This window comes from Carcharodon carcharias, chromosome 2, assembly GCF_017639515.1.
Source record: "Carcharodon carcharias isolate sCarCar2 chromosome 2, sCarCar2.pri, whole genome shotgun sequence".
In the NCBI taxonomy this organism is placed as follows: Eukaryota; Metazoa; Chordata; class Chondrichthyes; order Lamniformes; family Lamnidae; genus Carcharodon; species Carcharodon carcharias.
The window spans coordinates 85,386,344-85,530,522 of NC_054468.1; the positions used below are offsets into that span (position 1 = coordinate 85,386,344).

General features: G+C 42.7%; 3 protein-coding genes and 2 non-coding genes across 8 annotated transcripts; all 5 read left to right on the plus strand.

Moving 5' to 3' along the window:
• The first annotated feature begins 1,133 nt into the window (after positions 1-1,133).
• Positions 1,134-28,556, plus strand: LOC121288582. The gene is made up of 6 exons (XM_041207195.1): positions 1,134-1,275; positions 3,684-3,768; positions 12,650-12,755; positions 15,724-15,797; positions 21,510-21,761; positions 26,607-28,556. Exons 1-6 carry the CDS (start codon positions 1,209-1,211, stop codon positions 27,592-27,594), a joined length of 1,572 nt encoding a protein of 523 aa, XP_041063129.1. The 5' UTR covers positions 1,134-1,208; the 3' UTR covers positions 27,595-28,556.
• On the plus strand, positions 27,480-85,646 carry LOC121288561 (autophagy-related protein 16-1-like). 4 transcript variants are annotated; one of them, XM_041207184.1, is made up of 18 exons: positions 27,480-27,590; positions 37,703-37,796; positions 39,736-39,833; positions 41,372-41,445; positions 41,946-42,197; positions 51,438-51,503; positions 51,794-51,880; positions 55,290-55,340; positions 56,375-56,477; positions 62,374-62,479; positions 64,190-64,260; positions 65,155-65,226; positions 68,888-69,008; positions 70,058-70,163; positions 72,181-72,330; positions 74,912-74,959; positions 80,192-80,293; positions 81,607-85,646. In XM_041207184.1, exons 2-18 carry the CDS (start codon positions 37,769-37,771, stop codon positions 81,698-81,700), a joined length of 1,629 nt encoding a protein of 542 aa, XP_041063118.1. In that variant the 5' UTR covers positions 27,480-27,590; positions 37,703-37,768; the 3' UTR covers positions 81,701-85,646. The 4 variants fall into 4 exon arrangements, with proteins under 4 accessions (XP_041063118.1, XP_041063093.1, XP_041063103.1 ...); XM_041207159.1 differs by lacking the exon at positions 27,480-27,590 and adding an exon at positions 33,923-34,077 and having other exon boundaries at positions 39,736-39,838; XM_041207177.1 differs by lacking the exon at positions 27,480-27,590 and adding an exon at positions 33,948-34,077.
• LOC121275535 lies at positions 63,118-63,389 on the plus strand. Its single transcript, XR_005942499.1, has one exon.
• On the plus strand, positions 65,730-65,996 carry LOC121275537. Its single transcript, XR_005942500.1, has one exon.
• A 9,447-nt stretch (positions 85,647-95,093) lies between the features above and the next one.
• Positions 95,094-141,636, plus strand: LOC121293298 (S-arrestin-like). Its single transcript, XM_041216205.1, has 14 exons — positions 95,094-95,138; positions 98,185-98,245; positions 102,648-102,692; positions 104,122-104,318; positions 104,836-104,895; positions 112,710-112,777; positions 113,657-113,792; positions 116,362-116,446; positions 119,377-119,449; positions 124,623-124,760; positions 129,141-129,218; positions 133,641-133,664; positions 134,829-134,875; positions 140,507-141,636. Exons 1-14 carry the CDS (start codon positions 95,121-95,123, stop codon positions 140,572-140,574), a joined length of 1,098 nt encoding a protein of 365 aa, XP_041072139.1. The 5' UTR covers positions 95,094-95,120; the 3' UTR covers positions 140,575-141,636.
• Positions 141,637-144,179: the final 2,543 nt, after the last annotated feature.

A 144,179-nucleotide genomic window follows, 5' to 3' on the forward strand; every position in this document is an offset into this window, starting at 1 on the left:
CACAATGGATGTGAATGCAAATGAGGTGGTACAGTGGGATTCTGTACGGTGGGAACAAGTACTGAGTTAGTTTAATTGGTACAAAAGCAAAGCCAAAACCATTGATATATTGGATTTCCACAGACTGGAAGGGATGGTAAAAGGATTTGGTATATTGAGATTTTGTACAACGAGAATGATTATTTTAAACAGATTTAATATTAAATTTCAGCAGGCCAAAGGGTTAGTACATTGACATTCTTTATTTGATTCAGCTTCCCAAATGTCCCTTTGAAATATCTTTATAAATATATTTCCCTTTACTTGCTATGTGACCCTTTATTTGCATTTCCTTTGTGGCCTTATTATTACCACTACTTGATACTGATTGTACACTTCAACAGGGAGCTGGACAACTTTTGTGAGGGAACTGAAGTTTTAAAGATTATTCACCTATTCTCGGTCGTGGTGTATTGTGTGTATACAGCAATGAGGCCCGAGGGATGCCTTCACCTGAGCACACACATGCCACACAGCAACACCTGCCCTCCATGACTCTGTTTTCCAGCTGAGAATCAGCCTCATGCTGGATGTTGATCCTTTTGGATTTCCTATGCCCTGACACCAGGGCATCATGCATCAGCACAATGGGCCCCAGAACAACAGATTCCACCAGGAAATAAAGAGTGATGAGATTTAAGTTCAATTCCTGAGCCAGCCATTTCATCTCCTTCATTCAAATGTTAGACAGATATTTGGTGAGTTTTAGAGACAAGATAAGTTTGATGGATTTACTTGTTGAGCATTGAACTGGGAGAGCTTTGCTGACAGCTAGCACTATCACTGCAGATATATACTAGAATAAATATAATCCTGTTATTTACTCCACCATTATCTGGGGTGCTGCAGCTGTGGTCAAGGTTACATGAACAGCTCAGGGTCAATGCAAATTAAAATCTGAGAGTACAGGGGCGACTGGCACGTGTCTCCAGGTTACAGTGACTGTATCAAAGATGGCGGCAGGACGTCAATATCGGTATCTAACCAGCTGCCTGTTTGAAGTTTGGATATTTTAATATGTTCCAGCGACCAACGAAAAGGAACTTCCGAGGCTCCCTAATCTCACTCCCAGGCCGGTGCCCCTCATGTCTTAAAAGTTCTTCCCCTGTTTCCCACAGGCGGGCTATTCGTGGCTCTGCGCCGGGAGTGTGGAAAGACCCTGGAGCAAGATGGCGGAGCAGCAGCGGTTAAGGGAGCGGCTTGAGCGGCAGGCATTGGGAGCGTTGCTCGGGGGCTGTAGGTACTGGGCCCGACAGGCCGCCACTCTAAATCGCCTTCCTTCTCCTAAAGCCTGGGGCTCCCGGGACAGAGTTTGTTTCTGTGCCCCGGCCCTTCACAACCTGCTCACCACCTCCCCGTCACCAAGACAACCCATATCCACCTCTTTAACATCGCCGACTTCACCCCCTCTGAGATGGATCATCGACGACTGAAACCTCACCTTGTGTCCGGGGAAGGGGGCTGGGGTTTCGGGATGCTCCTGAGAATCAGATCCACCCCCTTCCTCCCAGCAGATGGGCCCTGACTGAGGCTGTAGGAGGGAGTCCTGAAATTTCCAGGTCTTTTCCCATGGAGGGTGCCCGCCCTTGATGGTGCCACTGCCCATGGCGCTGGGGCACTTGGGGACCCAGCTGCTGCCACCCTCGCGGGAGTCCGAGAAACCGTGGGCTTCACACACTCACCTGCCAGCTTTCCCGCTCACTCACTCCTATTGCTCAGATCTTTGTGGCAGCTTGTTATCAAACATCCTCGACATCTGGTTATGCCCCTCCAGTTGGACAGCCGTTTTTTGACTCCTTGGCAATCCAGCGCTCCTTTGTTTGAAAGCTGACCTTTGTGTGTTTTTGTTGTGGTGTAGAGATTGAATTATAAAATTATGAATGATGACTTGCTTAATTCTCATTTTTGCTACTAATCTGCAAAATATAAATAGGGCCTGCTCTGGGATCCTAGCTTGGAGTTCTGTCCTAGCTTCCTGAAATATAGCAGACTAAAACAAGTTAGTTTTCAGAACACAGCCTGAGTTGATTCAGAGGTGATGGAGAAAGCATCAGACCACCTGAAGTCAGTTATCACACTTCCTGATATGTGATTATGCAGCTGTCAAATAACAGAGTTAAACTCGTTAGAACAGCAGCTTCCACAACCCCTGCCTGTAGGCTGTGCCAAATCAGTAAACATCTCTTCATGTTTCTCTTGAAATTGTCCTGTGACAGGAATCACATAATGAGTGTTCTGCTTGGATCTCAATCTGCGCTGGCTTAAAGGAAGAGCATTGTCTGTGGCAATGTCTTGTTCAGGAGGGTCCAGACAAGGATCTCTCTCTCTCTCTCACTCTTTAGCAGTGGATGGGAGCAAGATGCCACCACAGTTTCCACAGTCTGACTGGTCAATTTTGTGTTTGTGTGGTGTGGCCCATTGTACTTAGTCAATAATGATGGTTAGTTTTGAATCGGGAGCTGAACTGTATTTTATTTATTCTTGGGATGTGCGCTGTATTGGAAAGGTCACACTTATTTGCCATCTTCCTAAGCATAGAATCATTTTCATGATCATATAGAGTGGGTCTGGAGTCAGGTGTTTACCAGGCCAAGTAAGGCAGTGGGCTCCCTTCCCTGAAGTACATTAGTGAACTAGTTGAGTTTATCAGATCATTCAACTGTCATTGTTGTAAAGTTCCAACTACCAGTGACCATTCTGTTGAAAGGACGACACAACATACCATGGTTTTATTTGTACTCTGGTCCTCATGGCTACTAGTTCATTATTAACCCCAACAGGCTACAGTACCTGTTCACAGAATGTGCATAGCCAAGGTAATGAATGTGAGACAAATGAAAGTGGCACCCATCCACCATGGTTGGGCTGCGATCCCAATGACAATCCTGTGAGGACTGACTGGGCTGTGGGACATGAACTGTTTTTTCACCCATCCCATCTTCTTTCTCCTGAAGCTACTGATCTGCCTTTGGTGGGGGTGAGATCCCATCAAAGGGCCCACCAGTCCTCCTGCACCTTGCTTAAGCACACATCGTTTATTGTTGATCCTGCCTGTTATGTGAATGTTGGCAGCTTATTCAGCCCTAGGGAGCAACACAGTTGAACCTGATCCTGTTCTTTCCCAACATTTTTTAGGTAGGGCCCTGCATAATAATAGTGGGAAACAGGCTGAATTCTTTTGCACTCATTCCATTTCCCACAGCTCCTTGGCAGTTTTGCGGCATTAAGGATAGTTACAGCATCCCTTAACACTGATGTATATTTGGTCTGATAATTGAGCACAGACTGCCTATTGACCTTGGCACCTTGTGTCCTGTATGGCTTAGTGTTATAGGCAGTAGCTGTATCCCTTTGAAAGGTGGCTGTAATTTTTCCTGGGCTATTGATAATTATATAACATGTTGGAGCTATGCTGAGTTGGAGTGAACAATTTCAGGGATAGGTAATCCAGAGGAACTGTACATTGAGCTCTCCAGCATAAGTGTCAAAGCTAGACTCTTCTGGGCCATATACTTTATCGTTGCTTAGGATAGTGATTTGAATTAGCCAGTTGGAGACGGGGAGGAGGTAAACTACTTAAACAGTCTTAACAGCAGTGGGAATCATACTGATGCCGCCTTATTTACTTTTTGTATTTACTGCAGACTCTAAGCTACTGGACAAATCTGACCTGCAGGCAGCCCTCACAGAGAGACTTCAGAGTGAAAAATGTGACCTGCAGCCTATCAGGTATGGATAGGAGTGTCCCATAATGTAGTTTTAAGGTCGTGTGTGTTTTTTAAAATTCATTCACAGGATGTGGGCGTCGCTGGTTGGACCAACATTTATTGCCCTTCCCTAATTGCCCTTGAGAAGGTGGAGGTGAGCTGCCTTCTTGAACTGCTGCAGTCCATGTCGTGTAGGTACACCCACAGTGCTGTTAGGAAGGGAGTTCCAGAATTTTGACCCAGCAACAGTGAAGGAATGGTGATATATTTCCAAGTCAGGATGTTGAGCGACTTGGAGGGGAACTTCCAGGTGGTGGTGTTCCCATGTGTCTGCTGCTCTTGTCCTTCTAGATGGTAGTGGTCGTGGGTTTGGAAGGTGCTGTCTAAGGAGCCTTCGGGAATTCCTGCAGTGCATCTTGTTGATGGTGCACACTGCTGCTACTGTGTCGGTGGTGGAGGGAGTGTATGTTTGTGGATGTGGTGCCAGTCAAGCAGAATGCTTTGTCTTAGATGGTGTCAAGCTTCTTGAATGTTGTGGGAGCTGCACTCATCCAGGCAAGTGGGGAGTATTCCATCACATTCCTAACTTGTGCCTTGTAGATGGTGGACAGGCTTCGGGGAGTCAGGAGGTGAGTTACTCGTCGCAGGATTTCCAGCCTCGGACCTGCTCTTGTAGACACAGTATTTATATGGTTAGCCCAGTTCAGTTTCTGGTCAATGGGAATACCCGGAAGTTTGATAGTGTGGGATTCAGTGATGGTAATTCTGTTGAACATCAAGAGGCAATAGTTAGATTCTCTCTTGTTGGAGATGGTCGTTGCTGGCACTTGTGTGGAGCGAATGTTACTTACCACTTGTCAGCCCAAGCCTGGAAATTGTCCAGGTCTTGCTGCATTGGACATGGACTGCTTCAGTATCTGAGGAGTCACGAATGGTACTGAACATTGTGCAATCATCAGTGAACATCCTCACTTCTGACCTTATGATGGAAGGAAGGTAACTGATGAAGCAGTTGAAGATGGTTGGGCCTAGGACACTACCCTGAAGAACTCCTGCAGTGATGCCCTGGAGCTGAGAAGACTGGCCTCCAACAACCACAACCATCTTCCTTTGTGCTGGGTATGACTCCAACCAGTGGAGCGTTTTCCCCATGATTCCCATTGACTCCAGTTTTGCTAGGGCTCCTTGATGCCAAACTCTGTCAAATGCTGCCTTGATGTAAAGGGCAGTCACTTTCATCTCACCTCAGGAGTTCAGCGTTTTTGGCCATATTTGAACCAAGACTTTAATCAGGTCAGGAGCTGAGTGGCCCTGGCGGAACCCAAACTGGGCATCAGTGAACAAGTGCTGCCTGATAGCACTGTTGATGACTCCATCCATTACTTTGCTGATGATTGAGAGTAGACTGATGCAATTGTAATTAGCCAGGTTGTATTTGTCCTGCTTTTTGTGGAGAGGACGTACCTGGGCAATTTTCCATATTGCCGGGTAGATGCCAGTGTTGTAGCTGTACTGGAACAGCTTGGCTCGGGGCGTGGCTACTTCTGGAGCTCAAGTCATCACTGCTATTGCTGGAATATTGTCAGGGCCCATAGCCTTTGCAGTATCCAGTGCCTTCAGCCATTTCTTGATATCACGTGGAGTGAATTGAATTGGCTGAAGATTGGCATCTGTGATGCTGGGGACCTCTGGAGGAGGCCGAGATGGACCATTCACTTGGCACTTCTGGCCTGAAGATTGTAGCAAGTGCTTCAGCCTTATCTTTTGCACTGATGTGTTGGGCTCCAATGTCATTGAGGATTGGGATATTTGAGGAGCCTTCTCCTCCAGTGAGTTGTTTAATTGGCCACCGCCATTCATGACTGAATGTGGCAGGACTGCAGAGTTTAGCTCTGATCCGTTGGCTGTGGGATCACTGAGCTTTGTCTATCACTTGCTGATTATGCTGTTTGACATGCAAGTAGTCCTGTGTTATAACTTCACCAGGTTGATACCCCATTTTTAGGTATTCCTGATGCTGCTCCTGGCATGCCTTCCTGCACTCTTCATTAAACTAGGGTTGATCCCCTGGTTTGGTGGTAATGGTAGAGGGGGGATATGCTAGGCTATGAGGTTACAGATTTTGTTCGAGTAGAATTCTGCCACTGCTGATGGCCCACAGTCCTCATAGATGCCCAGTCTTGAGTTGCTAGATCTGTTTGAAATCTATTCCATTTAGCATGGTGGTCATGCCACACAACTATGGAGGGTATCCTCAATGTGAAGGTGGGACTTTGTCTCCACAACGACTGTGCGGTGGTCACTCCCACGGTGAGGTTGATATCAGGCATGTTTTTCCCTCTTGTTGGTTCCCTCACCACCTGCCGGAGACCTAGTCTAGCAGCTATATCCTTTAGGACTCGACCATCTCGGTCAGTAGTGATGCTACCGAGCCACTCTTGGTGATGGACATTGAAGTCCTCCCACCCAGAGTATATTCTGCACCCTTACCACCCTCAGTGCTTCCTCCAAGTGGTGTTCAACATTGAGGAGCACTGATTCATCAGCTGAGGGAGGGCAGTACGTGATAATCAGAAGGAGGTTTCTTTGCCCATGTTTGACTTGATTCCATGAGGCTTCATGGGGCCCGGTGTCGATGTTGAGGATTCCCAGGGCAACTCCCTCCTGACAATACCACTGTGCCGCCACCTCTGCTAGGTTTCTCCTTGCCAGTGGGACAGAACATATCCAGGGACGGTGATGGTGGTGCCTGGGACATTATCTGTAAGATATGATTCCGTGAGGATGACTATGACAGGCTGTTGTTTGAATAGTCTGTGAGACAGCTCTCCCAATTTTGGCACTAGCCCCCAGATGTTAGTAAGGAGGACTTTGCAGGGTCAATAGAGCTGAGTTTGCCATTGTTGTTTCAAGTGCCTCGGTCAATGCTGGGTGGTCTGTCCAGTTTCATTCCTTTTTTGTGACTGTAGCGTTCTGAGTGGCTTGCTAGGCCATTTCAGAGGACATTTAGGAGTCAGCCACATTGCTGTGGGTCTGGAGTCACATGTAGGCCAGACCAGGTAAGGACGGCAGATTTCCTTCCCTAAAGGACATTAGTGAACCAGATGGGGTTTTACAACAGCAACAATGGTTTCATAGTCATCATTAGACTTTTAATTCCAGATTTTTATTGAATTCAAATTCTACTAACTGCTGTGTTGGGACTGAGCATTCCCCTGGCTCTTTCGATTACTAGTCCAGTGACAATACCACTATACCATCAACTACCCCCATGGATCCTCTGAATACAAATCTAAAGTTTTAAATCAGTGTCTCATGAATTGCCATTTAACAGACACCATGGCTTTGGTAGAGTACACACACCTGAGGGTTTATGTCAATAGCAGCTTTTCCCTTTGTATTTCAGGCTTGGCAGCTTTAATAGTAATCTGTTCCTGATTGGATTTTAAAATTCTTAGCCTTGTATTCAAATTCCCCCAAGGTCTTGACCCTCCCTATCTCTGTGACTACCTCCAAGAGTTGTGCATTCTTCCAATTCTATCCTCTTGCATGTCCCTGATTTCTTCTGAGCCATCACTGGAGGCTGTGCCTTCAACTAGCTAGGCCCTAAAATCTGGAATTCTATCCCTAAACTGTCTCTCTCTCTCTCTCTCTCCTGTAAGACATTCCTTAAAACCTAGCTCTTTGAGCAAGTTTACCACTAACATGAATCATTATCAACATCCTGAGGGTTACCATTGACCAGAAACTGAACTGGACCAGCCATATAAATATTGTGGCTACAAGAGCAGGTCAGAGGCTGGAAATTCCGTGGTGAGTAACTCACCTCCTGACTCCCCAAAGCCTGTTCACCATCTACAAGGCACAGGTCAGGAGTGTGATGGAATACTCTCCATTCGACTGGATGAGTGCAGCTCCAACAACCCTCAAGAAGTTCAACACCATTCAGGACAAAACAGCCCACTTGATTGGCACCCCATCGACCACCTTAAACATTCACTGCCTCCACCACTGACGCACAGTGGCAGCAGTGTGCACCATATACAAGATGCACTCAGCAACTCACCAAGGCTGCTTCAACAGTACCTTCCAAATCTGTGACCTGTATCACCTAGAAAGACAAGGGCAGCAGATGCATAGGAGCACCACCACCTGCAAGTTCCCCTCCAAGCCATACACCTTCCTGGCTTGGAAATATATCGCTCTTCCTTTGCTGTCCCTGGGTCAAAATCCCAGAACTCCTCCTCTAACAGCACTGTGGATGTACCTACACCAAATGGACTGCAGCGGTCCAAGAAAGTGGCTTGCTGCCAACTTCTCAAGGGCAATTAGGGATGGGTAACAAATACTGGCCCAGCCAGTGACACCCACATTCCATGAATGAATACATTTTTAAAAACTTGGTCATATGTCCTAATATCTTTCTTTGCTTGGTGTCAGGTTTTGTTTGATTCTGCTCCTGTGAACATAAATAGGAACAGGAGTATGCCATTTGGCCCATTGAGCCTGCTCTACCATTCAGTAAGATCATGGCTGATATATCTCAACTCCACTTACCTGCACTGTCCCCATATCCCTTAATTTCCTTACTACACGAAAATCTATTAATTTCTTTGTTGAATGTACAGGTACTGGACCCCTTAACCGGCGTCCCAAAATCCAGAAGGACCCGAAAATCGGGTCCTGCCCTGGAAACTACAATCCCCACCTAGCATTGCTCTCTGTCATATTCGGATCACAGCACACTGATCCCCTGCTCTTTGGGTGTAGGATTAACAGCGGAAGCTAGCCTGATTCGCCCCTCATCCCTTCCTTTCCCCAACCCAACTGGGTCCTGATCGGTGGAGAGATCAGCCTGCCTTTAAGGTATGCTATCCCCCCCGGAACCAAAGTCCTGAAAATCCCTGTACCCAGTACGCATCCGGTCCCAAGTTTCCCGGATACGGGGTCCAGTACCTGCACTTGATGACTGAGCATCCACAGCTCTCTGGAGTAGAGCATTCCAAAGATTCACATCCCTCTAAGTGAAGAAATTTCTCCTCATTCTGAGTCAGAAATGTCCGACCCCGTATTTTGAAACTGTGACCCTAGTTCCAGACTCTCCAACCAGGGTAAATATCCTCCCAGCATTTAACCTGTCAAGCCCCTTAAGAATTTTATATATTTCAATGAGATCACCTCTCATTCTTCTAAACTCTAAGGATATTTAAATCTAGTCTACTCAATTTCTCCTCATGGGAGTACGCCCTCATCTCAGGAACCAGCCTAACGAGCCTTCATTGCACTTCCTCGACTTTCCTTAGTTAAGGCTTACCAAAGCCCTATTAAGAGGCTTTCTTTGCTCTTCTCTCATACGTCAATCCCTTTGTTAAAAAAAAGGTAACATACTATTTGTTTTCCTTATTGTTTGCTGCACTTTTGTGTTAACTTTTTGTGATTCAGTTATAAGGACGCCCAGGTCCCCATGAATACCAATATTTCCCAGTCTCTCACTATTTAATAAATGTTCTGCATTTATATTTTTCCTACCAAAGTGCATAATTTAACATTTTATTATATTCCATCTATCACATTCTTGTCCATCACTCAACCTGCCTATATCCCTTTGCAGCTTCTTTGCTTTCCCCTTACAACTTTGTATTGTCAGAAAACTTGGATATATTACACTTGGTCCCCTCATCTAAGTCCTTGAGATAGGTTTTAAATAGCTGAAACCCAAGGGCCTTGGGATATTTTACTATATTAAAAGTTAAAAGTGTTATATAAATGCCAGTTGTTACTAGATTCCTATTTGACCATGTGACTATACTTTCATCTGCTGAATCAGTGGACAGCAGTGGTATTCGTTCATGGGCTATGGGTGTTGCTGGCTAGGCCAGCATTTATTGCCCATTCCTTGATCAGAGGGCATTTAAGAGTCAGCCACATTGCTGTGGGTCTGGAGTCACGTGTAGGCCAGACCAGGCCAGGTAAGGACAGCAGATTTCCTTCTCTAAAGGACATAAGTGAACCAGATGGGTTTTTACGATGATCAGCAATGGTTTTGTGGTCATCATCAGACTTTTAATGCCAGATTTTTATTGAATTCAAATTTCACCATCTGCCATGGTGGCATTTGAACCCGGGTACACAGAGAATTACCCTGGGTCCCTGGAATGCTCATCCAGTGATAATACCACTACGCCATTGCCTCCCCCTAGTGTAGTGATACGGACTCAACAGGCTGCTGTTCTGTGCTGATCCCTGTTACAGTAGCATTAGGGACACTACTGTTAGTCCATGCCTCAAGATCGGGGTTAGGAAAGATTGGCCAGGGCTCCGTGTTCCTGCTTAAATGTAGACATTCACATAAATGTCAGGTGGGAACAGGCTCAGGCTTGGCTTTGATCCCTCCATGACGGTACTGTCTGCTGATGTTTGCTGTCTAGGAGCAGGGTTGAAGATTGGCTGCTTGGGTGATGTATGGAGGGCAACGACAATTTTGGAACTGCGCCCTGAAGAAAGAGGAGAGAAGGAAAAGGACTTGTATTTTCATTGTACCTTTTATGAAATAGGAGTATCGCAAGGTGCTTCGCAAACAACAAAAATAAATACTTTTGAAAAGTAGTTGCTGCTTTGTGAGAAAATCCCTCAGTGTTGTTGCTTTGACCATAGCCATTCCTCAGCTGTCAGCTCAGAACTGAGAGTAGGATGACCACTGGCAGATTTACGTGGTCTGAGAGAAAATGGATGGGAGAAGGTCAGAGTAAATACTGGCAAACTATCAGGCATCCTCCCACTTGTTCTCAAACTCTCCTTCTCTGGTGGTCTCTCTATCTTTGACTCTCTTTCGATCTCACTATTTCGCATGTGTGTTCTCTTTTCTCACAAGCTATTCCTGTTCAACTGTTTCCAGTATATTGTTCTTTGTGCGTATTTCTTTCTCATACTCTTCCATGCTGTGTGCACATCCTATCCTATCATTCTCACACACCTCATCATCAAGTGGCAGGTACTGTTTAAGTAACATTTTTTTTATTCAGTGGATGTGGGCATCGCTGGCTAGGCCAGCAATCATTGCCCATCCCTTTCATCCTTGTTCAGAGCGCATTGTCAACCACATTGCTGTGGGTGTGGCGTCACGTGTAGGCCAGGTAAGAATGACAGCAGATTTCCTTCCCTAAAGGGCATTAGTGAACCAGATGGGTTTTTATAACAATCGACAATGGTCTCAAATTGCACCATCTGCCATGGTGGGGTTCGAACCTGAGTCCCCAGAACATTATTCTGGATCTCTGGATTACTGGTCCAGTGACAATACCATCTCCTCTTCCTGGTGTCTGTGCCTTAAGCTGCTGAGGCTTTGAGCCCTGGAATTTGTAGAAATAAATAGAGTCATAGAACTTATAGCACAGAAAGAGGCCCATCTTGCCTGTGCTGGCTGTTTGAAAGAGCGGTCATGCTTAATTTGACATTCCCACATTTTGTTCATAACCCTGCAAATTCTTCATCCTCACGTACCTGTCCAACTCCATTTTTAAATTATTTATGGAACCATAGGTAGCATGTTCCAGATCCTGACAATTCCTTGAGTGAGAAAAAAGCCTAATCTCCCTATTGCTGAAAAGGGAGGTGTTGTTGAAGCTTTTTGTCTTGCACCCGTATTAAGGAGAAAAGGGTTCTGAATGGTTGGCAAGTTAACTCTGATTGGTTGAGCCATTGCCAAGGAGAAAGCAATGGGGGAACTATAGGTTCCCCAAGCTCCCAGGTAATTCAAAATTGTTCTGATTGTTTGAAATTTAGCACTCTTGTGTTTGTCCTGATGAAAGGCTTCAGCAACATGTCTCTCTTTCAGCAGTGTTCAAGTTTTGTATTGCCAAACGACTATTTCTAAACTCCCTGATAGATATTTTGCCAATTAAATCCATTAGCTGCACTTTTGAGGGTGAACAGGTTCAAGGAGTCAATAGCATGTACACAAAAGTCTACTTTTAGGAATGTATGTTAGCTTAAAAGGCTGTTTTTTTAATGAAGTCTAAGCATGGGCAATATCCATATTTTCCAAATGGATTTGTGCCAGTCATACTCAGTTATACTGAGGAATATGTTTCATTTTGTTTCTGCTCAAAATTTTTCTCAAATTATATGGAGAATTCAGCAGTTAAAAAGAGTCTGCTTGTGTGTATGTAATTGAGGTGGGGCACATAAAGTTCTGATTACTCCTCTCTTGTTGCTTCTGTTTTGTGTTCTGTTACCTGCAGAGGGTGGGAGACAATTGAAATGAAGAAAGAATATGCCTTTCTTTGGACAATTTTTCCTTAAATTTTCAAAAGAAATCAATGATTTTTGGAGCCAACTTTATTGTTGACGGCTAGGGAAGATTATTCTAATGTTAATCTCACCTATGAGACAGACGTCCTGTTTTCTCATAGCTGGGAGATAAAGGAGAGAAAAAGGGATTTAAAAAATACCTACTCTTGGGAGGGAAATGAATGGAGGGTTTAGAGTGAAGTGAGTGACAGTAGAGCAAGTAGGAAATTATGCTGTTTGACCAAGCTTTGGATCACCTGTCCTAATATTGCTTTATTTGGTTCAGGATCAAATTTGGTTGGCTTACACTTCTGTAAAGCATCTTGAGCTGTTTTCTGTGTTAAAGACACTACATAAGAGCTGATTGCTGTTGTCATGTAATAATGCCAGTGAGTTTAATTGCTTTCCTTATAGAGAAAAATACATTGTGGATATTATTTTTGATAACTCTCCCTGAACTAGCGATTCCTTCAAATGGGTTTTACTGCAGCAGTGTTATATTAAGTATTTGTTTGCTTAGTTTGTAGGCGCAGTGCATCTGAAATCCATTCTTGGACTACAAAAGCCTCACTCCTGTTGCTGATAATTGTATTTTCTTCTCTCCCATATGTTAGCCCAGCCTTGGATGGGACGCAGAATGAAGTGCTGCTGCAAAAAGGCACCCAGACCTGGATCCGGCAACAGGATGAGTTGACAGAGCTTCACAGAAATCGTGGAGATGTAGGTATCAGTGCTAAATGGAAAGGCTTCCCTACAGGCACTCCCAGCTGTGCTGTTTTTGGTGCTTGGAGATTGAATAACTGAATCTTTTCTTCAGTAGATTGAGGGTCAGCCGAGACTCCATATTCCCATGGGTTTTATTGTGACTCTGCACCTCCCTTGAAGCCCTCCTGGTATATTCTGTAATTTGACTCTCACTAATCAGTGGGAAATTTTTCTCCCCTCCTCTTCAGGCTGTTGTAGGGATGCAGTTCCATGGCCACAAGCTTGCCTTTGGTGCCTCTACAAGAATTTGGCCATTCTTAATGTGTGATTCGAGACTGGGTATGGAGAGGTTATGGATGTGGAGGCATCAGAAGCCAGTCCTGCCCTCACTTGATGCCAGCATGTACTTTCCAGCAACATCTCAATGGATAATGATTAGATGCTGGAACCTTGATTGATTTTACCTCCCTGCTCATCCCTCCCTTATCCAAGGCCACTGAAGCCAATTGCAGTGTCTCTGTTGATCCGTGGCTGTTCCTGGGTCAAGAATCATCGCTATCTGTGCCCCACAATTCTTAAGTGCTAAAATTGGCATCAAGGTGCAGGTTCCCATATTTGATGAGTTTTTTCTGTCATTGGTGTTTAGTTGATGTGTGATGATGCAAAGACGTAAAATCAGGACACTCTCGAGTCGAGGTCAAGTCTCCCATTGGTATTCATGATGGATCGGGTGGGGGTGTCCTGCATAGAGCTCCTTGTCTGTTTATAGGATGTGGTATTGGGGCACAGTGTGTGGGTGTTGGGTTGCTGTACCCATGGAATGTACAAGAATGTATGTGTTGGTGCCTTCAGGAGAGAAGGGAGAAAATTGGGAGGAAGTTATGTTAAATCTTCAGAGATCACCGGTTTGGCCTCAGCTGGGACATCGTCTAATTGTGGCAACTTACTTTAGAAAGGATGTTAAGCCTTAGAGAGGGTACAGAGACTTACTAAAATGGTACCAGGGATGAGAGATTTCAAGGAAGAGACTGGAGAAGCTGAAATTGTTCTTAGAGCAGAGAAGATTAAGGGGAAATTTAGTAGAGGTGTTAAAATGTATGAAGGGTTTTACTAGAGTAAGCAAAGAGACACTGTTTCCACTGACAGGAGGATTGATAATCAAAGGATTATAATAAGGATTTAATATAAGTGGCAAAAGAACCAGAGGGGAGATGAGAATTTTTATGATGTTGTGAGTTATAATGATCTGAAATGCACTGCCTGAATGAGTGCAGGAAACAGATTCAATGGTAACTTTTAAACTGAAATTGGATAGATAATTGAAAAGAAAAAAAAAATCAGGGCAATGGGGAAAGATTCAGGGAGTGTGACTCATTGGATAGTTTTTTCAAAGAGCCAACATGGATGCGATGAACTGAATGGTGGTCTGCTGTGTTGAAAGATTCTTTGCTTTGATGATTCTAGGTGGAGCAGAGCATTTACAGTCATGTGTTTCAGCTCATTGATTTTTAGTTTCCAATGAAGAACGCCATGTCAAGCCAAAAAGTACAGCAGTGGCAAAATATATCTGGGACTTTGTACAATGTGCAAGAAATCAGCCTACGGGAACGTGGAGCCTATACCTGGAACCTAAATAGTCAGCGTTTTTTTATATATTCGTTAATGGGATGTAACCAAAGCCAACATTTATTGCCCATCCCTATTGCCCTTAAGCAGGGGTTGGTGAGTCAAATACAACTGAGTGGCTTGCTAGGCCATTTCAGAGGGCAGTTAAGAGTCAACCACATTGTTGTGGGTCTGGAGTCACATGTAGACCAGACCAGGTCAGGACAGCAGATTTCTTTCCCTGAAGTGGGCCAAATAGGTGCTTCCACCTGCCAAACCCCACATAGTGCAAAAGGCAGAATGATGATTGTGACATTTATTTATGGTGGCTTGGGCCAGAATCATGAATGCCTCAAATTAGCAAGTGGCGATGGGAGGCCTGTGCTGTACACTTCCATTTCACAGAAAGTTAGGGCACTGAAACAGGGGATATAGTGACGTTATGGTAGTGTCACTGCACTAGTAATCCAGAGGCCCAGGCTCATGCTCTGGGGACATGGGTTCAAATCCGACCATGGCAGCTATTGGAATTTAAATTCAATTAATAAACCTGGAATACAAAAGCTAGTCTCAGTAACGGGGACCATGAAACTCAGTAATGATGACCATCAAACTATAATCAATTGTAAAAACCCATATGGATCCACAAATATCCTTAAGGGAAGGAAATCTGCCATCCTTACCTGGCCTAGGTGTGACTCCAGACACACAGCAATGTTTTTAACTTAACTGCTCTCTGAAATGGCTTAGCAAACCACTTAGTTCAAGGGCACTTAGGGATGGGCAACAAATGCTGGACTTGCCAGCGACGTCTGCAACCCATGAAGGAATTTTTAAAAAAAAGCCATTGTAGAATCATAATATTACAGCACAGAGACAGCTCATTCGGCCCATCAAGTCTGTGCTGGTGTTTTACTCCCTTGAGCCATTGTTGTCGCATTGCCTTGATTGCTGCTTAATATTCCTCATTTTCAAACAGCTGCTTAATTTCATTCTAAAAGGATGGACTGTGCTTCAACAACAGGTTGTGACCCAAACTTGGCACCCTAACTAGATCATAACCATAATGAATTTTTTTGATGACATTAAATTTGTTTTCTCTTCTAACTGTTTTAGTGGCCAGTCAAAATGTCTGTCACTTCTTGCCTTATAATTCTTCACAATCTTGATGGTGTAGATTCAAAAGTTCACTAGTTAAATGGAGACTCCCCTCCCTGTTTAGTTACTTCATTTACATCAGTCAGATGTATCTGAAGGAATTAAATATGAGCAGTTGGGTTTATTTATATGGTTTAAAAATTGTATGCAGTAGAAGCTTTGGTTTTTGTACTTTATGCAGTTTTGTGGCGATATTTTTTCTTCTTCCTCTCTTGCCCAGCTTGCACAAAGCATGATCGAACTCAACTGCAGACTACAGCAAAAGGACCGGGAGATCCTGACCAATGAAGCCAAGTAAGTTAGTGGGGAGTTAAGACTCTGGTTCCTTTTAATGTGGATGGTCAAAAAGGCCTATCTGCCTGGAATTGGATGCATTTTTGCATTGAACTACATGACACAGAATGATTCAGCCCAATAGGTCATGACCATAATGAATTTTTGATGATATTAAATTTGTTCCCTATTGTAACTTTTATTGACCAGTCGAAATTGTCTGTCTCTCCTTGCCTTATAACTCTTCACATTCTTAATGGTGTTAGATTCAAAAGGTGTTTTACCTTCTAAATAGTAGTCTTAATTCCATGAGCCTGTCTTGTTCCAATATCCTTTTGTTCCCAGCTGCTTTTACTTGCCTGTTCGCCACCAATCTAACTTATCTTTAAATGTTGACGTGGTCTCTGCTTCAATCACTGACTCTGACCTGGGTACAGTTCTATCACCACCGTCTAACACTGGAGAACTGTACATTGTAACAGAGCCACTATTTTGGAATTAAACATCTCTGCATGGTGGGCTTCAATAACAGGTGGCTGACGGAGAGGAGAGTCCTGGCTATAGTGGTAGGCAGAATCGGGGGGCGTCGGGAGAGGCGCTGGCAGCCAGATGTACGTCTCGCCCACAGTAAAAGGCATCCAGAGGCTCGGTGCCTACTCCATCAGGTGTGTCAAGAGACTCAAGTACGTGGAGCATTCCCGTCTGATCTTGCTTCAGTCCGGGCAGAATTTTTCATCGGTGTGAGGTCTTAAATCCTCCTTTGGGAGCCTCCACCTCAACTTGAGCTGTCTCTCAGAAATTCCCTCTGAGCCATTTCATTCGATATGGAGGGATTTCCTGCATGGGCTGCTCCTGCACATTAACTCTTCCTAGTCTTCATCTTCCATCTGGGCGTGCCATCTTGCCATCCAGCCAAGGCAGGGTGCTCCAATAGAGGTCTCTCTGTTTGGAAGTCCTCCTCTGCACTTGTGGTGATCTGGGCTGCACACTGTTGCACAGGGCAGATCCAACAAACAGGTCCCTTGTAACCTTGGTCCATGTTTCATGTATAATGCAACTGCAGCCCCTGTTTGATTATTTGAGAGGCCTACTGCTCTCTTTCTTGCTCCACTTCAGGGCTTTTCCTGATTTTTGGCCATCTGATGTAGATCGGGACAATTAAGTCCAAGGATCTGCTTCTGGGCCTGGCCAAGGTGGCCATGAGAGACTCAGGACAGTCATGGCCCAGGGGCTGTGGCTGCCTGCCTCTCTTCCATGCTCTTGTTCACGAACAGGTGGTCTTGGTGATGGATCATCCACTATCCACCAGTATGCAAAAAGCCTTCGTGACTGGTGGACACCATAGGGACTAGTTTTGTTGACAACAGGAATAGTATTATAACTAAGTTCAGAGTATCCCAATGTTTGCTTCAAAGTAATTAAAAAATAAATGAAACAAAAATCTGAGAACTTTGATTGGCCTGCTCATTGCTGCTGTAAAATGTATCCAGCTGATTGGCTGGTTGCCTTTTTGAGTTTGAACTTTTACCTTGTAAAGCTGAATATGAAGTGAAAAAAGAAAATCACTAACATGGCGGATGAGAAGAAAGCACCAATTTCCAAGAAGGGTGCCAAGAAAGCCAAGAAGAGGAAGCGATCCAGGAAAGAGAGTTACTCCATCTACGTCAATAAAGTGATGAAGCAGGTTCACCCGGACACCGGCATCTCCTCCAAAGCCATGAGCATCATGAACTCGTTTGTCAACGACATTTTTGAGTGCATCGCGGGTGAGGCTTCCTGCCTGGCCCATTATAACAAGCACAGCCCCATCATTTCCCGGGAGACCCAGACCACCGTGCCCCCGCTGCTGCCCGGGGAACTGGCCAAGCACGCCGTGTCGGAAGGGACAAAGGCGGTGACCAAGTACACCAGCTCCAAGTAAAACTCCACAATGGACTGAAAAACAAACTCCAGTCGTGCATTCCGTTGTCCTGCAACCCACTGTTCTTTTTAACAACATGTCTTCCTGACTCTGCCCTAAACCCTTTGCATTTAATCTTGTATCCATGTTCCCCTCATCCTAAATCCTTCAATCCCTTGAAACTGTCTGTTTTTGTCTCCTCTGGCCTTTCTCTTCATTGTTTTAAATATCTTTGAACACCATAAACAGTTTTTTCAAATCATCCTTTAATCTTTTTGGCTCTTACAAAAACAGGCATAATCTTGCAAATCTTTGGATTTGCACTTCCTCAAATAAAACAGGTTCGTCTGAAAATGTGCTGTGTCACCTCTGTTCCCTCAATGTTATGCTGGAAAGCATAGTGTAAACTGCAAGCAAAATAAAATGGGGTCTGAGAAAGTGGGCTTAGAATGCCACTGAGCCAACTTTGATGTTCCCTCATAGATTGCAAATAGTAATAAATTTGTTAGCTTTTCTCAGTATTAGATGAATGTTTCATATCTATTGCCTCGGAAAGTTTTTGATTTATCCCTGATAGTGTTTCAGCCAGAATCACTCAGACCAACATTGGCAGACTGGATTTTGTAAATGGAGAGATGCAGAGGCTAGAGCAATCAGGCATTAAGGAGCTTCAGGAAGTTTGCAATGCAGGGGATATGCTAGAAAATTATCTTTAAGTCAAATGTGATAATTCTGTCATTAATGCCTTATGTGATTATATTAGGGCAAGTCGTGTTAATATTAATAAGTGAATCTGATCATTACAGTTACTCTCTACTTTCATCCAACTCTGAAATGAGGCACCTTAATTACTTGTATTAAGCCTTGCCTCACTGAATGGTAAATTGGTTGTCTCTGGAGATTTAGGTGCCCCTCGCTTTTTGGCAAGAAGGGGCACCTATTTTCGAGATGCAAGTTGCAGGACAAGGTGCAGATAAATACTCCATTGGCTGGATTGACAGGTCAGTTAACAAAGTGGATTCATTGTGGAACCAGTACAAACATAGAAACAAGAAGCAGGAGTAGACCATTCAACCCTTTGAGCCTTCTCTGCCATTTAGTAAGATCATGGCTGATCTGATAGTAACCTCAAAATTGCATCCTGCCTACCCACGATTACCTATCACCCCCTTGATGGCCAAGAATCTATCCACCTCTGCCTTAAAAATATTCAAAAACTCTGCTTCCTCTGCATTTTCAGGAAGAGTTCCAGAGACTCATGACTCTCTGAGAGAAAAAATTTCTCCTCAACTCTGTCTTCAATGAGTGACACTTTATTTTTGAACAGTGACCCCTAGTTCTAGATCCTCCTACAAGAGGAAACATCCTCCCCACATCCATCCTGTCAAGACCCCTCAGGATCTTAAATGTTGCAGTCAAGTCGCCTCTTACTCTTGTAAACTCCAGTGGATACAAGCCTAGCCTGTCCAGCCTTTTCTCATAAGACAACCTGCCCATTCCAGGTATTAGTCTGGTACGTCTTCTCTGAACGGCTTCCCACGCATTTACATCCTTCCTTAAATAAGGTGACCAATACTGTGCACAGTACTCCAGATGTGGTCTCACTAGTGTTTTGTATAACTGAAGCCTAGCCTCCCAACTTTTGCATTCAGTTCCCTCTGCAATAACTGAAAACATTCTATCAGCATGCCTAACTACTTGCTGTACGTGCATACTAGCCTTTTGCAATTCATGCACTCAGACAGCCAGATCCCTCTGCATCTCAGAGCTCTGCCATGTCTCACCATTTACATATTATGCTCCTCTTTTATTCTTCCTGCCAAAATGGACAATCTCACACTTTCTCACATTAAACTCCATTTTCCAGATCTTTGCCCACTTACTTAACCTATCTATATCTTTTTGTAGCCTCCTTATTTCTTCTTCACTTTCCTACCCATCTTTGTGTCATCAGCAAATTTGGCACCATCCCATCCATCCCTCCATCCAAGTAATTCATATAAATTGTAAACAGTTGAGGTCCCAGCACTGATCCCTGTGGCACACCACTCGTTACATTTTGCCAACCTGAAAAAGACCCATTATTGCCTACTCTCTGCTTCCTGTTAGCCAGCCAATTTTCTATCCATGCCAATATGTTACTCCCTGTACCATGAGTTTTTATTTTCCGCAATAGCTTTTGATGTGGCACTTTATCAAATACCTTCTGGAAATCTAAATACAGTACATCCACCAGTTCCCCTTTATCCACAGCATGTTACTTCCTCAAAGAACTCCAATAACTTGGTTAAACGTGATTTCCCTTTCACAAAACCATATTGACACTGCCTGATTACCTTGAACTTATCCAAGTGACCTGCTATAGCTTCTTTAATAGTAGCTGTGAACATTTACCCTATGACAGGTGTTAAGCTAACTGGCCTGTAATTTCCCGCTTTCTGTCTCCCTCTCTTTTTGAATAATGGAGTTATGTTTGTTATTTTCCAATCTAACGGGACTTTCCCTGAGTCTAGGGAGTTTCGGAAAACTAAAACTAATGCAACAACTATCTCACTAGCCACTTCTTTTAAGACCCTAGAATGAAGTCCCTCAAGATCTGGGCATTTGTCAGCCCATAGCTCCAACAATTTACTCAGTTCCATTTCTCTGGTGATTGTAATTTTCTTGAGTTCCTCCCTCCCTCCCAATTCCTGATTTATAGCTGCTTCTGGGATGTAACTTGTATCCCTTATAGTGAAGACTGATGCAAAATACCTGTTCAATTCATCTGCCATTTCATTGTTTTCCATGATCAATTCTCCAGACTCACTTTCTAGAGGACCAACGCTCACTTTGTTAACTCATTTCTTTTTTAAATATAGAAACAATCTTTTTATTTTCTGGCTGGCTTTCTCTCATACGTTGTTGGGAGAGACTAAGCTGAAACTCTCAGTGTATTAAGGTTGCTTTGCATCAGTAAGAATGTAAAGGAAGTTAAAAAACTAACTATAACAATCATTATTTTATATGGCTAACCTTTTTCTGCATTGACCCTTTGCTTGATGCAGTTTAATTGCTTTTACGTTTGTTTTAACTTGCTTGTCAATAGTCTAGCTTTGGAAGGTTCAGAGACAATCCTGTGGGACAAATGACCCAATAAATAGTGCCCGGTTCAGAATAATTTTGAGATGAAGTATGATGGGGAGTGTTAGTACAATACTTAATCCATTATCAAGCAAATCTCCCTCAGATAATACACTTTTTAAACAAGAGAAATTTTAGACATTGAAAAATAAAGGTATTCTGGTCTTAAAATGTACAGTCAAATTGCTGTTAAATAAGTAGAGTTCATACAGAGGTCAATTTTGAGTTTGCTGCTATTGAGTAAAACACTGGGCAAATTCATATGGATGCAACATCCTTAAGAGACTACAGTACAGGTAATTGGGCTGTAGTACTTTTTGTTCCTAGAGAGTTTCATCTTTTTATATATACCTCCTTTGGAGCATGGCTCAGAAAATTTATTTTGTTATTTGAACGTGACAGACAATCTGAATGCTGGGTGTACAATTTCTATAATGTAGATACTGCGCTGGCGTATTACATTGCAACTTTCATCATTTCATTTTGTCCAATAAATAAAGAGTAACAACAGTTTGTTAGTTTTGGCCATGCCTCTGCTGTAATCTGACCAAATAAAGCCAAAGTACCAGCTATACGCAACCCGTTGTGGTTGTTCCGTTCATTAATTTGCGCAGAAAATATAATCGTGATCCATACCCATCTATTGCACACATGTAATCTGTGTAAACCCTCCAAGTAAAACCTGCACTTTGTATCCTGATGGGTTTCAGAATAGTGGAGTACCACAAGCGAATTAAGAAGCTGGAGGTTGAATGTCGGGAGCTGCAGACTAACCTGCAAGACTTGGAGCGAGCCAATCATACACTGAAGAACGAATACAACACTCTCCACGTCACCTTCAGCAACCTTGAGGAGCGGCTGCAGAAAATGGCCGATGAGAACCGTGAACTAATCACAAGGTGGATGAGTGAGAAAACACAGGACTCGAGCAGGCTAAATATAGAGAATGAAAAGGGCTCCAGGTAAATGCTGCAATTCAATTATATTTGATTTGCCACTGTCATATAAAAGTGAAATCGTACCCTCTGGGGATAAAGACAAGTGCTGAGATTTTGTATCCTTCTTTTCTCTAGATCTTGTGGCTGAATCACTGCATTTTGATGAGCCAATTGCTTCAGAATTTTATTTCTTGCCATTAGTCAAAGATATGGTCTTTCCATGCCTTGCACATGCCCAACAACTCCCCTTCCCTTTGATGTACCACTCTTAATTTTCAACATGTTTTTCCTCTTCCCTTAGCCTCTCTTCTGGTGCCAAAGCTGCCTGTAGGATGCTTTTATTTCTTCTGTTGTAAAATAAAACACGTTTTCCACGCAACAGCTTTTAACTAACGAAGTCCAAGTCTGTTCAAGGCTTGAGTCCTAATCTCAATTCTTCAAACACTTCTCACACACTCCTGAATACAAGATAAAAGAAACTAGTCGTTTTAGAATGAGATGACGTAAGGTGGTATGAACACCAGCTTCACTTGTTGGGCCGGGTGCATGTTTCTTTTTTTGTATTCGTTCATGAGATGCGGGCATTGCTGGCTAGGCCAACCTTTTTTGCCCGTCCCTAATTTCCCTTGAGAAGGTGGTGGTGAGCTGCCTTCTTGAACCACTGCAGCCCATGTGGTGTAGGTACACCCACAATGTTGGTAGGGAAGGAGCTCCAGGATTTTGGCCCAACGACAGTGAAGGAATGGTGATATATTTCCAAGTCAGAATGGTGAGTGGCTTGGAGGGGAACTTGCAGGTGGTGATGTTCTCATGTGTCTGCTACCCCTGTCCTTCTAGATGGTAGTGGCTGTGAGTTTGGAAGGTGCTGTCTAAGTAGCCTTGGTGAATTCCTAGTGTATCTTGTAGATGGTAAACACTGCTGCCACTGTGCGTTGGTGGTGGAGGGAGTGAATGTTTGTGGATGGGGTGCCAATCAAGCGGGTTGCTTTGTCCTGGATGGTGTCAAGCTTCTTGGGTATTGTTGGGGCTGCACTCATCCAGGCAAGTAGAGAGTATTCCATCACACTCCTGACTTGTGCCTTGTGGAGGTGGACAGGCTTTAGGGAGTCAGGAGGTCAGCCACTCGCCACTGGATTCCTAACCTCTGACATGCCCTTGTAGCCATTGTATTTATATGGCTAGTCCAGTTCAGTTTCTGGTCAATGGTAATCCCCGGGATGTAGACAGTGGGGGATTCAGCGATGGTAATGCCATTGAATGTCAAGAGATAGTTAGATCCCGCATTGTTGGAGATGGTCGTTGCCTGAGGTGCAAATGTTACTTGCCACTTGTCAGCCCAAGTTTGGATATTGTCCAGGTCTTGCTGCATTTGGACATGGACTACTTCAGTATCTGAGGAGTCACAGATAGTGCTGAACATTGCGCAATCATCAGCGAAAATCCCTGTATCTAAACTTATGGTGGAAAGAAAGTCATTGATGAAGCAACTGAAGATGTTTGGGCCTAGGACCCTACTCTGAGGAACTTCTGCAGTGATGTCCTGGAACTGAAATAATTGACCTTCAACAGCCACAACCACCTTTGTGCTAGGCATGACTCCAACCAGTGGGGAATTATCCTTGATGCCAAACTTGGTCAAATGCTGCTTTGATGCCAAGGGCAACCACTCTCATCTTGTCTCTGGAGTTCAGCTCTTTTGTCCATGTTTGATCCAAGGCTGTAATGAGGTCAGAAGCTGAGTACCCCTGGCGGAACCCAACCTGAGCATCAATGAACTGGTTATTGCTAAGCAAGTCCCGCTCGATAGCACTCTTGATGACTCCTTCCAATACTTTACTGATGATCGAAAGTGGACTGCTCGGGCGGTAATTGAATGAGTTGGATTTGTCCTATTTCTTGTGTACAGGACATACCCGGGCAATTTTCCACACAGCCGGGTAGATGCTAGTGTTGTAGCTGTACTGGAACAGCTTGGCTAGGGGCATGGCAAATTCTGGAGCACAAGTCTTTAGTACTATTGCTGGAATATTGTCAGGGCCCATAGCCTTTGCAATATCCAGTGCCTCCAACCATTTCTTGACATCACATGGAATGAATCAAATTGCTGAAGATTGACATCTGTGATGCTTGGGACCTCCAAAGGAGGCCGAGATGGATCATCCATTCGGCACTTCTGGCTGAAGATTGTTGCAAATGCTTCAGCCTTATCTTTTGCACTGATATGCAGGGGGCTCCCCAATCATTGAGGATGGGGATATTTGTGGAGCCTCCCCCTCCAGTGAGTTGTATAATTGTCCACCACCATTCATGACTAGATGTGGCAGGACTGCAGAGCTTAGATCTGATCTGTTGATTGTGGGATCACTTAGCTCTGTCTATCGCTTGCTGCTTATGCTGTTTGGCAGCGTGTAGTCCAGTGTTGTAGCTTCACCAGGTTGATACCTCATTTTTAGATATGCCTGATGCTGCTCCTGGCATGCCCTTCTGCACTTTTCATTGAACCAGAGTTGATCCCCTGGCTTGGTGGTAATGGAAGAATGAGGATATGCCAGGCCATGAGGTTACAGATTGTGGTTGATTACTGAATTCTGCTACTGATAGCCCACAGTGCCTTACGGTTGCCTAGTCTTGAGTTGCTAGATCTGTTCAAAATCTGTCCCACTTGACACAGTGGTAGTGCCACACAACATGATGGAGGCAATCAATGTGAAGACTGGACTTTGTCTCCACAAGGACTGTGCATTTGTCACTCCTACCGATACTGTCATGGACAGGTGCATCAGCGACAGGAAGTATGTTTTTCCCTCTTGTTGGTTTCCGCACCACCTGTTGCAGACCCAGTCTAGCAGCTATGTCCTTTAGGACAAGCCAACTCGGTCTTAGTGTTGTTACCGAGCCACTCTAGGTGATGGACATTGAAGTCCCCCCACCCAGAGTACATTCTGTACCCTTACCACCCTCAGTATTTCCTCCAAGTGGTGTTCAACATGGAGGAGTACTGATTCATCAGCTTGTCGGGGGGAACTGTATGTGTTGATCAGCAGGAGGTTTCTTTGCCCATGTTTGATCTGATGCCATGAGACTTCATGGGGTCTGGAGTCCATGTTGAGGACTCCAGAGAAACTCCCTCCCGACTGTATGGCACTGTACCACCATCTCTGCTGGGTCTGTCCTGCCAGTGGGACAGGACATACCCAGGGACAGTGATGGTGGTGTCTGGGACATGAGCTGTAAGTTATGATTCCATGAGTTTGACTATGAGAGACTGTTGCTTCACTCGTCTGTGAGACAACTCTCCCAATTTTGGCACAAGTTCCTAGATGTTGGTAAGAAGGATTTTGCAGGGATGAGCGTTTGCCATTGTCATTTCCGGTGCCTAGATGCTGGGTGGTCCTTATTGACTTGTTTTTGGCGGTTGGTACAACGGACTGACTTGCCAGGCTGTTTCAAAGGGCATTTAAGAATCAATCACGTTACTGTGGGTCTGGAGTCACATGTAGGCCAGACCAATCAGGACAATAGATTTCCTTCCCTGAAGAACATTAGTGAACCAGATGGGTTTTTACAACAATGGTTTTGTGGTCGTTGTTAGATTTTTTATTCCAGTTTCTTTATTGAATTCAAATTCCACTATCTACCATGGTGAGATTCGAATCCCTGTCCCCAGAGGATTACCTTGGATTTCTGGATTACCGATGCGTTGACATTAGCACTATGCCACACCCCCACCCCCACACTGCACTGTGCTGCACTGCAAATTCTATGTAATCTCACAGGTGACTCTTCTTATCAACTGTTGCTTCCAGTCTCCTGTCTTGTTCCTTCCTTTCTTGTCTTTATTCAATTCTATGATGGTTGGATCTCCTTAGAACTTGGCTTCATTTTTTAATTGTGATTATCTGCTTCACACGCTCTTTCTTCTGTTTTAATCCCTACTACTAAAACTGAGCTTGGTATTCTGACTGTTTTATTCCAGAAGGCTAGTTGGAAATTATTGGAGCCACTCATTACTCAGTCTCGCATTTATTTAGAGAGTGAAACATTACACACATACACCTCCTAACTTAACCATACTGCAGTTTCCATACACGTCTCTTTGTATCTAATCAAGTGAAACCCCAATCAATGCCCTCGACCTGCATAAAATTAGCACAATTGATACACAATTAACACAGCCTCCTATTCTAAATCATTATTTCCCAGGATCTCAGAATGCATTGAACTCCTTAACCTCCTTCAATGTTCAAAACACTTGGGTGCCACCTACTCAAGGCTTCCATTTTACCTTGTCTTTTCTCCTCTTTATGTTTGGTGTTTGCTACCTTGTGAGCCTTCACATGGAACTTGGCTTCTGATATAAATTAAAGTAAATTGACTGTGGAGTATGCAGCCACCTAGTCCATCGAAGTCTGGCTCAGTCAGTGACTGGTGGCAGAGGCAACTCGTTCCATTGAATGAAAAGCAGAATGCTGTGAATGCTGGAAACCTGAAATGAAAACAGAACATGCTAGAAATACTCAGGTCAGGCAGTATCTGTGGGGAGAGAAACAGAGTTAGCATTTCAATTGGTTTCTCCATAGATGCTGCCTCACCGGCTGAGTATTTCCAGCATTTTCTGCTTTTATTTCTGGTCCATTGAACCTTTGCTGAGGTCAATGACTTATGGCATGAGCAGCCTGGTGTACCAGAATCTGACTCAGTAAGTTCCTGGTCAGAAACAAAATCTCCAAGTTGGATAGGTTACCTCATACCCATTCTTTACTGCAATATGTCCAGTTATCCATTCATGTTTCTGTAATTTATTCATTATTTTCTGTCATTATCCAGGTATCTATTCACTGTACAATATCTCACTTTTTTTTGTGGCAGATCATTTATCCTCCTCGGAGGAATTGGAACATTGCCTGTGATGCCCACGAATCACAAACGCACGGATCTGCCGCTTGCTGAGAAGGTGAAGGTTGTCGCGGCCTTACAGGGCCCGAAAGCCTCCTATGCCTCGGTGGCCAAAATGTTCAGCATCTCAAAGAGCCAGGTGGGGCGCATTAGCCAGAACAGGGAGAGGATTCTGGAGGAATGGCGGCAGAATGCCAACCCCAACCGCAAGAGGAAGAGGAAGGGGAAGGACATTGAGGTTGAGGACGCTCTTCTGTTATGGTTCCAGCAGGCTGTGGGTGAAGGAGTCCGTGTCTCAGGCCCCATGCTGAAGATGAAAGCCAAGGGGTTCGCAGAGGACCTGGGCCACGACGACTTTGAGCCGACTGATGGGTGGCTTTCGCGATGGAAAGCCCGGAACAATATTGTTTTTAAGAAGGATTCCAGTGAGCGGCATGATTATGATGGTCCTGTGGCAGATGGCCGGACTCCGGAAAAGGCTGAAGTCGGAGCCAGAGTGACTGATATTGGCCATAATGTGACCTTGCTCGACGCAATCCAAATTCTGTATCGGGCCTATGGGAACATGGAGCAGACTGCCTGTGCTGATCCCTCTCACGGAGCCCAGTTGATAAAAGATGCGACCTGCTCAGGTCCAAGGCTCCCTGGGGATGATACAGGCTCAGCCAATTCCCGTCCCCCCTTGCTCCCAACAAAACAGGAGGAGCCGCCCAGCATGCAGCTCAAGTCTGAGGACAGTAGCGTCATGGCCAAGAGGCCCCGCCTGGAGGTTTCACCACAGGAGCACATGGCTGTTGGAGCATTGCCAAGCACAGCCTCTGCCATCACCAATAACGAGGCACTCGAGTGTGTGAGCAAGCTGGGAAACTGGCTTCAGCTTCAAGGACCGTCGGGAATTTACGAGCCAATGCTGTGCATGCTACGGGACGTTCAGACTGCAGTGGCAACTTCCCTGAGGTAGACATTGGGGTTTGTCGGAGATGAAAAGAAAGTTACAAAAAATTGGAATGTTGGAAACGCACCTGTAAAAAAGAATAATTTGTTGGGATGTTTTGTTGGAACTGGAAAAAGGGAAGACCAGGACAGAAAGCTCTTACAAAGGTTTTTTGGTTTTCAGTTCTGATGGGCGGCTGTGGCTTCAGCTATCAAGGCCCCAAGCTCTGGAATTTTCTCCCTAAACCTTTCTCTCTGTCTGTGTCTCTCTTCTTCATTAAGATGTTTCTTAAGATCTACCTCTTTGATTAAGCTTTTAGCCACTCATCTTAATACCTCTTTATGTGGTTTGGTATCAATATACTCCTGTGAAGCGTGTTGGGAACTTTTACTATTGCTTTATAAGTGCAGGTTGTTGTAGATGGATCCTAACTGTAACATTAGCACCTGAAAAAGAATTGACTAACCTATTGTGCATCTCTGGTGCTTTCTATTTTGATTTCTGACTTGAACTGATTTCTCAATCGTTTTTATACACTTATCTGGGGTACGTTATATACTGAACAGTGTGAGGAAATGAAAGTATGTTGTATGATATAGGTAAAAAAAACTCCCCTAATTTATTTAGAGAAGCCTTTTTTATATTTACAATAATAAAGGGGTAGCTGAGTCCAATGCTGGCTACATTTTAGCATTTAGTACAATTGATTCACTATTTAACTAGGTTTAATGTTTGTAAGGGTATCAAACAGATGTTAATTTCAGTACTGAAGACTGCATCATGTGTGTTAACTGCCAGACTATATGTTGGACTGAAAAGCATTCCACACTACAGCTTAAATGGAACAGGCCACCCTTACTAGAATGAACATTGGCAGTATTATACCGCAGGTGGTCATGGAATGGTCTCAGCTGGTGTGAGGCACTGTGGTGTAACTGAATGTTTGCTGCTGTTCCCACTTCATACAATAAAATAGTACAGTGTCTTAAGCCTGGAATAAACTGCACATTATTTATGATCTCTATGTTAGTGTAGAGCTATTGACACAGAAGTAAGATTGAGATTTAGAAAAGGGAGAGATTTAATATGGATTCTAAACCCACTTAAACAAATGGAGCTATTTAGTGTGGCAAGTAAGGTTGCATGGGGACCTGGTTGACAGACTTGTCACTATTAATGATGCCTGACAGGGTCCTTTTGCATTGGATTTGAGAGACAACTGTGCAGCTGGTCCCCACCAGTGGTTACAATTTGGGCTTCCTCCAATACTTATATTCACACTCAACAATAATTAGCTTCCATCATAGCTGGCCAAAACTCCAACAAACTGAAACTTATACGTTTAGTGTATTGAGTGAATGAGTTGGTGTGCTGAAAGATTAACAGCTGTTTTAGTGAGTTATGTATTGGTAGGATGTATAGACAAATGCTGTGTGCCATTTTGATCTCCTTATTTAAGGAAGGATGCAAGTAGTAGGAGGCCGTTCAGAGATTGATACCTGGAATGAGCGGGTTGTCTTATGTGGAAAGGTTGGACAGACTGGGCTTGTTTTCACTGGAGCTTAAAAGAGTGAGGGGTAACTTGATAGAAGTATGTAAGATTCTGAACGGCCGTGACAAGGTGAACGTAGAAAGGATGTTTCTTCGCGTGGGTGAGCCCAGAACTAGAGAGTACAGTTTTAAAATTAGGCATCGCCCTTTTAGGACATAGATGAGGATAATTTTTTTCTGAGAGTCGTGCGACTTTGGAACCCTGCCTCAGAAGACAGTGGAGGTGGGGGTCATTGAATATTTTTAAGGCGGAGGTAGATAGATTCATGTTAGGCAAGGAAACGAAAGGTTATTGGGGATAGATGTATGGACAATGTGGAATTCAGAACACAAACAGATCAGCCATGATTTTATTGAAAAGCAGAGCAGGCTCAAAGGGCCAAATGGTCTACTTCTGCTCCTATTTTGTATGTTCATAAAAACATCTTATAGTTCAGACTGATCTACAATTTGAGTTTATTACAAGGGGCGAATTTAGATAGGCAAAAGTAAACAGATAAACAACAGCAGAGTGTTAACCTTAACCCAATAGTTTAAATCATTCTTGGAAACCAAAACTAGTTTTTTAATCCTCAGCCAAAACCCAGATAAATATAATCCTGGATAATATAATAACAGTCCTGTTTCATCAGTAACATGAAAACGGTAGAGAGCACCAGACCTGGCGAACGGCTGTCGCGGACCTATTTTAGTCTGGCAGCTCAGTCCAACTATAAACCTTTTACAACCAGAAAATAATTCAGACCTGTAACAACTGACTGGAATGTGAATGTATTTAAACAGACAGCCATTATTCACTGTCTGTATTCACATTACGAATGACCACTTAGATGAAGCACCAGCAGGATATCCATATAGCTGTGTGCCTCTACCCCAATGTAAGCCTCTGCCTGGAAATGAGACCCTTTTTTGAAAAAAGAAACACACACTGACGTTAACTGGAGTGCACATTGACACATGAGGGAGGAAGGAATAGAATGTTTTGCCAATAGGACTAAATGAAGGAGGCTTGTATGAGGGAACATTTGCTCATAAGACCATACAATTACAGAATCTTAACGGCACAGAAGGAGGCTATTCGGCCCATCATGTCTGCACCGGCTCTCCAAATGAGCATTATGACCTAGTGTCATTGCCCTGCCTTTTCCCTGTACTCTTACATATTGTTTCTATTCAAATAATCATCTAATGTACCCTTGAATGCCTCGATTGAACAATGGATTTGTGTGATATGCCATTAATGGTTGATTCACAGGTATTGAAAAGCTGGATAAATGTCTGATCAGCAACAGGATTAGGGGTTAGAATAGTAAGTATGGATAGATATAATCCGATGTATGGAACACAAGCAGTTGACTCAATGTCAGGCTAAGGGCAGGAATTGCACAGGGCCCAATAATGTAAAGTTAAGAGTTACTGAATCGACCTTTTCAATTGGGAAGTATTTATACAAAAATTTCCCTCAAGATAGTATGAGTGGGTAGAGGGTACATGAGCTGGGGGAGGTGTCTGTTGTACCTACACCGCAGGGACTGCGGCGGTTCAAGAACTCACCACCTCAAGGGCAACTAAGGATGAGCAATAAATGCTGGCCCAGCCAGCGAAGCCCACATCCTGTGAATGAATTTTTTAAAAAACTATCTTTGCTCACAGAATCAAGATAGATTATTGTGAATTTATCATTAAATCATGGATGGGGAGGGGATAAAAAGAGAGAACATTCTATACTGAAAATGTATATTTTGCTAGTTTATTTTATTTGTAGGTAATTGTTACGTCTTTATAGTTGATGCATTCCTGGTTACCTGAATACAGTTACTTGATACATCTCCACTGTGGTATGGAACTAAGTCACCTCATGCATTTGATAACAAAAGGAAGCACTGTTGTTATGTGCTGTTGTTCTTTGGCTCAGTGGCTGCAGTCTCACCTTAGTCAGGAAGTTATGGATTCAAGCCCCACTCCAGAGAATTGACACATTCATTATCTCTGCTGACATTTCAGTGCAACACTGAGGAGTGAATGCTGCACTGTTCAAGTGGATGCAAAAGTCCCTGTAACATTATTTGAAGACAAATGGGAGAGTTTTACTAAAACAAAAACACCTGGAAAAACTCAGCAGGTCTGGCAGCATCTGCGGAGAGGGACACAGATAATGTTTTGAGTCCGAATGACCCTTCAACAGAACTAAGTAAAAATAGGAGAGAGGTGAAATATAAGCTGGTTTGTGGGGGGCAGGGACAAGTAGAGCTGAATAGAGGGCCAGTGATGGGTGGAGATAACCAAAAGATGTCACAGACAAAAGGACAAAGAGGCGTTGAAGGTGGTGATATTATCTAAGGAATGTGCTAATTAAGGGTAGAAAGCAGGACAAGCAAGGTACAGATAGCCCTAGTGGGGGTGGGGTGAAGGAATCGAAAAAGCCTAAAAGGTAGAGATAAAACAATGGATGGAAATACATTTAAAAATAATGGAAATAGGTGGGAAAAGAAAAATATATAAATTATTGGAAAAAAGATACTGGGAGAGTTTTACTGATGTCTAAGTCAATATTTATCACTCAACCAAATCTGGGCCAGAATTCCAGAATGAAAGGGCAAAGAAAATAGAGCCACTAACAGATCAAATGAAGAATTGAGAGCAAGTTCTTCACACAAAGTGGTGAGAAACATGGAACTCAGTGGCCCATGCAGTGGCTGAAGCAGCTAACATTAAAAAGAAAGAAAAAACAAAAACAGAATTACCTGGAAAAACTCAGCAGGTCTGGCAGCATCGGCGGAGAAGAAAACCTTTAAACCTTCTGCCCCTTGTTTGTAGGACAGCCTGTGGGAGACGAACTAAAAATTGGAAATACTCAGCAGCTGATGCAGCATATGTGAAGAGAAAGAGTTAACAGCCCTGACAAGGGGCAGAAGGTTTTTTTCTTCTCCGCTGATGCTGCCAGACCTGCTGAGTTTTTCCAGGTAATTCTGTTTTTGTTTTGGATTTCCAGCATCCGCAGTTTTTTTTGTTTTTATATTTATTAAAAAGAAAGACTTGCATTTATAAAGCGTTTTTCATGACCACCGTATCAAAGCACTTTACAACCAATGAGGTACTTTTTGAAGTGTAATCACTGTTGTAATGTAGGAAATGCATCATCCAATATGTGTTCAGCAAACCCCACAAACTGCAATCTGATCTGTTTTTGTCATGTTGATTGAGGGATAAATATTGGCCAGGACACCAGGGAGATCTTCCCTGTTTTTTATGAAATCAGGCCCTGGCATCTTTTACATCCACCTAAGGAGGCTGATGGTATTTTGGTTTAATGTCTCATCTGAAAGACAGAACTGCACTGGAAATGTTAGCCTTTTTTTGTGCTCAAGCCCTGGATTGGGACTTGAACCCAGAACCATGTGACTAAGACCAGCATGGTAGCAACTGAGCCACAGCTCACCTAAGGGTGGCCAACTTCTATGAAATAAGGGCACTTCAATCTTTGGGGGGAGGGTGGGGGTGGTGTGGGAGGTAGGTGGGGTGTGTGCTGGTGACCATAACTTCCCCTAGTGGTCAATGGCGCAGTGTGAAAACAAAGTGACTCAGGCTCCCACAGTAAAACAAAGGCAAAATACTGCGATTGAGAGCCCAGAGCGCTAATGTAATTTGATAACTCCTGCACTCTAGAGGAGACACTGACAGCTCGGGCTCTCTAACCTCTGCAGTCAATTTCACAGTGTTTGTTGACACAAGTTGTCATTTCAAAGGTTTGTGATTTTTGTAACTTCAAAGGGCCTGGATGATTGACACTTTAATTCCAGCAGTCTAGACTTTTATTTTCAAGAATGGGATAAAGTTATCAATGGGATGACTTATTTTCAAAGCTTTTTATATATATTCCACAATACACTATGGAGTTCATTAGTTCTAGAAAGTATGTAGTGGGTCAATGGGCATGGAAGTGCTATAACTTGACATAGGGGTCTTGAGAGGCCATAGTGGGTGGATAGAAGGATATAGACAGCATGAGGGACCTGAGGGGGTGGGTGAAAGGGCAGAGCTTGACATTGGGGCCAAGAATCATAAGGTGGCATAGATGGGGGTTGTGAGGGGTGAGGCTGGAAAGCCATTGTGTTTATTTTTCACTGGGACAAAGTCCTACGGAACCAAGGCAGGCCTTTTAAACAGCTCACCTCGGCACCTGGCAGTCTCCACACTTCCTCCCGAGTCAACTGGTCTGACTCCTGTCTGCAGCCGATCCCCATCGATGAAGATACTGCCTTTAATTGAGGGCAGTTTCTCCTGAGGCGGACAGGCCAAGCTGGGAATTTCCCCGACTCCTCACTTGCTTCGAGGATGAAAGTCCGGGCTGTTAACTCTTTCTCTTCGCATATACTGCTGAGTATTTCCAATTTTTATTTCGTCTCCCACAGGCTGTCCTACAAATAAGGGGCAGAAGGTTTAAAGGACACAGGACAAATAGACGCAGGGACAATCCCTTAAAAAGAGCTGTTACTCACCCTGGCTGACCCCTAATCCTATTGGCATAATTAAGGGGAATCTCGCTTGATACTTAAAGTAGATGTACTTAAGGGATTTGGAAATAGGCTAGAACAGGTCAGTAAAGTAGAAAGAAGTTCATGTGGGGTATAAACAGCGGTGTGTAATACTAAACAAAGGTTACTGGGTTGAAGCTGGCCAGTCTGCTGCCTTTATCAAACATGGCGGCGCAGGTAATTGACACAGTCTGTGCTTAATTCTGCGCATGTGCAGCATCTCGAGGCCGTGGGAGTGAGCAACACCATCGCGGCCCCGGGGCGGGACAGAGAGAGGTCTCCGCCTGAGGAGGAGGTGGCAGTTGGTTTGAGGGTGGGGGGAAGATGGCAGCAGCGGCGGAGGGCTGGAGGAGGAATATCAGTGAGCAACTGCGGCTCCGAGACCGCCTGCAGCGCCAGGCCTTCGAGGAGCTCATCCAGGCTTGTGAGTGTGAAGCGGGGCCGGCCTGAGGGGAGAGGGGGAGACCTGGGCCCAGAGTGTCGGGCTGAGGGCGGTTTGAGTGAGGAGACCTGGGCCCAGAGTGTCAGGATAAGGGTGGCCTGTGGTTTAAACCTACACCACAGGGCTGTAGAGCGCACTCTGTGCGGCCTTAACGGATTTCCTGGGAGTCGACAGCCGCAGCCAACCTGACCCCTGGCCACTGGGTGCCAGGTGAAGGGCCCAGGCACCTCGGTGTCTGGTACTGTGGGTCTGGGCCTTCGACCCGGTGTCTGGTACTATAAGCACTGTCTATTCTACAGGCCACCAACTGGTGGAAAAGATATAGAGGAAAGCTTGCCGGGAAGTTACGGAAAGGTGCAAAACCCATAGAGAAGTGATAATGGAAGACTTTAATTATCCTATTACAGACTGGGATAGTAATAGTGTAAAGTTCGGGGGGGGGGGGGCGGTGCGGAAGAGTTACTGATGTAGTGTATTCAGGAGAATTATCTGGATCAGTATGTTTCCAGCCCAACAAGAAAGCAGACATTACTGGATCTGGCCCTGGGGAATGAGGTGATTCAAGTGGCAGTAGCGGGAACATTTAGCAATCAGTGATTATGGTATTGTAAGATTTAGGCTGGCCTTTGAAAAGGAGGAAGAGCAATATAGATTAAAAATATTTAATTGAAAGAGAGCCAATTTCAGTGGGGTGCAAACAGATCAGGCCAATATGAGTGATGAAAGCTGATTTAAGTATGCTTCAAAAAGGGAATTGGATAAGCAGCTGAAAAGAGAGAAATTGCAGGACTTCAGGACAGGCTAATTTGCTCCTCAGAGCTGGTATCTGCATGATGGGCTGAATGCCCTCCTCCTCTGCTGTAAATATTCTATGATTCTAAACACCGAAAGTGAAAGAGAGGGAAGATGAGGTAAATTACGATGTTTGTTAGTTGATGTGAAGCACTTGTTTTAAAGATCTGTGAACAACAGGAAGAAAGAAGCCTGAGGCCCATAGTTCAGAGACCCAGGGGTAGAGTGAGTTAGTGTAGGGCAGTGGTTCTCAAATGGGAGTCTGTGGAGAATTTGCAGGCTATCGTGAAATAATGTGAAAGTGAGAGCAGAATGCCATCACCACGTACAGCACGGAGTGCTGGCTGTCTCACTTAGGCAGTTAGTACAGGTGGAGGAGTGCTGAGAGTAACATGAAAGTACATGTCTGTTTTCATAAAAGCATTATTAAATCACTATTTACATGCAACAACATATAAATATGAAATAGTATGATTTAGATGGAGCGGTCTATGATTACCAACCCATTTGAAAATGGACCTTCAAACACAAAACTTTGAGAACCACTGGGTTAGGAAGCTGTATGGTGAATCTGTTTCAATACAGTGAAGCATAGTGTTGAGGAAGAGTCTTTGGGGGTAGTATTTACAGCTTAGGAGATGGGAACAGAAAAGGGACATGGAATTAGAATTACTGCTAGTGCAATAGACAGACACCAATATGGGCTGAAAGAATCCTCTTTGGCCCCAATTGATACTGCACACTTTGGCTCCCCAGCCCACCACCATCCTGGATGCTAAAGCTGACTGCTCAATTTTTTCTCTCAGAGGGTCATGAATCTTTGGAACTCTCTTCCCCAAAGGGTAGTGGAGGCAGGGTCGTTGATTAATTTTAAGGCAGGGGTAAATAGATTCTTGACTAACAAAGGCATCAAGATTATTGGTGGGGTGGGGGGTGCACAGAATGTGGAGTTGAGGCTACAACATTGATCAGCCATGATCTTATTGAATGGCAGAGCAGGCTGAATGAGCTACACCATCTAATTTGTATGTTTATATGTATGTTCAGCTTCATTGCTGTTCGATCCTGAGCAGAGCTTCAAACACCACTGCACAGCTCCCCATTCACTTGTCACTGATGTCCTTACTCATGTCCCTCACTGTCTTAACTTCAGAATCCATGCCATATCTGAATAACAACTTCACCTCTTTCATCTTTCATCTGTGTACTCCCTTCTCTTTGCCTTTCTCTACTGCCTGAGTTAGGGCCTTCAGCTATCTTGCCATAATACCCGAGAGTCCTATATCATTCACCATCTTCAAAATCTCTCTAGTTCATTGACAGCCCCGTCACCTACTCCAGTATCTCCCCCACCTCACACAGGCTTGGTTTTACCCTCTAGAGATGATGTACCTTGTGATATTTTGCTACACTAAAGGCTGCTGTGTGTGAACCCTGGGATCTGTGTTTGAATCTAGCTGATACTGATCACAAGATGGATACAGTTGAAGATGGCCATTTGGTCCATCTTAACACACCTATCTAGAAAGATGCTGCAGTGTTTTCATTGCAATATGCAGATATTTAGCTAAATGATTCCAGGTGACAGCTGAAAAAAAAGAGACATGCTGTCAAATATTTTCATTTTGTGCTCATCAGGACAGATGCAACAATTCCAAATTTCAAAGGGAATAACGAATTATATATCATGAGAAAGGGGCTGCTTGGTTGACAGGTCAACTCTGTTTCGTCAGGATATTGCAATGACAAATGCATCAGGAAGTTATTGTCCGCCATGTTTTTGTTTATTCAAAAAATGGTGCAATGCCTGGAAATATTCCTTTTGCCTACAGAGGAGCTTCTAGCAAGCGTTAGTGAGCCACAGTATGAGCTCGACTGATAATCTTAAATTGGTTGTTAGTGTAGTTCTTAGCACACCCATGATAGCGCAGGGTTTTTGAACAACCCTGGAATCACATCTTACATTGGATGTTATGTTCTGTGTTTTGCAAGCCTGGGTTGGTTAAGTATGGTCAGTACTTTGCCCATTGTGAACAGCTGAAGAAACGTGATATTTGATACGACCACCAGACATTGGGACGTATGGCCTACATATCTGGCATTACACCAGCACTGAAATTCAAATGCCACATTATTCATTTGTGTGATAGGCAGAACATCATCTTGGCTTGACAGCAGCATCCTGTTAGTGGAAAACACCATTTGGGTTGCCACTGCACAGTATCTGTGTGAAACGGTGAGCTTCACCTGTTGTACAAATTTTTGAGATGCTTTACCCTCCCAGGTTAAGTAGTTCTGTTGAATTCTGGGTCAGACTAGCCCATTCCCACAGAAACACAAACAAGAGCCTTCCATTAAAGGGCTGCCTTTCTCCCAAACTGATTTTAAATTGAAGTGAGCTAAAATGTAAATCAAATCACAATGATGCCCTCTCGGCCAGCAGTCCCTCACCCAGTGTGATATACCTTCTGTAATTAATGCCTGCTGAGCAATTCATTCAGCCATTCCTCCACTTAAGTTGTTAGAAAGTTTGTTGCCTGCAGGCTGTAAGCTTCCTGAATGAAATGCATGTATAAATCTACTTACCGGTAGGGCCACTGATACTGCTTGAAACTGACAATGGGTATCTGAAATGGGAAGTGTCATCTTATCCAAATGAAGTCATAAAAAGAAATGTGTTAATAAAACTCTTTTTTTGATGACTGTTCTCCATCAACCTGAACCGTTAACTCTTTTTCTCTTTCCACAATCACTGTCTGACCTGCTCTGTGTGTGTGTGTTTTTTTTTTCATTTTTTAATATTCTTTCTTCGCAGACAATAAGCTTCTGGAAAAGTCGGACCTACAGACCGTCCTGGCCGAGAGGTTTCAGGGGGAGAAGTATGACCTTCACAACAGACAAGACGTTAGGTACGTAGCATGTGTAAGTGTTCAATTTTTCTGTTTACAGTCCCTCTGACCGATTCCTTATATTCCCCAACAGATTGTGTCAGAACCCTTTCAGACACTATTCCAGATCATTACAACTTGCTGCCTAAAAAAGGAATTCTCTGGTCTTGGCTAATTACCTTAAGTTTGTTATGCCCCTTCCTGCCAGTGAAAACAATTTCTCTTAATTTGCACTATCAAAGCTTTGCATCATCTTGGACACCGTGATTACGTTTTCTCTTAATTTTCTCTGCTCTAATGAAAATAATCACAAATTCTCTAGTCTCTCCACATTATTTCACCCATGATAATTTCCTATTTACCTTTTCTAAAGCCTTTAGCATCCTTCCCATAAAGTGGTGAACCCATCCTGGGTCATTGCCAATGTCGTACTGGAAGTGGCCATGATGATGTGGTTAGAAATGACACAGGCAGGCTACTGATCAATGCCACTGAAATTCCTCCATGCCTGTGCCATTTCTGTTTTCCGTTCCCCAAACAAAAACCTAGGGATGCCTTAAAAATTACCCATATACAGTAATGCGCCTCACTATTCAATGTATTGTTTGTACCTTAGTGAGGTGTACTTCAGTGCCTGGTGAATGTTGATCATTGTGTGAATGGTAATTGGCTGAGTTGATGCAGTTTTCTGCAGCTGCAGTTACATTGTTGGACAGTATTGAGGACATTCACCTGGTGAGAAGTGGAGTTGGGAGAGTAGTTGCTGCTGAAGTGGGGGGGAGCAAACCCCAGGGGGGGGCACTGTTCCTGAAGTAGGGGAGTGAACCCCAGGCGTGGGGGAGGACACTACTGCTGAAGTGGGGGACGCAAACCCCAGTGGGGACTGTGCTGCTGAAAGTGGGTATGCGAACCCCAGGGGTGGGGGAGGACACTGCTGCTGAAGAGGGGGATGCAAACCCCAGTGGGGTCACTACTGCTGAAGGAGGGAGGGGAAACCCAGGGGGGACACTTGCTGAAGTGGGGGCGAGCAAACACAAGGGGAGACACTGCTGTCGAAGGGAGGGAGCAAACACCAGGGGTGGGGGAGGACACTGCTGTTGAAGGGGGAGGGGAAGCGAGCCCCAGGGGGGACGCTACTGCTGAAGCGGGGGAAGTGAACCCCAGGGGGGCACTGCTGCTGAAGGGGGGGAAGCGAACCCCTGGGGGTTATAGAGGGTGGAGCAAACCCTAATTGGACTCTGCTGCTAAAGGTGGGGGCGGACCCCAGCGTGGTACAGCCCAGTGATCAAACTCTCAATTTTGCTATCTGTAGCTCAGTCATTCATTGAAAAATGCCCACTTCACTAATAGAAGGAGCCCAATTTAAAATTAAATCAGAATTGCACTGAAATCATTTACAATGTTGGCTGATTTTGAGGGGACCTATACCTGAATGAAGAGTAACTACAAGTACACCCAATATTTGGTTATTCTCTGTCAAAGTACTTTGACCTTCTTTAGACAGAATTATCCTCATTCAGCAACCACGTTGCTGTTTGTGGGAGTTTGCTGAGTAATTTCAGCATATAGGGAGCACTGCATGTGGCTATCATTCCCCGGCCCTTGGTTGAGTGAAAAATTCAAGACGTTTCCTGCTCCTTACTGTTACTTGGTTAATTAAACAGAAATGCATCTCTCTGGATGTTGGGTGAGGCCAGATCCAGTCAGATTGAGATGCCTATCCGCACCCTGCAACCCAACTCACCTGAGTCAACGATCCTTTGGCACTAACTGTTTTGGCTTGTAAATGGTGGAGTGTCATCAAGAAACGGAAAACAGCACCCATGGAACCAGTGCCCCAATAGGAATTAGGAATGTTTAAATGGATTAAAAAGAAGTGTGCTACAGCGAGAATTATGCTTCTAATTTTTTTTGCCCCAAATTAAAGTCTGTGTCTCTTGTTGCTTCCTTGGTACTCCAGCCCAGCCTCTGATGGGGCATGGAATGAGACGACACATGAAGTTGCCCAAATGCGGATCCGTCACCAGGAAGAGCTCACAGAACTCCACAAAAAGCGTGGTGAGGTGTGTGTGTATGTGTGGACCAAAAAGCTGCTGGTCTGTCCCACTTTGATGTAGCTCCTATCGTGGACTACATTAGCCTCTGTTCTCCCTGATGTAGCTCCTCTAAAGGATGCATGTTTGGGTGTTCTACAGGCACTTGTTTATGTGTTTTCATGTTGTCTGTGATCAAAGTATTTTGTGTGTGAAGTTAGAATGGCTTCTTACTCTCTGTGGTTTGTCACAGTTTAAATAATTTCCAGTGGCAAGCTTTGTGAATTTAAAACAGGATTAGTTATTAACACACATTTGCCTGGAGGTAAAGGCGACATCTCACATGCACTATCGAACATGCAAAGATTGGATACAGATGAACCCCCTTTGTATCAGGTCTGTCATTTTCTAAGGTGAATTGATGCTTTAGCTAGAGTGGAGGTCTTGTAAAGCAGAGAATTCTTAGTAAGCTGCGAAGCTTCTTCTAGTTCAATTGCCAGGAGGTCAGCTCTTAGGTGAGCTTGAGGTTGGATCAGGTCGGGGGAGAAACCTTCTCTCCCTTTCAAAGTGTAGCTGTTTCACCTTCACTGTGGCGTCTTGCAGTTGTTTTGATGATTTATCAAATGGTATATCTCATGATGTTTCTGATTTGAGCAGCTTCTACTGTTATTTTATAAAAGAACAGGTAACGAACATGGCTCCCTTAATCATGTGACCAATTAGAGTTCAAAATCCTTCCAGTAAAAAGCAGTTGGTGGTTTTTTATTTCACATTCTGTGTTTTAGCTTTTCAGACAGCCATGGTTTCTGAAATTGAATGATCCCATCCGATTTAAAATACCCTTTTGAATGCCTTTTAGAAAAGATGGTGAGTTTCGATGCCTTTCTAGTCAAGGGTGAAGTCGAAAGCCCAGGGTGAAGTTGAAAGACGAGTTGGCTGATGTGGGATAGCCTTGTTCTATTGATTGATAACAAAACAAAAACAGAATTACCTGGAAAACTCAGCAGGTCTGGCAGCATCAGCGGAGAAGAAAAGAGTTGACGTTTCGAGTACTCATGACCCTTCAACTGAAGTCATGAGGACTTGAAACGTCAACTCTTTTCTTCTCCGCTGATGCTGCCAGACCTGCTGAGTTTTTCCAGGTAATTCTGTTTTTGTTTTGGATTTCCAGCATCTGCAGTTTTTTGTTTTTATCTCTTGATTGATAGTTCATCCTTAACATAGAGACTTGTGAATTTCACAAGTGGCTCTAAAGTCTATACTTTAATTAGGTATTTGATTGCGTTCCATGTCTGTCTGGAGTTGATATTGCCAAAAATCACGTTATATGTTGCCAGCCATCTTAAAAGCTGCTGTGTCCATTTTAAAAATATTATTTTAAAATTTGTATTATCCTCATGTCTGTACTGGTCATGACACTAATAACTGATGTAGGGAATGTCTTACTGGTTTGAATGGCCTTTGGTTAAACAGCTTGGTGTTTTGTGTGGTACCAAGAGGTTTGCATTTTACTTAAGGCTGTGCTGAGTTTTTATTTACCTTATGTTTTTGTTCCTCCTTCAGCTTGCCCAGAATGTGATTGAACTCAATAGCCAACTACAGCAAAAGGACAAAGAGATCCATGCAAATGAAGCAAAGTAAGTGGCAACCAACAAGAATCCAGGGATATTCCCCTATCCTTTATCAGATTCTGAGATTTTCCTGTCCTGTATTGGATTATAAGTGCCAGTGTGCCATTTTTGTATCACAAGCAAGACAGTTAATCCTGATCTTGTCATATGACAGCATCCATGCATTATCTTTACAGTGGGTCTTGCTGGGTAGTGCTCTGGAACTCAAGACACTGATAGATTTGATTACCCTCCCCAGCCTTGGACATTGGGACCAGTCCTTAGCTCATGTCGTGCCTGAGATCAGATAATTTGGCAGTGACTGGGAATTGACCACAGTACATAGTGGTCTGTGTTATTTGGCCATTCACTGAATTAACCAGTGAAACACTGGCGGAGATGTGAAAGAGCAGCCAGTCCTGGGACCTGCCGGCTCCAACGTATCCCCGCTTACCTGTCATCTTAAAGCTTTTGCATCATCATGCTGTGAGCTTTACCTCTGCCCAGCCTGTGTTTTTTCATTTAAGGATGATGGAATATGAAAAGCAAATACAGCAGCTGAGTAGTGAGTGCCAGGAGCTGCGGAACAAGCTCCAGGAACTGGAGCAAGCCAATCAGACGCTGAAGGACGAATATGACGCCCTCCAGATCACCTTCACCGCTCTTGAGGAGAAGCTGCGGAAAACCTCTGATGAAAACCGGGAGCTAATCTCACGGTGGATGGCTGAGAAAGCGCAGGAGGCTAATCGGTTGAATGCAGAAAATGAGAAGGATACATGGTATGGTTTAGCCTGTTAAAGTTTATGGCCTTCTAAACAGGATAAATGTCATCCCACTGGTAGTAGCCAGCCCTAAGGGGTGTGTATGACACCGGTTGACCTTTTTAGTTAATTTGTGCTCCTATTATGGGCAATACTGGCAAGACTGCAGTTATTGGTTATCTTAATTCGCCCTGGCAGCCTGCCTGCCTTGAACAAATACTTAATGTGTTCTGAATTGGCCTGTACAAGAGCCAGCTGCATAATCTAGAGTCAGCTGTCAGCCAGACAAGGTCAAATGACAGGTTCCAGGTCAGCAAATCACTTCTGGCAGCTTTCATGACTTTTTTATCTGGGGCCAGTGCGCAAATGACCAGATTTATTGAATTGACTTTTACATTTCATGACCCGATCCTCTACAGTAAGCCACTGCACTACTATGGTATGTGCTGTGTCCTGTTCTAGTGTTACTAAGGGTGAAGTCTGGGAGCCACTCAAATCTTTCATGGTTGAATGATATGCCTGTGAGCACCATAATTTGTTCATGCCTTTTGATTGTAAGAAGCTTGGAACAGTGTTAGATTGCCCCACTGATATAAAACTAACTGGGACCTTTGCTGGCATTGGTCTGAATCCGGACTCCTGGCTGTTTGGGACTGATGTCAAGACTCAGCGGGGATAGTGCGCTGTAATGTCAAGCCCCAATGCCAAGCCCCACTGTTCCCCAAGTCCCAACAAATGTGAAAAGCTTGACCAAACCACCAAATTGCCTCAATTCTACCTGCTTAATTTAGGTTAACAGAATACAAGCACCAGGTTTGTAAACTTAATAAGTAAATAACAGTTTATTGAACAAACTGACATTAACCAGTAGAAAAAGAAAGAAATATGAACTGCTAACTTCTAACACTATAACTTAAACTCTACCCCCTTAAATCCTTACACACACACACCCACACACAAGATACACAAAACATGGGTTTTAAGGATGGGGTAAAACAGCTCAATAGCACCAATCCGGAGTACAAGATACGATGGGTTGATTTTGATCAATGTCTTCCAAATTCCTTTCAGTTCTTGTTGATGACATGTGGTGGTGTTCCAGCACTTTCAGTATTTAGTTCACTGGTTGAGAACTTGCTTTTCAGTGTCTCTAACGGTGGTTTTCCCCTTTTCCTTTTTACAGGGGTTTCTTCAAAGAGAGAGCATGTTATAGAGATATGAGGAAAAGATATTTTAGATGTTTTCTCTTTGCAGGTCAGGAGCTTTCTGCTCCATTGCTTTCACACAAAACCCTGCTCACCTGGTCAGGAGCCAAATAAAATGCTGTTGTCAGGCAGCTCCCTTGGTCCAGGACTCCCTACTGGGCACTGCCCTGTCTTTCATGACACACTCTCTTCCAGGACTGCAACATTGTGTATATCTCTCATCCTGTTCCAGTGGGCATGTTTCTCAAACTGCAGCCATTGCAATCCCAATCTACAGTCCAACAGAAAATAAAAGCTATGTTCTTTACAACAGTCCAACAGAAATAAAAATATATGTTCCTTATATACCTGCACCCTTAAAAGAGATGAAACGCCATTTCAAAAAAGTGTTTCATCACAAGTTATGTGCCGCATGGACAACAAAACATGAAAATTACTTTCATGTGTCCTTTCTCCCTCTTTACAATCTTTAGCAATTCTTACCCCTTTAACTTAGTTTAGCATTTTACACCCAGGACAATGCATCTGTGATCACATTATCTTTACCGACAATGTGAATAATCTTTATATTGAACAGTTGGAACAATAGACTCATTCGAAACAATTTCGCATTTCAAGTTTTAAACTTTTCAGTGAACACCAGCGAATTATGATCAGCGTAGATTAGTGTTTCTTTGTTATTGTGTTGGACATAAACTTCAAAGTGTTGAAAAGACAACAATAATGCTAGAGTTTCTTTTTCTTCTGTGGAGTACTTTCTCTGATATTGATTTAATTTCTTGGAAGACCAGCCCACTGGCTTCTCTATCCCTAATTTATCATCTTGTAATCGGGCTGCACCTACCCCCAAGTCACTGGCATTAATTACCATTTTAAAAGGTTTGGTAAAGTCAGGGGCGGCCAACACTGGTTCATTTATTAAGATTGCCTTCAGTTTTTCAAAGGCAGTTTGGCATTCTGCTGACCATAGCACTTTTGCCTGTTTTCTTAACAAATTGGTGAGGGTACTGCTATTGTGCTGAAGTTAGGCACAAACTTCCTAAGTAACCTTATTAGATTTTCCCTTGGTCCTTTCTCTAAATATGAGAACACAGTGTCTAACTGTCCCAGTATTGTCTTGTCGAATTGTAGGAGGTTCGCTTTGGGCACTGTCTACTTTTCCTTCTGCCTTACCCTTATTGTCTCTGTCATCCTGCACTACACCTACCACCTGGCACACTTGCTCTTTCCCATCATCTTCCCTCAATGGTATTGCTTCAACTTGTTTATGTGACATAACCATTTCCTCTTCCTATGCTCAGGAGTATCTATCAGATAAGTCACTTTACTAACTCTCCTAACTATGTTATAGGGGCCACTGAATTTCACTTTCAGGGGTTCAACCTGCAAAGGTAATAATACCAATACTTCATCTCCTACTTGGAACGTTCTAGTTGTAGCATGTTTATCTGCCCATTCTTTCATTTTGGCTTGGGAAATTTTTAAATGTTCTCGTGCTACTTTACATGCTCCTGGGAGTCTTTCTAGAAACATGGATAAATAATCCAACGTGGATTATTCGTCTTTCTGCTTTCGGAACTTTTCCTAAATCATTTTTAATGGGCCTCTTATCTCATGACCACAGATCAATTCGAATGGATTAAATCCAGTAGATTCATTGGGAGAATCTCTGGTAGCAAATAGTAAGAAATCTAATCCTTTGCCCCAATCCTTTGGGTATTCATGGCAATAGGTCTTACTCGTGGTTTTAAGAGTCTGATTGTATCTATATAGCTCCCTGTGTCTGTGGGTGATTAGCGGTAGACTTTAGTTGTTTGATACCCAAACTGTTGATTATGCCCAGGAAAATTTTAGACATGAAGTTAGAATATGTTTCAATTGGTTGGCCATAACAAGTTAAAAAAACTGAGTTAACTTTTCCACTACAGCCTTAGCTGTAATTGTCCTTAAAAGAATAGCTTCTGGAAATTGGGTTGTCATATCCATGGTTGTAAGGATATACTGATGCCCTGCTTTCATTTTGGGTAATGGTCCTACACAATCTACTAACAACTGACTGAATGGTTCTTCAAAAACTGGTATGGGTGTTAAAGGTAATATCGGTGGAGAAGAAAAGAGTTGACGTTTCGAGTCCTCATGACCCTTCAGCCCCTTGAGGACTTGAAACGTCAACTCTTTTCTTCTCTACCAATGCTGCCAGACCTGCTGAGTTTTTCCAGGTAATTCTGTTTTTGTTTTGGATTTCCAGCATCCACAGTCTTTTGTTTTTATCTATTGGTATTAAAGGTGTTGGTTTAATTACATGGTTGAGGTTTACCTACTGCCTGACATGCATGACAAATTTTACAAAATTGCACTACGTCCTTATGAAGCCTTGGCTTGGTAAAATGCCTGTTTATCGATGCTTGGATTTTCCGTATTCCTACATGTCCTGCCATAGGGATTTCATGTGCTACTCGCAATATCTCCTTACGATATTTGGGCAGTACCATTATCTGATGAACAACCGCCCATTCCTCAATCACAAGTCTGTGAGGGTGTCTCCACTTCTTCATCAGAACTCCATTTTTAATATAATTGCACTCCGGAACTCCTTCCACCTCAGTTTCAGTCTGAGCTGACTGTGCTAACATTTTTAACTCTGGATCTGCTTTCTGAGCCTCAATTTATAGACATGCCAAACACTTCCTTTGAATTATCCTCATCCCTAAAGCTTTGGCTACTCTAACATCTGCTCCTTTGTATTCCTTTGACCTCTGGTGATGGACTTTGTTTAGCCATTGCTCTGGTCACCACACACGATGCAGAAATACCAGGAACTTGTTCTTGCAACTGCTCCACCTCTTTAGCCTCTCTCGGACTTCCTGTAATTATGGGTGAAGCTACAACCTTCACTCCTGCCAAATCATTCCCCAGGAGTAAATCAACTCCATCCATGGGTAATTCCTTAACCACTCCAACCACCATTCCAGGCAACAAATCACACTCCAATTGCACTTTGTACAATGGAACCGGAATATACTCTCCAATTATCCTGTTTACCAATACTTTAGCTTTGATTGAACCCTCTGGAGGGAAAACTAGGCCCTTCTCCAGTAAAAGAGTTTGAGGAGCTCCTGTGTCCCTTAATATAGTTATGGGTTTAGCGGCATCATTTGATGAAAGAGGGATTATCTTTCCTTTGGATAAAACCCCTTTATATCTCTCATCTACCTTATTCACCTGCCTCCAAACCCTTATTTGTAGTTGGAGCTACTGTTTGAGCTGTGGCATTTTCTTTTTGAATTCCCTTTTCGGACTCACTCTTATGAACCCCAATAAGTCCCATGGGTTTCCCTCACAACTTCCAGCATTCCAAACAAATGTATCCCACTTTATTACAATGGAAACACTTAGGCCTTCGAGTTTCACCTGCACCCTCAGTATCTTCTTGAATTGGAGAGGAGATCTCAAGGTATTCCCAGCTATCCATTCTTTACCCTGGCTACTTGCCTTCCTTTCACTCTCCCACTTTCCATCCTTTTCAAGTTTATGGGGGTGTGATAGAAAAAAAGTTTAGTTTTATTGATCAGCTTGTAACAGTCAGCCATAACTGCTGCCTGTCTCGCAGTTGCAACCCTTTGGTCCTCAACATGGGTTCTTATTACAGAAGGTCGGGGAGTTTTTAGATTCTTCCATGGGAATGGTCTCTATGAGAACTTCATAGGTAGTTTCAAACCCTAATGCTTGTATCCTACTTTGCTAAATCCTTTCAAATTCAAGTTAAGTTTGCCCAGACTGTTTCCATAAATTTTGAAACTTTTGTATGTATGCTTCAGGGACCGACCCATATGCACTCAAAATGGCCTTTTTCGCCACATCATAATCCCTAGAAACCTCTTCTGACAGTGAAGCATAAATTTCCTGTGCTCTATCGCTCTATGTGTCAATTTGCTGTGCATGGCAAATGTCCAGTTTTCTTTTGGGCAGTTCATCTGTTTAGCTATCTTCTCAAGTGAAATAAACAATGCTTCAACATCCCTTTCCTCAAACTTCGGAAGAGCTTGTACAAATTTAAACATCTTCCCAACAGGTTTTAGGTTAAAGGTTTTCTCATCGTCAGAGCTTTTCTCAGCATCTGATGTCTCCTTTTTAAAATCCAGCTTTTTAAGCCAGTACTCTGTCTCTTTCCTTCATTCTCTCTTCCATTGCTAACTTTTCTTCTGGAGATCAAGTTTTTGCTTTTCTAATTCTCTTTCTTGTTTACTTTCTCTTTCCTGTCTTCCTGCCTGTTCCCTTTGGAATGCCCTTTCTCTTGCCTTTTCTGCAGCCTCTAGTTCCAATTTTTTATTTGCAACTGAATTTGAGCCCATTCCAATGAACCACCCCTTGAGAACTTTGTCTCTTGGGTATTCCTTCCAATTTCAAATGCTGTGCCATTATCCCTGCCTTCCTGGCTTTGGCAGATAATCCTACTGTTAAGTTACTTGCCAATTCAATTAACCTGGCTTTTAGGATCCCTTATAAAATCGCCAGGGACATCTCTTCCACTCGCAGGAAAGTTTTCGCAGTTTCCAGTGCCATCTTATTTTTGACAGGACAAACCTGGTGTTTTCTTTTAGCTTTTATTACTTTCTAAATCTACACCCAAGTCGTCATTGCCTTTTGTTCCAAAATATCCTGGACATGAGCCCCCAAACTTGTCATAACTCACTGCGGATAGTGTGCTGTAATATCAAGCCCCACTGTTTCCCGAGCCCCGACAAATGTGAAAAATTTGACCAAACCACCAGATTGCCCCAATTCTACCTAACTGTTTAATTTAGGTTAACAGAGTATGAGCATCAGGTTTATAAATGTAATAATTAAATAACTGTTTATTGAGCAAACTGTGGGCGACACATAAGGTACGCAAAACATGGATTTTAAGGGTGCGATAAAACAGTTCAATAGCACCTGTCCAGAGTACAGGATTTGATGGGTTGATTTTGATTGTTGTCTCCCAAATTCCTTTCAGTTCTTGTTGATGACATGAGGAGGTCTTCCAGCACTTTCAGTATTTAGTTCACTGGTTGAGATCTTGCTTTTTAATGTCTTTAACAGTGGTTTTCCCCTTTTCCTTTTTACAGGGGTTTCCTCACAGAGAGCAGATTATAGAGATATGAGGAAAAGAGATTTTAGATGTTTTCCCTTTGCAGGTCAGGAGCTTTCTGCTCCGTTGCTTTCACACAAAACCATGGTCATCTGGTCAGGAGCCAATTAAAATGCTGTTGTCAGGCAGCTCCTTTGGCCCAGGACTCCTTTCTGGTACCACTCTGCCTTTCATGGCACATTCTGTTCCAGGTCTGCAACATTGTACTTATCTCTCATCCTGTTCCAGTGAATATGTCTCTCAAACTGCGGCCATTGCAGTCTCAATCCACAGTCCAACAGGGATAAAAAGATATGTTCTTGCATTGAGCAAACATGGCAACAGCAGATATCTGGCCATTGTATACAGCCTTGGATGCTTCCACATCTCCATGCCATTGAGATCTCAAGTACAAACTATTTGTCTTAAACCAGGTGGCTTTGTATATTGATGCTTTACTGTGTATGTGAATACCACATTAATGAGTTTTCACATGGTGAGGCTTCAGATGTTGGCTGTCAAGCTCTGTGCACCAGTGACACCAAGGCACCGTAATAGTGTCCTTCATTATTCTTGCAGTTGTGTTATTTTCAACAGAAAAGGGACTTTGTGTATTAGGAATAAAAACTGCTTGTCAATATAAAGTGCAAACAAGAATCAAAGCCACGTTCTGGGTATCAGGAGTTTGAATGATGAGATTCTAATAAATTAACAACTTCTGAAGGGCTCAATTTCCATTGTAGGGGGAAGGTTGGCATCTTTGTTGTTACTGAGAATTATTTCCATGCTGGCCTTAGCAGACAATTACTTGAAATGGTTCTGTACTGTATTTAGGCTCTAGAAGGGGAAATCAGTTGAGCCATTCCTCTACCTTGCTCCATGAGGAATACTTGAACTGACTTGGTTATAGAGGGACCCAGTTGTATGATTTATTCCATCTGCATTCTACATTCATGATTTTAATTTTTTAAAAAATCCATGGTAATCAAAGGATCAGGTGATGTGGTATGGGACTCTAGTATAAAGATTACCAATTGAAGCCATGCTTTAGTTTGCTTTAATGCCAACTAAGGACATGGTTTTGCCTCTTTATTGGACAAGGCTGAACCAGTTGCAACCATCTTCAGCAAGAAACGCCAAATGGATGATCCATCTTGGCCTCCTCTGGGTTCTCCAGCATCACGGATGCCAGTCTTCAGCCAATTCGATTCACTCCAAGTATATCAAGAAATAGCTGAAGGCACAGGATAATTCAACTGCTATGGCCCCTGACAGCATTCCTGCAATAGTACTGAAGAATTGTGCTGCAAAGCTAGCTGTGCCCCTAGCCAAGCTGCTCCAGTACAGCTACAAAACTGGCAATGTAGAAACTTGCACAGGTATGTCCTGTCTGCAAAAAGCAGGACAAATGCAGCTCGGCTGACTACCACCCCATTAGTCTATTCTCCATCATCACCAAAGTGATGGAAAAAGTCATCGACAGCGCTACCAAGCGGCACCTACTCAACAATAACCTGCTCCCTGATGCACAGTTTTGGGTTCCTCAGCCCCTGACCTCATTACAGCCTTGACCCAAACAATGACAAAAGAGCTAAACTTAAGAGTTTAGAGTGATGCCCTTGACGTCAAGGCAGCATTTAACTGAGTTAGACATCAAAGAGCCCTAGCAAAACTGAAGTCAATGGGAATTGGTAGAAAATTCCATAAATAGCACAAAGGAAGGTAGTTGTGGTTGTTGGAGGTCAATCACCTCAATTGCATGGCATCACTGCAGGAGTTCCTCAAGGTGATGTCCTAGGCCCAACTGCCTTCAGCTGCTCCATCAATTTCCTTCCCACCATCATAATTGGGGATGTTTGCAGATGATTGCACAATGTTCAGCACCATTCACAACTCCATAGATACTGAAGCAGTCCGTGTCCATATGCAGCAAGACCTGGACAACATTCAGGCTTGGGCTGATATGTGGCAAATTACATTGATGCTACTTCAGTGCCAGGCAATGACCATCTCCACAAGAAAGAATCTAACCATTTCCCTTGACATTCAATGGCGTTACCATCGCTGAATCCCCCACGATCAACATCCTGGGGGTTGTCATTGACCAGAAACTGAATTGGACCAGTAAATAAATACTGTGGCTGCAAGAGCAGATCAGAGGCTGGGGATTCTTGCCCGAGTAACTCACCACCTGAGCCCTCAAAGCCTGTCCACCATCTACAAGGCACAAGTCAAGACTGTAATGGAATACTCTGCACTTGCCTGAATAAGCGCCGCTCCAACATCATTCATGAAGCTTGACGCCATTCAGAACAGAGCAGCCAGCTTGGTGAGCACCCCGCCCACCTCCAATGTCCAGTGACAGCAGTATGTACCATCTACACATGCATTGCAGCAACTCACCTTCGACAGCATTTTCCAAACCTATGGCCTCTACCACCTGGAAGGACAAGAGCAGCAGGTGCATGGGAACACCACCACAAGTTCCCCTCCCAAGTTGCATACCATCCTGACTTGGAAATGTATTGCCATTCCTTCACTGTGGCTGGGTCAAAATCCTGGAACTCCCTCTGTAACGGCACTGTGGGTGTACTTGCACCACATTGACTGCAGCAGTTCAAGGTGGTGGCTCACCACCAACGCCTTGCGGGTAGTTAGGGAAGGGCAATAAAGGCAAGCCTAGCCAGTGACGTCCACATCCCAAGAACAAATTAAAAAAGAGAGACCAGGTCAGTTTGAGAGATGAATCTTTTCCAGTTAATTGCTTCAAACTGAAGCTTGATGTTAAATTTGCCCCACTGCACGAGGTTATTGACCTCCTCTCACATGTAGATTTGTTAGATTGAATTCTACTTTGAAGTTCACAACTGTAAGTATGGGTCAGAGTTTGTCACATGTTTTCTTCATTTTTTTTTAACCTTGGCCTTTTCCACCCCTCCTCAGGAGACGGCAGGCAAAGCTGAAAAAGGACCTTGCTGAGGCTGCTAAAGAACCGTTGAATATTGATCCGTGAGTTTCTTGTCTTGCAGTAAGTCATTTTTTTAGTGCATGGACATTCAGCCTTCTGCACTGTTCCCTCCAAGCTGCACATTGTGCAGCAGTCTGGAACATAATGTACAGTGTAACAATCAGGCCCCGCACAACCAACGTTACCCTTTTAAGATATGCTTGCATACAGCTGTGCAGCAGTCTTGGAGTGGAGTAAGTTTCTGTTGCTATGTGATGGGCAGTTGTACTTGTCCGTTGTGGGGTAGAGTAGATGACTGACATTTGCTTTCCTTCTGTTCTCTGCGTTACAGTGATGATGATATAGAGGTGCTAGGTGAGGAAGGGCCTGATGCATCTGGAGAAACGTCACCGGTGCGAACAATGCACAGGACCCCCAGGTGAGAGTCTGGTGTCTCGAAGAGTTGTAGGGGATGCGGTGCAAGAGCTTAAAAAGTAAATGACGATATTTGAGAGACTGGGTAAATGACAGCTATGCAAAGCTTTCTAACAGATCATTTGAGCTCAATGTGTTTTGTAATTGTGCCTGATTATTTTCTTTAGCTCTACTGATTGCTCTGGGGTTGAATGTGCTGACCATTGTAGCACTGATCCAGGAAGAGGTAGGAACGGTCCCAGGTTCAAACTCTTTTAACTTTGTTGAGTCAGCTAATTTCAGATCGGGTGATGGTTGGCATTCTACAACTCCAAAGTTGGAGACAGGAGGTAATAGTTGGAGGTGTCTTCTATTGATGATATCTGCTGACCCCTGCTAGAAAGTGTTTTTGTGTGAGGATACAGATGAAGGTGCGATTGTGTTGGTGGTAATCTTCCACTCTGTCTAGATTCGTGCATGTGGATTGGCCACTGGAGTAGGGCCAACAATCATGTCTTAAGGAGAGAAAATTGACTGAAACACCACACTCTTAAATCATTTTGCCTTTATGTTGAAAGATGTGCTTCTTGTATGATGTAACTACATATGATCTGTTTTCCCCATCAGTGCCACTAGTATTGGACTATTGTACAGGTCTTCAAAAGAAATTGGAAAGATAAAAGCTACAGCTATGCTGCTGTTTGTTTATCATGATCCCAGCAAACAGAGTGCAACATTTGCTTTCTGAACATTATACTGTAGGATCAATGTGGTTCTTCAACAGTGTATGATTTTGATGATGTTGGGTCACTTACAAACTCTCTCCTAGCAATAATGTGGGAACAAGAAATTTTAGGAATGGACAAAGCCTAATAAGCTTCATCTGTTTCCATATATCAACCCTGCCTACTCAACATCTTCAAATCATTCTCATCCCGCAGATGCATTTAATTAGCCCACTTAGTGTCCATTTCAATGTCCTTTTCTGGTCACCTACAGCAGCTGAATTCCCCTTTGGGGACAGAAACTCCTCCTGACTTCTTGCTCCTTTCTTTACCATTTTACCCTGTGAATCGTAGTTACAGCACAGAAGGAGGTCAAGTTGCCCCTCATGTCCATGCTGACTCTCTGCATTTCGAGTCTTTCATCCCAGGGAAAAAATTGCCTCAATCAATTTTGTTGATTCTCTTCATGATCTTGAGAAATACAATTGGAGTTTCCTCTTTCCCCCAAAAAATCCAACTAATTAGACTTTTAACCTTTTCTCAGAACTGAAGTTCCAGATCTTGGAATTCAGATGGAAATTGCGCATTAAAATTGTTCAGCAGTAGCCAAGGTTTTACTTACTGCACAATTTCTTTACTGAGGGGATCAAATTAGTCTGAAGGTATCTCAAACTTGGTGGTTCCACCGTGCAGAGTGGGATAACATACAGTTTCATAAATTGTACCAAGTCTCATTCAGATCAGAGAGGCATCTGCTTCAGGTCCTGGTCTGTGTTGAGGTAATTGCTCTTAATTGCAGTGGCATTTGGGATGCTGCTATTATCCTCACTTGCCAGCATCAGGAAATGGGGAAGACCTCCAGTGCCTATGTCACTTTGCCTCCCCAATATCTTTATCATTATCAAGGACTACTGCTCGAAATACGGAGCTGTGGTTATCAGCTGAGGATAGAATTAGGTTCCTCTGTGATATCGCCCTGCAAATGAATAGCCCACTGATTCACTCAATCTCACCTTGCACATGGAGGGTGGTTACTAGGGTCAAAAATTTGTAGGCAGTGTGTCCCTGAATTTTCAATAGTACTGTCAGCAGGCTAGGCTCCCCCATCATTGCAGTCTGGTAAAGTGGTCCCTCTCATGCATAGTATAGTTACAGATGTAAAATAATGGAAGTTGGTTCATGGTAAAGTTCACCTTTAAATTTAGTCCAATCACACATTCAGGTGTGAAATAAGGGGCACTGAGACACAGTGAAAGGGCAGTATCACCCTGTTAATATTTTGAGAGTATACAGAGGAAACAGTGAAGGTATATGTTGCTGGAGAGCTCTTGTGGTCTTGCAGTGAATGCTGCAATTGTGTAAACACATGCTAAAGAGCCAAAACAAACTAAGGTGTTCATTGCGTGCTGCATTTTATTGTAATTGACTGTCACTTCATGATTTTCCAAGTCAAAAACCATTTTGAGTGGAGGCTGGCTGGATATCCTATTGATAGTGGTCCACCACCACCTTCATCAGTCACCGGTGGATTTACTTGCTTAATTGCACTTCAGTTGCAGTGAAAAAGTGCCCAGGTACTGTCCACATTCCTCTCTTCTCGACAACGCACTGTTCATATTCCTCTTCCTTCAACAGCCATCATCCGGGCTTCTCCCCAGGACAGCAAGCCTTAAGCCAAGTCTAGCCCAGACTAAGTACACTGTTAGCTACAAATGCACTACATGAAATGTATTTGAGCTGTCTCAGTGCAGATCCTTGGAGGCATTAAGTCAACAACTTCACTTACAGAGGTCATGAATTGGGATGGCAAATGGAAACTAGACTTCCCCACCCAGTCCCAGAGTGTGAGAAGGACAGTATCTGACCCACTGTCCCACCCAATCCCAGAGTGTGAAAGGACAGTGTCTGACCCACTGTACCACCCAGCGCCAGTGTGAAAGGACAGTGTCTGACCCATTGGCCCGCCCAGTCCAAGTGTGAAAGGACAGTGTCTGACCCACTATGCCACTCAGTCGCAATGTGTAAGGATAGTGTCTAACCCCGCCTTCTACCACCCAGTGCACTGTGTGAAAGGACGGTGTCTGACACCCCCCCCCCCCGCACCTCTTCCACCCAGTGCAGTGTGTGAAAGGACAGTGTCTGACCCACAGACCAACCCAGGTCCAGAGTTTGAAAGGACAGTGTCTGACCCACTGTCCCATCCAGTGCAGAATGTGAAAATCATCCATTGTTTCTGCTGCTTATGGTTATCCGTGATTGATTGCAGAACATGGCCTTGTGTGAACATTACTGCATAGTTTAATGGGTGAGGATAGGATCAGGCTTGACTCTGATGCCCCCCAACCTGTTTAGGTTGTCTTCAGAAGCTCGCAATTAGTCGTGCTGATGGGTGAAAAAGTGCCACTTCGCTGAGTTTCTAGAAATGCATTGGAACCTCATCTTAGCCAAGGAGACAGTGGTTGGTGAGGGTTGGAACAATGGAGAGAGAACAGGTTGTGGGACCTCTATGTGAATATAGGTGGTGGGTTAATTGCTGTGTGTTCATAGAATCTTTATCTGTGTCTGTCTGTGTTTGGGGAGTGGGCTCCCAGGGGTGAAAGAGATATGTGACCTCAACCCTGGGTTTCAGTTTATGGACTAAAGGTGAGTGGACATTGATTGAGCTGCACTGTCTCACACTGACGGTCATTTCTTCTCTGTTCTGTGTAGAAGGACTTCGCAGACGTCTGGTCTCTTCGATTCTATCAGTAATATCTTTGGGTAGGTTAGGAACTTCCCCTCATTTCTTTTTCAGTATTGAGTGTATTTAAGATTTTACTTGACCAGATAGTAATTTTTCTTTCTTTCTCACTTACAATTATACATCTCTCTATCCATCCTACTCTCCTTTTCCATGAAATAATTTCTACTAATGATGATAATCCGGTGAGCACTTTGCTCATGGATCTACGTTCTTGCTTTTCACCTGTCTGCAGCAGTGAACCCAAGATTAAGCCACAAGCCCTCCAAACACACAGCACTGAGAATTGGAGAGATTTTACAGAAATTAAGTTTGTGAATATACTAGTAAAACATATTCTGCAGCCAGTATATGTTCATTGGTACTCTCTGTATTTAAAAAAAACCCTTCTTCCCCAGGCACCCCCCTCTGTTTTTTCAATCAATCTTCAATCTTGTGAATCTGCCATAGGCCACACACAAACTTGAGCACTAAGAACCTGCTCCAAACTGGCCATTTGCACCCTGCCCTGTCTCAGTCATTTCTCTCTCTCTTCCTCCTTGTTAGGCACAGTGCTTTAGGCACCATTTGCTCTCCATTACCTCAACGCGTGTGGCCAATCTTCATGTATGACCCTAGGCAATGAGTGGCAACAGATGACCTTGGTATAGGGTAGACACCTTGTCCTCAACTGCTTAGTCTCTTACAGGGGTCATAGAATAATGATCAGGAGAGGAAATTCTGGTTGATTTTTGTCCCCTTACCACTCAAGCCTTTGAGACCAATTGTTGTCCCCAGTGATATCAACTAAACCAGCATAGCAATGGAACTGGGCGTTCTAGCCTGTGTAGCTCAGTTTTGTTTGTCCATTGAACCATCTGTGCTACTTGTATCTCAATATTTCTTCAATTGGTCTACAATGTGTTCTAGATCAATTATTGCATCTGCTTCTCTACCCTTTTACTATTCCAGCCTAAAAACCCTTGTACAATTGTTTCATTTGCATGTTGATACCTGATTATTTTACAGATTCTTCAGGAGTAAATGAGAGATTCTGTGTGTTTGCTACCTTTAGAAAACGTTCGCCAACATTGCACGGGACTGTGACCGATGCCCCCGGTGTCCGTACGGGACCATGCAATGAGATGAGACTTCCCACTATGGCGCTCCATGTATTTGTGAGTATTCAACCAAAGGGGAGGCTAGATAAGTACAAGGGAGAGAAAGAAATGAAAGGATGTGGCACTAGGGTTAAATGAAGTGTTATGATGTGGCAGACGATGTGTTCCGGGCATATCAAATCCACAAGGGAAACTTGGTTGCGCTGAGTTCAGAAGTAATAAGTCTGCTGAGACCTTTAGAGATTGAAAAAAATTGATTAAAAGATTTATTAACAAAAGATAAAAGATGCCAATCACATGCATAAGACTACAATTACTACTATAATAACTCCTAAAATTCCTAATTAATCTGATCCCCAGTTACACTCTCTTTAAGGCAACAGTCCAAAAATAGATTTTAGATTTAAAACAGCTTCAGCAAGTTAACACAATACCCTGGACAGTGGAATTGCAAATGGCTTTTCCTCAGCTTTGCCTTCGTAAGACAGCAGACTTATGCACAAATGCTGGAGGCTTCACTAAGGCTATTTCTCACACTCCTCTTAGATCTTACATGGCCTTCTGACACACAACCTTTCATTCTCCCTTATATATGTTTCTCTCTTTTTAATATGTAAATTCTATTGTTCCAAATGTCTTTGAAACTGTATCTTCCTTGTAACATAAAAACTTTCATGATGCCAATATTGCCAGTAATCTTTGGGAAAAATAAATATCCCTTAGCCTTGCTTATCTGGCTAATTGTAAACAGGCAACGATCCTTTTGAAATCCAAATATCCCTTCATTTATCTAAAAATGCAAATTCCGTTCACACCTTACATGCTTAGCCAGCATCCATGTTTACTCATTAGTATGTCAAGCACCTAGCTTCTTTTGATAATTTAAACTTGCAGTCTATTTGACTCCAAATGTAATTAAATCACACACAGACACAGCCAAATATACTTACCACCATAAACCTAATTCACAATAAACCAAAAAGAATTCTGAAAATGATTACACTTTCATGACATGAAGTAGGATGGGAGGAGGCTCATGTGGAACATAAACACCTGCTAGACTAATTAGGCCAAAAGACCTGTTCTGTGTTGTAAATTCTATGCATTCTGGCCCTTCAATCAAAACAAAGGCCAATTTTTATGAGTCTGACCTTGGAGCCTTGCTGGGTCTCAGAATGTCAATAATTTTGAACTGAGTTCTTGATTAGCGCTGGCACTGCAGAATCATTGAATTAACACCATGGGTTAATTCAGGCTGGTTGAGCTTTGTTTGAATGGGGATGCACAGGAATAAAAAGGCCATTGCAGTCCACCTGACTGGTCCCAATGCCTAAGGAATATATTACACAATACCTCTCAACCGACTTGATCAAACTAATAATGTATCCATTTCTCTAATTGAGCAAAAGTATAACTTGGAAAACCAAGATAAAATCCTGACTTGACAGAAAAGTTGATTGACATGAGACTAAAGAATGGCTTGCGTCTAAATTGTATTTTATCATATCTGTCAGAAATATCACAGTGCCTTTCATTAAGTAGCTTTTGAAGTGCAATGACTGTTCTATAGGCTAGAGAAGGATTGCATAAAGTACATTATTGGCTACTGTTTTAATGTTTATAGGCCAGAAGAAAATATGCTTTTTTTAGCACACCCAGAGAGAGGCCGAGTGCTTTGAGTCTTTTGACAGTACCATACGAGATATTGGAAGGAGCAGCCATCACAAGCTCATTCGACACTTACATTCTTAACCCTCCTTATGATTTTTTGACAGTTGGACATTTTTAAAGAGTAAAACGAGGGGAAATTCTGATCTGATTTGCATTGTGTTGATTGTGACTGAAATTCGCAAGAAAGATACCGATAAGGATGGTTCCATTTGCCCCTCTCATCTAGCCAGGGAGACCTTACAATTCCACCTGTCATTGCATCCAGCTGTTAAATGATACCATTGCTCAATCCAGGAGTCCTTTGATCACCTTATGAAGGAGAACTTCATAAGTTCTAAATATGCTTTTCAGTGGTTTCATCCTGTGCCTTTTCAACTGTCGTGATTCAGTTTGACATAGAGTTCCAAATTAACCTATTCAGTACAATTTGCAATCTTATTAAATCTCCAGGAGGCATCCTGTTCAGGTTGAGGAGTCTAAATTTCTCCAACTCTGGTAAATATGAAGGACCAGTCTTATGGCTCTTGGCATCGTCATCAGAGCCTGCATGTGTTCATTGTGTCTTGGTTACAATTCTGATGCAGTTCCTGACTGCTGCCTCAGTGAGTTGTAAATAAACGTTAAGGTCATTGATAATAGATATGTGATGATTGCACAGGGTTTATTCCCACAGTTTCGTTCCCAGAAATGCCTAAACTTCCCATCCTGCTCTCGGTGGGCTGTGATGGTAGATGTGCTCCTGACAGTAATTAATGCTGCTGCTTCAGTCCCAGATTTCAGAGAGAGATTCAGGACGTGTCCACAGTGGATGTCTGACCGAACTAGTCATGGAGGAACATTAGATGATCTGGGGCTGTCTGTGCTGCATGACTCAAAGCTGCAAGCTGAGACCTCTTCACAGTCAGAAACAAAAACAGAATTACCTGGAAAAACTTAGCAGGTCTGGCAGCATCGGCAGAGAAGAAAAGAGTTGACGTTTCGAGTCCTCGTGACCCTTCAACAGAACTGAGTGAATCTAAAGAGAGGGGTGAAATATAAGCTGGTTTAAGGTGGGGGAAGAGAAGTTGGGGGTGGGGGTGGTGGTGTGGTTGTAGGGATAAGCAAGCAGTGATAGGAGCAGTTAATCAAAAGATGTCACAGACAAAAGAACACAGAGGCGTTGAAGGTGGTGATATCTAAACGAATGTGCTAATTAAGAATGGATGGTAGGGCACTCAAGGTATAGCTCTAGTGGGGGTGGGTTGGAAAGGCTAGCAGGGCATAAAAGATTTAAAAATAATGGAATTAGGTGGGAAAAGAAAAATCTATATCAATTATTGGAAAAAACAAAAGGAAGGGGGAAGAAACAGAAAGGGGATGGGGATGGAGGAGGGAGTTCAAGATCTAAAGTTGTTGAATTCAATATTCAGTCCGGAAGGCTGTAGAGTGCCTAGTCGGAAGATGAGGTGCTGTTCCTCCAGTTTGTGTTGGGCTTCACTGGAACAATGCAGCAAGCCAAGGACAGACATGTGGGCAAGAGAGCATGGTGGAGTGTTAAAATGGCAAGCGACAGGGAGGTTTGGGTCATTCTTACGGACAGACCGCAAGTGTTCTGCAAAGCGGTCGCCCAGTTTACGTTTGGTCTCTCCAATGTAAAGGAAATCGCATTGGGAGCAATGAATGCGGCAGACTAAGTTGAAGGAACCGCAAGTGAAATGCTGCTTCACTTGAAAGGAGTGTTTGGGCCCTTGGACGGTGAGGAGAGAGGAAGTGAAGGGGCAGGTGTTGCATCTTTTGCGTGGGCATGGGGAGGTGCCATAGGTGGGGGTTGAGGAGTAGGGGGTGATAGAGTGGACCAGGGTGTCCCGGAGGGAACGATCCCTATGGAATGCCGCCGGGGGGGTGAATGGAAGATGTGTTTGGTGGTAGCATCATGCTAGAGTTGGCGGAAATGGCAGAGGATGATCGTTTGAATGCGGAGACTGGTGGGGTGATAAGTGAGGACAAGGGGGACCCTATCATGTTTCTGGGAGGGAAGAGAAGGCGTGAGGGTGGATGTGTGGGAGATGGGCCGGACACGGTTGAGGGCCCTGTCAACGACCGTGGGTGGAAAACCTCGGTTAAGAAAGGAGGAGGACATGTCAGAGGAACTGTTTTTGAAGGTATCATCAGAACAGATGCGACGGAGGCGAAGGAACTGAGAGAATGGGATGGAGTCCTTACAGGAAGCAGGGTGTGAGGAGCTGTAGTCGATGTAGCTGTGGGAGTCGGTAGGCTTGTAATGGATATTGGTGGACAGTCTATCACCAGAGATTGAGACAGAGAGGTCAAGGAAGGGAAGGGAAGTGTCAGAGATGGACCACGTGAAAATGATGGAGGGGTGGAGATTGGAAGCAAAATTAATAAATTTTTCCAAGTCCCGACGAGAGCATGAAGCAGCACCGAAGTAATCATCGATGTACCAGAGGAAGAGTTGTGGAAGGGGGCCAGAGTAGGACTGGAACAAGGAATGTTCCACATACCCCATAAAGAGACCGGCATAGCTGGGGCCCATGCGGGTACCCATAGCCACACCTTTTATTTGGAGGAAGTGAGAGAAGTTGAAGGAGAAATTGTTCAGTGTGAGAACAAGTTCAGTCAGACGGAGGAGAGTAGTGGTGGATGGGGATTGTTCGGGCCTCTGTTCGAGGAAGAAGCTAAGGGCCCTCAGACCATCCTGGTAGGGGATGGAGGTGTAGAGGGATTGGATATCCATGGTGAAGAGGAAGCGGTTGGGGCCAGGGAACTGGAAATTGTTGATGTGACGTAAGGTGTCAGAGGAATCACGGATGTAGGTGGGAAGGGACTGGACAAGGGGAGAGAGAAGGGAGTCAAGATAACGAGAAATGAGTTCTGTGGGGCAGGAGCAAGCTGACACGGTTGGTCTACCGGGACAGTTCACCACCTTCAATGCCTCCGTGTTCTTTTGTCTGTGACATCTTTTGCTTATCTGCTCCTATCACTGCTTGCTTGTCCCTACAACCACATCACCCCCCCTCCCCTCGACTTCTCTCCCCCCACCTTAAACCAGCTTATATTTCACCCCTCTCTTTAGATTCACTCAGTTCTGTTGAAGGGTCACGAGGACTCGAAACGTCAACTCTTTTCTTCCCCGCCGATGCTGCCAGACCTGCTGAGTTTTTCCAGGTAATTCTGTTTTTGTTTTGGATTTCCAGCATCCGCAGTTTCTTGTTTTTACCTCTTCACAGTGTTCGAGAGTGAGGCTAGGATATGTGCTTCTAAACCCAACTCAACCACAGTACTGTGATGGGTTACTAGTAGTACTTGTTTAAAAGAATAAAAAGAACTTGCAATTGTCTTATGCCATTCACAACATTATGACATCCCAAAGCGCTTTACAGCCGGTGAAGTACTTAGTACTAGTCACTGTTGTAAACTGGCAAACAGCAGTTAATCTGCACACATCTCTGGTCCCATAAACAGCAATGAGATTGATGACCAGATAATCTGTTTTAGTGTTATTGATTGAGGGATAAAAATGGTTCAGATCACCAGAGAGAACTCATCTGCTCTTCTTCAAATAGTTCCAAGGAATTTTTTTGCATTCAGTTGAGAGATCAGCTTGGGCCTTGTTTTGGATTGATGATTTGTTATGGACAGAAAGCAAAGAATAGGAATGGATGGATCAATTTTGGGTTGGAAGGTAGTAAGTAACTGGTGAAGGGCTACAAAGATCAGTGCTGAGGCCTCAGCTGTTGAAAACCTATATTGATTTTAGGGTAGCAGGGTCTGTTCAGACATCAGGAGACAGTTGTCCCTGCTCTTTTGTGAGCCGGGCCTGGTAAGGACTCCATGTTCAGGGTTACGAGCCATGGCCAATGATGGAATCAGCAAATTTTTGATGGTGGCGGCAAATGAGTTAGAACCTCGAGGGGCAGTGTCTGCTTACAATTGGAGGACCCTTCACAAGGAGGACTTGTGTTTCTTTTAATCTCACATGAAGGCAATGGGAAAACCACCTCACGTATCCTTTTGCCTAGTCATATTGCTCAATGCTCGTTGAAGTTGAAAATGAGACGCTTTATAAGCAACTAAAAAGGAAAGCACAGGCCCACGAGATTTGGAGAAATGAGTAAAAGACCTGGCCTTGGGAAGATCATCGCTACACTTTGTAACCTGCTTCACAGTTGGCTACAGTGAAGATTTAATGCTCAAAACTGTCTGGTAAGGGTGTCCTACCTAAGATGATCCCACAATAATCCATGGTTTTCTCTAACCTTCACCCTGGATTTTCTTTTTTTAGGATGCTCATGACGGAGAAGTAAACGCAGTCCAGTTCAGTCCAGGATCCCGAGTGGTGGTGACAGGTGGGACGGACCGGAAGGTTAAACTCTGGGAGGTCTCGTCAGGTATCTGAAAAAAATTCTGTTTTTAAATCTATGCTGGAGCCAGGTAATAGGATTAGAGCCGAACCTGGCTCTTGTCTCTGAGGCCATTTTATTATTGAAACCAGTGTGGGCAATCACAGCGTCCTTTTAAGGTATTTAGTGGGGAGGGGGCTCTCGGGTATCTTTGTACCATCAGTACACATGTCACAGGCCTTGAGACCTGAGTTGCTTTTGTTTCCTACTCTCTACTCTCCCTCCCTATGGGTGTTGACTCCCAGTGGGGTACATTTTCACAGATGCCAAGCATTCTCCCAGACCTTTGCTAAATGGCGAATCAAGACATCAAGCGTCAGTAGACTATTCCACCTTGAAACATATCACAGCTGAGCCTGATGCTCATCTCATTCAACCTTCACACAAGAATGTTTTCCAGGTAATGATCAGGAACCTTAGCTAATTTTTTGCATCACACCTTCCCCATCACTCTCAAGAGACTCAGATACTTTGTCTCCTCCTGTCCCATTAATGGCTGACTTCACAGCACTAACTGAAAATAAAACTTGGGTTCTGCTCAATGTGTTGATCATTGCCCCAGTATGAGGTATGGACCCCGTTCTTCCTTATGCTAGTGGTGTCTTTGTAATTATGTAGAGTACCGAGGTCAGTGATGATAGGTAAAAGGTCTGATGGCACTTTATTAAATACCCACATACTCGCTCCCAGGCACATCTGCATTTTCCATCCTGCACTAGATGGGTTGTGATGGTAGCAGAGTTCCTGACAGTAACCGCTGCTGCTGTTTTAGTTGACATTCACGTAGAGATTTGGAATGTCTTTACAGCAGGCATCTCACAAAATTGGATACACAGGAGTGTTTGAGTGTTGTGGGATTTATCTCTGGTGCATGACCGCAAGTTTTCAAGCTGAGACCTCCTCCATTCAGAAAATGAAATGTGTATTACGTTGGTCTAGATGCTAATATGAAATGCTAGTGATAATGAATCCAGTCTTGATTGCTACTTGCATACTGATATTGTGCTGCTCAAGACTTCCAATTGAATACTTGATCAGCCATTCAGGGATGCTTCACTCCAGCTCGTTTTTAATAGTTTTGCTCTCAATCCAGGCGAACAAGTGCCTGAAGATGGCAGCCAAAGTCAATGGTTTGGAAGATTGCTTTGGGATTCCCACAATGTCAGCTTAGTGCTTTGGAGCTTCAGGTATAGCACATATGGCCTACTTCTGGAGATGGTTATTAATTTTTTAAGTTTCTTTCTCTTTCTTTCCTTAAAAATACTGACTCTCACTGAGGTGCAGAGTCCTCTGTCCTCAATTTTTCTTGCTCAAGTGATCATTCTTCACATGTGAGATCAATGGCTGAGTGGAGCACATCTCTGCCTAGTCCTACCCTTGCTATGATCACAAGCATCAAGGTGGTTGAATTGCCTGGAAGATTTCTAGCTCCCTAACCCAGGGCACTGAGGACACCCCACTGCCAGTACATTTTACAGACTGTTTATCTCTTTATTGAGCACATCCTGTACCTAGCCTGGGGATGTTTGCGACTGAGACTAGGTGTCTTAAATGGAAAGATTCCATTCCCAGCACTGAGATCCCTCACCATGAATACAAATTCATCCAGGAATATTAAATTAAAGAGAGAGAAATGTCTTGGCAAGACTGAACGGTTGTGATACTAAGTACTGATGCACTGTTGTTTGTTTTGTCCAGGACGGTGTGAACTGAAGGGCTCACTGACTGGCAGTAATGCTGGAATTACCAGCCTTGAATTTGACAGCACGGTAAGTCGGAGTTCACCTATTTTAATGACGTTTTCTCTGTCCTTGTCAAAGCTACATGTTATTTTACTTTTTACAAAAATGCCCCTCTTCTTTCAAAATAGATTTTGTAAGTATTGCCAGTCCTCCAGTACCTCAACTAAATTGGCCGTTCTTCATGTGTGAGCCAAGAGGTACTCAGTCTACAGTCAGTTTACCATGAGGCAGGATGGGGATTGTTACCACTGAGCCTGGTCCTGTCCCTGTCTCTGTCCATCACCTGTATTAGCATTCACCAAGATGGTGACCAGGGCCAGGAATCAGGGAGTACATAATGAGGCAGTGACAAGGGAAATCTAATGTGTGTCAAATGGATGGTTTGTGGTCTTGACTGGTTGATGGGATTTTGTGGAAGGAGTTTACTCTGCAGCAAACCAGTGTTATAGTTGACCTAGGAATATTTAAAACTAATTTTTCCCCCTTGTCTACAACACATGCAAACACATTGCCCAGGGGCACTGAGGATAATTTTAGTTCCAACTGCTACCCTGGATGAATTAACGATATAAACTGCAGATGAAATGAAACAGAAACTGCTGGAAAAACTCAGTAGGTCTGGCAGTATCTGTGGAGAAAGACAGAGTTAACATTTTGAGTCTGTGTGGCTCTTCGTCAGAGCCTTGAAACGTACTCGAAACGTTAACGCTGTTTCTCTCTCCACTGATGCTGCCAGATCTGAGATTTTCCAGCATTTTCTATTTTTATTTCAGATTTCCAGCACCTGCAGTATTTTGCTTTTTGACTGCAGATGAGTCTGCCATGGTTAACATCACACAGTATTAGCCATGGTATGCTCTGTTTTGGTGATGTAGCTCAGTTTGTTCATACAATATTAAGATAATGGTCTTTTTTTCTCAGGGTGCATACCTGCTAGCTGCCTCCAATGACTTTGCTAGCAGAATTTGGACTGTGGATGATTCCCGGCTACGGGTAAGTAGAAGTTGCTTGAACCTGCTCTCTCAATCTACTCTTGTTTTTCTGACCTAGAGATGTTTGGTTTCTTCCATACCCTCCCTGAGTAAAGGTCTTGTGATGCTTTATTCTTGCTGTGAATGGAAATAAATTTGAAAGTGAGGTTACGTTCATATGATAAACATTTACCTAGTTTCTAAAGAGAAAAATGCTTAATGACCAGTGTTCCTGGATGGTCCACCAGTGGGCGATCGTAAATTCGGAATTTTTAACACCTCTTTACCACCTCTATTCTAATGAAAAGGCCCAGGCCCTTTAATTTACTAAGCCTTTCATATCTAGTATCATTTCGGAGTTTTCTTCTGCACCTTCTCCTGCATCCCCTCCGTGGCTTCAACATCCTTCCTAAAGTAAGGCCTAAAACTGGGCGATTATTCTAACAATGCCCTGGCCAATGATTTGTGTAGGTTCACATGATGGTTATGCTTAATTGACAAAACCATGTAAAGCTGCCGTACAGAGGTCAGTGATGATAGGTAAAAGGTCTGACTGCACAGGGCATTACCCCACGTTCTCACTCCCAGGAAACCCTTCAATTTCCATCCTGCTGCAGATATGCTGCGATGTTACAGGGGTTCCTGATAGTAATTGATGCTACTGCTGCTTTAATCAGTTTGAGAGATTTGGAACATGTCTGCAATGTGCATCTGCCATAATTACCCCCACAGGAATGTTTAGAACTGTGGGGTTTGTTTCTGTTGCCTGACTGCAAACTGAAAACTGAGACCTCATGTACTAAACCTTGCATTAGAAGGAGTTTTGCATCTAACAAAGCATGATGTCTGGTGTGTGACCTCAGTTTGTTTCGTATGTGTTTTAAGTTTTGTGGGTAGCATGCACTTCCTGTAACACGGTCCTGTCGCACTGTGCTGATTTTACTGAGCAATATTTGACTCTTCTTTGGTACTGAAGAGAGGCAATGGAATGATAATGGTGGGCATGAGTACAGTGGGAGAGGGGATTGCTGGATGCGGGACACCTCGGGAATGAGTACAGTGCATGGTAAGCAACGTCTAGGTGAAGTGTTCAGTTCAGTGCAGTCCAGTTCAGACAGTATCGTATTGGACTCAAAAATGTTAACTTTGTTTCTCTCCACAGATGCTGCCAGATTTGCTGAGTTTGTCCAGCACTTTTTCTGTTTTTATTTCAGATCTCTATCATCCGCAGTATTTTTTTTTATTACCTAGGTGCAGTGTTTATGGATTTGAAAGTAAGAGAGGTGGTTCCTAGGGTGCAGTGGTTAGAGTCCTGGCTTATCCCAATGTGGAGAGAAAAACAGAGTTGACATTTTGGGTCTGTCACCCTTTGTCAGAACTGGAAAATGTAAAAGGCTCAGTAATTGGGTAGTTTAGGCATTGCACAGAGGCTGTTGGGAAAGTGTTACAGGAAGTATTTGGTCTATACAAGATTTTGTGGTAAGTTTGAGGATATCCTGTTTCATAAGAACAAACATTATAACATTGAAAGCATATTTTCTGCTGAAGCGTAGGTACGTGTCTTTTGTGTTTTTAGCTGAGTGTAGTGGGGGTTTATTTAAAACAGCCTTGTTCCTGCTTGACCTGAGAATCATTATCAGCATGCCTGTCTTACCAGTGACCTCCAGCAGAATTACTGCTTGACTCCCACTCACAGAGTAAATTGAGATTTGGTGCTATTCTCTTTATTTTATTCCTGTATGGGAAAGGGAGCGCTGTTGGCATCTGGGGTTTTTCCAGCTCCCAAGTCAAAGAACCCATTAAAATAGCACTGGAGCTCCCATTTTTGTCTTAACTTCCTGTGGGAAAGTACCTAACTCCCACGTAATAAGTCCTCTTGGTGGTATGACTAAAATCGGGCTCAATGCTGGAATCACAGTGAAGTGGGAGTGACTGCCCTTGACATTAAGATAGCATTTGACTCATTGTGGCATCAATGAGCCCTAGCACAACTGGAGCCAATGGAGGAGGAAAACTCTCCACTAGTTGGACTCATACCTAGAACAAAAGAAGCTGGTTGTGGTTGTTGCAGGTCAATCACCTCAGTTCCAGGACATCACTGCATGAGTTCCTCAGGGTAGTGTCCTAGACCCAACCATCATCGTCATCAATGACTTTCCTTCCATCATAAGGTCAGAAGTGGAGATGTTCGTTGATGATTGCACAATGTTCAGCATCATTTGCGACTCCTCAAACTGAAGCAATCCATGACCAAATGCAGCAATACCTGGGCAACATCCAGGCTTGGACGGACAAGTGGCAAGTAACATTTGCCCACATAAATGCCAGGCAATGACCAGTCTCCAAAAAGAGAATCTAACCATCACTCCTTGACGTTCAATGGCATTACCATTGCTGAATCCCCCCCTTATCAACATCCTGGATGTTACCATTGATCAGAAACTGAATTGGGCTAGCCATATAAATACTAGGGCTACTATATAAATAGTAGGTCAGAGGCTAGGAATCCTGTGGCAAGTAGCTTACCTCCTGACTCCCCAAAGCCTGTCCATCTTCTACAAGGTACAAGTCAGGAGTGTGATGGAATACTCTCCACTTGCCTGGATGAGTGCAGCACCAGCAATACTCAAGAAGTTTGACACCATCCAGCACAAAGCAGCCCCATCCACAAACGTTCACTCCCTCGACCACTGACATACAATAGCAGCGGTGTGTACCATTTACAAGATGCACTGCAAGAATTCACCAAGTCTTAGCACCTTCCAAACCCACGCTACCATCTAGAAGGACAAGGGTGGCAGATGCAGGGGAACACCACCACCTGGAAGTTCCCCTCCAAGCCACACACCATCCTGACTTGAAAATACACCAACGTTCCTTCACTCTAGTTGGGTTGAAATCCTGGAACTCCCTCCCTAATAGCATTGTGGGTGTACCTACACCACATGGACTGCAGCGGTTCGAGAAGGCAGCTCACCGCCACTTTCTCAAGGGAAGTTATGGATGGGCAGTAAATGCTGGCCTAGACAGCGAAGCCCACATCACATGAATGAATTTTTTAAACTGTCAGCCCTGTGTCCCATCACTCTTGTGGGTGGCTTTGAGCAAGCTCTGAGTTTTTGTTTATAAACAATGCTTTTAATTTCTTTGGAGAAAAGGCTATGTTCAGGGTCGCACTATCTCCTCTGAGACACAAGATTCCAGGTTCAAGTCCCACTCCAGGGCTTGGGCACTAAAATCAAGACAGACACTGAGGTTGTACTGCACTTTTGGAGGTGCCTCATTTTAGCTGAGATGTTAAACCAAGGCCCCATTGCCTACTCGGCTGGATGCAAAGAATTCCAAGGGACTATTTTGAAGAAGAGTAGGGAGTTATTCTTGGTGTCCTGGTCCATATTCTTCCCTCAATCAGCATCACAAAAGCAGCTTATCAAGTCTTTATTGCATTGCTGTTTGTGGGAGTTTGCTGTCCGCAAGTTGGCTGCTGCCCTTCCTGAATTACAATAGTGACTACACTTCAAAAGTATTGACTGTAAAGTACTTTGACATGGCTGGTAGTCATGAAAGGTGCGATATAAATGCAAGCCTTTTTGTTGAGAGCAGAGCAGTGCAGAAAGCTGATTGCACTTTTTGTATGTTATAGTTTGACTTCTTGCTCCTTGTGCTTCCTTTTTCCGTAACAGCACACGTTGACGGGACACAGTGGGAAGGTGCTATCTGCAAAATTCCTTTTGGACAATGCCCGGGTAGTGTCGGGCAGCCATGATCGAACGCTCAAGCTGTGGGACTTGAGTCGTAAGATTTGTAAGTGTTGTTGGAGTGATGTGAAGAAAAAGTGGCAAGAAACAATTTACAATGCAATGCTTCTCCTTCCTATCCAGTACAGCCACAGGCCAAGCTGTGTTTTTGTTTGGAAACAGCTTAAAGTAGCTCTGTCAGTAGCTGAGCGACCTAGTGACCACAGTAGCAGTGAGGCATAACCGCCAGAAAATCACAAGTTTCATTCCCACACGTTGTCGAGGAAATTAATTTCACCAAACAGAGCCATTCCTGAGCTATGGAAGAAGAAAAGTAACCAAGGTCCCTATTCCTAATCATTTTACAGTAACTCCAGCTGGATCATGCTTGCATAAAAATGGGGTGCAGGGCACGATTGGGCTTATGCTTTCCGTGATTCAATAGCCCACTCTTTCCCTCTTGTCAACATGCAAGGTATGGGTAGACCACTGGACCCGGTGGAATGTTACCTCAGAAAGGGGTAACGCCTTCAGTGGAGGAGAAGGACAAATTAGAAAATGACGGGGGAGAGGGGTTGTGAAAAATGAAATGCACAGCAGTCCACCGCTAGCCGAAGAGAAAATACATTCCAAGACAGAAAACTTCAGAACCGAAATGTTAACCTCTTTTGACTTGTGTGCATTCTAGCAATTTCTGTTCATACATCTGGTATTTGTGTCTCCTTTTCACAAAGTTGCAGGTGAAATGCAGATTGGAGACGATGTGCCTTCCTCTCCTTCAGCTCATTTATCTAACCACCCCTGCACTCCCACCATCCACAAGCCAACAGATGAGACTCTCACTTGCAGATCAATTAGACAGCTCATCAACCCCTGGCTGATGCTTGCGAGCGGCAAGTGCTTGCAAGCAGCAGATAGAGACCCAGATCAAAGTAGCAACGTGCAGCATGATGATGTATAGAAAGAAGTGGGGGAAGTGTTCTATTCCCCAACACCTTGACTAGCACAAATATTAGTGCACAAGTCATTTGGATAAAAAACAAAATTAAGCTCTTAAGGAATATTGTTCCATCTTATTTCCATCTCTTTATTCAGTGTTCACCCCTTCTGTTCCAGGTATAAAGACTGTATTTGCTGGTTCGAGCTGCAATGACATTGTTTGCACTGAGCAATGTGTTATGAGTGGGCACTTTGACAAGAAGATTCGTTTCTGGGATATCAGGTGAGATGTTTATGATGGGTTTCTCTCCAGAATCACTTAGTGTGCTTCAGAAAATTTATTATGTTATTGGTCCAAAAGGCAATCTAATGTAGACTGGACAGTTTATATGACTGTTTACTCTGAGACTTCTCTCAAGCCTTTAAAGGAGCTGATGAGTATGCATTTGAGTTTACCGCAAACTGCAGAAGCACGGCCAAAAGTTCAAGAACAAAAACAGAAAATGCTGGAAAAACTCAGCAGGTCTGTGTAGAGAAAGACAGAGTTAACGCTTTGAGTCCTTATGACTCTTCTTCAGAACTTTTAACCAGAAGTTCAAGGTTTGAACAAGGAAGCTGCACAGAAAGTTGTGCAGAGCCTGGTGAACATGGGGTGGGTTAGTGGATGCAGATAGCCTGGAGAATTTTATGCAGGTTTACCTAAGAAAGAAATAGCAGCAGGCATAGGCAGTGGGGGCCATTGAGCCTGTTCTGCTATTCAGCTAACATGGCTGAACGTTAGCATTAAGTTCACTTTCCTGCCTATTTCTATATTCCTTGATTTCCTGAGTGACTAAATGTCTTATCAGTCTCAGTGTTAAGTATACTACATCGATCAAGCATCCGCAGCATTCTTGGGGGAAAATTCTGAGTGAAGCAGTTTCTCCTTGTCTCAGCCCTGACTGGTTGACCCCTTATCCTGAGATGCTAGACTCTCCAGCTAGAGGAAACAGCCTCTCAGTGTCTATCCTGTCCGGCCCTCTCAGAATTTTATACATTTCAATCAGATCACCCCTCATTCTTCTAAGTGCCAAAGGATATGGACCCATTTAGATAGATATTTAAGGGAATGGCTAACTGAGAAGTATTAGTTTTGGGACTGGTGGACTGCAAAGCCTTTTTCAGTTCTCTACTTTTCCATATAACAACACATTATAACAATATGGACATTGTTACGATTATGAGGTTTATAAGATTATATTTTGGGACTGTGGATTTAAATTTGGGGTAAATGAAAGTGGTGATGTGACCTGTCCTGCAGTCCACCTGACAATAAGCCTGGGCAGTTTGATTGTTAGAGATGAAAGGAAGTCTTAGATTTTTTTGGGGAAAGAAGGTACAAGGTATTTATTCTTGGAGACAATAGCAGCAGGCTGTGAGTTTGCATCGAGTAGACTCTTGAGTCTCCCAAAGTCCCAGAAAGGTGTTTGAAGGTACTAGTTGTAAACAGTTGTGCTGGAAACTGTCCGTTTAAGTCTTAAGATAAAAGGCAGTTAGGATCAAGGATAGCTAAATAGCATTTCTACTTAAATACAAGTTTAGTATCACATTGCCACGGGGAAGAGGGCAGAGGAAGCCAGTTTTTTGAGATCAGATTACAGACTTCCCAACAAATCAATTAATATCACAGGCAGAGAACCAGCAGAGGTTGTGTGTGGTTAGCAGAGAAAAAACTGCTTGGCGTTGTGAGCTAGCACAGCTGGATGTGGGAAGGAGACTCTTGTCGGGAAGTTGCATCCTGCAGCCTTGCTCTGGCATGGCCAGGGCAAGAAGAATCATCGGATTTACTGCCGGTGGTGAATTTAAGAAGCTCTTCGAAAACTGAGAAAAGTGCCTGGTGACAGTCACTCGAAGCTACTACTTGGGGAAGCGGAGATACAGGAATCCACTGGAAGTTGGAAGCATCTGTTTTCCAAAAGGACTGTAATTCTGTGGAGAGTGCATTGTGTGATAAGTATAAAATGAGATGTTCCTCTCTATAGTTTAAAGCATAAGTTGCCTACAAAATAAGTATTTTAGTCATTTGTTACAGTAAAAGTTTTAAACTGTGAAATCTTGTCATGCAGTTCTTTCAGCTAATAACTTGAAGTACAAATCTCTTTAGAATTTGTGGTCTCTCTGGAGATTGTAACAATACCATTATTGAATGACCAAGGAGCGAGACATTCTAGCTCCATGAGTAACCTAATGCTGGATCTCCACAATCCCAGTATAGTATTAATTTTATGTGCATTTTTTATTTTGTGTCTACTCCTCTCCAGGACAGAGAGTATCGTGCGTGAGGTGGAACTACAGGGTCGTATCACGGCACTTGATCTCAATCCAGAGCGCACAGAACTACTCACCTGCTCTAGAGATGACTTGTTAAAGATCATTGACCTGCGCACAAATGTCACCAGACAGTCCTTCAGGTAATTGTAAGGGGTAACCCAGGCTTCTTCAACTCTTTATGACTGGCGAACAGTGCCTGTCTTCCTGTTCATACCAAGGAATTACAATATAAGACTCTTTACATTTAGGAATGTTTATATCTAAGGATTCGTGTCCATATATTTTTTTAATTTGCTCATGGGGTATGAGCATTGCTGGTCTTGCCAGCATTCATTGCCCATCCCTAAATGTCCTTGGGAAGATGGTGATGAGCTGCCTTCTTGAACCTTGGCAGATGATGTGTTGCACGTACATCCATCGTGTTTTTAGGAAGGGTGTTCCAGAGTTTTGACCTGGTGGCAGTGAAGGGACGGTGACACAATTCAAAGCCAGGATACTGTTTGGTTTGGAGGGGAACCTGAAGCCGGTGGTGTTCCCATGCATGGATATGGACAGGTTAGGTGAATTTGGCAGGTGGCGCTTAACATGGATAAGTATGAGGTTATCTGTTTTGGTCGAAAGAATAAAAAGGCGACTTGTTATTTAAATGGAAAGAAACATAAGAAATAGAATGCTTCAGTGCAGAGGGATCTGGGTGTCCTCATGCATGAATCGCTGAAAGCTAGTATGCAGGTACAACAGATATTAAGGAAGGCAAATGGAATTTTGGCATTTATTACTAAAGGAATAGAATATAAAAATGGGAAGTGTTGTTGCAACTGTGCTAGGCATTGGTGAGACTGCACCTGGAGTACTGTGCACAGTTTTGGTTCCCCAACTTGAGGAAGGATGTAGTTGCATTGGAGGCGGTTCAGAGGAGGTTCACTAGATTGATTCCAGAGATGCGGAGCTTGTCTTATGAGGAGAGATTGAGCAGTTTAGGCCTATACTCGCTAGAGTTTAGAAGGATGGGAGGAGATCTAATTGAGGTATATAAGATTGCTAAAGGGGATAGACAAAGTAGATGTGGAACAGATGTTTCCCCGTGGGGCATTCTAGAATGAGAGGCCATAGTTTTAGGCTCAGAGATGGTAGATTTAAATCTGAGATGAGGAGGAATTACTTTTCTCAAAAGGCCGTGAATCTATGGAATTCATGACCTCAGAGTGCAGCGGATTTCGGGACGCTAAATAAATTTGAGGAGATACAGATTTTTAATTAGTAATGGGTTGAAAGGTTATGAGGAGAGGGCGGGAAATTGGAGTTGAGGCCGAAATGAGCCAGGATCGTATTGAATGGCGGTGCAGGCTCGAGGGGCTGAGTTGCCTACTCCTAGTTCTTATGTTCTTATTTGCTGCCCTTCTTCTAGGAGGTAACGGTCACAGTTTTGGAAGATACTGTCAGAGGTACTTTGCCAAGTTGCTGTAGTGTATCATGTAGGTGGTACACACTGCTGCCACTGTGTGCCGTTTATGGAGGGAATAAGTGTTTAAGATATGTGGAAATGAGGTGCTGATCAAGCATCTGCTTTGGCTTGGGTGGTGTCAAGCTTCTTGCGTGTTTAGGAACTGCACTCATTTAGGCAAGTGGTGATTTTCCGTCACACTTCTGACTTGTGCCTTGTAGATGATGGACATGCTTTGGGGAGTCGGGAGGTGAGTCACTTGCTACAGAATTCCCAGCCACAGACCTCTTGTAGCCATAACATTTATATAGCTAGTTAAATTTCTGTTCAATGGTAACTTCCAGAATATTGATGGTGGAGGATCTGGTGATGTTAATGTCTTTGAATGTCATGGGGAGGTGGTTAAATTCTAGATGGAGATGGTCATTGCCCGGCACTTGTGTGGCATGAATGTTACTTGCCGCTTATCAGCCCAAGCCTGTGTTGTCCAGGTCACTGTGTGTGAACATGAACTTCTTCAATAACTGAAGAGATGCAAATGGTACTGAACACTGTACAGTGTCAGCAAGCAGCTGACCTTAGTTGGAGATTATTAATGAAGCAGCTAAAGATGGTTGAGCCTAGGACACTACCCTGAGGAAATCCTGCACCAGAATTACTATAAACATGTAGGGATTGGTGTCCTGGCCCATGTGGTTGGTTGTCCCCCTTTGGAGCATTTTTTTTCATTCGTTCAAGGAATGTGGGCATCACTAGCAAATTAAGCATTTATTGCCCATCCCCAATTGTCTTTGAGAAGTTTGCGGTGAGCCGCTTTCGTGAACCACAGCAGTTCATTTGGTGAAGGTACTCCCACAGTGACTTTTAGTTGCAGTTTGATACAGCTGAGTAGCTTACCAGGGCATTTCATGGGCAGATAAGAGTTAACCACATTGCTGTGGATCTGGAGTCGCGTTTAGGCCAGACCGGTAAGAACAACAGATTTCCTTCCTGATGGTCACGAGTGAACCAGATGGGCTTTTACGCCAGTCCAGTGAGTTCGTAATCATCATTACGCATTACTGATGCTGATATTTTCTTGCAGGTTTTTGTTTAATTAACTGAATTTAAATGCTGCAGATGTTGTAGTGGAATTTGAATTCTAGATAATTTTGTCATGGCCACTGGATTAATAGCCCAGTAACATAAACGCTGTTACTGTACTTCATCAACCAATGTGGATGATTGTTGCCTGTACCTCTGCTGCCCTGACTGTGTATGATCTCTTTTCTGCACAGTGCACAAGGATTCAAGTGCGGGTCGGATTGGACAAGAGTAATGTTCAGGTAATTGAGCTCTAACATGCTTTGAATATCTGCTAGTTCACAGGTCATTGTGATTCAGTGAAAGAAGAGAAGTATGGAGGATAACACACTCCAGATGCATTGGGGGTGAGGGGATGTCGGTTGTTTTGGGGCGCCGAGTGGAGTTGACGGAGAAATCAGTGGCACCAAGTGTGTCGGGGGTGGGGGGGCAATGTCGGTTGAGGGGTGGGACACCTGGTGGCAACAGGCTTTGGCAAGATGCACCAGGTGGCATTGGATATATAGCAAAGTGCCATTTGTATCAGGACACAGTGGAGGACTTGATTTAGGAGGGATTCATTTTTTATGGGTGTCCCCATGAAATATTGACACACTGGCAAACCCCTAATGCTGTTCTGACATAGCCTTTGAAGAGGGAGCATCTCTTAAATTTGTACCACATGGCCCCTCGAGCCTGCTCTGCTATTCAATAAGATTAGGCTGATCTGATTGTAACCTCAATTCCACATTCCTGCCTGCCCCCCCAATAACCTTTCACCCCCTTGCTTATCAAGAATCTATCTGCCTTAAAAAAATATTCAAATGCTCTGCTCCCACTGCCTTTTGAGATGGAGAGTTCCAAAGACTGAGAGAAAAAATTTCCCCTCATCTCTGCCTTAAATAAGCAACCCCTTATTTTTAAATTGTGATTCCTAGTTCTAGATTCTTCCACATGAGGAAACAACCTTTGCAGATCCATGCTGTCAAGACCCCTCAGGATATTATATGTTTTGATCAAATCGCTTCTTACTCTTCTGAACTCCAGCAGATACAGGCCTACCCTGTCCGGCCTTTCCTCATGAAATAACCTGCCCATTCAAGATATTAGTCTAATAAACCTCCTAGAAGCTGCTTCCAATGCATTTACACCCATCCTTAAATGAGCAGACCTATACTGTACACAGTACTCCTGATGTGGTTTCACCAATACCCTGTTTAACTGAAGCATAACCTCCCTACTTTGTATTCAATTCCCCTTGATAACATTCAATTAGCTTTCCTAATCACCTTGCTGTACCTGTATATTAATCTTTTGCGATTCATGTACTAGGACATGCAGATCCTCTGCAACTCAGAGCTCTGCAATCTCTCACATTTAGATAATATGCTGCTTTTTTGCACTACCTGCAAAAATGGACAATTTCACATTTTCTCACATACTCCATTTGCCAGATCTTTGCCCACTCACTTAACCTATCTATATCACTTTATAGCCTCCTTATGTCCTCTTCATGACATACTTTCCTACCTATCGTTGTGTCATCAGCAAATTTAGCAACCATACATTTGGTCCCTTCATTCAAGTCATTTATATAAATTGTACAAAGCTGAGGCCCCAGCACTGATCCCTGTGGCACACCACTCGTTACTTCTTGCTAACCAGAAAATTATCATTTATGCCTGTTTCTTTTTAGCTAGCCAATCTTTCAGCCATGCCAATATGTTACCTACTACGCCTTAAATTTTTATTTCTGCAATAACCTTTGACTTTAATTAATGCCTTCTGGAAATCTCAGTACAGCACATCCACCAGTTCCCCCTTATCGACAGCACATTTTATTTCTTAAAAGAACTCCAATAAATTGGTTAAACATGACTTCTCTCTCACAAATCCATGTTGACTCTGCTTGATTACCTTGAATTTTTCTAAGTGCCCTGCTATAATGTCTTTAATAATGGCTTCTAACATTTTCCCTATGACAGATGTTAAGCTTACTGGCCTGTTGTTTCCTGCTTTCTGTCTCCCTTTTTGAGTAAAGGAGTTATATTCACTATTTTCCAATCTAATGGAACCTCCCCCCAAATCTAGGGAATTTTGGAAAATTAAAACCAATGCATTAGCCATCTCACTAGCCACTTCTTTTAAGACCCTAGGATGACCACTTGTCAGCCCGTATCTCCAACAATTTGCTCAGTACCGCTTCCCTGGTGATTGTAATTTTCTTGAGTTTCCCCCATCTTTTTCATTTCCTGAATTTCAGCTATTTCTGGGATGTTACTTGTACCCTACCTGGTGAAGACCAATGCAAAATACCTGTTCCATTCACCTGTCATTTCCTTGTTTTGCATTATTAATTCCCTTGACTCACTTTCTATAGGACCAAAGCTCACTTTGTTAACTTTTTTTTAAATATCTATAGAAAGTCTTATTATGCCTTTATATTTCTACAAAACTTTCTCTTGTGTCTAATTTTTTCCCTTCTTATGAATCTTTTCTCATTCTTTGCTGTTTTTTATATTTAGTCCAATCTTCTGAACTGCCACCCATCCTTGTGCAGTCATATGCTTTTTCTTGAAGTTTGGTATTATCTTTAACTTTTTTAGTTAACTACAGATGGTGGGTCCACCCCTTAGAATTTTTTTCCTTGTTGGAATGGGTCTATTCTGTGTATTCTGAAATACCCCCTTAAATGTCTGCCACTGCATGCCTGTTGCCCTATTCCTTAACCTAATTTGCCAGTTCACTTTAGGTAGCTCGGCTTTCATACCCTCATAATTTAATTTTAAAATTAAAAATTAAAAGTGGGTCTTAGACCCACTTTTCTCTCCCTCAAACTGAATGTAAAATTCAGTCATATTATGATTGCTGCTACCTAGATGTGCCTTCACTATGAGGTCACTAACTAATTCTATATCATTGCACAATACCAGGTCTCGTATTATCTCTGGTTGGCTCCAGAATGTGTTGTTCTAAGAAACTATCCTGAAAACATTCTGTGAACTTCTCATCTCTGCTACCTTTGCCCATCTGTTTTTCCAATCTATATAGATTATGAAACCCCATGATTATCACTTTACCTTTCTGGCAAGCTCCCATTATTTCTTCCTTAACACTCTGCCCTATCATGGGGGTACTGTTAGGGGCCGTGTACACCCCTCCCACAAATGACATCTTGCTTTTATCATTTCTCATCTCTACCCAAACTGCTTCTACATCCTGGTTTCCTGAACTTGGGTCATCCCTCTCGCTTGTGCTAATATCATTGTTAGTTAACAGAGCCACCCCTCCACCTTTTCCAAGCTTCCTGTCCTTCCTAAATGTCATGTACCTTTCAGTATTCAGGTCCCAGTATGTCATCCTGCAGCCTATCAGATTATACTTTTTTATTTCTGATTGAGCAATCAGTTCACCTGTTTTGTTTCAAATGCTACGTGCATTCAGATACAGAGCCTTTAGTTTTGCCCTTTTATTAACCCTGAATTCCTACCTGAACCAAATTCCCAACTTCTCACTCAATCTACTCGGTCTCACTTGGGCGTAGTTTTGTGTACCATGCACTCCTTTCTGCCTGGTGGCAAAGCTAAACAGGTCCCACTGACATCTGTTTGAGCCTGTGTCAGATCTGAGACATCAGCCAACCTGGCCAGGTAGCTACTCCTCAACCCCCCTCCTACGGCACCTCCCCATGCGAACGCAAGATATGCAACACCTCCCCCTTCATGTCCAAGGGCCCAAACACTCCTTTCAAGTGAAGCAGCATTTCACTTGCGGTTCCTTCAACTTAGTCTGCTGCATTCGTTGCTCCCAATGCGATTTCCTCTACATTGGAGAGACCAAACGTAAACTGGGCGACCGCTTTGCAGAACACCTGCGGTCTGTCCGCAAGAATGACCCAAACCTCCCTGTTGCTTGCCATTTTAACACTCCACCCTGCTCTCTTGCCCACATGTCTGTCCTTGGCTTGCTGCATTGTTCCAGTGAAGCCCAATGCAAACTGGAGGAACAGCACCTCATCTTCCGACTAGGCACTTTACAGCCTTCCAGACTGAATATTGAATTCAACAATTTTAGATCTTGAACTCCCTCCTCCATCCCCACCCCCTTCCCCGTCCTTTTTGTTTTTTCCAATAATTTATATAGATTTTTCTTTTCCCATCTATTTCCGTTATTTTTAAATTTATACTTTTTATGCCCTTTTCGTCTTATTTCACCCCACCCCCACTAGAGCTGTCTGTACCTTGCTTGTCCTGCCATCCATTCTTAATTAGCACATTCTTTTAGATAATATCACCACCTTCAACACCTCTTTGTTCTTTTGTCTGTGGCATCTTTTGGTTACCTCCTCCTATCACTGCTTGCTTGTCCCAACAATCACCCCCCTCCCCTTCTTCCATCCACCCCCCCCCCCTTAAACCAGCTTATATTTCACCCCTCTCCTATTTGTACTTAGTTCTGTTGAAGGGTCATTAGGACTCGAAACGTCAACTGTACTCTTCTCCGCCGATGCTGCCAGATCTGCTGAGTTTTTCCAGGTATTTTTTATTTTTTGTTTCGGATTTCCAGCATCCGCAGTTTTTTGTTTTTATATCTGGCCAGATAGGGATGTACTTGCATAACTGATGGTCTTCCAACAGCTTGAAGAATCGTGGTCAGAACCACAAAGGCAAGTAGAGTTGATCTTATATTTTCTTGTTGCTGTTATAAATGAACATAACATAAATTAATTGAATAATTAGGAGCAAATGATGCAACCTGGTGCAGCCAATAATGTAACAGATCAGATTCAGGGAATTTTCTGATGTGCATCTATTCTGCAGATTTTTAGTCCAATTTTGAGCATCATGCTGGTGATTAATGGATGCTTAGAGTATTTGACAGCTGTTGACTGTCTTAATCAGCAATCTAGCCCATTATTTTCACCCAGTGCCAAAAAGCCCACTTTTTTCTTCATTCTTGGATGTGGGCATTGCTGGCAAAAGTTGCCTGGCACTTAAGTGGACAGTCAGAGCCAACCATGTTTGCTTAAAACTGGAGTCATACCTGAGCCAAACTTAAGGGCATCAGGCTTCCTTCCACGAAGAGGTTTAGTGAAGCAGTTTTTTTTAAACACGGCTTCATGATCACTTTGACTGATAACCAGCTTTGTATTTGTGAAATATTTTTCAGCTGAATTCAAATTCTCCAACTGGTTTCAGGGGGTTTGCACTCGCTTTTACTTGATTAACATTCCAGTAACAAATCAATACCCATACCCCTTGTCCCATTAAGCCTTCCTGAAGCTTTCATGGATACAGCTGATCAGCAAAATAAACAGCTGTGTCACAGATCCTCAAACTGCATGACTCAGTAGAGCTTCTTAATGTCACCCTCATGATTTCAATTATTAACCCTGCAGTGTAGCATTGACCTAGAGCATAATGCATGCAGCTTGTATTCAAGAGGATCCAGCCCTCTGAAATCACTCAACACCAATTCATGCTCTCTTCTTCCAGCCCGGATGGGAAGTTTGTGGCTGCTGGGTCTTCGGATGGAACAATTTATGTGTGGGGTGTCGAATCTGGGAAGGTAGAAAGAGCCCTAGGAAAGCACCACAGGTTTGTTAGACTGGCTGCTGAGCAAGTGCTGTAATGGTTGCTTGTAATGTTATGTTCACCACCCGCCCAAATGCGTACTTGACTGAGGGACCTTTCGCTGCCTTCAAGCAACTGGGCTGTTATGAGTTCAGCTATTTAAAGTGTTCGTTCGGCAGCATTTCAGTTGTATTCCAGTATCCTGTCCTCATCTGAAGGTGCCAGCTTTTGCTGGGGAGCAGTGCCAGTACCCTGCCCAATTGGCCTTTCTTTATGTGTGAGCCTATGTTGCCAGTGTCCAATAGGCTGAGAAGGGCATTGGAACTGACCTCATTACTGTCCACAACTGACATCCCCAGACAGGCATTCGCCAAGGGGAGTTAGTCAGAGGTGTAATCCTAGCTAATAGTTAATTCCCAACCCCTGCCCTCCTCAACAGGAAGTATTTTCTTAGGATACTACTAGAGTTAAACCAGCTAAAGTTGCATACTTTATTATCACAGAACTTTAGTGACAACACTTCTGAGTTCCATCAGAAAACTATGTTAGCTGCCAGGAGTACTGCGGCCTGCCTGCTTCAGGAGTAAGATTACTCAGTCTGCAATGGGTTTGACATGATTCCTGATCTTGCAGCACTAGGTTTGCCATGTTGGAGCTGCCGAAACCCCAGAGGTATCCTGCTTATTCCTCCCATCCCCACACCCCCAAAGGAGGATAGTCACTCAACCATCAGAATGCAAACCCAACTCCAGTGAGATTGACAAAAAAAATCTGCTTATTTGCTCCACTAGCTCTGCATCAAAAAAGCACTAAGAGCACTCTGCAGCAACATCACTGAGCAGCCAAAAGAGCAGTTGCAGAATCCACCTTTTCTCCCTGTACCTTTCACTTTCCCCCATCTGATTAATTGTGCTGTTTACTGTACAGCAGATGGAGGTACAGATATTTAAAGGAGTTTTGTCCCTCTTCAGGTTCCCAAGCTGTGCCAGTTAAGCTCTGTGCATAGCACTTGACCCCTGGGTCAGAGGGTTATGGATTTGAGCTTCAATTCATTTTTGTGTGTTAAACCTAAAATGAATCTGTTGCTTATGGTGTGCTTTGAGAGATCCTGATGACATGAAAGGCAATATCATATTGCAATTTCTCTTTTCCATTTCCTTTTTAAGTGGCATTTTTTTTCAAACTTCCCTCCTTATTCTTCTGAAGAGTTTTATGAGCTCAGGCTAGCGAAGGGCAGAAGGTGGGACGCAGCCGGCTCAGCGAGGGGTGATAAAGTGCTGAACAGAATCTCTAATCCTTACTCATACTTTTTCTTTTGTTCTCCTCCTCCCCTTCAGCTCTTCGGTAAATGCAGTGTCGTGGTCGCCATCTGGAGAGCATGTGATCAGTGTGGACAAAGGAAGCCGTGTGGTACTTTGGTCAGAGGCTTAATTTGATGTGACCGTAAGATGGCCAGGCGGTGCTCTAATACGCAAGCAACTTCCAGCCCTCGCAGGAGATTGGCCGGTGGCACGCTCCAAACCATAGCACGCGGTGTGGCAGAGCGAATATCCTCCCGTATATTAGCAACACTGGAAGGGCTTTCGCACAACGACGGTGAACTCTTGTATATTTACAATCATTCGTGAGAAGCACGGTCTCCACCTGCTGGAGTATAGCGCTTTAGGAACTATATGGAGGATCTGTGCTGTGTACCAGCTGCTGTGATCGACTTTGGGATGTAGAGCCATCCTACTTGACGTGGGTTAACCACCTCAGGTGCCCAGTTGTTTACTTTGCCCTTGGCTTCCATTTTCTTGCTGCCACATCAATGGCAGGGGTTATTACCATTCTGTGTGCTTTGCCCCCCCATCCCTACACTCCCCCTGACCTGGATAAGTATGTTTATCTTTATTTCTTTGGAGGACATGGGAAAGGAATGTTATTATATAGAGTGGTTACAGATGATATGTGTTTGACTATTTAAGTTCTTTGGGGAAGTGGGTTGAAGTGATATTTGGATGTGCTGTAATGATGGGGGGAGGGTGAAGTTGTGTAATTTGCTTTTCCTTTAGGGAGCTCTAAACCACGTGTGAGAATGTTTCCCCAAAAGAGCAATTTAATACCTGTGACCGAAAGAACCAGCAATTCTTTCTGGATTTGTTTTTTGCATGTGGGCGACAATGGAAAGGCTGCATTTATTGCCTACTCTCAATTGCCCTAAGCATTGAATTGCTGCATCCTTTGGGGTGATAAGTATGGGTCATGAGCCACTTATCAGTGATCTCAACAAATGGGGAATATGCGCACAATGGCACTGGTAACTGAGCTACACAATCTCTGTGTTTATCTTCAGCGACAGACTGATATGTTGGGTCAAGGCCTATTTAATCACACCCTCTTTATCTTCAGTAACCACTGATCAATCTCCCTTCCCACTCTCTATTTAATTTTGAATTCTTTTTTCCATAATTTTCCCTAGTTAACAATGTTTGCATTTTGTTACATATTGCTCAATCTTCTTTCCCTATTTATGTACAGTAAGTCAATCTCCCCACACCCTATTTAATTTGTACGCTTTGTACAGGGGAGCAGCTTCCAGTCTTTGCACTTTTGAATGTGCATTTCTGGAGCAGTCAGAGCAATCTTGGGTTCCAAATGTCTCTTCTGAAGACTAAGTACTGAGGATGTTGCCAGCATAACACTTATTATACAGATGACTCTGATTGGAAAGTATGGACATTGGGTGGGTTAGGGGAGTGTTTAGCTTCACTGATCCCATGTTCTGCCAGCACTCACTGTCTAGGCACGCACATTTAAACTGAGCTCTAAATGATACAGGAAGGCATCTATGAAACTGTACGCTAACAGGAGGTGGTGCCTTTAGAAGAGGAGAGTAGGAAGCTGTGTTTAAGATAAATGTACACTAACTTCAAACAGCATATGTTATATTGGGATTGATCATTTCTAAATATAAAGTAAAATTGGGCAAGAAGCTCCAAAAGATGTGTGCCCATTGTAACTTCATGTGGCTCAAGCTCAGATCTAAGTTTCTAATGAGCTACTGTATGTAATCCATGCCAATTCCAGCTCTCATTACCAACAGGCAATGCCAAACTGAAGAACAACCAGTAATCTGTTACCAAGCAGTGTTTGCACTATTCAGCAGCTGACTAATGACATGTTCACAGCTACTATTTGTGCTTTGTACAGATGCTCAGTGATTACTGAGATGAAAAGAAAAAGCTGCACAGAACAGCAGACCCTTGGGCGGCGGAGAGGTTGGTCACGAGAGACTCTCTGCCACAACCGACACAGGTGCTAGAGACAAGATTGTAGTCTGCTGTGAGGTGGGCTTCTGGAATCTGGGTTCAAATTTGGTTCTGACCAATGGGTTGAGTCGAATGCGCCCTGTGTGGAATGACACTCGCAGCTCAGCTTCTATTGGGTCCAACTCCGCAGCAGAATATTACCCATAATTTGCACTAAATTGACAGGTTGAGAACCTGACATGAGACATGGAAAAACTTTTCAGCAGCACAGTGGAAGTACTCCACCTGAGGTTATGGGGAAATCATTTTGTTCATACTAACCCATGCTGTACCTGGCCCAGGAGTGCTTTGTGGAAAAGTGTAAAGGGAGCTTTACTCGATAACACTTGTGGCATATGACCTGGGAGTGATCAGGACATTGCAGAGGAATCTTCATTGTGCATCTAATCCAAGTTGTGCATGATCCTGGAATGCTTGATGAAACAATGTCAAGGGGGCAATACTCTGTATCTAAGCTGGGAATGCTTGCATCAGTGTAGTATTATTCTGTATCAAGCCCATACAGAACCCGAGCTGAGTCTGGTAAATATAGAGTAAATCTCAGTTCTAGTGTGTTCAGCTTTACTTTCAAATGTGCACTCACCGCAATGTTGGGAGAATGTTTGTGCTGGGCCCAATTTTCATCAAGAACTGAGACTTGGCAAACCCAGGTCACGTGAGTTTAAAGTATTTTTTAAAAAGGACAAACTATCAGTTTTTCATCCAATCAATCTTACTGAATTTAAACTCAAGTTAGTAAAGGGCAGGAGCTAATCCACTGCATCATCCAGTCCCACATTTAATCAAAATAAAATCTTCAACAATAGTCTCCATATATCGAAAAGCAGAAAACTACAGATGCTGGAAATCAGTGAAATAAAAACAGAAAATGGCTGGATATACTCAGCAGGTTGTGGCAGCTCCTGTGGAGAGAGAAAGAGTTAACATTTCAGGTCTGTGACCTTCCATCAGAACTGGGAAAAGTTAGAAATGAGCAAGGGATGATTGGGACAAGTACAAAAGGAAAGTCTGTGCTAGGGTGAAAGGCAGGAAAGATTGAAAGACAGAAGAGTTTGTCTCCTAGAGCCAAAGAAAATAATGATGAGGCAAGAAAAGAAATAAGATGTGCCTAGAGTAGGTGTGCTACTAACTGCAAGCAAAAGATAGGGAAAAAAAATAAAATATACAAAGGAAAGGAAACAAAACAGGCACCGAGATTATAGTCTGAAATTGTTAAACTCAATGTTGAGTCCTGAAGGCTGTAAAGTGCCTAATTAAAGATGAGAAACTGTTCCTCAGTTCACCAGAGGAGCCTTGAAGTACCAGTTCTTCGCTGCTTGCCCATCACAATGAGTTTTGGTAATGCTGAAGGAGCTGTTCATTCTGTGTGCATCAGCCATGTAGCTCTGTTCCATGTGTGATAACACTCATATCAATCAACCTTTGAATCTAGTTTCTGGCCCCATCTTTATTCCATTGCAAGCAGAACATTTACACCTTCTGTAAGATCAAGACTTCATACTTTTCCCTCACAACTGCACATTAGATGTTCAAACATCTGGAACTTTCCATTACTACGTGGAAGAGAGTTCAGTTTGTTGCAAATGCCCTTTACACATACAGCCTGTTGTCTGTGTGGACCACTCAGAGTTGGGAAAAGAGCAAACAAGTGTCTCCTGCTGTAGTTGAACTCACAGATCCAAAACCTTCCGTGGCTACTACAGTTTTACCAAATGCGCTATTAAGAAATTGCTTGCACTGTGACTGCAAGCAGATTCATGTTCCTGCCCTTGGGTGGAGAGCAACAATGGCAGGGTCCGACCTTTGCTCTGTGTGTGTAGTTGAGAGGCATGTTTCAATTACCTCGTTTGTATCGATGCTTTAAGAGTACTCTCCACAAAGTCTTATTTGCACTTTATATTTTTTTCTGAAGAACGTGGCATTGTAATTGCCTCGTTGCCTGGCTGGGATTCAGCTCACTTGTTATGGCTGAATCCCATGTAATCACCACCAACTTGCTCTGTAAATCTGCCAGTGCTGCTTCATTGCAAATGTTTTTTTTAAAATAAAGTGAATTCTAAAAGCTGCATCTGTGTTAGTTCTGAATTGCCATTTCAGCTTCAGGCGATGTTTTCTCTGTTTAAATTTGTTTATGTGTTTGAGACAATTTGAGAGTGAAATTTTTAAAGTGTCTTCCTCACGCTCCTTTTCCTCTCCAGCAGCTGACACTGTCTCCATGGTTAAAATCTGCACATAGCAACAGGGCATGGTTTTGGTGTGTTACTGGGTGGCATAGAATGATACAGTACAGAAGCAGGCTATTTGGCCCATTGTGCCTGGGCCACACAGCAGAAAAGTGTGGATTTGAAACGCTGTTTATGCTGAGTTAGCTGTTCTCCGCTGACAAACTGTGGTACTGCAATTGACCATAGTGCCTACAGGGTAAGGGCAGTGAGGAATCTCAATTCCTGATCACTACATCGTAACCACCTCCTGTGGGGAGGAGTGTGTTTGTGTATGTTGAGTGAGGACAAAAATGGATGTAATATTCATGTTTGAATATCTTGCCACCACTCATCATATCGGCTCATGTTGGCACTGGTCACTTGGATAATTCATGGAAAGTTCGAGCACTGGGCCTGTTTTTCATTTGATCCTTCATGTCTGTGTCAGCTCTCTGCAAGAGCAACTCACCTCATCTCACTTCCCCGCCTTTTCTCTGTTACTTTGCAATTTTTTTTCTCGATAATTATCCAATTCCTTATCAAAAGCCACGATTGAATATGCCTCCACCGCACTCTGAGGCAGCGATTTCCAGATCCTAAACTCTTGCTGGTGAAAAGCTTTTCCACATGTTGCTGTTGCCAGTCACAGATCGGTGTCCTCTTGTTATCGACCCTTCTGACAATGGGAACACATTCTCCCTATTGATCCTGTCCATCCCCGTCACGATTTTGAACACCCCTATCAAATTTTTTAGTCTCTTTCCAAGGAGAATAGCCCCAGCTTCTCTAATCCATGTAGCTGATGTTCCTCATCCCTGGAACCATTCTCACGCGTCATTTCTCCACGTTCTCCAGTGCCTTCCACAAGTGTGGTGTCCAGAATTGGATACACTGCTCCAGTTGAGGGTGAATCAGTGTTTTATACAGGTTTATCATAAATTCCTTGATTTTGTACTTTCTCTTTTTATAAAGTCCCAAGATCCTGTATGCTTTATTGACCACTTTCTCAAGCTGCCTTGCCACATTCAATGATTTATGTGCACATGCTCCCAGGTCCCTCTGCTCCAACAGCCTGTTTGGAATTGTACCCATTATGTTACCTTTGCTCATTCTTCCCACCAAAATGAATCACTTCACAATTCTCTTCATTAAATTTCATCTGCCCATTTCACCAGCCTGTCTTGAAAGTTTATCGCTATCATCTTACAGTTCAAAACACTTACAAGTTTTGTGTCATCTGCAAATTGTGAAATCCCAAATCTGGGTCAGTAAAGGCAAGATCTAATGATGCACCTATCCTGGCTGGCTGTGTGTACAATAATTTTCCTTTTGAAGGCCCTCTGCTGTCCTATGTCTAGGACTCCGATTTGTTTCCAACCCTGACAAAGAAATATAGAAAATATAACTTCTGCCGGGGATGAGGATATTAACCTTGAATGTGAAAAGGTTAGGAAGAACCCTTTATGATGAGACTCAAATAATGTAGTAAGTGTCAGACTTGGCTTGGTGCAAGCACATGGTCCAAGCCACATGCCAAAGACTTGAACATGTAAACTAGGTTGACATGTCAGTGGAGCACTGCATTGTCAGATAAGACATTAAACTGATGCCCCGTTTTACTCTTGGATGGATGTAAAAGATCCTATAGTCCTGTTCAAAGAAGCACATCGGAATTTTCCTGGCGTGTAATACAAATTGCAGATAGTGTAGTTTGAGGCCCTGGATCAATTTAAATGTGGAAATGGCAGGGTCTGGTGAACAGAATATGGGCACCGGAGTTCTGGATGAACTGAAACTTCTGGAGAAGAGCCTGGCCGGGAAAGTATTGGAATAGTCTGGTCTGGAGGTGATAGCAGCATGGAGGAAGTGGCAGATGCATTGAGGTTGGAGTGGAACTGGGCGATGATATGGAGCTAGAAGTAGGCATTCTTGGTCTTGGAGACGATGAGGTTGGAAGCTTATCTTGGGACTAAATAGAGAAATAAAGTTGCAATCTGGGCCAGGGAATGTTTTTGAACAAGCAGGAAATAAGAACCTGACCTTAAAAAGTACTTCCCAAATTGAAATCCATTTTTCTAATCCTTGCCTCCAGAAGTGAAGATATCCAATCGGCCATCTCCTGTTCTTTAACTCTAGGACCCTGTAGCACAGGTTTTGATCATTTTGAACAGTTCTTCATCTTCATTCTTTCATTTGATGTGGGCATCATTGGCAAGGCCAGCGTTTGTTGTGCATCCCTAATTGCCCTTGAACTGAGTGTCTTGCAAGGTTATTTCAGGGAGCAGTTAAGAGTCAACCACATTACTGTGGGTCTGGAGTCAAGTGTAGGCCAGATCAGGTAAAGCAGGGAGATTTCCTTCCCTAAAATGTCCATGAGTGAACCAGATGAGTTTTTACAACAATGATGGATTCATGGTCAACATAACTGAGGCTAACTTTAGAATTACATATCTGTTAATTGGATTTAAATTCCATCCGCTACCATAGTGGGATTTAAATCCATGTCCCCGCATTAGCCTGGGCCTCTGGAATACTAGTCCAGTGACATTACCACTACGCCATCATCTCCCCTCATCTGCTACTGAAATCCTATCCCTGCCCCCATTTCCTCTGGACTTGACTATTCCAATGCACTCCTGGCTGTCTCCTACGCTCTACCCTCTGTAAACTAAGAATCTGCTGCCATGTATTAACTCATAGCAAGTCCCATTGCCCAATCATCCCTGTGCTTGCTGATTTAACATTGTTTTCAAATCCCTCCATAGCCTTGCCAATACCCCACCCCATCCCATATCTGTAATCTCTTGCAACCCCATAATTCTGCGAGATATCTGAACTCCTCTAATCATGGCCTGTTGTGCATTGCCAATTATAATTGCTCCACCATTGGTAGTCGTATCTTCGGTTGCCTTGGCCCCTAGCCCTGGAATTTCCTTCCTTCACCTCTCTAGTTCACATGCCTCCTTCAAGACATTTCTTAAAATCTACCTCTTTATCCAAGTTTTTGGTCAACTGACCTGATATCTCCTTAAGTGTCTCAGTGTGACATTTTGTTTTAGAATGCTCCTGTGAAATGCCTTGGGGCAATTTGTTACATTAAAGGTGCGACATAAATATATGTTGTCTCTCTCCATTAACCTTTATGATGCATCTCTTTCTATCTAATCCCAATACTCCTTACATCCCATGTCTCGCAGCTGCCACACACCTTTTTCCATTCAGGGCTGATTTCCTCTCCTTTCCACAAACTCTCTTGACTTGTCCATTATTGCTCCTCTTCACTGACATTTCATAATGAACAATACCCATGGTGCAGGACAGCACTAAGGTTGAAAAGAGACCAGGAAGCCGTGATTAACCGTGGATTATTGAAGAAGTAAGAGTTGCACAGGTTGGAGACATTAAGAATAAATAAACTGAAGTAGGAGGTGTGCAGTAGCCTTGATTTCAACATGGGGAGGAAGAAATGTATTAGAAGGAACTGAAAGTGAAAATTCAGAGCAGCAGTGAGTGTAATAGTGTTGATAAAATAGAAGACATTTTGCAGTGGGAAGAAGGAGGAGACTTAACACTTCAAACTCCTTTCAGCTTCACTTATATAACTGCACATTTGTGTACAGTTGTCAGGCTTTTCTGTTCTAGGCCAAGTGATGAACTAAAATTATTCCAGTAATACAGGGACTGATGAGTCAGGTAGATGCTGATTACAGACAGGATTAGAGATATTCTCCACTTTACTAGGCAAGGGTTCTGGTCACTGATGGATCCCTATTCCTGGGGAAAAAAATATATTTAATTTATCAAGTGTTTTTAAATGCTTATCAACCCCTGAGCCTTCTGAAACTCCTTAGATTATTCTTTTCAAGATAGCATGGAGTGAGAGAGTTAGTTAATTGCAAAAATCACCCGAGTCCAGTGATAATGTGTTTAGTTCCTCCAGCCACTGCTCTGATATCCAAGCTCGCTCTGATGTTTCCTAAGACTCCCACATCTATGCTCCATAAGCTTGAGGTTATCCAAGCTTCTGCAGTCCTTACTCAACCACCCATCACTTCTGTGCTCACTGATCTATGTTGGCTCCTGATTAAGTAACGCTTTGCTTTTAAAATTTTCATCCTTGTTTTCAAATCCCTCCATGGCCTTGCCCCTCACTATCTCTGTGATCTCCTCCAGCCCTACAATGCTCCGAGATAATCACATTTCTTTAGTATGGCCTCTTGAGTATTCCTGATTTTAATCGCTCCAGGATTGCAGACTGTACCTCCAGCTGCCTAGGCCCTGAGCTCTGGGATTCCCTCCCTAAACCTCTCTGACTGTCTACCTCTCTTCACCCTAAAAACTCCTTAAAACTGACCCTTTGACCAAGCTTTTGGCCATCTGCCCTAATAACTGGATATCAAATTTTGCTTTATAATATTGTGAAAAGCCTTGGGACATTTTATTACATTAAATGTGCGACATAAATGCAAGTTGTTAGTGGTTCTATGACCTGCTCAAGGAGAGATGGGGCACATCCATTAATGAAGGGGGAACAATGAAGAGCAGAGGTTGTTGGTGCAAGAAGTAGATTCTAGATTCTTATGTAGGACTTTGTCCACATTCTGGAGCCCAGAATGCTATTCACCTGCGTAGAACAAGAAGAAATTCTAGACTACAATCTCAAGTTCCTTTCATATGTTTGGGGCAAGTTTTGTGCAAAGTCATTGATGTTGTACTATGTCGCACAGGGGACTGGGATTCATCCACCACCAGACTGAATATGTCTTCCAAAACCCAACCATATAAGAGATGCACCAATGGGATCTAATCCACCTCATCCTTTCTCTGCAATTCTACTCCCTAATAAATCCCCACAAACACATATCTAACCTTGACAGTATACTTGCTTCTCATTCAAATGATGACCCAAAATGTCTTAAGGCACTCTTGGAGTGTGAGCTAGATTACCAGATTATAGGATCTTTTACTACAGAAGGAGGTCATTTGGTCCAACATACCTATGCTGTCTTTGAAAAAGCTTTCCAATTAATCCCACTCTTTCTCTATAACTTTGCATTTTTTTCAAGTATTTATCCAATTCCTTAATTGAAGGATGACTCCAACCCTGTCAGACCCACCATTTTACTACCCAGGCTCATTCACTGTTAGAAAACTCAAGTCCACAAAAAAGTGTACAACCTCTACCGGGTGTACATCTGAGCAGCTGCCCCATTGGCCTGTGTAAGTACAAGTGATTAAATATACAATGACTACAGCAAATCTATGGATGTATATTTTCCTATGAACAATAAAACTTGATCAATTAATATGGGTTCCCTTACAAACCAAACCCAAAGTGGATGGGTTCTATTGCAAACTATAAACCATAGGTTTCAAGGATTGTATTGCTGTCTAAACCCCAGGTTATCGGAGTCTCCAATACAGACTAAAACATAGGCTACAAAATTGTGAATATATATTAAAACTATGTTCCTCCTCCTCCTCTCCAGCAGGTCCCTGACTTATGCTATGTACTGTATATTCTATATATAGTCCTATATATTGGATACTCTATGTACCTCAGTCAAGCAACCATTCACTTAGCAGGTGAGATAGTTCAACTACAGGGTTCACCCTGGTCAACCATGAAATCGTTCTTACTCAATGTCCCCACGCACATGTACCGGCAACAGAAATGGGACTCCTTTGTAAGTGGTCTGCTCCCTGAGCCAATGATGATCTGGCCAGTTGTGCTCCCACAATTGTTGCCTGAATGGTGACCAGTTGACACACCGCAAACAGGGGATCTGACCTGAGGCTGTTGGTCAACACCATACCAAGCAGTGCCCTTACCAACCTGAGCCCACCAAGAGCGCTGTTTAATTGGGAGAATCCTGACGAGTGGTGTTTTCCTGTGGTGTTCTTTTGCAAACTGTTACATATGATGTTGTAAATCTCTTGAAGGTATCAACAGCTTATATGTAATCATTAAAAGATTTACACGTGAAGAGGTGTAACCTTGATGAGAATTTGCTGTGCTGACAATGCCCCATAAGCTTCTCAGGCTGATGGTCTATGAAGATTTACCAGAATTTGTCACAAGATTTCAGAGCTTGGACACGTGAATGGGAATTATGAGCCTCCTTCCAACAGCTTAGGGACTGTTCCAGCAAATCATCCAGGCTATATATGACTCCAGTTCCCACTTGCATGTGCCATTGTTGAGTTCATCTGGCCTCTGAGAAGAAGACTTCCTATTTGGAGTGTCAGCACACCAAAAGGTAGCTACTTGTCCAAGGGGGATTGCCCAAGAGGTGCTGAAGGCTTGACTAGCTAACTTCTGTGCCTCTGTCCTGAGGCTGTTCAGGTACTCAGTCAAAAAGTAACTATTTTCATTATTGTTTAATTTAAAATTATTGCTGTGATCGAGACAGTTTTAGGGAAGAGCTCCCAGGAAGTTGTCACTCAATTTAATTAAAAATGTCACCTCATTTTGATAAGTTTTACTCTTTAGATAAACCTAGCTCCCTGCTTTTAGTCATGTATCTGATCTTTCTCAATCTTTCTGTTGATAACTTTAACTCTTAACATTTCTCCAGTGTCAAAAACATTGCCTTCTATTTCTAATGCAGCAATGTTGTTCAGCCAGTAATAATGTTGCATTCAAAACAGCAGGGGGATTTTGTCAAGCACCACTTCTACTCTCTCACTTTTTCCCATTTCCCACACAATTATAATTAAAATTTAAAATGCTGACAGCATGCATGGGACAAGCATGCAATTCCACGGTGGAGGAAGCTTCTCTGTGGTGAAATCCACCATCAGCAGGTACTGGTGGCCTATAAAAGAGCCTCCTGGACAAACAGTGAGGCTGTGCATCACGGCCAAAATTTTCCTGCCCCATCCCATTGCCATTAACAGAAGGGTATTTTTCAAAATTAAATTTCACTTGTAAGTATTTCATATGACATTGGTTTCACAGTACTCATGTGCATCAGCATCATTTGTTGAGACTAGCTTCGTCAAAGGGCTAAATATACTGACATGCCTCATGGTTGGCATGCATTGCTGGTTACAGGGGAGTTAGGGACATTTCCTTTATTGTGGAAAAAACAATGTGATTTTTTTGTTCACTCTTTGTTCATCCCTTATTCAATGTTCATGTTTAGTGTCCAGTGTTGTACTCACCACTCTGGACATGGTTGAACTTGCAGGTTCACCTCGCCCTCTCTCCTATTCGTTGTAAAGGAGATTGTCCAAGGTCACTCTCAGCAGAGATAATTGAAATGTTGTAGATGAACATAAAGCCCTGTAAGGACTCTGCCAGCCAACAACCTGAGATGGACCCACATGTGGACTGTACTGACACTACCCTTTAGGCTCCTCAATTTCTTACCTTGACTGATTGGTCCCACCAGCCCTCCCTCACCACAGCCAGGATGCCAGGCCCTTCTCACTTTACCCTCCATGCCCCCAATCCCAACCTCTGTCCTCCCCTAGATCCCTCTTCCAAAACTCCACACCACACCAGCGCCCCCCCACAGCCGCTGCCCCCCCACTCCTCACCACTGACTCACCCTTGCCAGTCCCAAGCATCCATGTAATGTGCCATTCTCCTGCTTCCCTCCCTTGTGCCATAGAGTTAAACATCTCTATCAAAACTCTCCTTAACATTTTCTGCTCTAGGCAGAAGCCCAGTTTCTCTCTTCTCTCTATATAACTCAATTCTTTCAACTCTGGTATCATTCAAGTAAATCTCCTCTGTACCCTGCCCAAAACTTTGTTAGCTTTCCTAAAGTGTGGTGCCTAACACTTGCCACAATGCTCCAGTTAGGCGATAACCAGTGTTTTATAAACGTTAAGTAAATCCTCCTTGCTTTTGTGCTCTATGTCTCTAGTCATAAATCCAAGGATCCCAAATGCTTTTTAACAGCTTTCTTGTATTGTCCTGCCATCTTCAAAGATTTGTGCACATATTTGTGTCTGACCCACAGTCCCACCCAGCCCTTGAGTATGAAAGGACAGTGTCTGACCCATTGCACTACCCAGCCCCAGAGTGTGAAAGGACAATGTCTGACCCACTATCCCACCCAGTCCCAGAGTGTGAAAGGACAGTGTCTGACCCTCCAAAGCCTTGCCAACAACCACCCCCCATCCCATCTCTGTAATCTCTTGCAACCCCATAATTCTGCGAGATACCTGCACTCCTCTAATCTTGGCCTGTTGTGCGTTCCCAATTATAATTGCTCCACCATTGGTAGTTGTACCTTCAGTTGCCTTGGCCCCTAGTCCTGGAATTCCCTCCCTTCACCTCTCTACCTCTCTAGTTCACATGCCTCCTTCAAGACATTTCTTAAAGTCTACCTCTTTGTCCAAGTTTTTGGTCACCTGACCTGATATCTCAGTGTGACATTTTGTTTTAGAATGCTCCTGTGAAATACCTTGGGATGATTTGTTACGTTAAAGGTGCGATATAAATATAAGTTGTAGTCTCTCTCCATTAACCTTTATGATGCATCTTTTTCTATCTAATCCCAATACTCCTTACATCCTATGTCTCGCAGCTGCCACACACCTTTTTCCATTCAGGGCTGATTTCCTCTCCTTTCCACAAACTCTCTTGACTTGTCCATTATTGCTCCTCTTCACTGACATTTCATAATGAACAATACCCATGGTGCAGGACAGCACTAAGGTTGAAAAGAGACCAGGAAGCCGTGATTAACCGTGGATTATTGAAGAAGTAAGAGTTGCACAGGTTGGAGACCTTAAGAATAAATAAACTGAAGTAGGAGGTGTGCAGTAGCCTTAATTTCAACATGTATTAGAAGGAACTGAAAGTGAAAATTCAGAGCAGCAGTGAGTGTAATAGTGTTGATAAAATAGAAGACATTTTGCAGTGGGAAGAAGGAGGAGACTTAACACTTCAAACTCCTTTCAGCCTCACTTATATAACTGCACATTTGTGTACAGTTGTCAGGCTTTTCTGTTCTAGGCCAAGTGATGAACTAACATTATTCCAGTAATACAGGGACTGATGAGTCAGGTAAATGCTAATTACAGACAGGATTAGAGATATTCTCCACTTTACTAGGCAAGGGTTCTGGTCACTGATGGATCCCTATTCCTGGGACTCTGTCCCACCCAGTCCCAGAGTGTGAATGGGTTTAATCAGTGTGTTATCCTGGTTCCTGGCTAGTCTATTATTTTATTATTTTGCTGTTTAAGAAAGATCCTGTTTTGGTGGAATCAATCAAGATTTTTTTTGCCTTCTCATCCACCCAGGTACCACGTATATCGACCAACCTCATTGCAGAAAGGATGAGTGCCACCAAAAAGCACGTTATCTACAAAAAAATGTCTCGTGACAAGTCGGTTCGTACTTTCTTTTTTCCTTTTCCTTGCCTCATTTCCTTTCCAAGAGCACAAGCAAGCAGAGGATGAGAAAAGTTCTTGCTCTGCACACAAACTCTGTACAACCCAGCTTGTCATGGGATCCACCCCACCCATTATAATACAACCAATCCTAACCTTTTTTCAGGTAAATTATACCATAGCTTAGACTCAGTGTTAGCATAAATTTTGTCCTTTTTAATAACATTCAAAAAGTTAGAGATAATAAACTGTCTAAAAATTAACTACATTTAATATTGTTTCAAAACATTCACTTTAGACTAAATGCAAAATGGAATATAATGTGGGCAAATTTGACATTACCCAATTTGGCAGGAAGAATAAAAAAGAAGCATATTATCTAAATGGTGAGAGATTGCAGAGCTCTGAGATTCTGAGGGGTTTGGGTGTCCTAGTGCATGAATCACAAAAGGTTTGTGTGCAGGTATAGCAAGTAATTAGGAAAGCTAGTAGAATATTATTTATTGCGAGGGGAATTGAATATAAAAGTAGGGAGGTTATGCTTCAGTTGTACAGCACACTGGTGAGATCACATCTGGAATATTGTGTACAGTATTGGTCACCTTATTTAAGGAAGGATGTAAATGCAATAGAAGGAGTTCAGAGAAGGTTTATTAAACTAATACCTGGAACTGGCGGGTTGTCTTATGAGGAAAGATTGGACAGGTTAGGTTTGTATCCACTAGAATTTAGAAGAGTGACTTTCATTTCTTACCTTGACTGATTGGTCCTGCCAGCCCCACCTCATCACACCCAGGACGCCAGGCCCTTCCCACTTTACCCTCCATACTCCCCAATCCCACCCTCTGACTTGATTGAGACCTTTAAGATCCTGAGGGGTCTTGACAGGGTGGATATGGAGAGGAAGTTTCCTCTTGTAGGAGAATCTAGAACTAGGGATCACTGTTCAAAAATAAAGTGTCACTCATTTAAGGGAGAGATGAGGAGAAATTTTTTGTCTTAGAGGGTCGTGAATTTTTGGAACTCTCTTCCTCAAAAGGCGGTGGAAGCAGGGTATTTGAATGTTTTTAAGGCAGAACTAGATAAACAAGGGGGTGAAAGGTTATCAGGGGTAGGCGGGAGCTTGCAGTCAGATCAGCCATGATCTTATTGAGGGTCCGGGTGGCCTATTCCTGCTCCTAATGTTTATATGTTCGTATGCTTTACAGTACATGCGGTCCAAAATCAAGAAACCCATGTACAAAGAACTTCCCAACAATTGTGAGTAATGCCTATCCTGGCCATTCACAATAGCGCAGCTTGAAGGTAGCCAGACTTTCTAAGAAGTTAAGTTTTGTATCCCTTTCTTTATATCATGTTAAAACGATCATACACTGGCCAATTCTTGCTGAGTTTTAACTTTGTTGGATAGATTATAATTAGGTAATTGTACAGATTCCTAAAAACACAACCACAGGTGGCATCATGACCTGCTGAATATCCTGTTACATTGTCTGAAATTTTATGCTGCAGCGATCATGTTCTTTGTCCTCAAGTGTCATTGTGATTAGGTTAAGGGCAGATGCATTAAGATTAAACCAGCTCTGATTTAGTCATGTGGTTTAACCATAAGTAGCTGTTCTGACTTTACTCCATATTAAAAACAATGTAAAAATATCTTTAATCTTTGCTACCCCCAACCATTTTAAGTACTGCCTACCCTAACATGCAGTGTACCTCAGGGTCTGAAGTGCAGGACACCCGAGGGCCCAGGGCACAGAAGACCCGAGGTCCCAGGGCGCAGGAGACCCGAGGTCCCAGGGCGCAGGAGACCCGAGGTCCCAGGGCGCAGGAGACCCGAGGTCCCAGGGCGCAGGAGACCCGAGGTCCCAGGGCGCAGGAGACCCGAGGTCCCAGGGCGCAGGAGACCCGAGGGCCCAGGGCGCAGGAGACCCGAGGGCCCAGGGCTCAGGAGACCCGAGGGCCCAGGGCGTAGGGCACGCCAGGGCCCAGGGGGAACCTCAACTGTTTACAATTTATATAAATGACTTCAATGAAGGGATTGATGGGATGGTTACCAAATTTGCAGATGATATAAAGATAGGTAGGAAAGTAAGTTGTGAAGAGAACATAAGGAGGCTAGAAAAAGATATAGATAGGTTAAGTGAGTGGGCAAAGATCTGGCAAATGGGGTATAATGTGAGAAAATGTGAAATTGTCCATTTTGGCAAAGAGAGTAAAAGAGAAGCATATTATCTAAATGGTGTGAGATTGCCGAGCTCTGAGATGTAGGGGGATTTGAGCGCTTTAGTGCATGAATCACAAAAGGCTAGTATGCAGGTACAGCAAGTAATTAGGAAAGCTAATAGAATGTTATCATTTATTGCAGGCGAAAGTGAATACAGAAACATGGAGGTTATGCTTCAGTTGCACAGAGCACTAGTGAGACTACATCTGGAGTACTGTGTACAGTATTGGTCACCTTATTTAAGGAAGGATGTAAATGTGTTGGAAGCCGTTCAGAGAAGGTTTACCAGGCTAATACCTGGAGTGGGCGCGTTATCTTATGAGGAAAGATTGAACAGGCTAGGCTTGTATCCACTGGAACAAAAATAGAAAATGCTGGGAAAACTCAGCAGGTCCAACAGCATCTGTGGAGAAAGAAACAGAGTTAACATTTCGAGTCCGTATGACCCTTTCTCAGAGTTGTGATTTAAGCTCTACACTGTCCCTATCTCTGTACTCCATTTATTTTAAACTCTACACTGTCCCTATCTCTGTACTCCATTTATTTTAAACTCTACACTGTCCCTATCTCTGTATTCCAGTTATTTTAAACTCTATCCTCCCCCCCCATCTCCGTGTGTAGATCACTTTAATCTCTACAATGTTTTTATATTGCTATATTCTGTTGACATAGATTATTTGCCTGCTATTTTATGAACTTGCTTTTGAATTTTTGACACTAGGTTAATGGATGCATTAAATTGATGGAAAGAGTATAACAAGAAATTGGTAATACTGCCATACATTTCTAACTATAATTTCTGCTCTAATTCTTTTATAGATTGCTGCCTATTTAAGCAAAAGAGATTTTGTGGATCATGGCAGCCATATTGACCCTGTGGGTAAGTGTGAATCACTGACTGGTCTTTTCTGCTCCACAATAATTCTGCAATTTACCATTTTCTTCTGCTTTTAACCCCATCAAAGTGTTAGGAAGAATTCCTCTTGTAGGAATTTAGTCCATCTCCCTGCTCACAGACCTTACTCCAAGCTGTTTACAACAACCAGCAAGAGGTGCCATAGAGCACCTGGAAAGTCTGACTCTGAGGGGCAGTGTTGTTGATTCTGAGGAATGAGTGAGCGAAGTACTGGGGTTTGGCCACGTGATAGTGCCCCTCGTGGGTCTGACTCTATTGGCAAGGTCCCTCGTTCTGAGGTCTGACTCTGTAGGGTAATGTCCATAATGTTGGGGTCTAACTCAGTGGGGAAGTGTCCCTCAATCTGGGGTCTGTCTCGGTGGGGTAATGTCCATCATTCTGGAGCCTATCTCTTTGGGATTATGTCCCTCATATTGGGGTCTGTGTGTAGGGTAGTGCCCCTCACTCTGGGGTCTGACTCTGTGAGGTAGTGCTCCTCAATCTGGGCTCTGACTCTGCGGGGTAGTGTCCCTCACTCTGGGGTCTGACTCTGTGGGCTAGTGTCCCTTACTCTGGAGTCTGTCTCTGTGGGTCATGTCCCTCACTCTGGGGTCTGTCTCAGTGGGGTAGTGTGCCTCGATCTAGGGTTGTGACTTAGAAAATTGCTGTGGTGCAATCTCACTTCATAAAGGTGCTACGGTGTTTGATGCCTTAGTGTTTCACAGCTTGCAGGGGAGCATTACTTTATCAGTATCCATTGAAGCGTAAAGTGTTTCATTGTCAGGACCCAATAAACACTTCCATCATCTTGCTGAATGTAAGCATCATTTAGAGAATGAAAGCAAAACACTACGGATGCTGGAAATCTGAAACAAAAACAAAAATACCTGGAAAAACTCATCAGGTCTGACAGCATCTGCGGAGAGGAACACAGTTAACGTTTCGAGTCTGTAGACTGATGAAGATCAACTGTATTCTTCTCCACTGATGCTGTCAGACCTGCTGAGTTTTTCCAGGTATTTTTGTTTTTGATTTAGAGAATGAATGCTGATGCAAGGTGCAGTTAGGTGTTGAGTCCTGATCTGTTCTGATGGGTCTTCTCCATTTCTTCGACTCAGACCTAGTCCATGTTGCTATCTGTTGGATTGTGCTTCGGAACTAACCTGGGCTCTTGGCATTGCATTTGCCAGCATTCAATGGTGCATGATCAAACTCATTAACATACAATCCACAAGGGAAGATACTCTGGTTGGAGTAACAAAGTTAATGTTTCAGGTCAATGACATTTGGTCAGAATTGGAAGATGTTAGAGATGTAACAGGCCTTTAACAAGCCCAGAGACAGAGAAGGGGAAAGTGGAAGATGGGGAGGTCTGTGATAGGGTGTAAGGCAAAAGAGATTAAATGACAAAAAAGATGATGGTGCAAGACAAAAGAGGGTGGGAATGGAGCAAATAAAGAAATAAAACATAGGTCTGCTACTTGTAGCCACTGCTACTGGAGATCTGCTGTCATGGTGTCAGACTCATCTGTCTTGCGCCACCCTCACACATGCTTGTTTGCAACCGCTCTGTGTCTTTCATCATCCAACCACACCTAGGTTGATGCCTCTTTCTGCTGTCCTCCACTTTGCCCTCTCGAAGAGATCTCTGTAGCTTTTCAGCTCTGATCAAATGGCCAAAATACTGACATTTACTTTTCTGGATGTCACTTTTTAGAGTTCTTTTTGTTCTTGCTATTTCAAGCACCTGTTCATTTTTCTAATGGCCTGTATGTGGAATTTTTAGCATGAGTCTTAACATCCACATTTCAAAGTCCTCTGTTTTGTACCACAGATCTTTTCTTTGTGTCCAGGTTTCTGAGGCCTAGGGCAAAGTGGATGGAATGTAGAATCTTATGAGGTTTTCCCTTGGCACCAACATGAATTTTCTTGCTGTTAATACATTCTTCATCTTCACAAAATTACTTCTTGCTATCTCTATCCTCCTCCTCACTTCTGCATCACATCTGCCATCTTAGGCTATCACTTTTTCTGAATAGACAAACTTATCTATTAGTTCCAGTGTAACACCATTCACTTCAATCTTCACTCTACTTTTTTCTCATGTATTCCTTCTGATTACCATTGTTTTTGTCTTTTTGGTGTTCATACTCAATCCATATTCAAAACTTCTAGATTTTACTTGAGCTACAATATGTTGTAGGGCATCTTCTACTTCTGTAAGTAGTGCTGTGTTGTCAGTGTACTGCAAGTTTGTTATGTACTTGCCTTCAATTTTTACCCCTGGAAGTACATCTAATTGCCTGAATATTTGTTCTGTGGACAGATTCAATAATCTTGGTGACAGTACAGAGCCTTGTAGTGCTCCTCTCTTCACTTGAAACATATCTGATTGTCCATCTTCTAGCTTTCTATTTGATCCCATATAGGCTCTGGATAAATGTCACATCTTTGCTGTCAATGTCACATTTCAGCAACAAATCTATTAACTTTTGGTGATAGACACAAACAAAAGCTTTTTCATTGTCTATGAAACATATGTAAATGTTCTTCTTTACTTCTAGATATTTCTGGAAGATTATTCTTAGGTTAAATATTCCCTCTCCTATTCCTATTCCAGGTCTAAATCCAGACAGTGTTTCACCAATTTCTGGTTCAAATATGTTTTGATTTCTTTCTACTGTGATTTGCAGAATCAGTTTAATGAGATGATTCATTAAGCTCATTGTTCTCAAAAGATTGTATTCCATTGCTTTAGGTTCTAGAGAAATGTGAATGTGAAAGGTGAATAAGGACCAGCAGATATTGTCCAAGAAAACTACACAAAAATAAATTTAAAAATTGGTGTCAGTGGTTATGATCCGAAATTGTTGAATTCACTGATGAGTGTGAAAGGCTGTAAAGGCCGAGCTTGTGAAACTGAGCTTCCGATCCCTTATCCTTTTAAACCTCCACCCCACTCCCACTCTGACCCTTCTGTCCTCTGTCTCCTATACTGTTCCAATGAAGTGCAATATAAGCTTGAAGAACAGCATCTCATCTTTCAATTAGATACTTTACAACCTTCTGGACTCAGCATTGAGTTCAACAATTTAAGATCATAACCACTGCCACTAATCTTTTTTATTTTTTTGTGTTTTCTTTTGGATGACAGCTATGTGAGGATCACTCTGGTTTTCATGTTTATACCTCCTCTAGTTTCATATTTTGTTTCTTTACTTATCCATTACCAGCTGCTTTTGCCTTGCACCATCACCCTTTTGTCATTTAATATCTCCCTTTCATCCTATCACAGGCCTTCCCCTTTACTCTTTTCCTCCTCCCCTGTTTCCCTGCATAAAACCTGCCGTGTCTCTAACTTTTTTGCAGCTCTGATCAAAGCTCATGACCTGAAGCATTACCTCTGTTTCCCACGCTGAATATTTCCAGCGTTTTCTGTTTTTGGTTCAGTTTTTGGCATCTGCAATAACTTGCTTTTGATTGAGCTTTCCCTGGAATTGGTGTCGGCCCATTGGCCTATTCTGGAGGAGAGCCTGGTGCTTTCCACTGTCAATTGGCTGTCAAAGATACGAAACCCTTAGAAAAAATTGGAGGCGACTTACTAGAATGACACCAGGGATGGCACCAGTAATGTAGAGACTGAAGAAACTGGGATTGTTCTCATTAGAGCAGAGAAGGTAAAAGGGAGATTTGATAGAGGTGTTCACAACTATGAATAATTATGAAAGAGTAAATAAAGAGAAACAGTATTCACTGGCAGGAGGGTCAGTAACCAAAGATTTAAGGCAATTGGTAAAAGAACCAGAGAGTTGATGAGGATATTTTTCATGACTCATTGAGCTGTTATGATCTGGAATAAGTTCCTGGAAGAGTGGTATAAGCAGATTCAATAGTAATTTTTTTATAGCCTCCTTCTGTGCTATAAGATTCTATGACCAATTGGATGTTAACTTCCTCTGTTCCTCCCTGAAAGCATTAGCTCTTGTTGGGGTACAGGGTCCACTTGCACTGGCTGTCCTCTGGTACCTGACTCAAGTAGCTAGTCTTTACATGCAAGCCTAGGCAATGAACGTCAGGCAATAGTTTTACTGTGAATAGCTCCATATCTTTAACGAATGCAGCCCCCCTCCAAAGCCCCCACACATGTACTTTCTAGAAGATGTTTATTGAACAAGACGTCAGTGGTGGGACCTCTGGTTCATTTTTTTAACCTCAAATCCACCTGGTGTATAAATCCATTGGAGGTACTCGACTTGGCAGATTGCACCTTTATCCTGAGTTGAGAAGCGTTGGTTGAGAGGGCCTGAGGGAAGTTATAAATTGCTGTTATGGGATGCATGGGCACCATGTAAAGTTGGTATAATCAATATTCTGCTTCTCTCTGTAGATGGCGTGCTGCTGGTGGACACTGGTTACGTAAAGGAACGAAAAAGTGAGTCCTGTGCCATTTGAAGTATGAAAAGGGCTCTCTCTGCTTTTGAAGTGAATCAGCTCACATGGTCATAAAGTCCTCACATCACCGATTATGAGTTCTTTCAAAAAAAAAACTCCAAATAAATTTTAGCCCAAAAATACTCAGCACACTTTAGAAAGTGGAGTGGAGAAGATACGGGCCGGAGTTCATCTTCAGCATGAGCGAATGAGACCTGGAAACTACAGTTTCTGATGTCTGATGTCAGGAACAAATCTTTTACTTACTCACCCACTCACTCTCTTTTCACCCCAGGTTTAACATAGTTTAAAATATCAGTTTAAAATAACTAATTTTATTCTTATTAGTTATCAAGATGTCAGCAAGGCTGGGATTTATTACCCATTGCTATTTGCCTTAAGGAGGTGACGCCAGTTGATGGGACTTCTTGAGTGAGTGCTATACTATGTAAAATGCCATGTTTTGGTTGAGATATTAAACCAAGCCCCCATCCGACCAGAAAAATGGACATTAAAGATCCCATGGGAGTATTTTGATGAGCAGGAGAGTTCTTCCCAAAGACCTGGCCACTATTTGTTCCTCAGTCAAACATCACTAAAACAGATTATGCGATCGTTTGTGGGACCTTGCTGTGCACATATTGGTTTCCCAGGCTTCCTACATTACAACAGTGACTATGCTTTATTGGCAGTTAAATCATTTGGGATGCCCTGAATTTGTGAAAGGTGCAATAGAAATGCAAATCCTTCTTTATTCTTGAACCATTGGTGGTGTTCTATTGATACAGCCAAGTGACTTTCTAGATCACTTCAGAAGGCAACTAAGGGTCAACCATTTTGGTTTGAAAATGGGGTCACATGTACCCCAGACCTGGTAAGAGTTAGGGTTTCCTTACCTAAAGGATAATCATGACCATCCTTTATTGATCTTATTTCCAGATGCTTTTTAAACTGAATTCAAACTGGTTGGGTATCTCTGCCAGGACGGGAAATTCAGACTAACCCACTAAAGGTTAGATGGTTCAATCTTGCAATTCAATTTTGGGGCCTGAGTTTTGCATTTTGTTTAACATTCCTTTACCTTCACTTCAGACTTTACAAGCAGATTACAATGAATGGCACATTTGTAAAGCCTGTCTCACCATTCAGAAACAATCCGCACTTATGTGTAAATTGCCCCACTTTTAGGAATGCTGTGGTTTCAGGCAACAGTGCTGAGGAGGAGAACGTGTAAGTGGGTAGAATATTTGATCCCAGGCCTCCACCGGCAGCCATTTTGGAGCTCGCTGAAGAAAGTGATTTGTTGTTGGCACAGACTGGCCCCACTTGTTTCCTGAAGATCCCAACTAACCTGCTGTGTATTTCCATGTTATCACTTCTTAATTCAATCCTTCCAATCTTTCTAATCTTGTGCTCTTCTCTAACCTCAGTTTATTGCAGATTGAGCTGTACTTTCCACTATGGACCAGAGGACATCGAGATGATTGGACAGGCATTTAAAAGAGACCTGTATATCACGACAATCCAGGTGTACCCTCCAACAGGAGAGCAAGCAAAACCCCTGACCAAGGCGCAGGAACGCCTGGTGAGGAAGATTGGAGACAAAGCTGTGCCCTTCTGCTTTGAGGTACGTTCTGCAACTTGCATTAGCAGCAGAAATGACTCTGGTTGGGAACAATTTTAGCTGGGAGGAGTGGGATGTGTTGGTGGAGTGGGGGCTCAATTTTATCATGGCCATTCCTATCAAAATGAGTTCTGATCCTTTCCGACTGGCCAGATCATCATCTGCCTTCCAGTTCATGACTGCAGCCAATCACCAAATTAATAAAACTTCCCAGATATGAGAGCAGGACTCAGGCCTCAGACAGAAGCAGGTTCATGAGAAATTCCCATGGGACTGAGTGAAAAGAAGTGTTTGGCACATGCAAAGTTAACCAAACATCTTTGATGCCGCTTCAGTGACGGAAGACATGTGGCTATTTCCTGTGCTGCCAAAGGAGCTTGATCAGAAAAGTCAATGGTGAAGCATCTAAACAAGAGGAAGTGACTAATAAAGAGGAATGAAAACTAAGTGAGGTTACTGTTTTAAGTGTTACTGACAATCTGCCTGCCACAATTAACATTTCTGTCTTTTCTCTAAACAGTTCCCAAACCATCTTCCCTGTTCCGTAAGTCTTCAGCCTGCTCCCAGTGACCCAGAAAAGGTAAGACCTCTAAGTTCTCCAGAGGAAAATGATGCAGAATGTGGTGGATGCATATTCTGCTGATGGTTTAAAGAAACTCCTTGTTGATGCCATTAAAATTATTCTGAATAACCCAACAGAAAAATCACAAGTAGAGGTTGAAGATAGTCCAGATTCCAGTTTTGGTTCTGATCTGAATTCTAGTTCCCATTTTATTCTTTATTCTGGACCAAATTAATTTGTGGACTTTGGTCACAAAGAATAGGTCAAATTTGAATTGAAGGTTTTGGCTGGTTACATACAGAGTGAGCTACATGCTGGAATCCAGTTGAAATGTTTGGGTGGTTTTATATATTAAATAACAAGTACAGTGAGAGCAGGGACAGCGAGAGGCCAGAGTCAGAATGTGAGCTGAATACAGAGCAGTGATAAAGACATTCAAAACTGACGCCACTGCTGCGGAGAGAGTGGATTGATGGAGAACTGGTAAGTGTTAGATTGTTTCATTAAATTGTTTGTCTTCACAGTTGTTGATAATTCACTTGATGATTATTTTAATTCCAGTCTCTTTAGTTATGTTACAGTCTTTTAGAGGACAGTCTCTTACAGTTTTATAGTAGAGGGTCTCAGTATCTTAGATTTTCACAGTTCTGTTTCAAGTGTTTTAGTGGTCAGGGTCTCAGGAATTAAGAGGCCTGTGGATTCACTAACATTTTTGAAATTGGGGGTCCCATGTTGCAAACCTTGGTCTCTGTGGGATCTCACAGTGCAGCTAGAGTCACTGCAGTATATTGGAAATCTGAGAGTTTCTGTTAACTTGTGCTCCAGAATGTGGACACTCCACAGCCACAGAAGTACAAGAGGTGAGGGAATGCGTGACGAGCAGACAGGGTAGGAGGAAGGGTGCAGGAATCCCCCAAGTCAGTGGCACTCTCTAACTAGTTTCCAGTTTTGAACATCAGGGAGGATGGTGACTGCTTGGAGGAATGCAGTAAGAATTAAACCCCTGGCACCAAGTGGAGATTTGGCTGCGCACAGGGGAAATACAAAGATAAGAAATGCAGTATCATAAGGAATTTGATGGTTTGGGGCATGGCCAGCCATTTCTGTAACCATAAGCATGATTCTCGAATGGTATGTTGCCTCCCTAGTGCCAGGGTGAAGAATATTACTGAACGAGTTTAGGACATCTTGTGAGCAGAAGGGAAGCAGTCATAAGCCATGGTTCATGTTGGAACCAATGATATGGACAGAGTTTCAGGAGTTAGGAAAAAGATTTGAATAAAAGGACCTCAAGGTATTACCCCCAGTGCCACATGCTAATGAGTATAGAAACAAGGGGATAATTGCAGGTAAATGCATGGCTGGAGAAGTGGTACAGATAGGGGAGGAAATAAATTAGGGAGAAACAAGACATATCCTTCGAAGGGAAAAGAATGAGTATCCAAATTTAATGCTACCTGAATGACAAAGGAAATAAAAGTTCAAATAAAGCAGATAAATGAGGCTTATGACGAATGTCAAGAACATGATTCAGTTAGTAACTAGAAAGATTATGGAACATACAGGAGGGAATTGAACATGTTAATGTGGGAGGCAAAGAGAGGTTATGAGAAAAAACTAGCAGGCAATATTAAATTGAATGCTAAAGCATTTTATAAACATATAGGGCGGAATCTTCCGTGCCCACAGGCAGTGGGAAGCTTGGCAAGCAGGGGAACTTAATTTGGTGTGAGGCCAAAAAAATCAGTTTCCCAATGACGGAATGAACTTTAGCAATTAAGTTCTCAAGACTTTAAAGACGGTTAAACGCAGGTCAGGCTTCCCGATGAAGAATGTTAGGAAACCCTTTTGCAGTAACATGTCATGCATGCTTGTTAAAAGGCCTTTTCACAGGAATTAAGTTCCCCCTCCAAATTAAGTTCCCCGCCAGTGAGAACTTGGAACGTTCACATTCACGACTGCATATGAGTGATGTGCACCTGGTGAGGTAGACTTTTTCCATGATCAACGGTGATTTGCTGCTGCATTGTCCTCTTTGGGGACTGTCTGTGTCAGCCTATGTTTGAGAACAAGTGGTGGCAGTGCAAGTTGTGTGGGGGAGGACCAATGAAGGGAGGCAGGATTAGAGGGGAAGGGAGGAGCAGTGGCCAGGCAAAGTTGGAAGGGATGGTGCAGGTTATTCAACCCCATAAAGTAATGACAGGGACGGCAACTCCTTGCCTGCCCCCATTGCGAGATTCGGTGAGCTCCTCACAGCTGCATATGAAATGAGCTGAACAGTGCAAGATTATGCACGTACAGTTAGCCCACCCCACAGCAGAAATCACTCTCACTTCCACATCTGCCATCAAACTTATATTTTGACCTTAAAGCAAAAGCAGTTCACTGGGGAAATAGTTCAGCCTGTTCAGGACCCACAGGGAAATCTTCATACAGAGCCAATGGCAAAACAACTAAATGAATGCTTTGCATCAGTCTTCACAAAGGAAATGGCTGATGTGAGGGTTATATTAAAAGAGGAGCAGGAAAGTATGAGCATGATAGTAATAGATAGAGAAGACAGATTAAACAGATTAGCGTTACTAAAAGCTGGTAAATCACCTGGTCCAGATTGAATGCATCCTGGGTTGATGCAAGAAGCAAACACAGAAACAGCTGAGGCATTGGTCGCAATCTTTCAAACCTCATTGACTACAGGGACATTGCCTGATGACTGAGGGTTGTGAATGTTATTCTACAATTCAGGAAAGGAGGAGGGATAAACCAGAAAACTACAGTTTTGTTTTACTCATTTACGGGATGTGGGCATCGCTGGCTGGGCCAGCATTTATTTCCCATCCCTAATTGCCCTTAAGAAGGTGTTGGTGAGCTGCCTTCTTGAACCGCTGCAGTCCATGTGATGCAGGTACACCCCCAGTGCTATTAGGGAGGAACTTCCAGGATTTTGACCCAGCGACAGTGAAGGAACTGCGATATATTTCCAAGTCAGAATGGAGAGTGACTTGGAGAAATACTTGCAGGTGGTGGTGTTCTCATCTATCTGCTGCCCCGTTGTCCTTCTAGATGGTAGTGGTCGTGGATATGGAAGGTGCTGTCTCAGGAGCCTTGGTGAGTTTCTGCAGATGGTACACACTGCTGCCACTGTGCGTCAGTAGTGGAGGGAGAGAATGTTTGTGGAAGGGGTACCAATCAACTGGGCTGCTTTATTTAATCAGTCTAAAATTACTGATGGGGAAGTTATTGTTAACTATGTACACGGACAAAGTAAACCTTAATTTGAAAAAGCATGGATTAATCAGAAAGAGCCAGGATGGACTTGCTAAAGGGAAATTGTATCTGACTAACTTGATTGAATTCTTTGATGAGAAGGTTAATCAAGGTAATGTAGTAGATAGTCTTTATATATTATATATATATATATATATATATATATATGGACTCCTGGAAGGCATTTGACAGAATACTATACAGAAGTCTTGCTAAGAAGATAGAATATGAATTAGGAGGAAGTAGTTGGTATGGAATAAAAACAGAAAGTGCTGGAAAAACTCAGCTGGTCTAGCAGCATCAGTAGAGAGCAAAACAGAGTTAATGTTTTGAACCCAACATGACTCTTCTTCGGAACGTGACAATGAATCATATTGGGCTCAAAATGTTAACTCTGTCTCTGCCTCCACAGATGCTACCAGTCCTGCTGTGTTTTTCCAACACTTTCTGCTTTTATTTCAGATCTCCAGCACCCACAGTATTTTTGCTTTTATTTTAGCATGGGTATGTAATTGACTGAGTGGCAAAAAGCAGATGGCAGTGGCAGAAGGATGTTTTTCAGATTGTCAAGTGGTTTTCAGCAGAGTTAACTTTGGAGTCCATTACTCTTCAATTTTTATAAACGACCTAGATTCAGGTGTGGGAGCAGCATTATAAAGTTTGCAGATAATATAAAACTTGACAAAGTAGTAGATAGTCACAAGGGTAGTTGTAAATTTCAGAATGACACAGACAGAAAAGTGAAATGGGCACAAGCATAGCAAAGGTTGTTCAATATAGAGAAATGCAAAAAGAAGCACTTTGGAAGGACTTACATAGAAAGACAGTACATTGTAAATGGCATAATTTTAGATAAAGTAGAAGAAAAAAAGAGACCTTGGTGACCATATACACAAGTCCTTAAAGGTGGTGGGTCAAGTTGATAATATGGTTAAAAAAAATTATATGGATTACCGGAGTTTATAAATGGAGGCAGAGAATCTAAAAATAAAGAGATCGCACTGGAACTTCATAAATCACTGGTTAGGCCTCAGCTGAAGTTTTGTTGACAGTTCTAGGCATCCCCCTTCAGGAAACGCCTTAGAAAGGGTACAAAGGAGGTTCACCAGGGCTGAGGGACTTCAGCTCGGTCGAGAAGTTGGAAAAGTTAGGGCTGTCCTTAGAATGGACGAGGCTAGGTGGAGACCACATAGTTTATTTAAAAATTGAGAATTTTTAAAATATTAATTCATAGGATGTGGGCTTTGTTGGCTGTGCCAGCATTTATTGCCCATCCCTCGTTGCACTTGAGAAGGTGATGGTGAGCAAATAAGGAAAAACTAAAGTAAAATAAACTAAATCTGAAGAATCTAATTCGGCTCAGAGCGTTAACTCTCTCCACAGATGCTGCCAGACCTGCTGAGTATTTCCGGTATTTTATTTTTTATTTCAGGGAAAAACTAATCTCTGTGGAGAGTAGGTCAATAAAAGTCACAGATTCAGATTATTGGAAAAGGATCTAGAGGGGAGATGGGAATTTTTTTCACTCCGAGATCTGTTGCGGACACTACCTGAAAAATATTGGATTCCATAAATAATCTTAACTGGAATTGGACAGACATTTAAGGATGAAGGATTTGCTGCATTATGGACAAAAAGCCGAGTTGCGGAACTAAGCTGTTTCAAATAATCAGTACAGGCAAGATGAGCAGAATGACTACTTTTTGTGCTGTATGTTTCTATGACTCCATGATTCTACTCAGAAGTGTGTTGCAGCTGAAATCTAATCAAAGCACCCAAGCAAGAGTCAACAGCTGCGAACCTCCAACCTGAGGTCAGGTGTTTCTCAGGTGTCGGTGCAGACTCGATGGGCCGAAGGGCCTCTGCTGCACTGTGATTCTGTGTGATTCTAGAATGAATCAGTGACCGTGGCCCACTACCAGATGGATCTCGAGCATTAACATATGGCTAAAGGACTGGTGTGGGAAAAGGGTTCCTTTTCATGGGGCACTGTCATCAGTACTGGGGCAGGAGGAGATGTACTGATCAGACAGGCTCCACCTGAACCAGAGTGGAACCAGTATCACAGTGAAAAAGGTAAATGGCAAAGGCTTTAAACTAATAATATGGGGCAGGGGAGGAACCTACAAGAAATAAAGCAAACATAAAAAAAAAGTGAAATAGGAAAGGAGAGCATGGAACAGACTAAACTAAGGGAAGCCATAACTGACCAGGGGATAAACGAATAAGTGAGTAAAAAAAATGGTCAAAATTGAAGTGAGAGGAACTGCTATTAAAAATCAGTTGACCTGCCTGTACAACGATGCACACAGTGTCTGTCCTAAAAGAGGGGAACTGGAGGCAATAATATGTTGTAAGGAACCTGTAAATAAACCTATGGCTGGGCAAGTGGAGAAGGCCTCAAAGCCTGCCTGGATCATGAGTCCCCTGTCTGTTACCAGTTGGCCTCTGACAATAGGGCCTAAGTAACCATTAAACCCCCTTAATTGGTTACCCCTAGCTTGTGGGTGAGTAGCCCTGTCGATCCCCTTCCCACCTCCGGTTAAATGGCCCGGGGGCAGGATAGTGCCGGGATGTTAGCCGGCAGCATGAATTTTTGTACCCACCCAATTCCCTGTTCAACTCATTGAGGGCTGACAATCCTGCCCTTTGCTTCCTTACTTACCGGAGGGATGGAGCAGGTGGACGTGACATTGGAAGGTGAGATTAAAAATGGTATAACTACATTTCAAATAAATGGAAGTGAAATATCAAATAAGCCAATCAGATTCAAAATGGATAAAACCCTTGATGTGGACTGACTACATACGGGCATTTTAAGAGAAACAAGCAAAGAGATAACAGAGGCATATTATACATATTTAATAATTCATAGAAAAAGATGTCTTGCCCATGGACTGGTGGAATAATGAACGTACATTAAATATAGATATATGGGAAGTTCAAGCACACGGACTGCACGAAGGTTATTAAACAGGGATCTTTTATTCCACTGCCATCAAATCCTTCTAAACTTTAGTGGAAAAGCTTAACTCTGAGAAACTATTTACAATGGATATTCACAGCTGATACTCTGGATCCACCAGGATGTCACTGAGAGCTTAACTCCTGATCTCTAATTTGTTGGGTAGCAGAGCTCAGATGGTGGAACTCCTATTGCTAATTTCTCATGCCCACATGACCCAGATTACCTTGTCTCCCAGACAAGAAGAGAATTCGTCTAATTGGGTCTTCTCAGACTTGGGGGGTGGGGGGGTGCAGGGGGGTTGCTCAGGTGGGCCGCCTAGGTCTCTAGCAGCTTCATGCCTGCTCCACTACCACTTGCCAGTTTTCTAGCCAGCATCAGAGGCTTCAAGCTGCCCTATTAATTTTCTTGGCTCCTCCATGCTATAGCTCACAAGTTCTGAGCTTCTGCTCCTTGCTGCTCTCTCTCTCTCACCTCGTGGCATCTGGCTCTGAATTCCAGCCTACCAAAGACCCTGCTCCCTGCAGGTAGGGCCCCACAGAAGCTAACCAGTTCCTCTGCTCAGTGCTCTCCCCCAACCATCACCACCTGCTGCCAGAGGCCCTGCTACATTAAGAAAAGAGATAAAACATCTATAGTAGGAACTATAATGGACTCAGGATTGAGTGCCTAACAACGAAGGATGTCCCACCACTCACCCCCCCTCCCCCTGCCACCACCCCCACCACCCCCTGCAGTGATCTGCAAGCAAACTCAACAGGGCTTTGCCTTTTGAGCTCCCACCATGGGTTAATACCAGTGGTGACAGGATGAGGCCCTTAAGTGGGCACTAACTTCCCACTTAGGGGTCTCAATTCACAGTGGGTTACAGGGAAGGCCATCCACAAGCCTTTCCGCCCCAGGTTTAATCAGAGTGGTGGCGGGAAGGTGGTCTGGTTCCTACCCTCCCACCTGATTAAATGACCCCCCTCCACCAAATTTGCCTCGGGGCGGGCCTCACACTTCACCCCATGGAGTCACTGGAGAGGGTGAAAACAAATATACCAGAACTGTGAGGTTATACAAATAAGGAAAGGATGAACAGGCTGGGTCTTATTTCTCTTGGAAAGAGAATGCTGACACATGATCTGATAGAGATTTTTAAAATTATGAAAGAATTTTATGAGCAGACATAGGCAAAGTGTTTCCACTTGTAGGGAAGAACCAATTGGAGATTATGAATATAAGGTAGTCACAAAGAACTCAAACAGGAAATTCAGAAGAAATTTATTTACCCAGAGAATGGTGAGAATTTGAAACTTGATACTACATAGGAGTAGGTGAACGGTCTAGATGTATTTAAGGAGAAGCTAGATACACATATGAGGGTTAGGCTGCTAGAGTTAGATAAGGAAGAATGGGCAGAGACTCAGTTGGAGCATGGATTGCTCGAACTGAATGGCCTGAGTTTTGTATATTCTGCATAATTCTATGTAACCTAGAATGATTCAGCACCTGTGAACCTGTACTGTAGAATGATTCAGTGATTCATGAACCTGTACCATAGCCTACCCTTCCTGCTAGATAACTATGATTCCTGATCTTTATGTTTTCTCTGCAGTTCTGTTCCGTAGATTTTGAAGTTACAGCTTTCTGCGTGAGTAATCTGGAGGAAAAGATCCATAAAAGGTAAATGAGGAGGAATATGTTGCATTCTGGAAGGCATTTGAACCTGATATATCTCTCATATACTGTGAAAATAGTCAAGTCTCTAACATCGTTGTGATAACGGTAACACATTCACTGCAATTTATTGCTTCATGTCTTGTGCAGCGCACAATCGAACCAATTGGTTGCACCAATCTGTTCAATTAATGGTTAGAGTATTACCAGCTGAAAGGGGATCAGCAATGTGCAGATACATAGAACTGTGAACTGTCACTCAGTAGGCCTTTAGTGAATCCTTGCTATAAACTACCTGCTGCTACGTGTACAGTGTGAAGCACTCGCAAGGCCTCATGTAGTTAGTAACTTGAAGAGGACTTGGTAGTAAGGGGTAGTGGGGTGGTGGGATTAGACACTAACCTTTCACCACAAATACTATGGTCAAATCCAGCCCAGACTAAAGAGATGAAATTGTCTGGTTATAGTCAGGGTTAGTGTTAGTCACTTGGATAGAAAGCAACACTAGACTATACCTAATTCAGCATCAGTGGGCATTCAATTAGCAATTTCAAGAAGCCACATATGGTGGTGTGAGAAAAGGAAAATTGCCCCATTGGTCTCTTCAGCATGTAGCTAAGGAATATTGTTAGGACAGTATAGTGTGTAAAGTAATAGGGAGCTTGACTCTGTATTTATCTCATATTGTACCTGCCCTGGGAGTGTTTGATGGGACAGTGTAGAGGGACCTTAAATTATGAAATTTTAATCACTGCACAAGTGAGCCTTTAATGACAATATAACAACTTTCATGATATATATTTTTAAAATTTTAGTGTTGGTCATGTTTTACATTAACTTCTTCTTGTTGCTCACTGATTTTGTTTTCCTTCTTTATTTTTCCAGGAGCTCTGTGCGTCTGACTATCCGTAAAATACAGTTTGCTCCAGATCAGACTGGGCAAAAGCCAACTGTTCATACCAGCAAGCATTTCGTGATGTCAGACCAGCCACTCCACTTGACAGCATCTTTGAATAAAGAGGTGAGGGACACCTGACAGAAGATACTAACTAAACAATGCCTCACTCTTTGAATGGTGAAGAAAGTGTGTTTCAAGATGTGAATCAAAAGAAAGATGGGAAGAGGAATAGGTCATTCTATTAGATCATGGCTGATCTGCACCTCAACCTCATTTACCCGCCTTTGCTCCGTATCCCTTAATACCAATTCCTAACAAAATCGATCTCAATCTTGAAAACTGCAATTGTCCTCACATCAACACAAGCTCCAAATTTCTACTACTGTGTGTGTGAAAAAGTGCTTCTTGATTTCATTAGTTTATGGCCCAGCACTAATTTGAAGATTATGTCCCCTTTTCTTCATGCCCCCATCAAATAAACCTCTATCTTCAAGATGCAAGGGAATGCAATCCCAAGTTTTTGTCACCAATCTTCATAATTTTGAACTTTTAAGCCTTGGCGTCATTCTGATGAATCTGTGTTGAACCTCTGCCAAACTTAATACATGTTTTCTAAGGTGCAGTGCCCAGAACTGAATGCAGTTTTCCAGACAGGATCTGACTCCAGCTTTATACATCTTCAGAGCAACTTCCTCCCCTTTGTAATTCAGCATCCTTGAGATAAAGGCCAAGATTCCAGTAGCCCTTCTGATTGTTTTTATACCTATCTACTAGCCTTCAATGATGTGTCTGTTTAGACTCACAAATCTCTTTGTCCTGTTACAGTTCTTAGTTCCTCACCATTTCCTCACCATCTGATTTCACTTTTCTTGAGTCTAAAGTGCATGATCTCACACTGGTCTGCATTGAAGTCTATTTGCATTGATTTTTCCCACTCTGCCCCTGTTCCTTTGTAACTTCTTGCTCCCATCTTATTATTTACCATCCCTTCTGAACTTCACAGAAAGTCAAAATACAGAGTGATAATTTTGATCTGACATAGAGTTTAATAAGTATAATTTATTTTGGTATTATAGTACAAAATAATGAACATGCTTCCCCACATCAGTGGCTTGAACAAAATGCCTCCAAACTATATTCCTATATTCCCCCTCAATACCTCGCCAAAGCTTACCCTCACAGCTTTCTGTTTTAAAAACCTGCCTGACTTTACAGCGTTTATAACTGACTTCCTGTATTACTCTTTCTTCACAGCCAAAAGAATCAGAGACTTCCGGACACAATGGTTGTCCGGTCTTTGTTGATTGCTGAGATAGGCTAATGAATTGCTTATAAATTGCAGACTTTAAGAACATTATATCAAAGCTCAGCTCACTAGTATGTTAACCTCCTATCACCTCAGTGCTTGTATTTAACAAAAAAACGCTTGCATGATACACTTTTCTTTAAAACCCCAAAATTTTAAACTTAATTTTCAGTTTAAAAAAATTGCAAAAAGTGGCACCTTCTACAATGGGTAAGCTATATAGGAAATCCCCTGATCAGGTTCAGCATGGGTTAGATCCATGAGGTTCCTCTGCAGAGCCCCAAAAATTAGCTCAGCTCTCCAACCTCAGTAAAGCTCTCTTTATTCTTTCAGTGCGATAGTTCACAGCAGTCATCTTGAGTTCTCTTTGAGTGTGACAGTGAGCAGAATATTTTGATGGCCATATCACTGGTGCCTCACTAGCAGTGAATGTCTTATTGGAAAATTATGGCAGCATTCCGTTGCTTTCCTTGATCAGCCCACTACTGCATGCAAGGCCGCATGTTCTAGCAGTTTAGTGTCAAGCTTGGCGCAAGGGGAGTTTTTCTACTGCGGACCAATGTCCTGACAATGGCTGGAACTTTACTGCCCTGTCACAGCGGAAATGGGGCAGTAGAATATGGTGAGCCATTCTAAACTCCATTGACTTCAGCGGAACCATAAAATCTTGCTGGATTAAAATTCTGCCCAATGTGTCTATGACACGCATGTCAGAAAGGACCAACCTTCATCTTTTTTGCCAAGTTGTAAAGCAAGAGGAAACCCATTATAATAGCCTGTCCCTCACAAAGAAAGCTACTTCCTCTCATCTCTCTTGGCTGCATTTTAACTTGCATCCTACAGTGTAACAGCAATGTTCTAAGCCATCTTGACCTCCTTATTCTGTATACTATACCTTGATTGTAAATCTCTCATCCGTCCATTTCGTCTCATTAAGAAAGCTACCCTGATAATCTGGTACTGACAACCACTTCAATGAATATGTATGGTCCCGATAGCTTGGTTGGTAAATCCAACTTCTGACTGAGCTAAAAGAGATCTCAGATCTGATTTCAGCCAGGGCAGTGGTTTGCTTTCTACAGTTGGCCTTAGTGCCACTAGGTTATGGAGGAAAGAATTGAGCTTCATTGCCTACTCCCAATCAGTACCCAATGATTCTTGCTGGTGCTTGTGATCATGAGCCTCAAGTGAGGATAGAATTGGGCTTGGTTGTGATGTCCCAGCAGTTGGATAGCCTTGAGACACTGGCTAGGTTCAGATATGAAGGATGAGACTTGAATGAGGCACTAGAGCAGGCAGCAGCTGGGAAGCCAGGTTCCCTGAAAGAAAGGAGAAAGTTGAAACCAAAGGGCTGAATTTGAAGTAATGATTATATTCGTTCCTCAGGTATTCTACCATGGAGAGCCCATCAGTGTCCATATTGAAGTGAATAATAGTTCTAAAAAGGATGTAAAGGGCATCAAAGTATCAGGTATGGTGATGTTTTGATTATGGACTATCAACCCGGAGATCATGAGTTCAAATTGCACCATAGCAAATCATATAATTGAATTTAATAAATTTGGTAATTTGAGGGCTTATATCAGAAAAGTGAGAATGAAAGCTGCTAAATTGCCATCATAACATAACTGGCTCCCTGGGGAAGAGAACTTGCCACTTTATCTGGTCCAGCCTACATGTAATTCCAGTCCCACACTACAGGGTTGACTCTTACCACCCTTAAAATGGCCTCTCAAGGCATTCAGTAGTACAAAGCATTGCTACATTTGGGAAGAAGGGCCACCACCTTCTCAAAGCAATTGCAAGTGGACAGTAAGTCCAGCATTGCCAAGAAGAAATTTTAAAAATGAACAGCTGGACAGCACTTCCACTATGAGATTACCAATTCCTTTCACTGACTTCCAAGATTGTTGCACAAAGTGAAACACTTTTCCAATTTTGAAATATGATTTAGCAAGAAATTATATTGTGTGTAAAAGCCCTTAAGCAACATTAAGCTCTTAAATCTAATAATTCCATCGAGATGTTTTTGGGTAAACAATGCTAACTAGTGAGCGTCTGGGTAAATAGTGCTAACTAATGAGATTCTTAGTAAACAATGTTGGATTTGTGAATCTGAGTAAATAGCGCTAACTAGTTATTCTCTGAGGAAACAGTGTTAAAAGGCAATTTTCTGTTCAAAGAGTACTTACTCATGAGTCTCGGGTAAACAATACCAACTAATACATAAAAGCAAAAAACTGCGGATGCTGGAAATCCAAAACAAAAATAAAAATACCTGGAAAAACTCAGCTGGTCTGGCAGCATCTGCAGAGAGGAGCACAGTTAACGTTTCAAGTCCAAATGACCCTTCAACAGAACTAAGCAAAAATAGAAGAGAGGTGAAATATAATCTGGTTTTTTTTGGTGCGGGGTGGGGGGGTACAAGAAGAGCTGGATAGAGGGCCAGTGATAGGTGGAGATAACCAAAAGATGTCACAGACAAAAGGACAAAGAGGTGTTGAAGGCCAACTAATGAATCTTCGAGTAAACAGTGTTAACTCGTGAGTCTTGTGTAAACAGTGTTTACTAATAAGTCTCTGAGTAAACAATGTGGGTAAACAGCAACGGACTGGTAAATCCCTGAGTAAACAGTGCTAGCTAGTGAGCGCTCGTGGCACCCTAATGAGTGTCTTGATACACACCATAGCAAGCTCTGGGAGAACTTGCTGATGGCAAATGACAGCTAGAAAAGGGTAAGCAGGTGGCAGTGTAGTACAGTCATTATTGATTCACCTTATTTTGGACACATCTTGGATACAATCACTGTAGAAACCTGAGAGTTTCCAGGTGTGAACTATTCCATTCCAGATACGGATATGCAACCCCCAACTTCCATTTCCTTCCTTACCTTCTCTCCTTTCCTTCACATAGATTGGTGTGGTACTTACAACAGAGAAACAGACTATTCAGGCCAATTGGCCCATGCAGGCATTTATGCTCCACAAGAGCCTGCTCCCACCTTTCTTTGTCTAACCCCATCAACATCTCCCTCTATTCTTTCTTCATATTTCCCTTTAAAACATCAATGCTGTTCACCTCAGCTACTCCATGTGATAGAAGCTTACACATTCAAACCACTCTGTGTAAAGAAGTTTCTTCTGAATTCCCTATTGGAATATTTAGTGACTTTTTGATATTTATGGCCTCAATTCTGGTTTCTCCCACAATGGATGCAATTTCTCTACATATACTTTAGTCAACATTTTCATAATTTTAAAGATTTCTATCAGGTCACCCCTCAGTCTTCTCTTTTCTAGGGAAAAGACTTCGAGCCTGTTCAAACTTTCCTGATAGTTAATGCTTTTCCATTCTGGTTTAATTCTAGCATTTTGTGTTAGCTGTGGTTGAGTGGGTAGCACTCTCACCTCTGAGTCAGAAGATTGTAGATTAAAGTCTCCCTCCAGGGACTTGAGCACCAAAATCTCAGTGGCCAGTCCAATGCAGTACTGAAGGAACTCTGCGCTGTTGGAAGTTCCATCCTTCAGCTTGAACATTAAACCTATCTGCCCTCTCAGGTGGGTGTAAAAGATCCCATGGCACTACTTCAAAGAAGGGGAGGGAAGGTATCCCTCGTCCTCCTGGTCAACCTTCATCCGTCAATCCACATCACTAAAGAAACATTTATCTGGTCATTATCACATTGCTCTTTGTGGGAGCTTGTTATGTACAAATTGGCTGCCTTGTTTCTTAAATTATAACAGTGACTACAATTCAAAAAGTACTCCATTGGCTGAAGAGCATTTTGGGATATCCTTGAGGTTGTGAAAGGCGCCATATAAATGCAAATCTTCCTTTCTTATTCTAGAAATTTTTTATACCTTTTTCAGTGCTTCTACATCTACTGTATAAAACTGCTCACTGTACTCTAAACGAGCACTAATAAAGGTTCTTTATAAGCTTAACATAACTTCCCTGCTTTTCAATTCAGTTTGTTTAGAAAAACTTACTTTTTGAGTGGCTTTATTGACCTGCATCACTAACTACTTTTCATGATTTATTTATCTGCTCCACCAGATCCCTCTGCTTTTCTACCCCATTTAGACTCTTATTATCAAGTTGTATGTGGCCTCCTCATTCTTCCTACCAAAATGTACTGCCTCAAATTTACCTATATTGAAGTTCATTTGCCAATTATGTTCCCATTGTGTGCATTAATTAATGTCTTCTTGTATATTTCCATTGTATTAATTATACCCCCCAATTTTTTGTCTATACAGATTTTGAAACTTCCCAAAGACCCAATTTTAATTCGCCCAAAACCCATTCACTTACACCAAGTTATTCTCAGAATGCAAAAGATTTTTCCAACTACAAATACTGTATGTTTAGTGGGTCTGAATATCTTTTCTTTGTTCTCAGTTGAACAAGCGACTAATGTGGTGCTGTACTCAAATGATAAATACACTGAGCAGGTTGCTGTGGAGGAAACAAAGTAAGTAAAGCACTTTAGTAGTACAATAAAAGCCTCGTTGGGTGACGATGATCAAAAACCCTGTAGAATGACTTGAACTCTGTGGGTCAGCCTAGACTCTATAGGATGTTAGGAATCCCGTAGAATGGCTGGTGCCTAATACAATGACCTAGTCCCTCTGTAGTAGCTGGAGCCCTGTAGCGTGGACTTGGTCCTCCAGGAATGTCTGGATGGTGAGGATTGACGGTCTGCAGATCAGTTATAGCTCTTTGAGTTAACTGTGAGCGGTTGAAGTGCCACAGAGTGATCACTGTAGCAGATCGAACAAAAATTCCATTCCACCCATTCACAACTCAGTTTGAGGAGATAGAAATCACAGGGCCCTGATATAACAAAGTCTAATATTTCTGCAGAAGTTCTCCCAACTCTGGCAGACAACAAAAAGTGAGGGTAGAAAGGGGATCATCTAAGGAGCTACATTTGTTAAATTTGTATGCTAGTTCAGCTACCAGTGATGTGGACCAAAAGGGTAACATACAGGTGGATAACCATGCACGATATTGAAGAGCAAGTTGGTTACCCTTAGGGATTACAGATAAGACTATGTGAGAGATGATTGTAGGGGATCCTGCAATCAAGGGAAAGGTAGTATCTCTCCCAACATTTACCAGGCCCACCCCTGTCTCAGCTCATTCTGCTGTCTCATCCATGCCTCAAGTGTTCCAAAACTCTCCTGGCCGGCCTCCCACCTTCCATCCTCCATAAACCTGAGTTCACCCAAAACCTGTGCACATTGACTTACATCGGCTCCTTGCCCAGCAATACCTTAATTTTAAAATTCTCATCCTTGTTTTCAAATCCCACTTCACCCCCCAATGGCCTGGTTTCTCTCTATTACTGTAACCTCCTGCAGCTTTACAACCCTCCAAGGACCATGCACTACTTCAATTCCAGCCCCTTGCGCATCCCTGATTTTCCTTGCTTCACCAATCGTGATTGTGCCATCAGCTGCTTAGGCCAAAGCTCCGGAATTCCCTCCTTAAACCTCTCTGCCTCTCTATCTCATCCTTTAAGACGGTCCTTAAAACTTCTCTGCCCAACTTGTCCTAGTATCTCCTCATGTGCCTTTATATCAATTTTTGTTTGAATGTGCCTGCGAAGCACCTTGGGATGTTTTACTTCATTAATGGTGCTATATAAATGCAGGTTGTTATTTTCACATGATCTAGAGTGTTGAATGTTGTGTTGCTTACCAAGTGGTGTCGCAGAGCAAATACAAAGAATGGAATGGTGAACAGAGGTCATGGTTCACATGGGAACCAATGATATAGAGAGTGAATAGGTTCGAGGTTGTGCAAAAGGATTTCAAGAAATTAAGTTTCAGGTTAAGGAATAGAGCCTTCAGAGTACTAATCTCTAGATTGTCCCCAGGGTCAGGTGCTGGACCAGATAAGAAGAGGAAGGTTAGGACTGTCAGCATTTGGCTGGAAGGAGAATGTAGAAGAGAGGGTTTTTGACTTCTCGGGCACACCTTTGGGGCTAGGGAGTTTGTATGAATGGGATAACCTTTATTTGAATTGGAGAAGCACCTGTGTCTTTGTGTAAAGGATAGAGCAGAGGGGAATCTGGTTAAGGAAGTGGAAGGGAACAATCCACACAATACATCAAGAAGTATGAAAAGATCAGTAGATCATATAGGCAATGCGGTGGCAATTACCCAGATAAGAATTTTGTGCATAACTGGATGTGGCATACAAAATAAAACAAGCGAATTAGAAGCACAAATTGAACTTAAGGGTATGATGTAGTGGTCACTACAAAAACTTTGCGATGAGCTGGACATGATTAGGAAATAAATATTCCAGGGTTTGAGAGGTTTGAAAAGGACAAAAAAAACTGGGAAAGGAGGGGGAGTAACAATCTGGAGAAAATACATAATTACAGTGATGGAAAAAGGGAATTCAGTAAAATTACTTAAGCAGTGGAAACACGCTAGATAGCGTTAAGGAACAGCAAAGGATGTAAATCTGTTGTTGGGATTGTCTATAGATGATCTGATAATGTCTTAGTGGAGAAATAAAGATAATTGGAGATCAGGGAAGCATGTAGAAAAATCAATGTGGTTACAATAGGAGATGTTATTTTCACATAAACTGTGATAAGCAGAACAGCTCAAGTAGCAAAGTTAATTTATTTATCGAATGCGCTCAGAGCAATCTTCTAGATCAACAGCTCAGATTATGCTACTAATGGTACCCACTCATTTATATGTAAATAGTACAGCAACTTCAGTTAAGAGGCAGATGCGCAGTTAAACTCAAATATCCAAAGTTACTGATCAAGTTTGTAATTTGTTGAAAAGTAGGAGAATGATAGTGGGGATAAAGGGAGCATATTCTAATTGGTGGATTATGACAAGTGGTGTTCCTTAACCAACTGTACTTGACCTCAGCTTTTTGCTTTATATATTAATGACTTGGGACAAAGGAGTAGAGAGTACAAATGTACAAATTTACAGATGAAACTTAATTAGGAGGCGCAGTACATGGGGCAGAATTTTTCCGTTGGTGAGCTGGGGGCGGGGCCCACTCACCGACGCGGGATGACGTTGGAGGAACCTCCGACCTCATCCTACCCCATTTAAATATTCAGGAAGGCGGGCGGACAGTGAAATCAGCTGCGGGCCCGCCAACCGGTCAATGGCCAATTGAAGCCATTGACAGGATCATTAAGCCAATTAAAGGCCCTGCCCGTCCAACCTAAAGGCTGGCGGGCTTCTGAAAAAATATGAAACCTCATCCACTGGCAGGATGAGGTTTCATGTCTGTTTTAAAAGACTTTAATAAAGTTTATGTGCACTTTATTAACATCATGTTGTCACATGAGGGGGACATGTTAATTTTTTTATTTTTCTATTTTTCAACTTTCAAAAACTGTCAGCGATCTCCCTGAGGCAGCACTTAGTCTCAGGTAGATGTGCACTCTTTCGTGCACATGTGTGAAAGAGCGCACTCTGACAGTTGGGGAATCCCCCGCCCAACAGGAAGCGCATAGCGCTTCCCGTCGGGCGGGCCTTAATTGGCCCACCCATTTAAAATGGTGGCAGGGCTCGTTTTGGCAGTGGCGATCGGCTGCCCGCCCGCCGCCGAGTCGGTGGGGCCCGCCCGCCCATCAAGGGCAAAATTCTGCCCATTGTGTTTAGTAGGAAATGACAAAGGGTCATAGAGTAAGTGAGAAGGAAAAATTGTATCAGATGGAGTTCAGTGTGGGGAAGTGTGAGGTCATCCACTTTGGATCCAAGAAAAACAAAATCAGAATATTTTATTAATGTGGAGAAATTAATATTGTGGAAGAACAAAGAGATTTAAGTATCCAAGTGCCCAGATCATTAAATACTGAAGCACAGATCAAAAAGTAGTCAGGAAGGCTAATGGGGTGTTGACCTTTATCCTAAGAGAGATGGACCATAGAGGTGAAAATCTGTTGCTTCAGTTACACAGAGTTTTGGTCAGACCCCATTGTGTTAATTGTATTCAATTTTGGATTCTAAACCTTAGGGAAGATAATTGGCTTGAAGGAAGTAGAGCACAGATACACCAGAATGATCCCAGGGCTTAAAGGGTTAAATGAGGACAGGTTGCTCAAACTTGGTTTGTATTCCCTTGAAACTATTTCCTCTTTGGTGGAATCAAGAACAAGGGTGTATAAACTTAAAATTGGAGCCAGGCTATTTAGGCATGAAATCAGGGAATCACTTTTGCAAATGGACTATAGGAAATCTGGAATCCTTTCCACTAAAAGGCTGTGGGTCAAATGAAATTTTCAAGATTGAGGTCAATAGATTTTTGTTTGGTAAGGGTATTGAGGAGGAGGTCTTGTGGTGCAGTGGGTAAAGTTCCTGTGCCTGAGCCAGAAGCTCCGGGTTCGAGTCCCTCTCCAGGACTTGAAGGCCATGGAAGGTACATTCATAACACAGCCAAACAGGATTGATTACCAATCTTTCCAAAATACTTATGATAGGTGGTAAGAGCAGGAGAGTCTCCTGGGTCAGCTATGTTTGATGTACAGGGGTGCCCCTCAAGCTGTAGCCTCTGGTGACAGGCTAACAACCCATTCCAGGAGAAAATTGGCTATGGAAACAGACATAAGAACATGCTTTGCCTGCCTCATGAGTGAACCAAGACAGAAGGATATTGAGGGAGATGAAACAAAGGTGGATAAATGGGATAAGATCATCCATAATCTAATTGAATGGTGAAACAGACTCAAAGTTTGACTGGTCTACTCCTATCCCTATGCTCTTATCCTATGTTTGCTGGGAGATTCGTGGAAACTCCAGCGCAATGATGCAGTTTCTTTGGGATTTCCATTGAAGTAAGATGAGGAGAAATCCCACAGAAATTTGACCCCAGGATGTGCTTGGCCAGTCGCCAAGCCAATCACTATCAAGACCCCTGTGCTGCGGAGGAGAAAATTAACCAGGGATCCAACTCCTGATCATCAGTAGTGATCCTGACTAGAAGGGAGTTGTGTGTGGGGATCATGTTAGCATTGTCTATGGTCACAAATTAAAATCCCATTTTATCCCTATCAGCCCTGTACAATCTAGGCAGTGAACTGGATAAGATTGTGTTCGAGAGGATACAGTGCATCCTACCCATAGGGACCAATCCCAAGATCAACATCTCCTACCAGAAGAACACAGATCATCACTATTTGACCACAGTGTGGTATAAGATATGAGGCCTGGCCACATTAGGGTGACCACAACTCTGGTTTTCAACTGGATACTCCTTTTTTGTTTGGTGATCCTTCGGTACTGAAGACAGTTTAAGGTCCTTGAGGGCTGGACAGAATGTGGAAATCATGCACTATGGGAATTTTCCTTCCCAATGTACTGTCAATCATCCAAAATCTCACCCATCCAGTTTTGGACTGGATAAAAATGGTTAAATAAGGTACGCAATTCTCTTATTTCCTGTGGAGGAAATAACATTAGTGTCTGAATACCTGTGACTTCAGTGTGTCCAACAGGCCTTTCAGGAATCTCTTCTCGATGTAGCTCATGGTGGTCAGGATCCCTCACAGTTTGGTAGGTGATATTCAGAAAGGCTGATGTGTTGTCGGATGCAGGATATTTGGTTACCATTGATTAGGTTTATATTTCTAAATATGAACATTTCTTTTTATTCAGTGACCAGATTGCTGCAGGTTCCAAATTCTCGAAGACATTTACGATTTTGCCATTAATTGCCAACAACTGCGACAAGCATGGCATCGCCATTGATGGCAGAATCAAACAAGAGGACACTAACCTGGCTTCTTCCACCATGTGAGGGAATCAGGTTTGACTTGGGGGAGGGAGGGCAATGTGGACTGTGAGAAAGGGAGATGGGGTGCAGAGAAAGACTGAAGGGGGGGGAGATTGGCTGGGGGAGGAAGGGAGATGGACATGGATCAAATGTGAATTAGAGAGCTCGAGTGGCTCTGGGCCTATATGGATCAGCTTCAGACTGTACCATCTCATCCAGGGCGGCAGCAGCCTGGGCTAGCTGGCTGACAAGGAACAACAAGGACATTGGCAGATGGGCGGGGTGGGAGCATGAATGCTGTCATAGAATCATACAATCATAGAATGGTTACTGCACTGAAGGAGGCCATTTGGCCTGTTGAGTTCATGCTAGCTCTCTGGAAAAGCAACTCACCTAGTCCCACTCCCTGCTTTTTTCTCGTAGTTCTGCAAATGTTTTTGTTTCAGATAATTATGCAACTCACTTTTGAAGGCCTCGGTTGAATCTGCCTCCACCACATATGGTGTATTCCAGATCTGTATTCCAGATCCTAACCACTTGCTATATAAAAAGTTTTCTCCTCATGTTGCCATTGCTTGTCAATCACCTTAAATAGTTGTCCTCCAATTCCCAGCCTTTCCACCAATGGAAACAGTTTCTCCCTATTTACTCTGTCCAGACCCCTCATGATTTTGAAATCTACTATAATTCTGCTGTTTATCTTCTCCAATGAAAATAACCACAGCTTCTCTAATTTGTGCATTTGTGTAACCGAAGTTCCTCATCCCTGGAAGCTTTCTTATGAATCTTTTCAGCACCATCCCTAATGTCTTCACATCCTTCCTAACATGTGGTGCTCTTAATTGGAGTCAATACTCCAGTTAAGTTGAACCAGTGTTTTATAGAGGTTCATCATAACTTCCTTGTCTTTATACACCCTTATTTATAAAGCCCAGTATGGGGTATGTTTTACTAACTGTTTTCTCAGCCTGTCCTGCCACCATCAATGATTTGTGCACATATGCCCCAGGTCTCTTGGGTCATGCAAACAGCCGCGTTAGGAGCAGGAGTAGGCCACTTGGCTCCTCGAGCCTGCTCCACCAATCAATAAGGTCAGGGCTGATCTGATTATAACCTCAGCCCCACATTCCTGCCTACCCCTGATAACCTTTCACCCCCTTGTTCATCAAGAACCTATCTAGCTCTGCCTTAAAACTATTTAAAGACTCTGCTTCCACCGCCTTTTGAGGAATAGAGTTCCAAAGACTCACAACTCTCTGAGAAAAATCTTCTCCACATCTCTGTCTTAAATAGGCGACCCCTAGTTCTAGATTCTCCCACAAGAGGAAACATCTCCACCCTGTCAAGACCCCTCAGGATCTTGAAGGTTTCAATTAAGTCACCTCTTATTCTTCTAAATTCCAGCGGATACAAACCTGTCCAGCCTTTCCTCATAAGATAACTCGCCCATTCCTGGTATTAGCCTAGTAAACCTTTTCTGAATTGCTTCCAACGCATTTACATCTTTCTTTAAATAAGGAGACCAGCACAGTACACAATACACAATACAAATCTCCAGATACACCCCTTTACAACTGTACCCTTCATTTTATTTTATCTCTCCTCATTCTTCCTATCAAAATGAATCGTGCCTCACTTCTCTGGATTAAATTTCATCTGCCACATGCTCACCCATTCCACCAGCCTCGCATCACAGGTGAGGCTTCCTCCCTGGCCTATTACAACAAGTGCAGCACCATCAGCTCCCAGAAGATCCAGACCACCGTGCCCCCGCTGCTGCCCGGGGAACTGGCCAAGCACGCCGTGTCGGAAGGGACAAAGGCAGTGACCAAGTACACCAGCTCCAAGTAAAACTCCACAATGGACTGAGAACCATTCATTCCACCAACCTGTCTAAGTCCTCGCAGTTCGCAATACTTGTAAGTTTTGTATCATCCACAAAATTTGAAATTGTACGCCAAAGTCTAGATCATTAATATGGATTAAGAAAAGTGGTGGTCCTAACACTGACCCTGGGGAACTCCACTACAGAACTTCCTCCATTCCCAAAAACAACAGTTCACCACCGCCCTCTGTTTCCTGTCACCCAGCCATCATAGGATCCATGCTGTCACTGTTACTTCTGCTCCAAAATCTTCAATTTCTATTATTATTGGTTTTGGTCTGGTATGTGTAGTCATGCTCCTGGGTTTACTGATAAGGCTGTTAGTAAACTCTATATTTTAGTTAACATTATGCTAACTATTTACAAGGTAGTCCCTACACAATGCTCTACCGAGAACAATCTCTCTCCATGCTCTATTATTATGTGATCTTATGCTACTGATGATTTAGACTATATATTTAATACGTTTAACAGTAACCCCTCATACTACACAATTTTGCTAACAAGCTTGTTATGGAGCACTCTTTCAAATGCCCTTGGAAGTTCATGTACACCACATCAATTGCATTACCCTCATCACCCATCTCTGTTACCTCATCAAAAACTCAAGAAAGTTGAACACAATTTGCCTTAAAAAAAATCTGTGCTGCTATTCCTTAATTAATCCAGATTTGTCCATATGACTTTTTTCCCCCCAAATTAGCATTTCTAAAAGCTTTTCCACTGCTGAGGTTAAACTGACTGGCCAGTATTTGCTAGGCTTATTCTTACACACTTTTTGAGCAAATGTAACATTTGCAATTCTCCTATCCTCTGGCACCATCCTTGTACTTAAGCAGGATTGGAAAATTATGACCAGTGCCTCCACAATTTCTACCCTTACTTCCTCAGTATCCTCGGATGCATGTCATCCAACCCTGGTGACTTATCAGCTTTAAGCACAGCCTATTCAATACCTCCTCTTTATCAATTTTTAGCCCATTCAGTGTCTGAACGACTTCCTCTTTCTGTATGACTGGGACAGCGTTTTCTTCCTCGTTAAAGACAGATGCAGACTACTTATTTTTTGTACCTCAGCCATTCCCCCTGTCTCCATTCATAACTTCCCTTTTCAATCCCTAGTTGACCCACCCCTCCTTTTACTACCTTTTTACTATTTAAATGCCTATAGCAGACTTCTATGTACCCTTATATGTTAGCTGCCAGTCTCTTATATTATTTGCTTCACTTACTTATTTTTTCATTTATCTCTGAACTTCCTATATTCTACCTGGATCTCAGTTGTGTTATCCACTTAATACCTGTCATATTCATGCTTTCTGCTTTACCTAACTCTCTATCACTACTGTCATCCAGGGAGCTCTGGATTTGTTTGCCCTACTTTTCCTCTTCATGGGCATCCCCCTCGACAGTAACCAAACAATCTCCTTTTTAAAGGCAACTCATTGTTTCATTACAGTTTTTGCCGGCCAGTTTTTGATTCCAATTTGCCTGGACCAAGGAGAGTAAGTTGTGAGGAGGATACAAAGTGTTTTAAGGGGTTATCCAATTTAATCCCATTTGTGTCGGCTCTGCACTAGGTTAGAACCCAAGTCCCAAAGATGAAAGACTGATATGAAATGCACTGCATGATCCATTTTGCTCCCACTGCATTTTGACACTTGTGCACAAACTGTATTGGATAAGAAACCTAATTTGAGTTCATATTGGGTTGTAAAGTGTGTAGCTTTAATGCCCAAGGTCATGAAGGAGTGAAACAGCGTTTGGCCCCTCTACTGGCACTGTGACAACATGCTGGCTTCAAGACAGGTTACACTAGCAATGGTTCCAATTCGCCACTAAGAACGCGCTAGGCCAAGGACAGAATTTCTGAGTGACAATAAAGATTTGCTAATGATATTTAAATTCATGTTTCTTATAGAAGGTTTACAACTAAAACTTTAGATTTATTTGAGTTCAAAATTTGTTTTTGAGTGGTAGCAACTAACAGGCAAATCACACAAAACATCCACTTTCTTAGCTCATGACTGTGGGCTTCATGTCCTTTTCGAAATCTGAGACCCAGGCCCATAGTACAGAATACCATTTGAAAGGTTCTAGCCTGTTTTACATGGCACCAGGTGAAGACAGTAGGACACAAGTTGAAGGGACAAGTGTGCACAACACCAGGTGAAGAGCCAAAGTTCTCAGTAAGAGGGCATTAGGTGACAATAATAGATAATACACATATGAAGTACAGTAGCAAGGGCAGGACAGCTGGTAAAGGGTCTAGGTTCATTCTGCAGGACATGACGTGGAGGATCAAGGTTCATAGTGCAGGATAGTTAGCAGGTGAAAATTAGAAGGGAAGATCACAGAGATCATGGAGTAGCGTTTAGATGCTCTGAAGCTTGGGTTTGAGAAGATTGTAGCAGGAAAGGAAGATTGAGGGAGAGGAGGAGATCCAGCTAGTTTGACGGCCTGGGATTGATGCAGTGCCTTAATACCAGTGTAACTTGTCTTTTCTCTGTTTCAGTTTAAAGGAAGGAACTACCAAGGAGGTTCAAGGGATATTGGTGTCCTATACAGTAAAAGCCAGCGTGATAATTCCTGGGTGAGTGATGTGTATCAATACTTCTTTAAATTCCAAGGACATTTTATACTCAAAATTCTAGATGGAGTCTTGTTACAATAACTCGATCTGGTCCTATGTTAAGGCTTTTATTTTGCTTGATAAAAGGTTGTCTTTGTTATGTTCATACCCACTGAGAGATATCAGAAATGTTCAAACCCACCCACATGGGAAGTGTCTGAACCCTTTCATGGATAAACCATATGAGTCTCAATGTGAACTTAATTAAGCTATAGTCACTGCTTCCTAAGGTGTCAGACTTGGCTTAGTGGTAACTGTCACAAACATAAGTTATTTGCTCTCTTACTGCCTGTAATCAGTTTGTTTTGTATATAAAGAGATGTGTCATTTCTCATCCTTGAAGGGTGTATTCCAATTAAATAATTCAGCAGCAAGGTTTTGTGAATTTAAAATAAAGACAATTATTTATTCTCATATAGTTCCCCAGAATTAACGCAATGTCACGCACTCAGTCTCACACATGCACACACAGATTGAATACAGATAAAGATAGTCGCTTGGTAGTACAGAACTTGGGTATTGCTGAAAAAAGAGACATGCTGTCCAAAGCTTTTCGTCTTGCACTCATCAGGACAGATTCACAAAAATACCTAATCTAAAGGGAACATCAATTTCTACTGCATGAGAAGAAGGTGCTGATTGTTTGGTAAGAGAATGCACAAGGGAACAGTTAACTGCCAAGCTTTTGTTGAAATTCAAATCAGACAGGTCAGCACTGATTGATCAAGTCATTGCCATGGGGAATTAACCAGGGAATGGCTGTTCCACAAGCTTTTGTTCAGTTGAAAAAGGTGCAATGCATCAACAAGTTGATTCTGTTTGCAAAAGGCAGCACTATATGTGAATAAATGTAGCATCTAGCATAACTAAGTGATCCACACTGTGAGCCAACCAATAATCTTAATTTGGTTGTCAGTGTAATTTTTTGACAGCATGTTTTTCTTTTCAGCAATAAAGATAGTGCACTTTTACAGAGTACAGTTAATTCTGTCTCTGATTTATGTTTTCTGATCTCCCACGTGGCAGGCCTATGGTTTCTTGAATGGATTTGACAATTTAAAGTTGAAGCGAGGGTCTTATAAAGAGAAGGGTTTACAGCAGATTGTGAGGTTTCTTGTAATCGAATATCTAGGAGGCTGGTTCTCAGGTGAACTTTGAAACTGGAACAGGTTAAGTACTTTGGCTGCTCGAAGATTCGCAGCTAATTTCAGAGTCTGGTTCTCAAACTGGCTGATTATTGCTGGTTCTTTAAAGGCAACGGTGGCGGATTCTTTCTCTGCAGCTGTTGTCTTATCAGTGTTTTACTTCAGTCTGCCCAGGTCTCTTCTGTGTCTTAGGATAATAATGGATCTTAGTATTGGAAGCTAATTTCGGTAGCATGGTCAACGGCCATTGTCCACCCAGAATGGCTTTAAGTTAAAAGACAATTGATATACAATAGGAAATAGATGGTGGCCTTTCACACTTGTGGATAACTGGGCTCATCAGCTTCTTTAATAATAAAAACAAAATAGATAAAAACAAAAAAACTGCGGATGCTGGAAATCCAAAACAAAAACAGAATTACCTGGAAAAACTCAGCAGGTCTGGCAGCATTGGCGGAGAAGAAAAGAGTTGATGTTTCGAGTCCTCATGACCTTCTGTTGAAGGGTCATGAGGACTCGAAACGTCAACTCTTTTCTTCTCCGCCGATGCTCATCAGCTTCTTTGATGGATAGAGTCTAGAAGTCCAGTGATTCTATGTTCTAAGTAAGCTTCAAAACAATGGCAGGTGTGAATTCCACAGATAACATTCATCTTGCTATGGCCATTCTAGGGGAAGCTCCCACCCATAGTTGTTCAATTTGGAACTTTCCAGAAGCTTAATAGTCTGTGTTGCATAGTAAAGGTCACCTGACCCCTTGGCAACCATCTTCACAGTTTATCAGTGTCCGTTTTAAATAAATAAAACATTTCTTGCTCCAAATAAAAGCAAAAAACCATGGATGCTGGAAATCCAAAACAAAAATAAAAATACCTGGAAAAACTCAGCAGGTCTGACAGCATCTGCAGAGAGGAACACAGTTAACATTTTGAGTCCATATGACTCTTCAGTCCTATTCAGGCCCCCTCCCACAAGTCTTTTTTTGTGGTACATTGATAACTGTATCAGTGCCACTTCATGCTCTCGTCTGGACCTGGAAAAATTCACCTTCACATGGTCCATTTCTGACACATCCCTTCCTTGACTCCTCTGTCTCCATTTCTGGTGATAGACTGTCTACCAATATTTATTACAAGCCCACCAACTCCCGCAGCTATCTCAACTACATCTCCTCACACCTTGCATCCTGTAAGGACTCCATTCCATTCTCCCAGTTTTTCCATCTCCGTTGTACCTGTTCTGACGGCGCTACCTTCCATACAATGCTTCTGATGTCTTCCTTTTTCCTCAGCCAAGGATTCCCCCCCACTGCAGTTGACAGGGCCCTCAATAAACGACAGTTCCAGAAGCTTTTATATGAGCTCAGTCCATGTGTAAAGTTATGAATATGACACGCTTTTACTGGGTATGGCATAACATGCTTGCCTCTAACAAAGATGATTCTAGATTTAATTCCCATTTCAGTGCAAGGTGCGGCATAGAAACATTGGGCGGAATCATCCGTGCCTGCTTGTGTCGGGCGTGCTCGGCAGCGCGAGTGGACAATGTGACAAGGTGGCCAAAAATCGGTTTCACGACATCTTGAAACCCGTTTGCAATCATTCGCTCAGGCCATTGATTCTAAATAGGAGCAGGAGTAAGTCATTTGGCCCTTCGAGCCAGCTCCGCTATTCAACATGATCATGGTTGATCCTCCATCTCAACACCATAATCCTTCTCTCTCCCCATGTCCCTTGACAACTTTAGAGTCCAGAAATCTATCTATTTTCTTCTTAAATATATTCAGTGACTTGGCCTCCACAGCCTTTTGTGATAGAGAATTCCACAGGTTCACCACCCTCTGAGTGAAAAAGTTTCTCCTCATCTTAGTCCTAAATGGCCTAACCTCTATCCTGAGATTGTGACCCCTTGTTCTAGACCACCCCCAGCCAGAGGAAACATCATTCCTGCATCCAACCTGTCCATCCCTGTCAGAATTTTATATGTTTGAATGAGATCCCTTCTCATTCTTCTAAACTCCAGTGAATTCAGGCCTGGTCGACCCAATCTCTCCTCATTCAACAATCCTGCCATCCCAGGAATCAGTCTGGTGAACCTTCGCTGCACTCCCTCTGTAGCAAGTGTATCCTTTCTTTGGTAAGGAGACCAAAACTGCACACACTACTCCAGGTGTGGTCTCAGCAAGGCCGTGTACAGCTGCAGTAAGACATCTTTGCTCCTGTACCCAAGCCCTCTAAAAATGAAAAAACAAAAACAGAATTACCTGGAAAAACTCAGCAGGTCTGACAGCATCGGCGGAGAAGAAGAGAGTTGACGTTTCGAGTCCTCATGACCCTTCAAAAGAACTAGTTCTGCTGAAGGGTCATGAGGACTCGAAACGTCAACTCTCTTCTTCTCCGCCGATGCTGCCAGACCTGCTGAGTTTTTCCAGGTAATTCTGTTTTTGTTTTGGATTTCCAGCATTCGCAGTTTTTTGTTTTTACCTCTAAAAATGAAGGCCAACATACCATTTGCCTTCTTAATTGCTTCCTGCACCTGCATGCGTACCTTCAGCGACTGGTGTACAAGGACACCCAGCTCCCTTTGTACATCAGCATTTCCCAATCATTAACCTAATATTAACCTAAGGCACTGTCTGTTCTTTCAGGTAGACGTAAAAGATCCCATTGTACTGTAAAAGAAAAGCAGCAGCGTTCTTATGATGTCCTGGCCATTTTTTATCCTTCAACCAATACCACTAAAAATAGATTACATGGTCATTATCTTGTTGCTGTTTGTGGAACCTTGCTTTGTGTAAGTTGGTTGATGTTATTTACCATATTACAATGGTAACTATGCTTCAAAAGTATTTTAATGGAATAATGAAGCCAAACTCTGTTTCATTAATTTAACATTTTGCCTTAAGATAAATTGCTTTAATTTCCCTGATCGATAAGATTGTTACACAGGTAAAGAGGAGTGCCCAGGAAGAAGGGGGGTCTATTGTGATGCATCTGACATTTTCACAGTTCATTAAATGTCACACTGCTCTGCTACATCTACACTCAATTACTTTTTTTTATCAAAACACTCCCTGGACCCTCTTGACACTATCTACTCTCTGCTGTGTCCATGGTTAATATATTCCCCACATTCTTCACCTTCTGTATGAAGTAGTTAAACATAAACAGTCTGAAATGAATTAAAATATCTTAGACCCTTTTGAAAATATTAACTTTGCTGTTTTTTCTTTCTCGCAGCTTGCTGGGTGACATAACAGCCAGGTGAAGTAATGTTCTGTAAATTTATCAATAGTTATTCTTAAATTACTTATAGCTCTTACTAAGTAGAGCAATTTTACTCTGATGTGAAACATATGCATTTAACCAATGGGGAACCTAATCTTCCTAAATATTTCATACCCTGACTGATCCAGTAAATTCTTCTGTATTGCTTTTGAATGATTTGTTTTAATAATCACCTTATACAGACATGGAATCATAGATGTCACAACACAATAGGAGGACATTGAGCCCATTTTTTGAACCAATGCAAGCTCTGGCTGAGAGTAGATAGCTTCAGTTATTGTGTCTAACAGTTACAAGGCAACAGCACCAGAAGCAGTCGTTTGGTAGTACAAAACTTGAGTATTGCTGAAAAAAGACATTTTGTTGAAGCTTTTCATCCTGCACTCATCAGGACAATCACAAGAATACCAATGCCAGGGGAAGCAAAAATTTTATACTGTATGAGAAGAGAATGCTGATTGGTTGGCAAGCGGACTCTGATTGATAGAGGCATTGCCATGGAGGATGCACCAGTGACTGCAGTTAACTGCCAAGCATTGTTTGAAATTTAAACCAGCTTGACTCTGGTCACCTGGCGGAGTGAATCATCCACCCTTTGTAGAACCTGCTTGATTTTTATCCTATTGATTTGATTCTACAACAGGTCTGCCAAATGATTGCCCAGGCAGGGAAGGTGAAAATTATGTTCTTGAGCACATAATCTAGGCTGACACCAGTGCAGTAGTGAGGAAGTGCTGCATTTTCAGAGGATTAGTCTTTTAGATAAGCAGTTAAATATTCAAATGAATATAAAAGATCCCGTGGCACTAATTGAAGAAGAGTAGGGAAGTTCATTTGATGTCCATTTATTCCATTGCTGTTGGTGGGATCTTTTCTGCGTGCAATCTGACTGCAGCATTTTCCGACATTACAACAGTGAATACACATTTTGAAAATACTTCACTGGTTGTAAAGCTTTTTTTTGGAGGTCATTAAAGACTCAATATAAATGCAAGCTTGTGAATTCTTTTAATGGGTAAAGGAAATTTGCACCCCAATAAGTCTGGTTGGATATGGTTCAAAGTCATTGATGGGTGACCCAACGCAATTGCAGTATTGATGTTTTAAAGCTTCATTTTCTGATACTTTTTCTTCCTGCAGCGATGTCACAGCGGAAGTACCTTTCCTGCTTATGCACCCCAATCCTGGTAGGTATCAACTGTCAATAAGACATTATGGAATCTACCTCCTGACCGCCATTCTCTAGTTTGCTAAGATAGCCTAGGCATTAACTCGACCCAGAGCTGCCCATGTGACAGGACCTTGCACTGGGTAGAGGCGCAGAAACAGGAAGTGCAACTGGAGACCTGAGGGCCTTCTGACTAATATTGAAAGGCGACACTCTAAAGTCCCTGAAACGGTGTTTGTGAGAGAATAAGAAGAGATGGTCATTTGTTGCCACCTGCTTTCTTCAGGTTGGTCTTGGGACCTCTGCAGATTCTCTACAGAGGTCCCTGATATAAATTGCACCACCTGCTTTTGTGGTACCCCTTCTCCCCCCAATTTGAGTGCATTTAAGATCTTTTGGGTTGGGATTGAATTGGGAGCAACTGGCCAATTGAGCGATCCGTGGGGATTATATATCATTGTAATATTTTATTGGACCAACAGGAGTGGCACTGAGTTGTCCCAGTGTCATCTGACAGGAGTCAACACTTTAAGTGCCCCTTTAAGGACACCACAAATATAATAACCAAACAATTAAATGAAATGTGTTTAAATAAAACAAATGGAACCTTAACAATTAAATCAATATGCTATTACTAATGTTTATAAGACATTTTACGTACTGTGGAGGCCTCAAGCATAGCAGTGGACACTGTGTGCTCGAAGTGATTTGGGAATGGGTGGATGGGAATTCTGTAATGGGATTAAGATTAACAAACAACTTTGCGCTCCCCAATTGGCTCAGTGTCAAATGTCCTGCCCTGGTGTCACACTGAGCCATACAAAATTGGAAGGTGTGTGCTGAGCTGACTGACCCTAGATGGGATGGCCATGGACAGACTACAATTCATTTGAGTGTCCCGGATTAAAGATGAAGAAACATATCAGCCAGGGTTTAAGGTCTCAATCACTGCCCAGGCTGTGTTGAGAACAGGATCAGGCACCATTGTAATGCCTATCACACACAAGTAACACGGCACCATTTACAGGTTAGACTGAGATATATCAAATTGGGTAAGGTACCAGATGGCACTCAGTGTCTGTAGATCTAGGTTTCAGTACTATCTTCAGGAAAGAGAATTTTAAAACAAAAATAAAAATACCTGGAAAAACTCAGCAGGTCTGGCAGCATCTGCAGAGAGGAACACAGTTAACGTTTCAAGTCTGTATGACTCTTCAACAGAACAGAGAATTTTAAACTTGCCACTTGGCAGGAATTGAACAAATGGGCCTCAACTGCTATTTTAACTCACGGCCTGAGTGGTGAAGCCACTGTGACTTTCCTGTTAGCTGAAGAGAGGGAAGTTGAAATCAGCAGTGGTCCAAAGAAGAAACTTTTTTTTAACTTTCCTACTTTCCTCATGGGTCCATGAAGAACAGGAGAGTATTTGATGGCATCCAACTAGGAAAGTTTGGGCTCTTGTTCCCTGGGCTTCTGCTCTCCAGATCGCAAGAATGTTCTGATGGACTCCCTATGCTCCCCGGCCGACATCCCTACCACTTGCTTACAGTGGAGACTTTCCCTTCGGTCCTGGCCATCAGTTTCCTGCTACCTGACATTTTGCTCCCTCTTGCTGGTTAGCTGCCAATTCATGCCAATTTCAGGCAGCCAACTGACAGCGGCCCAGGAGTTATAATCTTCTGGGCCCCACACTGCTGGGATCAGATGGAGTTTGATGTCACTTTTAGCCCATGTCTACCTGATTCCCAGTCGGGGTTAATAAAGACGCTGGTGAGTCTAGCACAAAACTTTAAGGTCTAACAATCATCTGTACACTATCTCAATTCCACTTATACTGCCCACAACAATAACCTTCCTGGAAATTTAAGTCATCAGGTGGTTATTCATTGACTGAAAAGGTTTCCCCAACTTCCCTTCTTACTCCAATCTTCCTCATTTTTAACTTGTGTTCCTTGGGATTTGAACCCTCCAACACAGCAAACTATTTATCTGCATTACTTCAGTCAGCTCCTTTCATAATAAGGAAAGTTCGATTAGATCTGCTGGGTAACACGTTAATAATTGTGTTGTGGAATAATATGGAAGGAAAATGAAATGGGGAGTGTCAATGGAGTCAAGAAGTCCACATTTCTGGATAGATAATGGGTTGAGTGAGATGGACTAGGTGGAACAGAGGGGATAACAAGAGAAGATAGATCTGATTAATGAAAAGGGCAGAGTTGTTGGGCCTGGTAGAATTTTACCTTTCCTAAAATGAATTATATTTTGTAGTCAAATGTTAGTGGATGCATGCGTGAGGGAGTGGTGGAACAGTATATGCATTTGTCTGTGTAAGTCTATACATTCACTTCTGTGTAGGTCTCTGTACGTGTGCATGTGTTTGTCTCTGTATATGTGTGGGTGTATGTCCCACTATGTGTGTATATATGTGTGTCTGTATGTATGCCTTTATTTATGTATCTCTATGTCTGTGTATCTATATGTGTGTGTCCCAGTGTCACTTTGTTTGTGTCCCTATATCTGTGTATCTATATGGGTGTCCCAGTGTCACACTGTTTGTGTCTCTATGTCTGTGTATCTATATGTATGTGTCCCAGTGTCACTCTGTTTGTGTCTCTATGTCTGTGTATCTATATGTATGTGTCCCAGTGTCACTCTGTTTGTGTCTCTATGTCTGTGTATCTACATGTGTGTGTCCCAGTGTTACTCTGTTTGTGTCTCTATGTCTGTGTATCTATATGTATGTGTCCCAGTGTCACTCTGTTTGTGTCTCTATGTCTGTGTATCTACATGTGTGTGTCCCAGTGTTACTCTGTTTGTGTCTCTATGTCTGTGTATCTATATGTATGTGTCCCAGTGTCACTCTGTTTGTGTCTCTATGTCTGTGTATCTACATGTGTGTGTCCCAGTGTTACTCTGTTTGTGTCTCTATGTCTGTGTATCTATATGTATGTGTCCCAGTGTCACTCTGTTTGTGTCTCTATGTCTGTGTATCTATATGTGTGTGTCCCAGTGTCACTCTGTTTGTGTTCCTATGTCTGTGTATGAGTCTCTGGATTTGCTAGTGTCCTTGTCTCTCTGTGCTTGTGTCTGTGTTGTTCTGTATGTTGTGTGTGTGTCTCCCTGCAAGTCTCTGCATATGAGTCTATATGCTTCTTAGTGTGTATGGGGTCCTGTGTGTTGCTATATGTATGTATATCTGTGTACGCCTGTGTGCCTCTGAATATGTGTGTCAATGGCCAGGCTTTTTAGGATGGCAGGCTTTGCCTTCTGACCAACTGGAGAGTCAGCAGGGAACACATCCCGCCGATACTGCCTGCCCTGTAGCCATTTAATGTTCCAACGAGCATTAATTGGCTGGAATGGGACTTCCACACCTCACCCGGGAGGGTTGGCCAGCAGCTGTCTAGTCTCCGCAGCGCCAGAAGATGTAGTGAACAGCACTGACCCTGCAAGAATTCCCCAGAGCCTAAGCCCCGGGAGTCCAGGACCAGGTAAGTTTTGGGGATCTTAGGGCAGGGAGGGTAGGTGAGACATGGGGTGGTTGGACAGAAAGGAATTGGGGTGCCGGTGGAAAGGCTGGGGTGGGGTGAGGGGAGTGGAGGGAGGACCTGTGGTGACCTGACCTTATGTGGGGAGAGGGCACCCAATTAAAAGGGGACTGTTGATAGAGGGACCTCCCACCACCAAGCCTGCAAATTGAGGCTGGGTGGGAAGCAGCCCTTAAGTGGTCAAAAATTGGCCACCCTGGGGCCTCAACTGGGGCAAGGGCAGGTGGGCTGATCTAAGTCTCGACCGCCCCTGCAAAGAGTTCGAGCAGGAAGCCCATCCGAGGAATTTTACGCTCACCCCTCTCCCCCAACCTATAAACCTGCCAGCAGGAGAGCTTAAAATTCTGCTCATTTTTCTATGAGGATCTTTGTATGTATGTGTCTCTGTGTTATATGCGCTCTTATGCACCTGTGTGTCAGTATGTGTGTCCTATGTCTCTATCTACATGCTTTGCTCCTGTGTATATGTGTGTACTATTATTGGACTCACACTAATTCTTTTTTTCTTTTCTCATCTCTCTGGTTTTCTCACCATGGGATCCATTGATAGAAATTACCAAGTAAGAAGCTATTTTTAAAAAAATTAATCCTTCCCTTGTTCCTTTGCTAGATGAAGTAACCCCAAAACAATCATATAAAAAAACTGTTTTAAATAAGTTATGTTTGCCCTTGTGTAATGTATGAACGGGTGGGCTTTGTGTGAAACACTAAAGCTCCGTAGGAATTAGCTTCTTTTTGTATTGTATAATCCCATCTTTTACAATGTGCTGGACAGCTGCCATTCTGTAACATGATAAACTTATGTGATTACAGCTCACAGCGAGAAGGCTAATTTGCCTGACAGGGGTGTGACCTTTGTTAAATAGGATTTAGACTTCAATCAGGAGGAGTTGGTCATTAGTTAATAGAAACTAGTCTTCACCAAATGGTCTTTAGTCTGCTACTAGTGTAATTAGGTGTTTGTTCTATTTGATTTAGCCTTCAATGAATTGACTTTAGTCATTAATAACCAAGAATTATTCTTTATTGGCTAAAATTTGCTTTTCACTATTTTGAATTTCATTGATATTTAGTTTTCACAGTTTGGGTCTCGGCTTCATTGGGGATTTAGTCTCTATAGAATGGGATTTAATCAATAGTGAGTGGGTTTATTCTTGATTGTGGGTTTTCATCCCATGGAGCTTAGTCATCAATAATGGGAATTATTTATTTGTTGGAATTTAGTTTCTTGTTTTGATTTGCTTGAGCTAGTTATTTTACATAGATTTACTCCACACCTCCATTAAAACAGCCCACATAGGAAATCCATGCCCAAACATTAAGAATGCATATGTCAGTGTTAGATATATATTGAAAAATGCTTAATATTAATATTAATTGGGATTAACTTTTTGTTGGTTGTGAGCCTTGACTTGGATTTCTTTTGGGGGTGTATGTTGGGAATTTTCTTCCAGGTTATCCTGATTGGCTGCTGTAAATTCAGTGGAAGATCAATCAACACGCTGTTCACTTTAGAACAGGAGGATACCATTCAGCCCCTTGAGCCTGTTCTGTGCCATTCATTGAGATTATAACTGATCCACATCATAACTCTATCCACCACAGCTCCATTATATCGATGTATTGCAAAAACCTCAAACTCAGATTTTAAATTATTAATTGAGTTCGCAGCTACTGCTTTTTGTGGGAGAGAGTTCCAGACTTCTTCTACCCTTTGTGTGAAGAAATTGTTCCTCAATTCTCTCCTGAAAGACCTGGCTCCAAGTTTTATGATTGTGTCCCGTGATCCCCGATACTCCTCAGCAGTGGAAAAATTTTCTCTCCATGAATTTATCCAGGAGTTTCTGTCAAAGCTCCATTGGCAATTTAAGTGATTCTTTGAGGATGTTCTCAGAATAATGTTGTTCTTTTGGCTGAATGTATCCTTCTTTTGGTTTTGATTTCGTCTTCAGTGGGGGCGATTTAATCTGCATGGATTGGAATTTATTGTTTAACTGGAGTCTCATTTAGTATGTCTCATTTAGTAGTTACATGGGAGGAAGTTGTGAACATGATTTTTCTAAATGGAAACTCTGCTGACTTTATCTTCAGAAACGCAGAAGACGACGACATTGCTATTGAGGATGATGCAGAGACTTCACCAGCGGATCCAGACGATGATGAATGACCGCTGCCACACCCTGTCTAGCCATGTAGACTTCATTTGTTTGTAGCTCAATTAAGTATAGCTGAGGACTGATTAATTGTTTAGTGGGATAAGGCTTCTGATTTCTTCACCTGACCCAGGAAGAAGTCAGGAAAAATTCTTTATTCAGAATATGGGGCAGGTAAATCATGGGAAGGAAGTACTTTATGAAGGTCTTTTGGCTGTGGGTTGATTTCAGTTTCAGAGATATGTTCAAATTCCATGAAAAGAATAAAAATTACACAAGGATTAATTAAATATTTTCAAATTGAGTCATTAACTTGAAATGAGGATGATACAGACTTACTATTTTATGGTAATTAACTGAATTATCACTTGATAAATTTGCATAGATTATGTGGCAATGGTGAGTCCTTCAGAGTAAATGACAGCAAATATCAATGGCAAAGAGTGCAGAGGTTATTGTCAGCCATGAAACCCACTGCACAGAAAGTGAATGATTCAAAGTGGAGTAACACCACTCCTGCAAACTCTATGAGACATGTGTTCCAAAAACAGGAAACATGCATGAAAGAGACTAAGCTCCCATAGAGATATAGAGAATTATCTTAACATCATTCTCACAGGCTATAATGTAATTTGATTCAAGTTCAAAATTCACTGTTCTCCATAAAAACATCTAAAACCTTGAATCAGGTTCCAGGCTTCGCAGTCCAAGGTATCTATTATTTTGTATATAAACTACACAGACCAATCAAATAAATTCCAGCCTATAACTCATTCCCAGGAATCTGTTTTTCTATAGATATAAACCATACAAACCCATTGATTAGATTCCAGCCTCTAACTTGTTCCCAGCACAAACTATTATAACCCTGTCAGCTTCCAGTCTGCGTCTACCTCTGAAACAATGATCGTATCAAATGTGTGACTCCCTCTTCAAGAGACCTGGTTACTATTTCTCCAACTAACCCTCAAGGTGGCACATATTGATCCTTCTCATAGGAGTAATAGTCGGATAGTCTGGTTGTGGTTTTATTACTTATTTGCGTCAATTAGCTTGAAATAAAAATGCATTCAAAACCCTTGTCTCTTTCCTTCCTGAGTTGAATTGTATTTGGAACAATTGCAGTCTTTCAATATAATATTCAGATTCAAAGCACTTCACATTTCAATATTACAAATAAGCAAGAATATACTGTACCAACTCTAGGTCATCAGGAGTACTGTACTGTACAAGCCATAGAGACACACCAACCATAGGAACCAGAGGATTAGAGACACCTCACTATAGAGCTTGTAATTAATTTGTTAATGAAAGGTTTATGACAATTTGAATTTTCCCCCAAACTAAGTGAGAAGAAAATATATCAAAAAATCTGTTTTTAAAGACACAATAAGGAATGCAGCACTTCTAAAGATTATTTTATTTAACTATATCTCGTGGCCTCATGATTCCTATTGTATCACTGACAGATAAGGCCATCGCTGATCACTTCCTTGTGTAGCTCTCCACCCACATTCTCTCCTCGCCCTACTTCCTTCATTTCTACACCTGGCAAAAAAGCACCCAATTCAGTTTCAATGGCATTTTCAAAATCCCAAGCAGCCCACCACCTTCCTGCTCACCCCCAACTCATTTCACTTAATACAAGGGTTAGGTAGGCACCCACTAAGCTGCCTGCCCTTAGGCCTATTGAGGCCCTTAACTGCCCAATTAGGGGCCTCAATCCATCTCCACTGCCATAAAACGCTGGGCAGTGAAAGGCAGGTCAGAGTGCTGTTATAGACCGAAATAAGAGTGTGCAGTTAATTCTAGCCCTGATTCTCCACAGGTCATAATAGTAGTTTAAATGTTAATTCATTAACCAAAATTAACCAATTGTTTACCTTTGATCCTGTTATTCCCAGCAGAAGAAGTCTCTAACCAGGCTTCTTTCAGTAAATGCAAAAAATTATTATAAAACAAACTACTTTTTAAAAACAAGTTAATAAACTGGCTAACATACAAGTTGCAGTTTAGAAGTGTAATGATTTTCTCCTTTTCAAAAAAAGATATTCAAGCCCCTATGTATTCACACAAACACAAAACAAACAGTCCCTACAGAGGCTGGAGGATGGGAACGTTTCTTTTAAAAGGATAAAATTCAAAGAGATCTTGAAGTTGTTGATCTAACAGAATTCTGTTCACAGTCGATCTGGAAGTTCCTTCAGATAAATTTTTTGGTGCAACTGCCCTTGATGACTCCTTATCACATCTTTGCGAACTCAATAATAAAACAGATGATTTATCCTGATGAGACATTTCTGAAGAAAGTTTAATACAACAATAGGCAGAGAGAGTCTTTTTCTGGCAGCCTACTTCTAAGGCACATACACTCATTCTGCCTGAGAATTTTAAAGACTAAGATTTTCAAAGAATACTTCTCTTAGGCCAGGTGTTTTTAATTAATCGATAAGAGTCTTTAGCCTGGCAACAGCAGTTCTTTGTTAACTTAGATATACAAAGTATCTCTTCCCTTTCCAGGTGTTCCCTACAGGACATCTATCTTGACCTGTGGTTTCTTGAAGAATGGCATAGTCACAGTTCCAAATTAATATTGCAAACTTTTAAAAATAACTCAGGAGGAAGAATGTCCAAAATTCAATGCCCTTCAATGTTGTCAAAAACGGGTTCCTCACATGCCTCTACCAGTAAGGAATGAAATACCATTTTCAAATGTGTTTCATTACAAAACATATAGGAAAACACTTACAACATATATGTAAACATTTTAAACATGCACTCACCCATTCTCACTCCTCATACAGAATCTCTGCATAGGCACTGATCTTTTAACCTCTATAGTATACTAACAAAAATTGTATTCTGGATAACACATCAGCAATTACATTATCTTTTCAAGCAACATGGACAACTTTCAAGTTATAAGGCTGTCGTAACAAACTCCATCAAAGCAGTCTGGCATTCTGAGTCTTAAACATTTCTATAATGACCTGTAACAATCCCAGGCTTCCCTTTTCAATGATAAAATACATTTTTGGTGCTGATTGAAGTTTTTAGAAAAGTAACCCACTGGCTTTTCTATGCCTGATTCATCTTCTTGTAAAAGACCACACCCACCCCCAAGTCGTTGGCATCTAATACCACCTTGAAGAGTTTAGTGACGTTATGGGCAGCCAACACCAGTTCATGAGTTAAAATTGCCTTTAACCTCTCAATGTCTCCTTCATATCCTCCCTACAATGGTATGGTTTCAACATGTTGATGTGACATAGCCAAATTTTTTTTCTGTGATCTAGGATGTCTATCAAATAATTTACTAATTCTCTTAACTACATTGTATGGACCACTGAACCTTGCTTTCAGAGGATCCTCCTGTAAAGGCAATAACACTAACACTTCATCCCCTGGTTGAAATGTTTGGGCCTTAGTTTTTTTATCTGCCCATTCCTTCATTTTTGTTTTAGAAACTTTACGTTGTCCTTGGGGCACTTGGCAGACCCTTGTGAGCTGTTCCTGGAACATGGACACGTAATCTGGTATATAGGATTCGTCCCTCTATCCTAAAAGCTTTTCTTTGGTTAATTTCAAAGGATCTCTTATCTCATGCCCATTCATTAAT

Bases quoted from the DNA above. Each gene is read 5' to 3' on its own strand.
- LOC121288582 (XM_041207195.1), top strand. From the start codon at position 1,209: ATGGCGGAGCAGCAGCGGTTAAGGGAGCGGCTTGAGCGGCAGGCATTG. The intron at 1,276-3,683 runs GTAGGTACTGGG...TATTTACTGCAG, and splicing joins GGGAGCGTTGCTCGGGGGCT to ACTCTAAGCTACTGGACAAA. The intron at 3,769-12,649 runs GTATGGATAGGA...CCCATATGTTAG, and splicing joins TGTGACCTGCAGCCTATCAG to CCCAGCCTTGGATGGGACGC.
- LOC121288561 (XM_041207159.1), top strand. From the start codon at position 33,978: ATGGCAGCAGCGGCGGAGGGCTGGAGGAGGAATATCAGTGAGCAACTG. The intron at 41,446-41,945 runs GTAAGTGGCAAC...TTTTCATTTAAG, and splicing joins ATCCATGCAAATGAAGCAAA to GATGATGGAATATGAAAAGC. The intron at 51,881-55,289 runs GTGAGAGTCTGG...TGTTCTGTGTAG, and splicing joins ACAATGCACAGGACCCCCAG to AAGGACTTCGCAGACGTCTG.
- LOC121293298 (XM_041216205.1), top strand. The intron at 98,246-102,647 runs GTAAGTGTGAAT...TTCTCTCTGTAG, and splicing joins CAGCCATATTGACCCTGTGG to ATGGCGTGCTGCTGGTGGAC. The intron at 124,761-129,140 runs GTGAGGGAATCA...TCTCTGTTTCAG, and splicing joins AACCTGGCTTCTTCCACCAT to TTTAAAGGAAGGAACTACCA.